Source organism: Anabrus simplex, chromosome 2 (assembly GCF_040414725.1).
Source record: "Anabrus simplex isolate iqAnaSimp1 chromosome 2, ASM4041472v1, whole genome shotgun sequence".
NCBI lineage: Eukaryota > Metazoa > Arthropoda > Insecta > Orthoptera > Tettigoniidae > Anabrus > Anabrus simplex.
This window is the reverse complement of record NC_090266.1, coordinates 843,370,534-843,514,712: the sequence shown is the minus strand read 5'-3', so window position 1 is coordinate 843,514,712 and position 144,179 is coordinate 843,370,534.

Below are 144,179 nucleotides of genomic sequence, written 5' to 3'. Positions count from 1 at the left end.
AGTTTATTTCGACGATATAAGTTTTTCATTTTGAGACTTGAAACATAAATATTATATTATTAAAATAATTTAGAACCAAACAGCTGTTTCTGATTTAAAGCGAATGAGATCATGAAACTACTGATCGTTCCTGTGGCATGACATTAAAAAAATCAAGCCCAAAGTATGTTTGGGTCAGTCCGGCCCCGCGGTGTAGGGGGCAACGCGTCCGCTTATCACCCGGCAGCCACGCGTTCGATTCCCGGCCGGGTCAGAGAATTTATTTGTAAATGATTAATTTCCCTGGCCTGGGGACTGGGTGTTTGTGTAGTCCTTAACGTTCCTTCCCTCACATTCAACACTATATACTTCCGCAATTCCACTTGCACGCAGGTTCCTCTCATATGGTGAAAGTAGTTGCAAAAGATGTACAAAGGTCACGCAACGAACAAATATCATTAAAGGAGTATTGTCTTCAAATGCAAACAAAATTTATAAAAATAATAAAACTGAATGCATTTTAATTATTCATAACTCATTTATAACCGTCCGAGTAAAACAACTTAATTCTTTGCTTTAATTACTGAAACGTGCATTTTTTTCCCGATATCACAAGAAGTGTCATTTTAATGTTCTGTCAACCAATGCGCCGCAGTGCACCACAGTAAATGAGCTGTCTCCGCCAAAATACACAAACACTGCTGCTCAGCCGTCAACGCGGTGCACAAGACACAACTACTGACCAGCTGGCAATGTCTGATGTAGATTTCTGACAATAAAGAGTGGTGCATTAATGATTATTCCATCAGTCTATGAATAAACAAGAGAAAATTATATACGTTCTCAGATAATGAAATCCGTGTGCTCTATGAACAGCCAGTAAAAGGGGAAGCACAAAAACATACCAAATATCTATTACAAAACACGCGAGATGAGCAAAATAGTGAGAGGTTGTCGTGTTCGTTCTCAGAAAGAGGTTCAAAAGTTTTCCATAGAGGTGCTTGGATGTACCCATAGACTCCATAACATTGAGAAGTACTACAGTAATCAAAGCATGAATATATCTTATTCCTATTATATTATGTACTATAGAGCTAAGGCCGTCAATCTATCACGTATCCACTTTTCAGCCTCAAAGTATTTTAGAAATTTGCAGGCCTTGAGGCTGAGCAGCGGTCGCTTGGTAGGCCAAGGCCCTCCAAGGGCTGTAGTGCCACGGGGAGGGGGTTATTTTAGATGTGATATAAATCATAAATTATATTTTACTTATGAAAAAACATTTAAAATTAGATGTAGTACGGAAATTACTAACAATGACTTCAGTTATTTCTACAATGCGTTTCATTTAAATTGACATATCTCCTTTTGTATTCAGTTTATCTTGGCTCTAATAAAACGTCCTTCATTGCAATTAATGCTATCAGCTAGGAAGTTAGTACCAGTGACATCTTGTCTATTTCGGTTAGATGGACGAGCTTCCTGAGGATGTCTTCATTTTCCAATCCACAGATTAATTAATAATTATCAATACATTAAACAATGATTTCGAAGCCTATATATATTTAGACTGAATATTATTTATGTAAGAGCATCCGTAGCTCAGACAGCAGCGCGTCAGCCTCTCACCGCTGGTTACCGTGGTTCAAATCCCGGTCACTCCATGCGAGATTTGTGCTGGACAAAGCGGAGGCGGGACAGGTTTTTCTCCGGGTACTAAAGTTTTCCCTGTCATCTTTCACTCCAGCAACAGCGTCCATTCTCATTTCATAGCATTTATCAGTCCTTACTAAATCACCTTGGGAGTGGCGACGCCATCGAACTAATCTATATACACTGACTGACAGAGCAAATGCAACACCAAGAACGAGTGATCAGAACTTTATGCCAATTGCAAGGTAGACTGACGTCACTGAGGTATGCTCATGATGTGAAATGCGCCGCTGTGCTGCGCACGTAGCGAACGATAAATGGGACACGGCGTTGGCGAATGGCCCACTTCGTACCGTGATTTCTCAGCCGACAGTCATTGTAGAACGTGTTGTCGTGTGCCACAGGACACGTGTATAGCTAAGAATGCCAGGCCGCCGTCAACGGAGGCATTTCCAGCAGACAGACGACTTTACGAGGGGTATGGTGATCGGGCTGAGAAGGGCAGGTTGGTTGCTTCGTCAAATCGCAGCCGATACCCATAGGGATGTGTCCACGGTGCAGCGCCTGTGGCGAAGATGGTTGGCGCAGGGACATGTGGCACGTGCGAGGGGCCCAGGCGCAGCCCGAGTGACGTCAGCACGCGAGGATCGGCGCATCCGCCGCCAAGCGGTGGCAGCCCCGCACGCCACGTCAACCGCCATTCTTCAGCATGTGCAAGACACCCTGGCTGTTCCAATATCGACCAGAACAATTTCCCGTCGATTTATTGAAGGAGGCCTGCACTCCCGGCGTCCGCTCAGAAGACTACCATTGACTCCACAGCATAGACGTGCACGCCTGGCATGGTGCCGGGCTAGAGCGACTTGGATGAGGGAATGGCGGAACGTCGTGTTCTCCGATGAGTCACGCTTCTGTTCTGTCAGTGATAGTCACCGCAGACGAGTGTGGCGTCGGCGTGGAGAAAGGTCAAATCCGGCAGTAACTGTGGAGCGCCCTACCGCTAGACAACGCGGCATCATGGTTTGGGGCGCTATTGCGTATGATTCCACGTCACCTCTAGTGCGTATTCAAGGCACGTTAAATGCCCACCGCTACGTGCAGCATGTGCTGCGGCCGGTGGCAACCCCGTACTTCAGGGGCTGCCCAATGCTCTGTTTCAGCAGGATAATGCCAGCCCACACACTGCTCGCATCTCCCAACAGGCTCTGCGAGGTGTACAGATGCTTCCGTGGCCAGCGTACTCTCCGGATCTCTCACCAATCGAACACGTGTGTGATCTCATTGGACGCAGTTTGCAAACTCTGCCCCAGCCTCGTACCGACGACCAACTGTGGCAAATGGTTGACAGAGAATGGAGAACCATCCCTCAGGACACCATCCGCACTCTTATTGACTCTGTACCTCGACGTGTTTCTGCGTGCATCGCCGCTCGCGGTGGTCCTACATCCTACTGAGTCGATGCCGTGCGTATTGTGTAACCTGCATATCGGTTTGAAATAAACATCAATTATTCGTCCGTGCCGTCTCTGTTTTTTCCCCAACTTTCATCCCTTTCGAACCACTCCTTCTTGGTGTTGCATTTGCTCTGTCAGTCAGTGTACATAAAAGAACATGTCCTGACTGACTGACTGACTGACTGACTGACTGACAGATTCATCATCGCCGAGCCAAAACTACTAGACATAATGAAGTGAAATTTTGGGGATACATTTATATTAATATGTAGGTGCTCGCCAAGAAAGCATTTTTAGATATTCCATCGCTAAGGGGTTTAAAAGGGGGGTGAATTTTTTAAAATGAGTGTATCTATATCTCAAACCTTTAAAAGTTTACAGATGTAAAAATTGGTATTTAGAATCTAATTTAAAAATAAAGAAACACGTATTTCTTTGTTTTCGGAAAATTCCAATAGGAGGGGTAAAAAGGGGTGAAAAAGGGGTTGAATGCCTTTAATGAGGCTACTTATATTTTAGAAAGTGGAGATTTTACAGATATGAAAATTGGTATTTGGGATCTGCTTTAAAAATAAAGAAACACGTATTCATTGTTTTTGGAAAATCAACATAATGGGGCGTTCAAAGGGGGGTGAATTTTTTAAGGGAGTGTAACTATATCTCAAAACTTTAAAAATTTAGAGATGTAAAACTTAGTTTTTAGAATCTCCTTTAAAAATAAAGAAACATCTATTTTTTGTTTTCGGAAAATCCCAATAGGACTGGTGAAAGGGGGTGAAAAATTGGTTGAATGCCTTTAATGGGGATACATATATATCATGAACTGAAGATATTACACACCTGAAAATTGGTATTTGGGATCTCTATTAAAAATAAAGAAATATGCACTTTTTTTGGAAAATCCATACAGTGGGGGTGAATAGGGGAGTGAATTTTTAATACGAGTGAAACTGTATCTCAAAAATTTAAATGTTTACAGATGTAAACATTGATATTTAGAACTTCCTATAAAAATAAAGAAACCCGTATTTTTTTTTTAGTTTTCTGAAAATCCCAATAGGAGGGGTGAAAAAGGGAGAATAAGGGGTTGAATGCCTTTAATAAGGATACTTATATCTCAGAAACTGAAGATACTGCAGGCCTGAAAATTGCTATATGGGATCTCCTTTAAAAATAACGAAACACGTATTTTTGTTTTTGGAAAATCCAAGTAATAGGGGTTAAACAGGAGTGACAAACTGGGGTTAATTTTTAGAAAGACTATATCTACAGTATATCTCAGAAACGTAAAATGTTACAGACGTAAAATTTGGTATTTGGAATCTCCTGTAAAAGTAAAGAAAGATAGTTCATTCGCTTTTGGAAACTCCACTTAAGGGGAACTAAAGAAGGGGGGAAATTCCAAATGAGAATTCCTCCAGTATATCCCAAAATCTTAACATGTTACAGAAGTGCATATGGTATTTCTTATCCCTATTAAAAATAAATAAACGTGTAATTTTACTTTTCGGAAAAAGCACACGGGGGGGGGGGGGATAAAAGTGACTGAATATGGGGTTGAATTATTTTAATTAGGATACTCATATCTCGAGAACTGAAGATTGTTACAGACGTGAAATTTGGTATTTGATATCTGCTTTAAAAGTTAAGAAACACTTATTCTCGGAAAATCCAATTAATGGGGGGGGGGGGGAATTGAAAGAATTGAAAATTAAGAGAATTAATTGTATGAGGATACTTACATCTAATAAAACCTATAGTTGTTACAGACGTGAAAACTGGTTTTGGATCTCCTTTAAAAACAAAGTGCCGGCCCCGTGGTGGTCGATTCCCGGCCAGGTCAGGGATTTTTACCTAGACCTGAGGGCTGGTTCGAGGTCCACTCAGCCTACGTGATTAGAATTGAGGAGCCATCTGACGGTGAGATGGCGGCCCCGGTCTAGAAAGCCAAGAATGACGGCCGAGAGGATTCGCCGTGTTGACCACACGACACCCCGTAATCTGCAGGCCTTCGGGCTGAGCAGCGGTCGCTTGGTAGGCCAAGGCCCTTAAAGGGCTGTAGTGCCATGGGGTTTGGTTTGGTTTAAAAACAAAGTAAAACGCGTTTTGGTGGCGGGGAATCATCTTGGTGGGCGGGAGTGAAAAGGAGTTGAATTAGTTTCACGAAGATGTTAGAGTCGTGATAATTGGTATTTAGAAGATTATTTACTTTTAAAGAAACAAGTATTTTTTGCCGGAAAATTCACTTAAGGTGGTGTGCGTGAGAAACGAAGTGAAAAAAAATAATTTTGTTTATGGGCATACTTATATCTCAAAACTGAAGGTAAAAGACGTGAACATTGGTATTTGGAATGTCCTTGAAATATAAAGAAACACGCCATCTTCTTTCTCGCGGCGGGTGGTGGTGGGGGGGGAGTGTAAATCAACTTAACGGCGGTGGGGTGAAAAAGGAGGTGAGACCAATTGATTTTACTGTTTATAATATACTTATAAGGAGCCTCCGTGGCTCAGGCGACAGGGCGCAGGCCTCTCACCGTTGGGTTCCGTGGTTCAAATCCCGGTCACTCAACGTGAGATTTGTGCTGGACAAAGCGGAGGCGGGACAGGAATTTCTCCGGGTACTCCGGTTTTCCCCGTCATCATTCATTCCAGCAACACTCTCCAATATCATTTCATTTCATTCGTCATTCATTAATCATTGCCCCAGAGGAGTGCGACAGGCTTCGGCAGCCGGCACGATTTGTATCCTTGCCGCTAGATAACCGTTGTTAAAATGTACGGACCGCGCTGGAAACGTGTCCTGGACGGGTAAGGACTACGAATGCAGTGCGACCGCGGGTTCAGTACCGCCAAGGAACCCAACAAGACACCACGCCGGATGTCCTCAAGGATTTGATCCGTATTAAAGATGCTTATAGGAAAAGATGGCAAAGATTTAGGGACAAAACTGACCGCGTGGAATACCTGGACCTATCCCGGGAAGTACGAAATCGATTGTTGGAAAGAAAGATTGAAAAATGGGAGGAACTGTGCCGTAATATCTCAAAAAACTGGTCAGATAGCGAATTTTGGCGGATTCTCTCAGAAAACGAGTAAGATCGCGAATTTCGGCGGATTATATATAAAACGTTAAGCATTCAATTATAAATTTCAGTATAATACCGTAGCGAAGCACGGGTATCTTGCTAGTCTATATATATAAAATAACTTGTCCTGACTGACTGACTGACTGACTGACTGACTGACTGACTGACTGACTGATTCATCATCGCCGAGTCAAAACTACTGGACATAATGAAATGAAATTTTGAGGATGCATTTCTAGTACAATGTAGGTGCCCACTAAGGGAGGATTTTCGGATATTCCCTCGCTAAGGGGGTGGAAACGGGGGGTGAAATTTTAAAATGAGTGTATCTATATCTCAAAACTTTAAAACTTTATAAATGTAAAAATAGGTATTTAGAATCTCCTTTAAAAATAAGGAAACATGTATTTTTTGTTTTCATAAAAACCAGTTGGGTGGAGGTGTAAAATTGACTGAAAATGGGGTTGAATTCTTTTAATCAGGATACTGATATCTCAAAAGCTGAAGATGTTACAGACGTGAAATTTGGAATTTGGAATCTCCTTTACAAATAAATAAATACGTGTTATTTGTTTTCACAAATCCACCTAAAGGGGGGGGGGGAATTGAAAAATTAGTTGAATAATTTATATGAGGATACTATTATCTCAAAAACGAAATATTTTTCAGACGTGAAAATTGGTATTTGGAATCTGCTTTAAAATTAATGAAACGCGTATTCTCCTAAAATCTATGAAGGGGTGGGGTGGAGGTGAATGAATTGTAAAATTAATTGAATTAATTGTATGAAGATAGTTATGTCTAGTAAAAATTAAAGTTGTTACAGACGTGAAAATTGGTATTTGGATCTCCTTTAAGAACAAAGAAAAAAGCGTTTTTTAATAATAATGTTATTTGCTTTACGTCCCATTAACTAATTTTACGGTCTTCAGCAGACGCCGAGGTGCCGGAATTTAGTCCCGCAGGAGTTCTTTTACGTGCCAGTAAATCAACCGACAAGTGGCTGTCGTATTTACGCACCTTGAAATACCACCGAACTGAGCTGGGATCGAACCTGCCAAGTTGGGGTTAGAAAGCCAGCGCCTTAACAGTCTGAGCCAATCAGTTCGGCAGAAAAAAAGCATTTTTAGGGGTAGGTCATCTTGGGGGGCGGGGGTGAAAAAGAGTGGAATTCCTTTTATGAGGACACATAATTATCTCAAAAACACTGAAGATGTTTGAGTCGTGATAATTGGAATTTGGAAGATCCTTTACTATTGAAGAAACAAGTTTTTTGCCAGAAAATTCACTTAAGGGTGGAGGAGTGTGAAAGAAAGTGAAGAAAAGTGAGTTCATTTTATGGGGATACTTATATCTCAGAACTGAAGGCAACAGACGTGAACATTGGTATTTGGAATCTCCTTTAAACATAAAGAAACATGCCTTTTTTGGGGGGGGGGGGAGTAAATCAACTTAAGGTGGTGGGGTGAAAATGGAGTTGAGACCAATTGATTTTTACTGTTCATAATTTACTTCTGATCATAAACTGATCATTTTTAATCTTTCCTGGGTTTGTTTTCAAGAACCATCTTTTCCTTTGGGGAACATAAAGTTAGATTGCAGTAGATTCTCCTGGCATATAAATAAAAATTTAAACACATTTGAAATAAACTATAGGAATGATATTCACCGTGCAATTGGTCACCTCTATAATATGGTCAATAATGCACGAAAGTATATCATTCGTGTCGCCAGAAATCTCGCGCAGTAGCCTACGCGCGACGCTGGTTCTGGTCACGTTGCCAGCAATGACAATGGCAGCAGATGCAATTTACCACCAAGTAGAGGTCTTGCATCTTTCTGTGGGGTCCATAACATCGATAATAATAATAATAATAATAATAATAATAATAATAATAATAATAATAATAATAATAATATCCTAAATTCAACTAATATCACCAATCCTAATAATAATAATAATAATAATAATAATAATAATAATAATAATGTTCTGGACCGTCGTCAATATGTGCGGACCGCGCTGGAAACGCGTCCTGGCCGGTAATGACTACGATTCCAGTCCGGCCGCGGTTTCAGTACCGCCCAGGCACCCAAGACGACACTTCAAGGATTTGATCCGTATTAAAAATGCTTATAGGAAAGGATGGCAAAGATTGAAAAATGGGAGGGGCTTTGCCGTAATCTCTCAGAAAACGAGTCAGATCGACAATTTCGGCTGATTATACATACAACGTTAAGCATTCAATTATAAATGGCATTATAATACCGTTGCGAAGCACGGGTATCTTGCTAGTAGTGTATATATATTTCATTCATTACATCCCTGACCCGGTCAATGACTGAAAAACAGGTTGTAGGTTTTCATTCTATTTTATGTAATACAGAAGTAAAATCTTACTTCGAGTATCGAAGAGACGTGACTTGTTTTCACTAATGTTGGGACGTCTCCTCCTCAGACCCGCACAACAATGCTTGGATTGCTAACCACTCCTGTTCGTATGAGATTGAATAGGGAGTTGACGATCACTTTTGCTCGTGCTATAGTGTCCTTACTTGTGTAAATTTGCTTTCAACTCTGATAAGATAAACACTAACGGTAAAAGATAGTACTATCATTCCATCCTCCATTCTACTTGTAGCACAGAAGGTATCCTGCAATGCCTAGCCTAGCTCGTAGCTTAATGAAGCTGGTAGCAAGAACTCTCCTCCACTTCTGAAGCTATTGTGTTGGCTGAATTCAGCTGGTGGAGCAGGGCTGTGACAGCATGTCAGGCTGTGTGCACAGCACTCGAGCTGTCGGCAAGGCACACGTCCACATGTGCAAAGACACTGGCACATTGTGGGGACATAACTGATTGACATCGCCTTTCAGCACCATCTAGAATAACCAAAGACGTTTAAACAGATAACTACTATATTTTATAACCACGCCACTGTTAGTTCTTGCAGATTATAAACAAAACTGCTCCGAAATCTTGTTTTTGGAAGGAATGGGACGCGAAAATACTCGAAGTGCCTTTCGAGCCTGATGAGCGTCGGTTAAATCTAGTCAGAAGTGCATAGGAGTTGAGAACATATAAATATCCTGTCTGTGTATTATCAGGCGTGATAGTTGACTGACTTGTTTCGTTAACCAGATTTTCTGGTGCACCTGCAGACCAATGTAGAACTTGGACATCAAAACCTTCCCTTTTAATCGAATTGTTCTGATTTTTACCATCACCTGTAGTTGTTAAAATAATTCAAGAATGAACCTATTGCAACCTTATTTATTCATAATATGTCAACAATAATTATGCGTTTTAATACGCGTAATAAACACTGCTATAGCGCAAGAGTAATTAAACACATTAATGTGGAGGCGTTCGGCGATCTTGACACGTTCATTCAAAGTAACACGTAACCGTCAGCAAATAATTTTAATCCTCATTAACGAACTTAAGAAATAGGTTTCTGCGTTTGGAAATCCAGGGACCAACGAGTTGGTAGGCTATGGGCAATAATGCTTTACATTATGCTTCCAGAAATAAGGAGTTTCAAGGGATATTAAAGGGTCACTGACGATTTCCAATGAGAAAATAAATCTGGTATAATAACATATATTATTTGTTTATCCAGACGTAATGCACGTATGGTATCGCAGTTGTTTTGACATTCGCCACCGGTGTGTACGATTGTAGATCAAATCTTGATCTTGGCATTAGATATTGCTTAAATATGAGACAGGAGAGAGTCATGCCAGTAGTCTAAATGGTAAGCTGTACTACTACTACTACTACTACTACTACTACTACTACTACTACTACTACTACTACTACTACTGCTATTATTATCCCAGGGAAGTCTGTACGGGGTTCTTATCTACAGGAATTGCACATTTGGTGCACATGTGAAGGCAGTAACTCAAAAGGCAGAGAAGTCATCGGCATTAACTAGACTTATGCCTAATATCGGGAGACCAAGAACAGTTAACCGTCAAGCACACGCCCCAGATCTTAGGACGCGGACACACGCGTGTGGGTGCTTTCCACCCCACATATCATAGTGTAAAATATGAATTACTGTATTAATTGGAGATTTTAAGATAGATTATGTATGAATGACTCTTTCTGCAGGGATCCAGCCAGAAAGGTACAAGAGCGGGAAGAGCACAGAAAAGCTGTTATTTGTACATTTCACTAGGAAATAAAATGACCTGGGGTGGTTCCCATACGCGTGTGTTTGAGGGTTAAGAGACAGATTATGTGCTCTGCAGTAGGCTATATTCCAGTTTACTTTATGCTGCACCTATCTGGCACAATGCACTCAGGAGGATGATTCACCGGAGAGCTATGGATAGAGTATAGAGGATAATGCTGCTCAGAGTTATCTGTGCATATCGAACTGTTTCGACAGCAGCTTTACAAGTTGTAGCTACCAGTATTCCCATTGACCTCCTCGTGGTAGAGAGAAAACTTTGGCACGAAACGGGTGCGGCTATATCTGCTGAAGAAAAGAAAACCAGCTCTTACTAGACTGGCAAGGCCGATGGGATGGCACAACCGATGTTGGCCAATGGACATAAAAGCTAATACCCGACATAGGAGGCTGGCTTAAATGTAGACATCGGCAGGTAGATTACTTTCTGTCGCAGATCCTGACAGGAAATGGAAGATTTGGCGTATACGCCATGAAGATGGGAAAGACGCAGGCACTGTTCTGAAAGGGATACAGCAGAACACACTATTTTCTGCTGTGTTCGATGGGAAGAAGAACGAAGGAAAGCCTGTCAAAAACTTGGCTGACGACTCACGCCAGGGAATCTGGTTCAGATCACGTTGGAGAGCCCACTTGCCTGGAACACAGTAAAGGCAATGGCGACATGCATTATGGGGACGAAGGAGAAAGAAGTGAATGGAAGAACTTAATAATATACATCACTCCATTCTGATGTCAAGCCGCCAAGCAGTTCCAGAATGGGTTGAGTGAAGAGGACAGGGGTTTTTAGTTGGTGGAAATCCAACTCCCACACAGAGTGGTGTCTTTAAAAGATTTTCCCCTGACACAACAAAATCTAGTACTACTAAAGTGTGGCACACGAAAAGGTCACTCAACTTAGTTGACTTATCTTGTTTATCTGGAAGGCGGATTTTTCATGAACCACTCTGTCACAAAAGCTACCGATGAAGATAATAATAATTATAATAACAATAATATTCAACATAATTTTTACCATCATCATAATCACCACCACCGAGCTAAACTGCTGTTAGTGACTGGATGACAATATGCCGGTAAACTTTCGAGTGACATTATGACACTCCACAGCGTCGCTTCATGCATGTATTAGTTGAAAGTACGATTAACGTATTATTATTATTATTATTATTATTATTATTATTATTATTATTATTATTATTATTAAAATTCCGAATAATGAATTGTAGGCTTACTGTCATACGAAAGGGAAAGATGATAGTTTCTTTGTGGGAGAAACCATAATGTCTAATATTATTAGACAACCATCACCTAGGAAAGAGGATGGAGGATTATGCACGATACTATTCATTGCACAGAAATTGGTGAACAATGCAGCAGGTGGTGGTGAGTTGCGATTTGCTGTATTGCCCCCAGCTGATGACGCACACATAGTCGAAACAATAACTGTTTCCTTCTATATTAATTCAAATATAGATAGAACGTTATTATACCGGATGTTGATAGCTGATGGAGCATGCCAGCTGTGACAATAGGAGTTAAAATATATCCCTCTCTATTATTTATCTACAACATTACAAACGTTTATCATTCGATATCATATTCATCCAGCTGGCAAGAGTGGCTAATTGGGAAACTGCAGTGATACGATTTATCTTCAAATGAACTGTGAAAACATACGAAATGACTTCGTACTGTTGTTATTGTACAATTATATGTATTAAAATGTGTAAAGCAATAAAAGAACTGTTGCGCACAGTAGACTATATGTAAAGTGTTTTATACTCAGGAGGGGACGACTACTATGAGAACATATATTCAGAAAGAACTGAAGTGAAATTACGCGGAATTGCCTGTCATTCAGATCAAAATTCGTATCAATCTGAAGCATTTCATATAACAAAATTATAATGCTTGAAGACAGTTTTTTTTTGGTAGTGGCTTTACGTCGCACCGACACAGATAGGGCTTATGACGACGATGGGATAGGAAATGTCTTGGAGTTGGGAGTGGCCGTAGTCTTAATCAAGGTACAGCCCTAGCATTTACCTGTTGTGAATATGGTAAACCATGGAAAACCATCTTCAGGACTGCAGACTGTGGGATTCGAACCCACTATCTTCCGGATGCAAGCTCACAGCCGCGCGCCGCTAACCGCAGGGCCAACTCGCCCGGTTGAAGACAGTTTCGGAGGCCCATTGAACAGTGCAAGTTGTAAAGATTATATGATATAGATCTGAGTGGTAATAATTTACTTATTCAATTATTTATTCACAAAGTACACGATACAGCTACACTTGTACTGTCAAGAGACGAATTATCAAATGTAAACATTCATAATAAAATATAACAAACATAAGTTAACAGATGAATAACAAGATTAATATTAATATTAATAAAAAATGTCCAACTGGCTAACCACAAGAATGTCCACGTTAACAGCCAAGTCGTCGTAAGGCAAGACGGCGGTATAACCACTTCACACTAAATTATTGTCAGGAGAAATGTTTCAAGACTGAGTGGCTCAGACGGTTGAGGCGCTTGCCTTCCGACCCCAACCTGGCAGGTTCGATCCTGGCTCAGTCCAGTCGTAATTGAAGGTGTTCATATACGTCAGTATAGTCTCGGTATATTTACTGGCACAAAAATAAACTTCTACGAGACTAAATTCCGGCATCTCGGCGTCTCGGAAAACATCCAAAATGATTATTATTATTATTATTATTATTATTAAGATATTATTTACGCTCTCCTGGAATATAGTTTTGCTCGATATTACATTAAGAGGCTCCCTGGCTGAGGCAGTAAATGCGTGCTCGGTTCACCCGGAAGGACGCGGGTTCTATTCCCCGTCAAGAAGTCGAAAAATTTAAGAAAATACCTTTTCACTTCCGGAGATGCACATGACTCTAAAATTCACTCTCAGCATACATAAAAAAAAACTACCAGGTTAATTTCTCTGGGCAAAGGTGGCCGGGCGTATAGCTAACCGCTCTACTCGATCAAGTGCCGGGGTTACAAATAGTGGAAGCAATTACGCTCCACCCCTCTAAGGGCCTTCATGGCCTGTACGTAGACGACGTTGCTTTTGCCTTTATTACCGTAACAAGCTCTTGTCTTTTGTTAATATTGTTAAAGAGAGGAGACTGGTTTAAAAGGATCATTAGAATTAGGCGTGCTGAGTATGGAGAATGTGGAGAATTCTTTGAATATGGTGGAGTGGGAAGGAACACAGAGAAAACAGCGATACAAGATATTGTGAGGGAAAATACCCATTTAAAATTCCGTGAAGAAAAACTCAGATCATCTGCCTGTCGTCTAATGTACACAGCGGTGAAACATTTCTCACCATTTACACCTGCTGAATAGGCCGACTTGTAACTGGTTAATACTGGAGGTAGAGGCTGTTGTCCTAATCGAAGAGCAGTAGGTTCAAGACAGGTTGAATGATGGTGAGGAAGAAGAGTTGAAGAGACATTTCTATGAAACGGTATAGAATGCCTTGTAATTCCATACCCTTGGCTGTATATGTTTGTATGTTTCTCTTGAATTGTAATTTGGTACCGAATATTACGCCCGCTGTCCAGTAAATAGAGTGAAGGGCTTGTCGAGTAGGTAATGTCATCTTTAAAGGAGATTACCGTAGGGTTATTGTAAAGCAGCTACATTTTCTGGACTGGGGATAAGCTTCCAAGTACGTTACCAGCTCAAGAGGACGTTGAGTGACGACTGTAGAACAGCTGCATCTGCTGGATTCCTTAGTAGCCAAAGTATCTTGCAGTCGTCAGTGAAGAATTGGGTACTTGCTGTTTCGTTGAGTTTGGACGGTGGACCGTCCGAAATCAAGGAAAACAGCAAAGAACAAGAACTCTGCCTTGTGGGAGAGCGGAAGTGAGTCGTAAGCACGAGAATGATGTGTCTTGATAATAACAATCTCTGTCAACAGTAACGTAAGAAGCCAGCAAGAAGAGTCAGAAGACTCAGTGTATAAAGAATCGTTCGGTGTGTTTACGTAGCAGTAGGATGGTCTATAGAATTGAGTGCTTTCAAAATATCTACGTAAGCAAATATCCAGCTTTGATTTAGCAGTAGTGGCGTGTGATGAAATACTATGCAGAGTGGCCAGGTTTCTTAGACAAAAGCCTTTTGGTGGGAAACCATGCCAAATGGTTGTGACATAGGGCGAGGTGAAGATCAGAAGAGACTGGTGTACAGTCTTTTCTTTTCTAATATAAAGGTTAGCATGAGGAAGAATAGAAGATATATTGCATTTGAAGCCTGAATTAAATTTTGTTATAATATCTGCCTGTTTCCTTGGCGTCGGCGAAACATCCCTAAATAACTTACAGAGAGGAATGCAAATGGTGTTGGGAGTATTTTTCAATAAAAATGCACCTATAGCGTCGGACCCGGTAGCTTCATTGGTACTTTATGCCACGATCACATAATATTAAAAAAACTGAGAATAATTCACGTATAGATATAAGTTTTAAATACTCGGCTAGTAGAGTCTGAGAAAAGAATTGTGTCTCCAGAATATTTCGATGTTGATAAACACCTTTGTGCTCAGAAGTTGGGACTTTCAAGACCGAGACTGCAGCCGTTAGAACTAGCGGAAACAAAGGCGAGGGACGCGTGCCTGTATATTAAAGTAAACCCTGCTCAAACACAAGTAGAGTTTGAAATTAGCCGTCAACAATTGAGATTAAGGAAGACAATACAGTCATATGGACTTGGACAATGGATTAGAAATATAAGAAACACACTGGGGGTGGGGTGGGGGCTAGAAGAAGCTATGAAGTTAGAATGGCCAGTCACTTGAAATTCTTTAAAGATAATTTAAAACCATAGATGCTAGATTCACACAATCCAATATGAAAAAATGCCACCAATATTAGTTGAACTGATTGTATATAAAGCAATAGTTCCATATTTCGTCAGCCCATATTCATGTCAGATTACGTGAGTCCAGCTGATTTCAGAGTTTCGTTCAGGCAGTTTCATTTCAAATTTGTTCTTAGACCAAATATTTCAGAGTTACATTCTCAGTCCTTACTGTACTTGGTGTTTAAAGCACGATAATTTACAGCTGTCGAACAAGACGCTTGCTTATATCATGATGGTAGAAAGTACGCTTAGTCATTTTGGAGCTTTGAAAGGGCAGACTTTAATCTGAAACTCCATTATATTCAACAGGTTTATTCACTGGAGGAAGAAAATATGCAACATCAAGAAGGGAATGTGCTAGATTGACGAACAGTGGTAGGTGTGTTTATACATCTAAAAGATGAGGTTGATTCAAATTCCCCACAAATCGCATTAGCGTGGCGCCAGTAGCGGCCCCATGAAGTTGCACATCAGGTTGGCTTTAAATACGGGCTGTACTGTGCGACAGCCTTACTTACCTGTGAGATTGGACGGAGTGACTGTGAGTGGGTCAGGAACGCCTTTACAACGACTGAGAGGTCAGTATCAACATCTCACTGCGGTTGAACGAGGCCGTACAATAGGGCTACGTGAAGATGGATTTTCCTTCCTCGCTATTGCATAGTGACTTGGCAGGGATGTCTCCACTGTGCATGCGTGCTGGCAACAGTGGTCACGAGAAGGTACGCTCGCAAGAAGACCGGGATCCTGACGTCGCCGTAGCGCCACCGAGAGGGAGAAACGCCATATTCGGCGTATGGCAGCTGCGCAGCGGACTGCGTCTGCAGCAGCAATTGGAGTAACAGTTGGCAACCCAGTGACGCAGCGAACTGTTTGAAATCGGTTACTGAAAGACAGCTCCGAGCAAGACGCCCTGCGGCGTGCATTCCACTTCCCCCAGACCACTGCCGCCTGCGATTTCAGTTTTGTCAAGCGAGAGCGCATTGGAGAATGGAGTGGAATTCCGTTTTGTTTACCAATGAAAGCCGGTTCTGCGTTGGTGCCAGTGATGGCCGTGTGTTGGTTAGAAGGATGCCATGTGAGCGCCTGCATTCCACCTGTCTGCAGCGTCGACCCACTGGACATACACCGGCAGTTCTGGTGTCGGGAGCAATTTCCTTCGACAGCAGGAGCACTCTAGTGGTTATCCCACGCACCCTGACTGCAGATGTGTACTGTATGTCCGTCTGGTTACTCGACCTGTTTAGCTTCCATTCACGAACAGCATTCACGGGTGTATTTTCCAACAGGATAATGCACCCCTCTGCCGCTTTTTTAACCCAACGTGCTCTACAGAGTGACGATATGTTGCCTTGGCCTACTTGATCCCCCGATCCGCCTCCGATTGAGCACGTATGGGGCATCATTCGACGACAACTCCAGCGTCATCCACACCGGCATTAACTGTCTCTGTACTGACCGACCAAGTGCAACAGGCATGGAACTCCAGCACACAAGCTGACTTCCAGCACCTGTATGACACAATGCATGCACGTATGCATGCCTGTATTCAACAGTCAGGCAATTACACTGGTTATTAATGGACCAGCATGGCACATTTGCGATTGCATTTCTCACGCGGATATTAACCTTTAGCCTTGTACCTCTTTTTTTACAATTTGCTTTACGTCGCACTGACACAGACATGTCTTACGGCGACGATGGGTTAGGGAAGGCCTAGGAGTGGTAAGGAAGCGGCTGTGGCCTTAATTATGGTACAGCCCCTGCATTTGCTTGGTGTGAAAATGGGTAAACCACTGAATAACATCTTCAGGGCAGCCGACAGTGGGGACAGTGGGGATCGAACCTATCTCCCGGATGCAAGCTCACGGCTGCGCGCCCCTAACCGCACGGACAACTCGCCCGGTCTTCCACCTCTAATCAGTTAAATACGTTACCTCGGTAAATATCTTGCCAAAATTTCCGTACCGTATTCTACATCCTTATTTCAATGTGTTCGGTGTTTTCTACGTCAGTGTATTGTAATTATTATATGAAATCTTAAGTTGGTAATTTCGTTAGTTTAACTTGACGACATCAATTCAGTTATGAGTGAACGGAACTAGGCATTGTAAGTATTAAAATATGTTCACTATCGCGCATACCGCTTCAAAAATTGCTTCAAGTTGATACTCACAAGAAAAGAGCCCGCAACCTTCGCAGTCCTAGCCCTTTCCCATCCTTTCGTCGCTGAAAACCTTCAATGTGTTAGTGCGACGTTAAATATGTAGCGAAATTTAAAAGAGCGAGATACAATATGTGCTGAAGTTTAGTAGAATCAATGATAATTGAAATCGAGCAATTTGTGTCAGTTAATGTTCATGGTTATGCCTTTGCTGGCAGGACCTAGTGTTTACAGTGCACTGTGTCTTCTGGTATAGGCTAGAGCAATTTTGTTACTTTCATAGATCTGTCTCCGTCTTATCCTTGGCTTTGACAATATGAAAGTGACTGAGGTATGAGTGATGCTAGAAATGCCAATCCTTATGCAGCCAGTCCCTGCTATGAATGGTGTGAAAATGTTGCTCATAGGGTCGGTTGGTGTATACATTTCAGTGGGCTTGGCAGACTGATATGTAATAGCAACTCTGGCTCGGTGAGGAAAGCAACGGGCAACTACCTCACTCCTCATTTCCCTAGTACGCCTCTTCAGTGATGCCTAGGCCATCTATGACAGCTGATGGCAGAGCTGTTGAGGATCCCACCAGCAGAATCGCTGACGGACTGAACATACATACATACAACATTCATGGTGCTGCCTGTTCTTCCACGGAAGAAAGCAGACTGATGTGTTCCGGACTGAATGAGTTGAGCAGCCATGGTTGTAACCAGTAAACCGAAGAGGATAAAGCAATTACTACTAAAGACTCTTTCCCTGGATATCGATGCCATGGAGGAGTAAAATAATGGGACCACGTGGTCCAAGGTCCATTCCAGATGCAGTAGGACGAGAACCGGTACTAAGTTATATTTTAAGAACGTAAAGCACGTTTAAGCAACTAGGGGAAATTTAATAACAATGATGATGCTTTAGTTACTATACGCAATCCTATAAATATGTAGATAGTGCCGCTGCTTTGAGGCTGAAAATATTTATTGTAAATATATAGGCTAAGTGGGTCTTTTCTTTCGTAATAAATTTCATGTCATTGCCATTTTTTTAAGTTAAGGTAATGTAATAAATATCGAGGCAATGAAGTTACTATTGTTATGCCAATAAGTAATGTTTAATGTGGGATTGCTTGGAACTTTTATCTAAAGACAGCAGATGTAAATGGAACGAGATGTCTCCTGCATATTTTCGCAATGATAGACCCAGTTCGTTGTTTGACTAGGGATCTGGGAATCACAGATTTTTTGTGTACAGTAAATTTGTTTCCAGTATTATTTCAAGGATGATGGTATGTTATCAGACGATGATTTTTAAGTTGGAATACTTAAGATTCCTCAGTTCAATGCCATATTTTAGAAGGTGCAACGTTGTCGATAAATGTAGATGATTAATATTGTGCCATTCCACGATTCAGGAAATAAAAGTCAATTGAGTCGCAATGAATGTGATTACTGACAACGAAATTAAATATAATGAATGACATTATAAAATGTCATGGAAGTTCAGAGTATCGCAATGTCGAAATATATAGGATCGTAATGGCAGCGAAAGAAAAAGTAAGAATTCGAATTGTTAAAAACCAACACTATAAATTACAGAAATGAAGAGGAAAGCTTAGGAAGCAGACGTATTGCGACTGAGAAGCTAAATGAATCTTTTAAAATATCAAGAAAGAAGATAATTCGAGAAAAAGAAGTTATCATTGATAGAATAACAAAAGAACACAAAACAGGGAAGAATATTAATACAAAACGCGTTATATGCATATGGTTATCAGCCATACTATAGACGGAAAGGAAAAGGCTTTGACCAGAGAAACAAGCAGTTCATATAACAAAATATCATCATTGTGCCATTCATAAAGCAATTATAAGCGATACAGTACATAAATTGAGATAATTGCAGAAATCTCGGAGTTCTGATAGAAATTAGAATTATACAAAGCAAAGCAATTTTAAACGAAAACTATATAGTTATAATATGTTAGAAGGCTTTGATCATTAATATCCTACAGCTGATTTCATCAATGTATTTTATCTTTGTAATTGAGCAATTCAAAATCCATATGCCTCTCTAAGAAGACATGAGACGGGCTACCTCGATAAAGCTTAGCCGGACCAACACCGCAGGTGAGACATACATGACCAGCCACGCAAGATGAACATCATCCACGATTGTGGAGGATGAACGTGCATCGACTTCATTCCGGAAGCAAAGGAAAAAGAGGTAAGTTGCTTAAATAAAATACTGTATATATAGATTGGTGGATATTTACATGAATTGATTAGTTATAGTCAAAGCTTGATATACTTTACTGTCATTGTCTTCGAAATAATGTAAATTGTGTTAGATTCTCGCGAATTATTTATTTATTATATCGATAAAAATGAATAGAAGGGTCTTCTTAAGAAACATAATTAATCCAAGTTAGGTAGTGCGATATAGTAATGTGATAACAGTATTTCAGTGAAAGCTAAGAATATAAACATATTATGCCATATCATATTTGAAATTCTTATGAGAAGAATATGTTAAGATTTTAATAGTATGCCAAGTGATATGTTAACGTGTATAGAGGTTATTTTCAATTTCGTGTGGCTATTCCTAGCCAGGTGCAGCCCTTGTAAGGCAGACCCTCCGATTGCGGGGTGGGCGGCATCTGCCAAGTGTAGGTAACTGCACGTTAATGTGGTGGAGGATAGTGTTATGTGTGGTGTGTGAGTTGCAGGGATGTTGGGGACAGCACAAACACCCAGCCCCCGAGCCATTGGAATTAACCAATGAAGGTTAAAATCCCCGACCCGGCCGGGAATCGAACCCGGAACCCTCTGAAACAGTACGCTGGCCATTCAGCCAACGAGTCGGACTGTATATAGGTGATATGTTATCAAAATTAGTTAAAATCGCACTAGATATGGAAATGACAGCAGACATAGGAAATGTTGATATTATTTAAGAAGATATTGTTCCAATGATATGAATATATAAGGACAAGGTTATTTGTGCGTCAGGAAAGGTAAATACGTGAATTATGTGGAATAATAAGAAGAGATACGATTTGAAAATGAGTAATGAGGAAGATGTAATGTTGTTATATGAATGAAATTAAAGATGAATTGAAGGAATAAATGTTGCTACGATGAAATAATAGTTGGAAATGGAATATTTGAAGAGAGAGATGAGATTATTGACGCAAAATAATATCACATGTTTTCATGATTTAATCACATTATACTTCGTCAAAAATCCATTTATGATAACGAAGTCCTGTTTTGATTTTCATTGAATATTTTGATAGGATAAAATCATCAAAATCATTCCTGTAAAATTGAATATTTGTTCACTTGGACATATTTTAACATAGAATTTCCACTGAAAATCGCATTCTCATAAATCAATTATGGCATACTTATGTTAATATCGATGGTTATTGCTGCTTTGCAAGTTGCTTTACGTCGCACCGACACAGATGGGTCTTATGGCGACGATGGGACAGAAAAGGGCTGGAAGTGGGAAGGAAGCAACCGTGGCCTTATTTAAGGTACAGCACCAGCATTTGCCTGGTGTGGAAATGGAAAACCCTGGAAAACCATCTTCAGGACTGCCGACAGTGGGGCTGGGTACTGGCCGCACTTAAGCGACTGCAGCTATCGAGCTCGGTTTTTTCTTTGCTGCTTTGTATAGCGGTGTAACTTGATTGATATCGCACAATGTCTTCGAAAACGATGTTCCCAATATATTGTATTTGATTCGCGCGATATCACATGTTGATATTTAAGCACATTTATGTATCTGAATACCTTGTTATAATCAATGATTAATTTATATCGTAAAGGGAAGTTAATATAAGACATGAATTTCGATTATATAGTAGCTCTAATTGATCAGAAGCAAACTTTTGCTAGTAAGTAAGAAACTTATTGCTTTTCCGAATGCTTATAGTGGGATATTCAAACGATATCTTGTGATCATCCAACCAGAGATCAATAAATCTTATTTTAATAGATTGTCCTAAGAACAGCTAAGAATGTTAACAGTAACAGAAACTGATATGTATGGATAAATATTACATTAACGTAACCATTGTATTTCCCATGCAGATTTTGCATATTTTACCAGTTTTCTTTACGATTACTGTACAAAGATGAGAAGAAGAAAATGATAATAATGAGCATTAAAAATATTTTAAGCCATCAGATCAAATGCTAATAATTTTTCAAATTTTAATTTCGAGATTTCATATTCCTTTACGAGCATTAATATTTTTGAATCAATAATAGTAGTTAAGATTTACATGAGGTGTTATTAAAAATCTTCGGCTATATAGTGGAAGCTAACTTAGAGTTAAGACGCCGAATTGTAGAATATTCTTGCAATCCGATGATACGTCGGATGGAGACGTCCATTAACTCATCTGATAGATGAAATATTATTTGGTGTATCGGTGTATCATTGATTCCACGTAAAAAAATATATTTATGAATCCTGAGAGACTGGTCGGGATTTCTTTTACGTGACTCATCCTGGACGCGGGAAGGGCGTAATGTGGTATAGGTTTTCGTTACATTTATTTTTTCATGCAATGCGATAGTGATAACTTAAGAGTGGCTAACAGACGAGATCTCAGTTTGACACCGAAATTGTAATAAATGATTTTGTGTTAAAAATATCATCATGTTTTTCCATTTGCAAATTTATTGATGGTAATTTAATGAGTGTAATATTTCCACGAGGGGGATGTTAAGGTATGTTCGAACATCCTGTAAGCCTTCGATATTAAACACAGGACCACGAAAAGTTATTAATTATACTTTGTATTCCGCTCTTAAACTGTTCTGGAAATGTCTATGTTCGTGTTTTACAAGTTTAACCTAGGATCGTGTCCATGTGTGTTTGTTGCGGTAAAATCAGATTTTTCTTGCGATCATGTCAAACGCAAGCTAGAATCGTTTCCATGAGTATAATTTTCGTTGTTGTGCTAAATCGAAGTTTCCTTGAAATCATATTGCAGAGATAATATCATTCCGGTAAGAATAATTTCGTATGTGCATTGTCGTAAATACATGGGTAGAAATATCAAATAGGGCGTGTGGATCTTCGCTCCACCATGTTAAAATATGAATCTTCATATTAATCCCAGTGAATACTGTTTACGAATTGCATGAGATGTCGAGTAGCTTTATTATCTATGCATTCCTTACTGTCAACATAAAAAAGTTCCTACTACAGTGAAGTTAAATTGTTCTGATATCTGTGTGTGACATTTGCATGTAATCACGTGTTTAATCCCAGCATTAGTACATTTTAGAGACATGCGTGTGCAGCATGAATAGTTTGAAGGTTTTGAACTTCACCTGATACTTGATAGGGTTCTGAATGAAACTGTGTCAACGCGAGGGAGTGGTTGGTTTTGTTTAGGAGTGTAGAAGTTTGAGAAGAAATACCTGTTGAAAAGTTCATTGCGTAGGCACCGTGTACTGTTGTATCGTCGTGCCTCACACTGATAGGAATCATTATCCTTGTGTTGATGAGACTCCAGCATAATAATAATAATAATAATAATAATAATAATAATAATAATAATAATAATAATAGTATATTTTACCGGAGCGTGCTGAGAGACTTAGGTGGTTAATCACTGACTTTCTGAACCTAATTTGGTGGGTTTGATCTAGCTCAGTTTGGTGGTATTTGACGGCGCTCAAATACGCCAGTCTCGTGCTCGTGGTTTCACAAGACGTAAATGAAGTCCTGTGGAACAAAATTTCCAGCAAATCTAAGTCTCCGAAAACTGTAAATGCAGTTAGTACAAAGTACAGCTAGTAATATTATTGTTTGTTTTGACGTCTCCTTATTTGTTATTGACGCTCGAGGGTCAGAATTTCAGCCTGGTAGAATAGGTTTCATTCCATGTCTAGTAGACTAGTCAGTCACATTTAGATATCCTTTAATGCCAATGAATTATTTCAGAATTTGAAATCACAACCTTAAGAAGTAAAGGTGTTACAAACTTCGCTATAAGATATATATATCCTACACGGTACTATTCACAACGTGTAAGATAACGGTAGTAGTGCCATGACGCTTCCAAATGTGGAATACGGAATGTGGTATTTAACTAAACGGTAATTCTGAGAAGTCACAAATATATATTATGAATGTTCACGCCCAGGTGATATAAAACATAAAATAACTGGTAAGCATTAGTTATACATCAATATATTAAATAAAAATGAGGATTTAAAAATCAAGTGTGGAATAATCGTGAGAATAAATGAGAGGTTGAAATATGAATAGAATGTATAGTTTACAACAGAGATCACGATGAAGTATGAAGTGATATGTGAGTATCCCGTTAGCAGTTACAGGATAAGGATGAAATGTGAGATAATTATACAAGTCAAATACTGTATATTAGTTAATGAATTAATTCAATTTTAATTTTTGTGTGTTTTATAAAAAGATTAACCACGGCGATTTTGATGAAACGTTGTTGTATTTTTTTTTGATGCAGTCCGTATTTTCTATATCAGAACAGGTATAGATTATTTCTTGTGTTGTTATTGTAACAGTTTTGGAATGTCTATTTTTAATTAATGCAGTTAAGGTTTAGAAATAAATGTCGATGTACTGTGTTTCAGGAGCGATTACTGCATTCGTGTGGAGAAGAGATGGCGAAGCACAAAAATATTAATTTTAGAAAGACAAAGAGAGGACTTTTTCACACTGTTTTCTACTCGTTAGTGTTACCCGGAGCGGCTCAGACGAATCAGCACTAGCCTTCCCATCCTAAGTTCATGGGTTCGATCACGGATCACTCCGGTGGTATTTTAAGGTACTGAGGTATACCAGCTCTTGCCGGTGGATTTAACTGGCACGTACAAGAACATCTGCAGACCAAACCTCGAGCATTTTGGCCGCCTCTAAAACAGTAAAAGACTAGTTAGTGGGGCGCTAACCATTAACATATTATTACAATTTATTATTATCATTATTTTTACTATTTTTTTCTTTCTTCGTTTCGGCCTGCTGTGGACCACGTTATTTCAACCGTTTGCATCCTTGAGCTTTAATTCTTCCCCAGTACTCACGCATTCTCGTTCTGTGAGCCTCCTTTCTTTCATCAGTCCACTTCTTGCCTGTTTTCAACTTTGGCCTTTCTTGGAACCTCTTGTATCCCTGGAGCTTTTTCTGGAGAGGAGCACGTTTCTGGATGTCTTCGAGTGTGATTCCTATTTCCTGAAGGTCTTTTTCAACTTCGATAAACCAGGGTCCCTTGGTTTTCTTATTAAGAAAGTAGGAAAATATCCTATTGGTCTGTCTCTGTGTGCTCATGCGTGCCATATGGCCATAAAAATTAATCCTCCTTTTCCGAATCGTGTCCGTTATCCTCTCCATATGCTGGTACAGATCGCTGGTGTGTCGTCTCCTGTACTCACCATTTTCTTTGATTGGTCCAAGAATCTTTCTCAGGATTTTTCTTTCTTTAGCTTCTAGCTTCTCCATCAGACCTCTTCTGTTCATTGCAAGGCATTCTGCTGCGTACAGTGCTTCCGGGCGTACAACCGAACAATAATGCCTAAGCTTGGCGTTGATGGACACTGATCTTTTGTTGTAGACATTCCTAGTCAGCTGATATGCCATCTCCATCTTGTTGATTCTGTACATGATTGCTTCTTTCTCAGAGTTGTTAGGTACTATCCACTCACCTAAGTACTTAAACTTTTCCACCTGCTTGATTTTTCCCTGTTCCACAATGAGCTCTCTGGGAGCTGGCTTGATGTTGGTTATAAACTCTGTTTTTTGGAAAGAGATTTGAAGGCCAGCTTTTGCTGCTTGGATTCTCAGTTGGTTAATTTGTTTTTCAGCAGTATCTAGGGAATCAGAAAAGATCGCTAGGTCATCTGCAAAAGCTAGGCAGTCTATGATAAGATCATCTTTCTTATATCCTATTCTAAGGCCATTCTCAACCTCTTCCTTGCACATCTCTTTGCGCCATTCCCGAATGATTTTCTCCAGAACGCAGTTGAAGAGAAGGGGTGATAGTCCATCCCCTTGCCTAACACCAGTCTTGATTTCGAAGACGTGTGAAATTTCTCCCCTGAATTTCACCCTGGACGTAGTGCTGGTTAAGGTCTGTTGAATGATAGCTCTCGTTTTGTTGTCTAAGCCCATTTCCTCGTTAGTGTTACCCGGAGCGGCTCAGACGAATCAGCACTAGCCTTCCCATCCTAAGTTCATGGGTTCGATCACGGATCACTCCGGTGGTATTTTACTATTATTATTATTATTATTATTATTATTATTATTATTATTATTATTATTATTATTATTATTATTATTACAATTGTGTTACCCGATGGTATGCGCACCTCGTTCCAGTCCCTCAAATCCGATTTAAATTCGTGAGAGTCGTATGAATCGGACTTGGGTTAACTGAGTGGGAAGCCAGTATGCTGATAGAGTTAACGATTTAATAGTCTGACGTACACAGCAGCGAGTCACAGGAGCTATGACAGTGTACGCATCATCAAGGTTCATATCTCCAGGATACCTATCTTCTTTCTAAATCCAAAAATCTAGGGAATCGCCCACTTCAAGGCTGCATTCGAATCGATTCCCTAACGTCCTAATTGATTCCTGTCTTGGATAGTAGGGTAGATATACAGTAGATTTAATGTGCATTGTAAGTGATGAAGAGTGATTCAATAGCCCAATCTTAAGATGATTTCATCGACCATTGGTCTGATAATTTCAAAGGACGCGTAATCTGTACAGCTACCGCAATAATTCAGGTTACCACCGTGTAATATTGATATCGATTTAATTTAATTGAGCGTATGCTCTGACCCATAGTGCATTAAGGTGATAAAAATGTAAACCCCGGTTGACTTTTTTTATGTCAGTGCTAATGGACATGGCGTGCAGAAATTAATGTGAACGGAAGGTATTAAGCCTCCCTGTTGATGAGCAGGCTAGTGGCGGGAGGGCGGGAGGGAGGACTAGATTGCGGATCTCAATGAGGTGGAAAGCCGGTACTGACACATGTGCGGTATTTTAAATGTGGAAGTTATCTCACAATACGGTTCGGAGGGACTCTCACAGTACGGGAAGCGAAACACTAAAATTTACGAAATTAATATGAAAAATCGGAAAAATGCGTGGGTGTAAAAAATTAACTTAAGGTAGCTTATAGACTTATCACGTTCGTTCCACAGTGTTAGAAAGATTTAACTATACGGTTCACTAGTGGACATCAAGTAACAGCTTCGTGTTTACACATTCTACATACGCTATACACTGGGGAACTGGGTTCGGAATGGGTGGGTTCGAATGTTATCATCGGTTACTTTCAAAATGATTTACTACAGCATACCATCTCATCCCCAAGAAAATGTTGTGATGGTACCTATCTCAATGTAATTTATGATCGTTTATTTTCCAAAACTTAGCCTCTCCACAATGCACACTGCAGTAATACAGTTTAACATACCGGTCTGGCACACGTTAAGTACATATCGCTGTTGATTACGATGTTCCAAGCGTCCAAAATGACACACCACAACCAACAGCTACGTATTGCCTACACATAAATGTATAATTAGAGATAACACCTTTTGTCTTGTTTCTTACTCATTGAATTAATTGGTGACAAGAATTAGAGGTTGTGTTAAACTAGATGTCGTTTTCCGAAACATATGTTTACCTTCCTACGTAATAGCATTCATGTTGTTAGATTTGTTCACACAAATGTTTGCTCTTGAAAGTCATTAAAAATAAATAATGCCCTATTCTCAGTTGTATGTTCAACGGTTCTGTCCATTATAATGATGGTAAAGTAGTACATTTTGTAGTGTAATTTCATATCACTTACCTAAAGTTTATCAAACACGTCTACAGCACTTGAAGCATATAATCTTAATCTTACTGTCTTTCAACAATGGTCGACATACATTATTTCTTCATTACCATACTAAGGAAGAGAATGACAAAACTCGCCAGGTCTAATTGCATGAGTATAGATGCCTACGAAGAGGGTTCAGTAGTTTCGTAGTGATGTATGTCTGTTGTGATATATTATTGATGCCATTTCTTTTTTATTTCATATAATTAAAACAATACGATATAAAGTGAATCAAATGCAACTGGAGTGAACTCATCAATTATTATACCAGGTGGTTCACCAGCCCCTTATTTTTTCGGAGGTAGGTAACCCAACTAACGCGTATACCATAGTCACGAAAAACATTAGTACCTGCTTCTTGTTGCCTTAGTACAACCATACCGTCTACATGATGCTCCCTAATAGGATAGAAATCATCAACGGCAGTGTTGTTTCTATTACTAAAACTATAATGAATGTGGAAAACGATCAGAGCTTCGAATGATACAAAACTTACCTTTAGAAAGGTAATGTCATTTATTTGCTAGTGGCTTTACGTCACACCGACACAGATACGTCTTATGGCGACGGTGCGATAGGAAAGGCCTAGAAGTTGGATGCAAGCGGCCGTGGCCTTAATTAAAGTACAGCCTCAGCATTTGCCTGGTGTGAATATGGGAAACCATGGAAAACCACCTACAGGGCTGCCGACATTGTGATTCGAACCCACTATCTCCCGGATGCAAGCTCACAGCCGCGCGCCTCTAACTGCATGGCCAACTCGCTCGGTAAGGAAATGTCTAAAAGCACTACAATGTGCTGGTAATGTACCGAGATTTGTGGTAGCTAAGGTGGCTAAGGCATGCGCCATTGCTGTCGGATCAGCCAAGCTGTGTGGTAGTAGGTTCGAAGCACAGGCTGGTATAATATTTTCAACGCCATTTACAGTGACTGTAATATGGCCGTATATCGTCCTATTCCAAAGAGTGAAATTTTTGTTTGGTCCTGAAAAAGACCGTTTTTATCCGATGTCACGTAACGAGGTTGGACTACGATGTGATGATCTGTAGGTAGGAAGAAGTGTGCCTGCATATTCAGAGTAACTAGTGTTCGAAATTATTACCTCTTCACAGTGTTCATTTAACTACTGTATTTTACCATTACAGAGCAACGTGGCATAAATTTTAGTTCGACCGTACTTCCTCCATAAATAGCAACAAGTCAACGAAGTCAACGTACTCTTTATAGGAATACATCGTGAGGAAATGAATAAGTGCAGAGATGTGATCTGGTAGGTATGGATTAATATTTGTGTGCGTTTGATTCTATAGGTTGTGGATTCGAATCCCATGCTGGACGTCCTGAAAACGGTTTCCTCGGTTTCCCATTTTCACCACCAGACGAATGCCGGGACGGTACCTTAATAAAAGACCAAGGGCGATTTCCTTCCCAATCCTTCTCCAACCCATCCCTAGGGGAAGGACGCAAAATCAGAGTGGACTCCTTAAAAGCATTAGCAAAAAAGTATTGATTATTATTGCATCACCGCTGAAATGGAGCACATCAGTCGTTTAAAAAGTCACCGTTTGCTGGATTCGAACCACTACGCTGCAAATACTCACACATCGTCTGCTCCAGACCTTAACCGATTCAGCCACGAAGTCAACATACATGATGCCTATTAGAGGTTTAACCACCCCACCCCATGGTACTACAGCCCTTGAAGGGCCTTGGCCTACCAAGCGACCGCTGCTCAGCCCGAAGGCCCGCAGATTACGAGGTGTCGTGTGGTCAGCACGACGAATCGTCTCGGGCGTTATTCTTGGCTTTCTAGACCGGGGCCGCTATCTCACCGTCAGATAGCTCCTCAATTCTAATCGCGTAGGCTGAGTGGACCTCGTACCAGCCCTCAGGTCCAGGTAAAAATACCTGACTTGGCCGGTAATCAAATCCGGGTAAGAGGCAGGCACGCTACCCCTACACCACGGGGCCGGCTGTTAGAGGTTTATTTTTTTTCAAAATTGCCGTTCCACCTCGAAAGATAACATACCTTTAAAGTCTTCAATAGAGGTTTACAGTGTTCATTTAAGTTCCTTACGTTACAGAGCACGTGGCATAGCCTATTAATTCGATCGTATTTAAGGTACCATATGGTGTAGTGGTTAGTGTGATTAGCTGCCAACCCCGGAGGTCCGGATTCTATTCCCGGCTCTGCGGCGAATTTTGAAAAGTGGTACGAGGGCTGGAACGGGGTCCACTAGACCTCGGGAGATCAAATGAGTAGAGGTGGGTTCGATTCCCACCTCAGCCATCCTGGAAGTGGTTTCCTGTGGTTTCCCACTTCTTCTACAGGCAAATGCCGAGATGGTACCTAACTTAAGGCCACGGCCGCTTCCTTCCCTCTTCCTTGTCTATCCCTTCCCAAACTTCCCACCCCCCCACAAGGCACCTGTTCAGCATAGCAGGTGAGGCCGCCTGGGCGAGGTACTTGTCATCCTCCCCAGTTGTATCCCCCGACCCAGAGTCTGAAGCTCCACGACACTGCCCTTGAGGCGGTAGAGGTGGGATCACTCGCTGATTCCGAGGGAAAACCGACCCTGGAGGGTAAAGATGTTACGATACGATACGATACGATACGATACGATACGATACGATACGATTACGGGTACCTCTGTTATGTCAATGTGCAATAAATCACATGTTTGCAGAATGGTCCTTAGTATTTGGCGCGGAAGTGTGCGTAGTGGTTTTTCCTTTGATAGGTCCATGGATTAATATTTACAGTGATGACACACAGGTACGGCAGAAACTTTTTGACCATAATGAGAAATTCCAAGTCATTTGGTGTTCATAAAACTAAATTATAAGGATCCTTAGGTTATACGCGTTATTTAGGTTGCCTGCCTCCGAAAAAGTAAGGGGCTGGTAAGCCACCCGATATTACACTGCAGGACTTCAGGTTTATAATTTACAAGTATAATTTTACACATTACTAATGTGTATGTACAAATCTACTGAGCGAGTTGGTTATACAAAGTACGTGTCGTGTAATTTTTTTTTTTACAGGTTGCCTTACGTCGCACGGACACAGATAGGTTTTATGGTGACGATGAGACAGGAAAGGGCTAGGAGTGGGATGGATGTGGCTGTGGCCTTAATAAAGATACAGCCCCATCATTCATCTGGTGTTAAAATGAGAAACCACGGAAAACCACCTTCAGGCCTACCGACAATGGGTTTCGAACCCACTATCTCCCGAATACTGTGTCGTGTAACTGTAGGCTTGCATTACCGAAGTGGTAATTTCGACTACCACCGTTAACAGCCCTGAAATGTTTTTCCAAGTTTGTCTAATGACAAACCTTTGAAATACCAGGATTTCCCCTTAATTAATCACATGGCCACTACCTTCTCAATCCTAGCCCGTTCCAATTCCTGATTCATCAGAAACCTATCTGTGATAGAACGACGTTAATCAGCTATAGAAACAAGAAAAGCTACACTTACGAGGGCGAATCAAATAGTAAGTAACACTTCCAAGATATGAAACCACCTACACATAGGCAACGTGTCTATGACAACATACAGTGAAAGTTTACTTTTCCACACAGTCCCCATTTCTGGGAACGGTCAACCAACCTTTCCATTCCGAATGCGCAGAAATCACCTCCACCTGGAGACGGCTGTTTTCACCTCCCTATCGTTTCGCAATCGTCGTCCGCCGAGATCCTTTTTCAGCTTACCGAACACATGATAATCGCATGACGCTATGTCAGGACTGTATCGAGGATGTTGCCATACCTCATATATTGAATCGCTGCAGCTATACGGACGTTTGGCGGGCCTAGTGAGGTGTTGCGTTATTGTGCAAAAAATAATCCCGGCGCTCAATTTTTCCCGCCGCTTTTCTTTAATTGCCTCATGCAACCGGTTCAACGTTTGACAATACGGAGCCGAGTTGATTGCCGGCCCTTTGAGCACAAATTCCACGTGCACCACACACTCCATGTCAAAGAACACTACCGCCGTTACCTTTCCTACTGAAGGCTGGACCTTAGCCTTCTTTCGTGATGGTGATGTGGTGTGCACCGATTCCATTGATGTTCTCTTTGTTTCAGGGGTGAAGTGGTGGACCCACGTTTCATCCCCTATGGTGATTCGCCGCAGAAACTCACTGCCCTCCACAGAATGCGTTTGCAAAATACCAATGACGATGGGAAACGTTGTCTCTTGTGGACATAGATGAGCAGACGTGGGACCCATCTTTGACGCAGTTTACGAAATCCAATGTGCTGGTGAACAATGGAGAACGCACTTTCATATGAAATGTTTAACATGCTGGCAATTTCCAGCAGTGTTATGCGCCGATACTCTTTAACGATCACATCCACACAGTCAATATTTGCAACGGTACTGGACGTTGCGAGTCTGCCTTCGCGTTATCCGTCCGTGAGATCCGTGCGTCCAGCGACAAACACCACTTTACAATATCTGGGCGAGAAATTGCACGTTCACCATATACAGCAGGATTTCACGATGAATGTCCGTGCATTTGAACCGTTAGGCCCATAGAAATCTTTTTGTTGCACGCACATCCAATTTGGGGTGAAAATCCAATTGAAGCGCCATAGAGTCTAGCCATTTCTACACACACAACACGAGGGTACCACACCAACCTTCCTATCGGAAGTGTCAGCAGTTACTCTAGCTTCTTCCGTATTAGCCACGGTCACGACACACAGCGTGTTCTCGCGGCGAACTACTGTAATTTATTTTTGATTCGACTTTGTATCTTTGTGTGATTATACGAAACTCTTATTGTATATTCCACATCAGTATTTGCATCATGGTCACAATGTTTGGCAATTTTATGTAACGGTTTTTTCCTGGTCAAACTACTAAACTGAAATTTATCTTAATTGCGTTCCTTGCTCTTGTCCATAGCACGAAAGCGTTGTCGGAAGTTTACGTGCCTATTATCCATATGAATGGGGTCAAATCACAAGGTCGAAACCAAAAAACTAACATGCAAGAATAGGGATTCAAATTGAAACCGCGTCACTGAGAAACTAGTGACAATGTTATTAAGCTATTCTTCTTCTTCTTTTTCTTCTTCTTCTTCTTCTTCTTCTTCTTCCTCTTCTTCTTCTTCTTAAGATTATTTATTATTATGCCACCGAGGCGAGTAGATCTGACGCTAGAAATGCCCTCTTGACCCCAAGTTGGCGGGTCAATTCTGGCGTAGTCTTCTTTTTTTGCTATTTGCTTTACGTCGCACCGCCACAGATAGGTCTTATGGCGACGATGGGATAGGGAAGGCCTAGAAATGAGAAGGAAGCGGCTGTGGCCTTAATTAAGGTACAACCCCAGCATTTGCCTGGTGTGAAAATGGGAAACCACGGAAAACCATCTTCATGGCTGCCGACAGTAGGATTCGAACCCACTATCTCCCGGATGCAAGCTCACAGCTGCGCGCTCCTAACCACACGGCCAACTCCCTAGCGTAGTCTAGTGGTATTTGAATGTGCTGAAATATGCCATTCTTGTGTTGATAGATTTACCGGTACGTAAAAACCTCCTACTATACAAAACTCCGGTAATTCGGCGTCTCCGAATACCATAGAAGTAGTACAGTAAGTGGGATGTAAAATTATTATTCTTGTTCTTATTATTCTTCTTATTATTAGTATTAATATTACTTCTGTTCTTTACACAACCTGGTAGGGCTGCGTGCCGGAACTGTGTAGCACATTTGAGCTTGTCCCTGGTTTACGACCAGATGCCTTTCCTGGAGTCAACTCCTATGTAGATGTATGTATTTATTATTGCGCGTTTATGTGCTGGTTGTAGTCTGTTGTGTTGTATGTGTATGATGAGAAGTGTAATGATGCGAAAAGAAACACCCAGCTCAAGATTAACCAATGCGGAAAAATTCCCTCCCCCACACTGGAATCAAAACCGAAGGCTGCGACGCTGACCATTGACCTAAGGATCCGAACATCACTGAGCTAAGTCTAAACTATCTAAGATATTTAGAAGGTATTCTGTGAGCTGACAAGGTAGGCCTATTTGTATCACAATCCCAATACTCCCTAAAGCAAATAAGTAACTGCCGGGCTGAGTGGCTCAGACGGTTGAGGCGCTGGCCTTCTGACCCCAACTTGGCAGGTTCGATCCTGGCTCAGTCCGGTGGTATTTGAAGGTGCTCAAATACGTCAGCCTCGTGTCGGTAGATTTACTGGCACGTAAAAAGAACTCCTGTGGGACTAAATTCCGGCACCTCGGCGTCTCCGAAGACCGTAAAAGTAGTTAGTGGGACGTACGGTAAATCAAATAACATTATTAATAAGTAACTAACCTTTTGCAAAAAAAAATATTTCAGACCCAATATTCCAATCGATTTAAATGCCTTTAACCATATCGATGCTCAAAGCAATCGACAACAGATTGTCTTCATAAGTACATGATATGTACGCCAACATTTGCTCTCTCTGACAGCATGACATATAAAGGGATCCAAACTGTTGTAGACTTGGTTAGGAACCAGTGAAAATATCACTCGACTATCACGTTCTCAAAGTGGATTTTATGATCACTGATTGTTACGTATTAATCTGCCTCTAGGGTCGTGTTTAATACAGTACACATTAAGGATCGTATGAGCGGCGGAATCCAGCATGACTCCGCGGTAACTTCAGGAAGAATGGAGTTGGAGTTTTCCTAGGTTATTCTATTGTGAGCAGACTTATACAAAACTAGGAAGATACCCGTGCTTCGCTACGGTATTATACTTAAATTTATAATTGAATGCTTATTGTTTTAGATATATAATCCGCCGAAATTCGCGGTCTGACTCGTTTTCTGCCAGAACCCACCAAAATTCCCGATCTGACTCGTTTTCTATTAGATTACGGCATGTTTCCTTCCATTTTTCAATCTTCTTTTCCAGCAATTGATTTCGTACTTCCCGGGCTAGGCTCAGGTATTCCTCCCGGTCAGTTGGGTCCCTAAATCTTTGCCATCTTTTCCTATAATCATTTTTAATATGGATAAAATCCTTCAGGAGATCCGGCGTGGTGTCATATTGGGTGCCTAGAAGGCACTGAACCCGCGGCCGGACTGCATTCTTAGTCATTACCCGTCCAGGAGCCGTTTCCAGCGCGGTACGCACATTTGACGACGGTCCGGAACATTATTATTATTATTATTATTATTATTATTATTATTATTATTATTATTATTATTATTATTATTATTATTATGTGTTGCTGGAATGGATGATGACAGGAAAACCGGAGTATCCGGAGAAAAACCTGTCCCGCCTCCGTTTTGTCCAGCACGAATGTCACATGGAGTGAACGGGATTTGAACCACGGAACCCAGCTGTGAGAGGCCGGCGCGCTGACGAGGATCCTTATAAGTACATTAAGAACAATAAAATCAATTGGTCTCACCTCCTTCTACACCCCACCGCCGTTAAGTTTATTTACCGGCACATTCCCCCCCCCCCCAAAAAAAATTAAAAGAAGGCTTGTTTCTTATGTTTAAAGAAGATTTCAAACACCGATGTTCACGTCTATTACCTTCAGTTTTGAGATATAAGTATCCCCATAAAAATAATTTACTTTTTTCACTTCATTTCACACCACTCCCCCCCCCCCCCCTAAGTGAATTTTCCCGCAAAAAATACTTGTTTCTTTAATAGTAAAGGATCTTCTAAATACCAATTATCACGACTCTAACTTCTTCAGTTTTTGATTTATGTGTCCTCATGAAAGGAATTCAACTCCTTTACACTCCCGCCCTCCAAGATGGTTTTCCCCCAAAACGCGTTTTTCTTTGTTTTTAAAGGAGATCCAAATACGAATTTTCACATCTGTAACAACTTTAGTTTTTATTAGATGTATGTATTCTCATTCAATTAATTCAATTAATTTTTCAATTCTTTCACCCCTCCCCCTTCATTGGATTTTCCGAGAATACGTGTTTCTTTATTTTTAAAGGAGATAGCAAATATCAACTTTCACGTCTGTAACATCTTCATTTTTGAGATATCAGTAGCTTAATTAAAATAATTCAACACCATTTTTTTTAGATAAACTGTAAAAATTCTCATTTTAAAATTTCACCCCTTTTGAGTTCCCCTTAAGTGGAGTTTCCAAACACAAATCACCTATGTTTCTTTAGATTTACAGGAGATTCCAAACACCCACTTTTTACGCCTGTAACATTTTACGTTTCCAAGATATTCTGTAGATATAGTCTTTCAAAAATTCACCCAATTTGTCACTCCTGTTTAACCGCCATTAATAGGATTTTCCAAAACTAAAAAATACGTGTTTCTTTATTTTTAAAGGAGATTCCATATACAAATTTTCAGTTCTGTAATATCTTTCGTTTCTGAGATATATGTATCCTCATTAAAGGCATTCAACCCATTTTTCACCCTTTTACACCCCTCCTATTGGGATTTACAGGAAACAAAAAATACATTTTCATTTATTTTTAGAGGAGATTCTAACTACCAATTTTTACATCTGTAAATTTTAAAGTTTTAAAATGTATACACACTCATATTAAAAAATTTACCCTCCCCACTTTTTACCCCCCAATATTTGGATTTTTCAAAAACGAAAAAATACGTGTGTTTATTTATTTTTAAAGGAGATTCTAGATACCAATTTTCACATATATAACCTTTAAAAATTTTGAGATAGATAACTCATTTTAAAATATTAGTCCCTTTTCACCCCCCCCCCCTAAATTGGATTTTCCAGAAACAAAAAAATACGTGTTTTTTTATTTTTAACGGAGATCCCAAACACCAATTTTCAGGTCTGTAATATCTTCAGTTTCTGATATATAAGTAGCCTCATTAAAGGCATTCGACCACTTTTTAACCCCTTTTCACTCCTCCTATTGCGATTTACGAAAACAAAAAAATACATGTTCCTTTATTTTTAATGAAGGTTCTAAATACCAATTTTTACATCTGCAAACTTTAAAAGTTTGGAGATATAGATTCACTCATTTTATAAATTAACCCCCTTTTCACCCTCCCATTAATTGGATTTTCCAAAAACAAAAAATTACGTGTTTCTTTATTTTTAAAAGAGATCAAAAGTGCCAATTTTCAGGTCTGTAATATCTTCAGTTTCTGAGATATAGGTACCGGTATCCTGATTAAAGGCATTCAACCCATTTTTCCCATTTTCACCCTTTTTCACCCCTCCTATTGGGATTTTCTGAAAACAAAAAAATACGTGTTTCCTTATTTTTAAAGAAAATTCTAAATACCAATTTTTACATCTGTAAACTTTTAAAGTTTTGAGATATAGAGCAACTCATTTTAAAATTTCACCCCCGTTTTCACCCCCTTAGCGAAGGAATATCCAAAAATCCTCTCTTAGCGAGCACCTACGTCTTAATATGAATATATCCCCTAAATTTCATCTCTTTATGTCCAGTAGTTTTGGCTCGGCGATGATGAATCAGTCAGTCAGTCAGTCAGTCAGTCAGTCAGTCAGTCAGGACAAGTTAATTTATATATATAGATAAACTCATTATAAGCGATATTCTCATTAACACACTGTTGAAAAAAGAAATTTGATCACGTCTTTAGACGTTCCTAGCTACACTGTACGAATGTATAATGGTACAAGGATTGGACAATTACGGCAATTACATGTCCTATTTACATAACAGATGGGCCCACAGTCATCCGAATGTTTGGGAGGTGTTCATGTCAAATGAAAGGCAAATGTGCCCCAATTTGTGTACGAAGATTGGTTTATGTGGAATGTAGTGTTTAGAGGTCATGGCTGATCGTGCAGACCGAGTTAGGCAACGCAGAAAGCAGTTTTGGAATGAAGTTAACTCGTGCACTTTCACTATTTCATGAAGGCAAATCACAGACGAATGTTACCAGAAGGCTAGCGGAATAGGGGCTGTTAAACACTACCAGCTATGCGAGGCGCCCTGTTACGGGCCTCCAAAGGGAATCCACCCCAGGGTAGGATGGATTTGTGCGTGTACAAGCTGTAAGAAACCACCACGTAACAGCACGAGCACTACAGGTAGACATACAGCAGACTTCTGGAGTACGAGTTAGTGACCTAACAGCCAGAAACAGGCTTCGAGGGGCCAATTTCAGATCCTGACGACTCGGTCAAGTACCTGCACTGGAAAGAGGGCATAGTGCCAGAAGACTGCAGTTTGTTAGAGATTATCTGCGCTGGCAAATAAAACACTGGTGTTCTGTGCTGTTCTCACTCACATGGATATTTGACTGCTTGAAGGTACATTGACGAAATCTTAGTGATACATGCGATTCCTCACGTGTAACAACTTGGGGAAATGGCAGTATTCATGCATTATAATGCTGGAGCGCATGATGTCAACATCGGTCGGAGATTCCTGCAAGAGCACCACGTGGAACGAATGGAGTGGCCATCGATAAGTCCCGAATGAATCTGATCGAATAAATGTGGGACGAACTGGAGCAACGGATCCGAGCGATAAGCCCACCGCTTCAAACACGGCAAGCACTTGAAGAGGATCATTTAGAAGATTGGGGACGTCTGCCTTAATTGAGCGTGCGATGCATTGTCAGAAGCATGATAAGGCATTGCATTGTGAAGCTGTTATTCAGGTATCATCAACTCAGAGAAGAATACAGTAGGTACCAGCCTGATCAGTGCTATCGAGGGGCGGAAGCACTTGAGTGAGGAATGAAGAGGAAGTTCTTGACGTCATGCGTCCAGAAGTTACAGCTGATTGAGTTACAGTGCAGTACTGAAGTCGAAGGCAAGTTCAAACGCACAAACAATTTTACTCAGTTTTATGTTTATTTTCGTAAGCAGAAGTTCGTCAAATTGCACAAACCTAATGCAAACACATTATGCATATTGGAATCCACTCATTTCCGCGAACAGCTGCTTTCATTAACGTCGATCTGCAAACCAAGGCACGGAAGTAGTTGTAACGTTCCAGACGTCACAGTGTAATTATGTTAATTTTATTATGTGTAATTAATTCAGGAATTTAACGTCATGATATTTATCTTGGTATGTAATTTTATTATAATTCATGTTTGATCTTTTGCTCACTATCATTTCATTACTTTGTAACTACGACTTGTAAACGAGGGCTGAATATCCTAATATTCACGTAGATTCTTGCGACATTCGTTTAAATTTAACTTGCAGTAGATTTCCTCTATCTTGCCACATCACCGAGGAAGAAGGAAGGACAAATTTAGACATCAAATTCTGGGAAAAGCGAGCACGTGTTCAAGCGTTGTAACGACAACTACCGTATTTCGACCAGAATAATTCAAACTGATCACCGCCTATATTTTCAAAGGAGCGTCATGTTGCCATGGATACTGAGTGAAAGGGCTAATAGAAGAACAGTTGATATCATGGTTAAGACCCATCAACTCTAATATCTGGAGTGGGGAGAGACGTGTCAACTGATTGGACCACGTGTAGCGACCTGTAATTAGAGCCAGAGAAGGTTATAAAAGGGCGTGTTGGAGCTCTTGGCTTGATTCTTATTCTCGATTCTGCATTCGTCTTCTGCATTCGTTATTATTAATCTTCTTGATTCTTCGATCTTGTATTTCGCTGTAGGTCTGAGAACTTGTCTTATGGTTGTTGTACCATAGTGGACTAGTGTGATAGTTTATCACTTCTACATTAATTACTTCATTACCACGACGTGGTACTTAGGAATTGCTGAATGAGGGGTGTATAGCCACTCTCATCAGGAAGTACGTACAGCTCGGCTACTAGACCGGTTTGTACCAGTCTAAGACAATAGGTAGTATTAAACTAGATAGAAATGAAACTTCAGGGCACATTTTCAGTAAAGTTGGAAGGATTATTAATTGTGTATCCTCTCCACATAACCCAAGGAGGTTTTTCTAACTATGACTTAGGGCTCATCTCCAATATATGGAATAGAGCATAATAGGGAGTGTTAGTGTTGAACCCATCTTCCAATTAGTGGGAGGTGCACTTAGCAAGGCAGGAATGGTAATGAGCTGCAGATGAAGATATCTCAAAGACGACCGGTGATGTTCCAGCTACAAGGATGGAAGCTTTCCAAGGACCAGCAGAACAAGACTACATGGTGAGCAAGCGAGTTAAAAATATTGCAAGTTTTCGCGAAGTAGAGTCATTCAACTTTTTGTTAAATTCATTTCCTATTTTAAATTCAGTTCTCGTTAAACCGTCGTCATTTATATTCAATATAATAAATAGTATTTTCCTAGTTCACTTTAATCAATCTGCCTTAATTAGCCTTTTGATTTCTAATTCTCCTGCTTAATGATTAGTGCACTATCACCCCACCCCTGTGATAAGAGTCCGTCCAAGCTTGATTACAAATTTTTATCTTTAAGTCATCAACTTAAAGATTGGCGCCCTTAGCTTGCATGGGTGCATTTCTCGTTCAATGATTGTTCTCCAAGAGGGGAAGTCACATAGTCTTACAGATTTAAACCTGAAATATGCTTTGTTACTTGCCAGTATTCAAGCAATACTATCGAACTTACAATCTGACAGAGCCCAAATGCCCTATAGAGGAGATTACTTATTTTAGATTGTTTGCCTTCATATGCATTGCGCTTGCGAAACCGCTATGTGGTAATATTTTGGTAAAAAGACTGACCCGCAGCACATATATCATGAAGAGCGAGAATTCCTTGACAACATTCACACAACATTGAACCTTAGATGACAAAACCTTACCGACCAACTTTCTAAGCTAAAATATTTCACATATTGGTCTTTCCAGGCGCAACGAAGGTATACAGAGAGAACTAAAAGTATTCATACACCGGAAGTTTTTGGACCGTTTACTTGTAGAGTGACATTATACATATGTAAACTTGAGTACACAATCATACAAAATATCGGTCACTTATACCTTCATGAAGTACTGACGAAAGTAAGAAAATAATGCATAACAACTTTAGAAACAATAGGTAAAAAAGTGCCTTTCTCACGCATCAAACGTATTCGGACATTGAATGTTCCAGTCAAGAAACACACACACACTCATTTATCATACAACACTTTTATTTTAGTACCTACTTTGTTGGATAAACTTTAGTTTTGATTATCACTTTCAGTCTGCTTTGCAAGAAATCCACGTAATATGCAGTTAATGTCGGAGATATTAGTTGCCATTCAGCTAGCAAAGGATGTTTGAGAGCATCATCAAAAGGCTTATTTTATGCACAGTGGGATTAATTTCAGGGGTCTGTGGTGGAGGAGTGTTATATAACATCTACAGTTTTAGAGTATGCGTGGTATGCTCTCAGTCATTATCTTGCTTAAAGATCCATTCGTCAGTACTTACTTTCAGTCATCTGATGATGAGTTTATTATGTTATGAATTCATTTAATGAATGAGTTAATATTAATTCTTTCGATTACGATAGGTATGAATCTATGGTTGGCTCCACAGATTTGAAAACATTGACCATGAGATAATCCAGGTCGGTTTATAAAAGAACTTGTTTGATTTAATCGACCTGCAGTAGCATCAACCTTTACTCCTAAGGCTGGGACTGTCCAAGAATGGAGGACATCAGCAGCGGTAACTAGTATCCGAATAGGTGAACTTATAGGAAGAACAGTTCGATTATCTACATCCAGTAAGCGAAAACCGTCTATAGGTATTTCGTTATAAGGAAGTATATATGAGTCAAATTCATAAGGAGTGGTAAAGTCTGTATATTCATAACTTCAATATCATTTATGTCCGACAGTTTTTATTGTGATACGTGGGTCTATTGATTCATCAAGAAGATAAAGAAGTTGGAGAGATGGTAGAGCGATGAAAATAACTGTAATTGCAGGGAGAATTGTTCAAATTACTTCAATCATTTGTCCTTCAAGTAAGTGACGATGTGTGCATTTATTGAATAATAAACTTCCTATGATATAGGCTACTATAATAGTAATTATCAATAAAATAAAAAGTGTATGATCATGAAAAAAATTAATTGTTATATTACTACTATTTTGTAGATTTAAATTCGAAAGGATAAGCTTTATATGTAGAGCATAAATCTACCGCACTATTCTTCCATATTAGAAGTTAATTAATATATGTAATTCAGAATATGAATGTTCTCTGCACTAGCTGGTAGTTCATATTTAAGGATGTTCAGGTTCATTGTCGGATCCATTACACGATCAGTAATGTGCAGCTTCTCCACACCGAGTGCACTCATGCCACCCCACATACATAGAGACTCACGTCCATGGTTGATAGGTGGAATGGTGTTCAGCGTTTGCTTTCCTCCTTACTTTCGGATTTCCATCTAAATAAAACACATTGAATTTACTCGCAGCAGTCAATATCATCTGTTTACAAAATTCGTCAGTTTTATCCTGATATTTCAGCCGGGCTGAGTGGCTCAGACGGTTTAGGCACTGGCCTTCTGACCCCAACTTGACAGGTTCGATCCTGGCTCAGTCCGGTGGTATTTGAAGGTGCTCAAATACGTCAGCCTCGTGTCGGTAGATTTACTGGCACGTAAAATAACTCCTGCGGGACTAAATTACGGCACCTCGGCGTCTCCGAAAAACCGTAAAATTAGTTAGTGGGACGTAAAGCAAATAACATTATCATATATTTGAAGGCAAAGTCCAGTCATTCTTTCTTGTTCGTTTCATTCACCCAGGACTTCTTCCGACCGAATCAATCATGGGCTCGTAGAAACTGTGACACCGGTGTTCTGTAGTTCAGCTGCAAATTTCGGAGCACTGAGACGGGATTTTATTTTCTCGATAGATAGGAGGATAACTGGCATATCGTATAGTGTGAGAATTTGCGGTAGTCCCGTTCTTGGTATGTTTCGGATGGATATGTCCCTCCCGAATTTATCTATTACACCGTAAACACATGATCGAAGACTACTGAAAATCCGGTTTTACCTCTTCCAGTGATTTGAATTGATTATGTAGCCTTAAAATCAATTTTATTTAATTCTGTTTCGTCTCATTACCTTTGCGGTCCATTCCATGTTTGCTTGTTTCTGCTGTTTATTTCAATGCTGTCTACCTGCTGTAAAGTGTCAAACTGCTGCTCCTGAGACTCGATACGGTTCTCATACACGTGAGTGACGGCACAACACTCATTTGTTTCTCCCTTTCAATACGTGTCCGAATACTTTGGGAGCGTAGAATCTGTGACACTGGTGTTCTGTAGTTCAGCTGCAAACTTCGGAGCAATGGGACACCTTAGTGTTCAGTGTAAGAGGCATGAAAGGGACTGGTAAACAAATCCCTCTTATTCTCAGAAGTAATCACACTAATAATACACACGACATGCCGAATTTTACTTCCTACCCCTAGGAGTGGAAGTATTATCTTTTACATGGAAAATGTTGAAGTGTCCGAATTTCACTGATTCTCACTATATATATATATGAATGCATGCACTTCTAATACGAAAAAAGAAAGAATAGAGTAAGTAAACAAATTATATAAATTGCATTTTCATTAAATAACTATGATATGTTGACCAAAATCATGGTTTATAAACTTAAAGAAAATATACTTATTTAGCAAATAATATATAGGGTTGTATTTTCCTTTGTCTATGAATAGAGTTCTTGCTCTAGCAAAAAAAGTAAAGAGATCTTTGACATTTGATTCAAACCCCAAAACAACAATTCCCTGGTTTAGAAATGCCAAAGAAGACCTGCAAATGCTACATATCTCAGTTGAAGACGCCCTTAACAGAGATCGCTTCCGCAAGAAAATATGAAATGGCGTATGGCTTTTAATGCCGGGAGTGTCCGAGAACATGTTCGACTCGCCATGTGCAGGTCTTCCTATTTGACTCCCGTAGGCGACCTGCACGTCGTGATGAGGATGAAATGATGATGAAGACAACATATACACCCAGCCCCCGTACCGGAGAAATCAACCAATAATGTTTAAAATTCCCGACCCTGCCGGGAATCGAACCCCGGACCCCTGTGACCAAAGGCCAGCACGCTAACCATTTAGCCATGGAGCCGGACGCTTCCGCAAGAAAATATTGACGAACGGGCAAAACCGAGGCGAGCAACCGAAGAGAAGGCACGGTGCCCCTTGGACAGAGGAGCGCAAGCAGGCCCCTCACAAAGAATGAGGGAAATTTGGGCTCTGAAGAAGGCCAAGTTCAGTGCCAAATGCAACAAGACTTAACATGGCCCCAGCGAATTATATATATATATATATATAATAGTATAAGTTAATTATAAAATTCATACGCAATTCGTATGACAGCATTATATTGCAAATATTGCCGTAGTATGCATGAAGCACCTCTGTTTTCCGTTCTCTCTCGGTGGCAATCCCTCAGGAGTGAAGCAAGTAATGCTTGCTCACTTGAGCAATGAGTGACGTCCTACGCTGTTATCCATGCGAGGCATGGACATTCTTGTCATACAGACGCTTAATTATCACATAGCCATTTCGACGTAAGACCAGGGACAATTTTCTTTATGTCTACAAGGACGTCGTTTATTCAGTGACAAAAGAACGCTTTTAATTTCAGATCGTATGTGTTGTATAGGTCCGCCTCTCTGGTGTAGTGGTTGGTGTGATTAGCTGCCACCCCCGGAGGTCTGGGTTAGATTCCCGGCTCTGCCACGAAATTTGAAAAATGGTACGAGGGCTGGAACGGGGTCCACTCAGCCTCGGGAGGTCAACTGAGTAGAGGTGGGTTCGATTCCCACCTCAGCCATCCTGGAAGTGGTTTTCCGTAGTTTCCCACTTCTCCTCCAGGCAAATGCCGGGATGGTACCTAACTTAATTCCACGGCTGCTTCCTTCCATCTTCCTTGTCTATCCCTTCCAATCTTCCCATCCCCCTGCAAGGCCCCTGTTCAGTATAGCAGGTGAGGCCGCCTGGGCGAGGTACTGGTCCTTCTCCCCAGTTGTATCCCCCGACCCAGAGTCTGAAGCTCCATGACACTGCCCTTGAAGTGGTAGAGGTGGGATCCCTCGCTGAGTCCTAGGGAAAAGCCAACCCTGGAGGGTAAACAGAATAAGAAAGAAAGGCTGTGTTGCATAGAAGAAATGTTTTTACGTGGCTGTTTTCTTTCTATATGTGTGCTTATCATGCAGGTTTGGACATGTAAAAATGTGATCAAATTTCCTTTTTGAGCAGTGTATATTCACTTAGAATGAGGTGACCGTATTTATTGATGGACGAAGCCAATAATGGATTTTCACCAAACACATTTCTACCTAACATTTTCTAATACAGTGCTTCACCCAGTATGTAATAGGCTGTCATTATCCACTGTTCATTTAACAACTTTAACACTAGTTGATCAGAGTGTATGTAACTGACAGGGAAATCCATGGTGGGAAACAGTACAATGGGGTATCTATATTTCAAATTCACGCAGACAATGTGAACTTGTTTAATTCAATATCACTCAAATTACCGTAAATATAGCGTAATCAAATTACCACTGTTCAAAGCACATTGACTGGAAATTTGCAAGAGAGTAGTATTTAACTCTGCAGTGCACGCACACAGCATATTAGGTGCCCACTGTTTTTGGAGGTGGAGGATAGCTGAATGTACTTTTGTCAGAAACAATGGAGTGCTCGGTCACGAAGATGAAGAATTCTTTTGGTAGGGGCTTTACGTCGCACCGACACAGATAGGTCTTATGGCGTCGATGGGATGGGAAAGGTTTAGGAGCTGGAAGGAAGTGGCCGGGCCCTTAATTAATGTATATCCCCAGCATTTGGCCTGGTGTGAAAATGGGAAACCACGTAAAACCATCTTCACGGCTGCCGACCGTGGGATTCGAACCCCTTATCTCCCGGATGCGAGCTTACAGCCACGCGCCTCTACGCGCACGTCCAACTCGCCCGGTACGATGAAGATTCATTCCGTGTTGTGCTCTTATTACTTCTGCCGGTATAGCAAGGAGTTATAGTAAATATAATGAGATACCGTATGTTGGTATGTTTCATTGAAATCAGGAAATGATGGAGTACTGTATATTATTTCACGTAGTGCCGTACATGAAACTATCTGTGGAGCACAGTAGTGCGTGAATCAATAAAGCCTCGTTCACAGTTCATTGGAAGACTGGCAATAACCTGTTCAGATTTAATGTCTGTCCTCGTGTATCTATTAGTAAACGGCATACTGTAGAAGTGAGACATGTGTTCTCTCAACTGAATGGCCAGATTAGTAGCTTACATTTATACTGTTAAAACAATATTCAGCGGTTATATTCACTGCGACAGAAAACGTTTAGCCTATACAAGTACCGTTTTCCAGAAAAGTACGTAGTTACACATTAATATAATGACCTATATTAGTGGTCAGTTTAATTATGCAGGTATCAGTTTAATCAGACTTTTAGCAGTAAACACAACACTGAGCCGTAAGTACAACGTTGCCAAATTTTTTCACCATAAAAAATGTAATCTTTCAAAAATGCAGATACCCCATTGTACTGTTTCCCACCATGGATTTCCCTGTCAGTTCCATACACTCTGATCAACTAATGTTAAAGTTGTTAAATGAACAGTGGATAATGACAGCCTATTACATACTGGATGAATCACTGTATTTCTTCAGACTATATTTTTTATTTATTGAAAAGACGTCACTTTACCTACAGTGAGTGACCGCAAAAATCCTGGATTCTAAATTTACACTTGGTCGGGATAAATAAACGTACCGTAAAACATAAGTGGGTACTCGATAACAAAATGAAAATAAATTCACAATAATTCAGTCTCAAGAAAATAGGGACGAAACACAGGCAAGAGGACTTTCAATATTGTCTTGAATGGGACACTCTTTAGGAAAATGACTGATTTAAATACCTAGGAATCCACGCAAGGAGAGATCTAAAATGGGGCACTCACATAGGAAGTGTAATAACTACATTTTGTGATGAAGGTGCTAAATGGCAGCAGTTCGCAGGCGAAGGCACTGGGCTGCTTTTCACTCATCAGTCCAGTTCTGGAATATGGAGCAGTCGGATGGAATCAGCACCAAATTGGGTTAATCAGTGAAGTAGTGGTATTACAGCGAAAGCTGCTAGGTTCTTGCTTAACAATTTCAATTCTAGAAGTAGTGTGACAAGTATGATAGAACACTTGAGCGGGAGACTCGGGAGGCTAGAAGTAAAAGAACAGAGTTGTGTGCCATGTACAATGCTTGCAATATTTCGAATTAACCAACTAAGGGAGAGTTGAACAGTCGACTACAAAAGCCATGTTACATAATCAGGACTGATCATTCGTTTAAGGTAACAGGTAGACTGCAGAAAATTAACTATGATAAATACTAGTATGTAAATCTGGGAATTGATAATTGGAATGCATTACCTGCAGCGGTCTTACAGCCATTTTCTAAAAAATGCGAGATGCTTCAAAAACAGAGTCCACTGTCCCGCAGGTTTTATATAAATTTCTCTGTAAATATTTAGCACAATCTACTCTAGATCGTAGCGCTAAGGTATTTGAAATATTCAAAATATGTGCGAATTTGTATGTGATGGTGTTATATTTACAACATTAAGCTACAAGTACGTCATTGCACTGCTCAATCTATTGTGAGTCATAGTGTTAAGGCATTGGAAAACTTCTAGTTGTGTGTGAATTTACACGTGATTTCCTTATAACTATTATTTTGATACACTACTTGGAATGGGATGTATTTTAAATTTAGGGTGAATTTCTAAGTGTACCGCGTTGTTATGTTACGCTACATGTAAATGAATATCATACTTTTTTCCGCAAATTTCGTATTACTTTCTTTGAGATTGCTTCTTATTTTATGTACGTCATATGTCGTACGTCATTGCCGGGGTGAGTAGCTCATACGGTAGAGCGATGAGTTTCTGACTCCATGTTGGCAGGCCCGAACCTGGCTCAGTCCATTGGTATTTGGAGGTGCTCAAATACGACAGCTACATGTCGGTAGATTTACTGGTATACAAAATTCCAGCATTACATGACATATCCGAAAATCATAAAATTGGTTACTGGAACGTAATACTAAAGTAATAATGTACTAGTGTTGTTGAATTTTAATACGATGTCATAAAATACATCATAGGTGTAGAAATTTACTTAACAACGCGCACTTGATTGAAAGAGACTTCCATCTTCAGTTGTTACATACAACATACATACACACTGTACCAGAAAGGCATACGCCCTGGCACATATGAGTTATAAAATCTTTATTCATGAGCGAACGGCTAAGTTACGACGTACGAACAGCTGTGTGAGAGAATGTTCTCGTCCCTACTGCACTGCGTGAGGAAGACAGCATGAGTGGGGCAAGGTCGAGTGACGTCAGCACTGCTTGTAGCTCACCCCCCGGCGGAAACGTCTCGAAATTACTTTTAAGCTTCTCAACGACTGGACCAATAAATATTAGACTAACACCAAATTGTAGCTCATATTTTAAAAGTACAACCGTGCAAATTTGAGACTAATTTCTCCAGTGGTTTCAAAGATATGACGAGTTGAAGTTTCAGAAGTATTACCCCCCCCCCCTATGTCACCCGATTCAGACTGCGGCTCCCAGCCAGATATAAGTAGGTCGACGAATCGACGGTATAGTCAGTGTATCTTAAACTCTACGATCATGACAAGACGTCAGTATGCTCCGTCGCGCTTCGCGAGAGACATAAAACTTACGCTCTAGAATTCTGAAATTGTGCGAGGACATCGCAAGTGAAGTTTCAGCCGCGTCGTGGCGTGTGAAATGTTATAAAATGTTCTCCGACTAAATCATCATCGTATAAGATTTACGAGTGTCTTAACTAAGTGAATTTACGATAGAGATGGTGCATTGAAGTATAATTGAGAATCCAAGTGTTTAGTTTACCAGTTGACGGTTTTGCGTACTTTGTCAATCTCTCGTAATTTTGAACTTTGTCATTGACAGTAACAGCATACTAGGACACTGTGTGCGATAAACTGAACTTCCAATTTATGCAAATTAATTGATTCTGAGACGCATTTCTCGTATACTAGTACGATTATGAACTGTGTTAAATACTATTGCACTAAATATTCGACAGATAACAGGACTAAATGTGACTATTTTTTCACGTATTTTCTCGAACATTCGATTATTACCCTGAAAAACTAACTGAATGTTAAGGACTTTTATGGCAATATTAAGTCATACCAACTCGTGTCATGCAAATTCAGTCATAAAACTTCTTAATCTATGAACATTAGTATTCCAGAGACTGTTGTAGAAGTGATATTAATGGCATTTTCTCAAGTGTTTCATGGACTGTGATGATTATTCTACGATTGAACCTAAGATGTAATTAGTGACTATTATGAGCTGTGACAGTGTTCAATTCTTGTTCCATAAACTGTAAGTGAAAGACTGCGTTTTCCATTTTTGAAAACGACTGTAGGTCATTACTGCATTAGCTTTACTTATGGATCATATTATAGCATAGACTGTGATATTCTGAGTCACGTATTTAACATCGTAAAACAAGAATTGAGAATACGAACTTGTGTCAGTGTAAAATACCAATATTAATGATAATTAATAGTTCTACAACCCATTATATTGTGCCAATTGAACTTTCCGTGTTTCAACATTTCCCTTTAAAAAGAACATCGGAAATCTTGGCGAAGTGTCGTGATAGTACACTGCGTAGAACGACATTTCCAGCGTGGGATTAAACGTGGTTTCTTCAATAGTGGTTTCCAGCGAGGGAATGATCGTGATTTCGACGAGGGATAATAACATGGTGTCTTCATTGAATGGACGTGTCACGCTGCTGGTGATGAGTTCGAGTCTTGGCTGCACGCTGCAGAAAGTTCCAGTCATCAAGCCGCAGGACAGTACTTCATCAATCCTTACAAGCAGATTACAGGTAATATCAGTGTTTTTCATATATTTTTGAGTGAGTAATTCCACTTAGACACTAACTGACTTTTAACAAAGCACTCTATCATTTATAGTGCTACAGAAAAGTGCTTCGTGTGAATTTTACTATTACTAATAATTCAAGAAGACTTCATGTCTTGTTTTTAACTGTAGATTTCTCTTTAAAATCTTTTATAAATTGAAGTAATTTCACTTAGACGAACTATAGGGTTTGCTATAAAGCAAGCGCAATATTTTATTTTCTTATAAAATCGATTTAGATGAACTGTAGGAGTACACAGCAAGTGATTAAAAATTTTACTTGAATTATCAGATTATGAATGGAAGTGTGTGTCAATATTATGTTTAAAAATGTTAGAAAAACTCTAGGTTTGCATCACAAGTGATGGACTTGGGTTTTACGCAATTTGGTTAAAATATGCAAAGCGTTATTTTGGAATTTAAAGCTATATAAGAGATCCTAGATGAACTGTAGGCTGTTCATTATCTCAGAAAATTGGTAATCCTTTGGACATTTTTAACATCAGTGGATGTCTCAGAATATAACAGCGCCGATATTTCATGTTTGCATTTTGAAGAGATTGACTGAAAATTTAAATTTGACAAATCAACTGCAGGGTGATTTACATGAAACTTTCTTAAAAATTGTCAGAAAGATTTTACCATCTATTATTCGCACTGCGAAAACATCCTTTTCTGTACCCACTCTAATAAGTAACCGCACACTACCTGAGATCCTTCCCATGCTCTGGCCCCATAATCATTTCCCGGTACAATACATACATACATACATACATACATACATACATATACATACATTCATTCTCATTAAAGACTGTAATGCCTTTCAGCATTCAGTGTGCAGGCTTCTGTGAATTTACTAATCCTCTATTTGCAACTAATGCTGTGGCCTCATTTACTTCTATACCTCTTATCTGTAAATCGTTAGAAACTGAGTCTAACAATCGTCGTCTTGGTCTCCCTATACTTCTCTTATCGTCCATAACAGAGTCGATTAATCTCCTAGGTAACCACCTACCCTCATCCATTCGCCTCATATTACCCTACCACCGAAGCCGGTTTATGCGTACAGCTTCATCCATCGAGTTCATTCCTAAATTAGCCTTTATCTCCTCATTCCGATTACCTTCCTGCCACTGTTCCCACATGTTTGTATCAGCAATAATTCTCGCTACTTTCATGTCTGTTAATTCTAACTTATGAATAGGATATCCTGAGTCCACCCAGCTTTCTCTCCCGCATAGGAAAGCTGGTCTGTAAACAGACCGATGTCGAAAACAGACCGATATAAAGATAGTTTTCTCTGGGAGCTGAATTCCTTCTTACAGAATACTGTTGATCGCAACTGCGAGCTCACTGCATTAGCTTTACTACACTTTGATTCAATCTCACTTACTATGTTACCATCCTGGAGAAACACACAACCTAAAGACTTCAAATTATCGACCTGTTCTAGCATTGTATCACCAATCTGACATTCAATTCTGTTGAATTTTTTACCTACTGACATCAATTTAGTACTCGAAAGGCTAATTTTCATAGCATACACATTGCACGTATTTCAAGTTGCAAGATATTAGAGTTCAGGCTTTCGGCACAATCTGCCATTAACACCAAGTGGTCAGCATAGGCCAAACTGCTTACTACATTTCCACCTAACTGAATCGCTCCCTGCTATTTTATACCTTTCAGCAGATGATCCATGTAAAATACGAATAGCTAAGGTGAAAGATTACAGCCTTGTCTAATCCCTGTAAGTATCGTGAACCAAGAACTCATTTTACCATCAATTCTCACTGAAGCCTAATTGCCAACATAAATGCCTTTGATTGATTTGAATAATCTACATTTAATTCCATAGTCCCCCAGTATGGCGAACAACTTTTCCCTCCATACCCTGTCATATGCTTTCTCTAGATCTACGAAACAGACACAACTGCCTATTCCTCTCGTCGCATTTTTCAATGACCTGGTGCATACTGAAAATCTGATCCTGACAGCCCCTCTCTGGTCTGTAACCACACTGATTTTCATCCAACTTCCTCTCAACTACTGATCGCAAAAAGTAGTTGATTTTGTGAACGGTTCAAATCACCTTAATATGTAAGAAAATACCTTCATATATTCAGAGGAAGTCAATAATTCTCAGGATGTATTCAACAAAACGTGTAATGTTTCTGTGAAGAATGTCATTTTTAACAAACATGAAATATGAACTAGTAATTCACTGCAACAAAATATTAACATTATAGGCCTACACTATCTTCTAAAAAGTGTTGGACACCCAAGGTGGTTGGTAATTTAATACGTCAGTTGACTTGTGTGGCAGACATACGTTTCAGGACGTATGCAAACCAGTTGACAAGGAGGTGGTATGAGGTAACGAGCTATCGTACTTCGATGATTGTCGGCTGCCACTTCAGTGGGCTGTGCAGCAGGTGATTGCAGTGAAGTTAAAGATTCCCAGATCAACACTAGCGTTCGTCCTGAGTAAATGGAAGGTAGACGGGCATTGTACTAATGGTGCACGTTCTCGCCGAGCTAAAATTTTGACTGACAGAAATCGTAGAACACTGAAAACCTGAAATTATAAAAACTATGAGAAAACCAATAGCAAATATCCGAAAGAAATATCATGCACCAATAGGAGTATCTGTTTCCATTGGAACACAGCGTACAAAGACCCACCATTCTGGATAATAACGAAGAACAGCGGCACGTAATTCCCATATCAAGAAGAATAATAAAGCTCGGTGAAATCAGGTGGTGTTTGGACCGTCAAAACTGGACACTGGGGCAGTGGAAGTAGGTTCCGTGGAGTGATAAGTCAAGATTCACATTATTTCGGCCCGATGGATATGTATAGGACTGGTCCCGTGGTGTAGAGGTACCGTGCCTGCCTTTTACACGGAGGCTCCATGTTCGATTCCCGACTAGGACAGGGATTTTTACCTGGATCTTAGGGCTGATTCAAGGTCCATTCAGCCTACGTGATTACAATTGACGAGGTACGGCAGCGAGTTAGCGGCGCCGGCCTAGAAAGCTAAAAATAACGACCGAGGGGATCGTCGTGTCGACCATACGAAACCTCGTAACCTGTAGGCCTTCGGACTGAGCAACGGTCGCTTCGTAGGCCGAGGCTCTTTGGCAATAGTGCACCATAGGCTTTGGTTTGGACGTGTATGGGTGTTGCATCAACTCGAGAAACAGCTTCTGTCGGAGCGTATAATATCAACTATGAAATTCGATGATGGTAGTGGTGGTGGTGGTGGTGGTGGGCTATTTCACTTACTCCTGCTTGGGAACGTTGTTTTTTGTCCGTGGCAGTGTAACGGTTCAAATCCCGCTACAAGATGATATCTGTATTTTATTATTTTATCTGTATTATTATGATTTTTATTATTATTATTATGATTATGTCCGTATTATTATTATTTTATCTGTGAGATTACTATTATTTTGTTATAATTGTTATTCAATTCCAGTACGCAAAGCTTGTCGCATGCGTATTTGTAATTGAGTGTATGCATATATACGTATATGTAGATTAACATTAAATACCTGTACAGTGAGAGTTTCGATTTATCAGATGTTGAGAGTGACATCCTTACATCGTGCAATATTGCTGGCATTTCTGCCAAGTCTTTGCCAAGTCATGGCTACGTCATCGTGAGCTTTTAGAATATTCGCTCAGAGACTCAGCCGCCCCGGGGGATTTCACCATTACATGCAACGGTTTGTGGCGTTGTGGGAGTATGTCATTGTTATTTCTGGAGGTTACGTAGCTGTGTCAACCAACGTCTATAAAAGGTGGATGCACATTGTAGCGTCAGTCATTAGTTAAACGGAAGCAGTACAGTGAAGAAGTCTACGAGATGAAGAGGCCTCAGTCGGTCAGTCAACAAGTGTGAACGAGAGATGGAGAAGACTCAGTGAGCCATTAATTATTGGTCATTGAGAGAGTGAGGCCAAAAGTTAGTTGGTCACTTAGTTGAAGACACGGACGGAAGGCTTACCATGGAGTCAGAGAGGGATACCACCTGCCATGAGGTAATACCATATTGACTTACAAAGAAGTCAGATGATATGGAGAAGAAGCAGTCACAAGGATGTATCACCAAGTTAGGCGTGACACATCTACAGTAAACACCAGATCAAAGGAATACGTCGTAATTACACTCAAAGTGTTGAAGGTACAGTCAAGTGAATCAGTGAGGGAAATATTTCGTATAAATTGGTTAAATGTCCTGTCAAGAAGAATTCAAATTCATGCCTAGTTTCTTTCAGTTGCAATGTCATAATTTCATATTCTCATCTGTTTTATCGCAACAAGACTCACTACTTTTATATATTATTTAAAGAATATATTTTGTTCTATCAAACGAATTCATAGTTTTATTTCAATGACAGTAAAATATCTTAACTTCAAAATTAATGGGGAAACCGAACGCCAATCTCCTTTTCCCAGAACTTATATGGTATGTTGTCAAAAGTAAGCTTATTACCCCACACCGTAGAGATAGTCAGGAGTCCCATTCTATTATTGCTGCACTGAGTGAAAGCTGGCGCCCTTCAAATAACGTATGTGTAAGTAAGCAGGTAACAAGTAAGTGTGAGTACAAGGTCCGACAAGTGTGTATTTTATTTAATGAATGTTAATTTTCAGATTTTTCATTTTAAATGCAGATTCATAATATTTGTAAATTTAGTCAGCGACTCAGGAGATTCTCAGCAGGGTAAACATAGAGGAATGTTGTAACATTCAAGATAATGAAATGCTCCAAGAACTGTGAGGATTTTACGGAATGGACCCTTGTTACTTCCAGGAGGACAATGCTAAATGCCATGTTTCGTGGGCTACAGTGCCGTGCTACGCCGCAACATTGTTTGTCGATTGGACTGGCCCACCCGAAGTCCCGACCTCAGTCCAAAAGGATATCTAAGGGACGAAATGGACCGCCGTATGAGGTCTCGGGAAGAGCGGACAAAATCCAGTGTCCACCTCTCGGAAAGTTTGCAAGAGGAATAGCGATGGATCCCAGTGGATGTGTTGCACACACTCGTCGGCAGCATGCCGGACATGGTGGCTACTGTTATAGCCGCAAGAGGTGGCACTACAAGTTTCTAATGGGGTGACAACCACCGAAAAATTATCGTGGACAGGTGCCAATTACATTTTGGTACATATTCTTTTCTTTTGCTGGTATCTTTTACGTCGCACTAGAACTGCAGTGTTGCATGTAACGAAGTGACCACCAAACAAGAGTTTACGACGAACTCAAGGGTAGCGCGCATAGCAAACTGACGAGAACCCTACCCGTGCTTCCCGCTGGAGACAGCCGCTGTTCTCTTCAATTAGAAGGAATTAGAAGACAGCCTATTTATCACAAAAGAAGTAGGAACGAAATGAAAAGCCGTTAATGATTTTCCTTTTCTTATTTTAAATGTCATAGCAGCTACAGAAAATTATTTCCAGTTTCGTTTATGCAAAAATGGAATCTTCGAGCAATATTCTACGACAAGCATCTTAATTCCAATTACCGAAGTTGTCAACACTTCAGATGGTTCTTCCTCTATTATAATATACCTATCACATGCTTGTAACTATGTTCTCAAGCCACTCAAACCCGGGAGTGTGTATGAATATTCAGCCTGTCAGCGTATTTTATTTTAATTTAGTATGGAACTTTCCCCTACAGAACAATTTAAGGAGAGCACTTTGGGGTCACCTTGTCTGATTTACTCCAGCTATTGAGAGTGCTATGTGACGGAGGCCATTGAGGGCAGGGCGCGGCCGTGTTGAAGAAGATCCAATGCTACAAGGTAATGGCAGAATTTACCTAAACATGTGATCGTGCCTGCGGGTAGTTTGAGGGAAATTTTCCGGCAGTTTTCTTAATATCTAACATGTAATCTTTCCTTTCCTTTTTAGTGTTGAAATGTAGGACCTTCTGCGCAGGCATCGGACTCTATTCCCTACTGGGAAGATATTTAACGTAAGGGAGCACGAGTGTTGACCCTCATTTAGCTCCCCTTCAAATTTTGAGTTGGGTGAGTAAAGTTTTCAACTTCTACATTTTGGAAATCTTATTTCGGCTTTTAAATTCCCCCCCTTTATTTAACCATTTTAGTATGGGATTACCCTCTGTGTCATTGGGCCTTAGGCCCACTTTAGTTCTCGTCTATTCCATATTGTTCGTTAAGAAGTGCTGGTGTTTCGCCCCCTTGCCTTTTGTTAATGGCCTGTTGTGTGTAACCTTTTCCTTCTATTCGTAAAGCCTTGTAGCAGGGTCAATTATGCCCCTGTTTAGTCTTTACAGTTCTTATAACTTTGTCTATGTATTTCCCCGTACTTCAACTTATTGTGGTCCTCGGTAATAGATAAGCAGACCATGGGGCACCCAGTGTATGCACACTATGGAGACGGGCCAGCCTAGGGGTTACCAAGTTTAATTGGGTTTGTAAATAGCAACTTATTGTCTATTTGAGGCTAGCTTCTTGTATCTGTGAGCTGAGACTCCTGTAAATTGTACCTGTCAGGAGCAATTATGCTCCTTCTTATGTAATTTAACGACTGGGAGTTTGTCCCAATTTATATTTTACCTGATTTAGGACTTCGAAGTCCAACGCATTGTAGGAGCCGACGAGCTCGTTGTTAATATGTTCAACTGTTCTTTGTTGTATTATTAAATTTCTCTCTCTGAATTTTAAGAAAGGAAATAAATAAAATTTCCAAATTTGTTAAAGTGAAAGTTGCTCTAAGTAATCCCCTATCCAGCCATTCAACCCAGTCGCTTCTTATTGCTCTGAAAGCCATGTAATGTCCGTAAAAAATATTATTATTATTATTATTATTATTATTATTATTATTATTATTATTATTATTATTATTATTATTATTATTATTATTATTATTATTATACATCCACAGAGGGTTGGTGTCAGAAAAGGCATCCGTCCGTAAATATTAGGTTAAATTCATTCAAAGTGCCAACCCACGTAACTGAGAAAAAGCCAGGTAGTACAAAAGGAGATAAAGGGATCACAATAGTTAACATTAGGATGGAAGCCAACGTTCTATATCTCAAATTTTCAGCCAAATTCAAATGTAACGTCGTTTAAGATGCCATCTGCTGGCCATACCGAACGAAATAAGTGCCCACGACATTTTGAATCAATTTATCTTCTGAAACACAATTTTGTGGTGTCTCGGGTTAATGAAACGTCAAGATCCGCCAAGAACCTGACGTCGAATTTTTGCATGAATACCAAACTCCCTTCTACCCCATCGTCGTTAGAAAGAAAAGAATCGAGCTGAGACTGAGCAGAACCACCACAAAGCCTTCCACTTGATAAAGTATTGTTGCAGAAATGCACAACCATGTTTTATTGCAGTGTTCGAAGTGAGCCGGTATGGAATACTACGACTGGTAATTAGTGACTGGTGTCATACCGCCATTGACGTTCATTGTGATGAAGACCGGTATTACAACCGGAAACATATAAGTTATATGGTTGGCATTTATCTACTACAAGAAACACTAGGCGCATGCAAAGCATTTTTTGATCGGATAGGTTCTGAATATTATGCATCCTGGTAGATGACTATTCCGGCAATCGATATTAGCGCCCTTTTAGCGTTGTTAGCTTTGAGTGAATTCTAATTATTCTTTTAATTCGTAAGAAAGCTAAATTATATATTTCTTGTTCAAAGGTTTTATAATTTATATTTTCATTTAAAGAAATAGTTTATTCTTCTATCGATGCTCACGAATAGTAATTACGTAATAAACCTTGTCTTGCACATTATAAAACATATAATATTAGTGATTTTATAAAGTAAGGGTCTCTTTTTTTTGGCTGGCTCCGTGTGTCAGGGGAAGATGCACGGATGGCAATAGCACGGCCGGGTGACTCATTTGCCTAGAGATATATTGCTTCATGACCGGCTAAGATGGCCTAACGCAGTACGGCAGCGATAACCATTGCTTCAAAGCAATAGTTTAGTTCAAAATCGGTGGTATTGGTGGCGTGTTCAATGTGTTCGCTTTAAAATAGCGTTTCTGTAGGAATACTAATCGCGTGTTTAACGTGTGATGTATTGAGTAGAGCAGCGTGTGTTCATTGTGTTGTATCATGCGAAGCATTCTTCTTATACAAAATGCCGCTTTCCATTCATTCGCAAATTTCCTGGCATCCTCCCTCCCCATAGGAGTACGGTACAAAAATTAGTAAAGAAGATCCGCACCACCGGGTCCATTCTTAACAAGAAATCACGCAGGAGACGAACCGTTTCAACTGAGGAAAAGCTTGACCAAATAGGAAGCTCTTTTGGAAAGATCTCCAATAAAATTCCTGTCGCGTCTCGCCGGACAAGCTTATGTGTCATTATCTTCTGTCCACAAATTAACAAAACTGTTAAAAGCTAAACCATACAAACACGCCCTTGCCGAATATTGAGAGGACCTGACAGTTTCGCTGGGGTTCTGTATTGTAACTGGTTGCCATAGTCGGTTCACGATTGGTATGTTGACCCAGAATTCTTATTTTATAGTGATGGAGCATCGCTACACTTATGTGGCTATGTAAATAGTCAAAACAGTCGTTACTGGTTTGCAGAAAATCCTCACCAGCTGCATGCCCGCCCACTTCATGATGTAAAGGTAGGAGTTTGGTGCGCAATAAGTGCTCGCAGAATTATAGGGCCTATATTTTTCCGTGAAACAATAAATGTTGATTGATATATATATACCTCATTCTCAGATCAGACCAGACCAGTTATTTCGAACATCACACGGGTTGAGATTCGCCGAGTGACTCCAAACCTATTTACGAGGTGCCAGGCGTGTTTGACATCTGATGGACAACATTTTGAACATCAAATGTTATGCCAGGTAAGTTTTAAACTAACAGTTTCACTAGAAATGGATTCCTGCAAGTGTGAATTGCCGTGAGTAGTGGGGAGGAAAAGCGCGCATTATGCCGGCTAGCGACGGAGTGTCATTGCGCCAGCCGGGCCGTGCTCTGAGTGGTGCTGTGGAGCGAGCCAAAAAAGACCCTATTTAAATGCTTTTCCTTGTGTAAGGTACAGTTGTATGAAATTGCCCGGAAACATACCACTCCTGTTCTTTTTACTTTTCGACCACTAAATTTTCCCCACTTAAATTTGGATAAAAATTGCGAGTTAGAGGTTTGGTTTCAAATCTCACTTCAATTGTTCTGAACCCCTTTTATCACTGCCATTGATTATTGGACAGTATTTCTCCCACACCAAGTATAAGCTGTTTACAGAGAACCTCTATTGATGGCTCAAATATTACAGTTCCTCGGTGGAAGTTTCATCTTGAAAAACTTTCGAATTATGGGGTCGGTGGCTAAGACAACACTGTCTTTATTAGTTTGCTAAAGGTGATGGAGAACAGATTGAAGAAGAAGATTGTGTGTTAAGTTATCTAACAGCTAGGCCATCATCAGCCCCTAGCGATTTAGCAGTTTTAAGACTGTTATGCAAGATCCTTGGAAGTCCATGCTGTTACCATTGGAACTGTGATTAGTTCTTCTTTATCTTTATTATTATTATTATTATTATTATTATTAATAATAATTAATTAATAATTAAAATAAATAATTGAAAACAACTTAATAATAATTAATTAATAATTAATAATTAATAATAATAATAATAAGAATAATAATAATAATAATAATAATAATAATAATAATATACGATAATTCTTTACATACGTTACTCGGCAAAGTTAACTAGATTTATGTGATTTCTCTCTAACTGCTTAACCTTTGGTGATGCTAGGTATGATCGAGACAGACTCCATGCTGAAGACGATAAATTGACAGCGTTACTGGTCATGAAGAATTAGTACTAATCTTAACGTTTTCTGAATATTTTGCATATAAGTTAGTGATTAAAACCATCGAACTCGCTAGCTTCAGTCACTTAAGTGCGGCCAGTATCCAGTATTCGGGAGATAGTGGGTTCGAACCCCACTGTCGGCAGCCCTGAAAATGGTTTTCCGTGGTTTCCCATTTTCACGCCAAGCAAATGCTGGGGCTGTACCTAAATTATGGCCACGGCAGCTTCCTTCCCACTCCTAGTCCTCTCCGGTCTCATCGTCGCCATAAGTTCAGATTTCTTATCTATAGAATATGTCCAAGTATTAATGGTGAAGATGCTTCCATCAGAATGAAGTTTCTGGTACCTAAAATAATAATAATAATAATAATAATAATAATAATAATAATAATAATAATAATAATAATAATAATAATAATAATAATAATAATATATACTAAGGTAGTGCCTTTGCTGGCGAGACCTAGTGTTTACAGTGCACTACGTCTTCTGGTACGGGCTACAGCAGTTAGGTTACTTTCATTGATCTGTCTCAGCCTTATCCTTGCTTTTGACAATATGAAGGTGACTGAGATATGAGCGATGCTAGTAAAACCATTCCTTATGCAGCCAGTCCCTGTTATGAATGATGGTGTGAAAATGTTCCCCATAATGTCGGTTGGTGCATTTCAATGGGCTTGGCAGACTAATACTTAATAGCAACTTCTAGCCCATATGGTTCATGTTTGTGGGTTACTGTAGTCACGTCCTAGTTCGTGAACCATGGGCAACGGCTGTGTGGCCAAGTAAGTGGTCCTGAGAGGCGGGATACCAGTTGCTATGAAATGGGACGGGGCATCTCGGACATATTCTGAGTCGTGGCCCTCCTTGTGCTCAGGCGGCTAGGACTATGCAATTCACCGGTGGTCCATAACCCGTTAGAGGAGAAATCCTCACTTGGACTATGTGCAAGTAGGGTAGCATCCTGCTTCATGAATTTACCGAGCTCAGAACCTTTTAAGCATGCCTCGGATCTATGGGAGTAACGGAGTCCCACTCCCATTTGACAGGCGAGGGACTCCTTGAAAACAACTTGGCGAACGAAATGGAATTCGTTGGGGAGCTATCAATATTAATGGGACTTATGGAAGAAAGAAAGTAGAACTGGCCGAGTCAGCAAAGAGGATGCATTTGGATGTGCTAGGAGTAAGTGATATTCGGGTAAGGGGAGATAATGAGGAAGAGATAGGAGATTATAAAGTGTACTTGACGGGTGTTAGAAAGGGAAGGGCAGAGTCTGGGGCAGGACTGTTTATCAGGAATACCATTTCAGGCAACATAGTTTCTGTTAGGCACGTAAATGAGCGAATGATGTGGGTAGATTTGTCAGTTGGAGGAATTAGGACTAGAATTGTGTCCGTGTATTCACCATGTGAGGGTTCAGATGAGGTTGAAGTTGACAAGTTTTATGAAGGATTGAGTGACATCGTGGTCAGGGTCAACAGCAAAGATAGAATAGTGCCAATGGGCGATTTCAATGTGAGAGTTGGGAATAGAACTGAAGGATACGAAAGGGTGGTTGGTAAATGTGGGAAGATATGGAAGCTAATGGGAATGGGAAGCGTTTGCAGGACTTCTGGGCTAGTATGGGTTTAGCTGTTACGAATACATTCTTCAAGCATAAGGCTATTCACCGCTACACATGGGAGGCTAGGGGTACCAGATCGATAATAGACTATATCTTAACAGACTTCGAATTCAGGAAATCTGTTAGGAATGTACGAGTTTTCCGCGGATTTTTCGACGATACAGACCACTATCTGATCTGTTGTGAACTAAGTATCTCTAGGCCTAGGGTAGAGAAAGTGAAATCTGTCTGCAAACGAATAAGGGTAGAAAATCTCCAGGATGAGGAAATTAGACAGAGGTACATGGATATGATTAGTGAGAAGTTTCAAACAGTAGACAGTAAAGCAGGTTCAGGATATACAGGGTGTTAGGTGTATACGTGCAGATATTAAGCTAGTCGGCAAAGAAAAAGACATCTCACAATATATGCTATGTACTTTTTACCTTGTCCTATTAGTTTGCCCATAACTGAACCAAATATTTCAGGACCCAATGTGTTTTGAACGGCCGTAGCTGGATACGCCGGTGATGTCATTCTGTCCACGCGTAGTCCAAGTACAGTAGCAGAGTACAGAGTTTGTTGAACCTGTTTCTTATCGCAGGCCAACACATGTTGTGCACTTCCCCTGAAGACTTGGCAAGTAGGAGAGGTTGACTCACCTGCCAGGCCACTTGCTGTACTCGAAAACCGGTCTAGGGTAGCCTGTGTGAAAAGTACACAGAATCCTTACGTTGACGTCGAAGATCCGTACCAGCACATGCATGCAAATCAAGTGTTGTGTAGTTGTGTGTGATTTATAAGACGTCAGTGGCATTAATCAGTGACCCAAGCTGACAAAATGAAAGGAAATAGTTAATAAGTAAATGAAAAATGGGCGCAACATTTCTGTGCTGTTATTGCGACAGTCTGCGATGAATTTCTGACGATAGACCATGCGGGTTGTCTATGCTTATTCATAAATATTTTATGTCAATGAAAGGACGATGGACACTGAAAGAAAAGGCTATACATATTCAGTGAAATTATTATTAAAGAGACACATTTCAAAAACCGTAGTTTCATCCATCGTGAACATTGCTCGAAGGAAAAAGAGCTACCGGTACTGTGGAATTGCCGCCGGGCATTTGTAATATAAGGCTTATTCCTTTTCCTAATATTTTTACCCTCCAGGGTTGGTTTTCGCTGGGACTCAGCAAGGGATCCCACCTCTACCGCCTCAAGAGCAGTGTCCTCGAGCGTGAGACATTGGGTCGGGGATACAACTGGGGAGAATGACCAGTACATCGCCCAAGCGGCCCCACCTGCTAGGATGAACAGGGGCCTTGCGGGGGGATGGGAAGGGATAGAAAAGGAAGAGGGAAGGAAGCGGCCGTGGCCTTAAGCTAGGTACCATCGCAGCATTTGCCTGGAGAAGTGGAAAACTACGGAAAACCACTTTCAGGATGGCTGAGGTGCGAATCGAACCACCTCTACTCATTTGACCTCCCGAGGCATAATGGGCCCCGTTCCAACTTTCGTACCCCTTTTCAAATTTCGTGTCAGAGCTCGAAATCGAATCCGGGCCTTCGGGGGGTGGCAGCTAATCACACTAACCACTATACCACAGAGGCGGACAGAAGGCTTATTACTGGACAGTAAGTGCCGATAGGTAAAGCGATGACTGTAATGGACCCGCTTAATTAGAACTTCCGTAATCATAATAATATTACTACTACTAATAATAATAATAATAATAATGTCTTTACATTCCACTAACTAATTTTCACGGTTTTCGGAGACGCTGAAATGCCAGAATTTTTTACCGCAGTGTTTTTTTATGCAAGTAAATCTACAGACACGAGACTGGCTTATTTGAGCACCTTCAAATACCACCGAACTGAGCCGCCATCGAACCTGCCAAGGTGGGATCAGAAGACCAACGCTCTATCGTCCGAGCTACTCAGTCCGGCATTAGAGGTTGGAATAAGTTGGTCGTGTGGTTACGGGCGCGCAGCTGTGAGCTTGCATTTTGGTGATAGTGGATTCGAACTCCGCTGTCGGCAGCCGGGAAGATGGTTTTCCGTAATTTCCCATTTTCTCATCAGGGAAATACTCGAACTGTACCTTTATTAAGGCCTCGAACGCTTCCTTCCCACTTGTATCCCTTTTCTCTCCTATCGTCGACCTACTTGTGTCGGTGCGACGTAAAACAATTTGTAAAAACATGTTTCGGTAATTCCGGAGACATGTCCGCAATTATAAGATTAATAATAATTCGGACTTGTTAAAAGTTCACTATTTTCTTTAGTGTTTTCTGACAGATTACCAGCTACGAAGTTTGAGTGGGGCGTTTAACTCTTATTTTCGTAATAGTTAGTAATAATGGACTAACACAGTTTTTATTATCATATTGGTAGGTGGCTTTACGACGAATGCAAGCTGACAGCCGCGCGCTCCTAATCACACGGCCAACTCGCTCAGTAATAATAATAATAAAAATAATAATAATAATAATAATAATAATAATAATAATAATAATAATAATAATGATAAATGTTTACGTGCCAATGGAGACGCGCGGTTTCGGAATTTTGCCCACGGGTATTCTTTAACGTGCCTGTAATTCTACCGATCAGAAGCGGACGTATTGGAGCACCTTCAAATACCAGCGGACTGAGCCAGGATCGAGCCTGCTAAGTTCATGAAACCAGAGCTTGAACCGTCTGAGCCGCTCAACCTGGCAACGTTTATTTTGATACGTTTAATAGGCACTGCAAAAGCAGAATGCTTTAATTTACCATTAAACAAGTTATTTTCGTTTGGAAGCACGAAAAGGAGGTACGTTTAATTTATTTATTTTTAAAACATGTCCCTTATGGATATGAAGCAAAACGTTCGATGTGCTTTGACAATTCAGTTCTGATACTACTCACTTGGAAATCCTATCCCACGCATTCTTTCGTTGACGTAAGAAACTTTATTTACGTACACGTCAACACGGGGTGTTTCTGCATATGGCGAGTTGGTCTCCCAAGAATCCATGGTATTGAAATCACACTGTGGGAGAATATTTCACGTAAGCAGTTTGACAAATTCACTAGACCTGTCACGGGCCGGTCGGTCGTCTGCTGTTTCTAGCGACGGGGGTGTGGTGGGACGGGTTCCCGCCCCTACATGAAACCACCGGACTAGAGGTATGAGCTGTCTGTCTGACCTTGACCTGAATAACAGCTGTCAGAGAGGCGAATTATTGTTTGTACTAGTACGCGAGTTACTTCGTAGTAGTAGTAGTAGTAGTAGTAGTAGTAGTAGTAGTAGTATTTGAATAATGCCAGTGTATGAATACCACGAATACCATGATATGCTGCTAGTGTATCGTGTGGCAGAACAGAACACGGGTCGCCCTCAATGAATCTATCGGAAAATCGGAAAAGGCTTTCCAACAGACGGGTGCCGAATCCAGCAACGATACTTGCTGTACTGCAGCGTATTCGCGATGCAGGTTGTGTTACATCACGCTTTCAGAAGCGATGGCCTAAACGGCCACGTGTAATTCTAGACGCGGAAGAAGACATCCTGACAATGGAAATGAAATGGCGTATGGATATTAGTGCCGGGAGATCCCAGGACGGGTTCGGCTCGCTAGATGCATGTCTTTTGGTTTGACTCCCGTAGGTGACCTGCGCATCTTGATGATAATCAAATGAGGATGAAGACAACACATACACCCAGCCCCATGCCAGGGAAAATAACCATGATGGTTCAAATACCGACGCTGCCGGTAATCGAACCCGGGACCCCTGTAACCAAAGGCCAGCACGCTAACCGTTTTGCCATGGAGCCGGGCATCCTAACAATAGTAAACGATGATCCCGGGCGCCGTACGCGTAGTATAACACGTGCCGTTGGTGTACCAACTTGGACCATACGTAGGGCACTGCATGAAGAACGAGTGCATCCTGACCATGTTCAACGGGTGCAGTGTCTTTGACAGCTGATTACCATTTTCTTACGAGTTGATGTACGTCGCCACGACACAGATAGATATTACGGCGACGACGGGACAGGAAAGGGCTAGGATCGTGAAGAAGCAACCGTGGCCTTAATTAAGGAACAGCACCAGCATTTGCTTGGTGTGAACATGGCAAACCACGGAAAACCGTCTTTAGGGCTGCCGACAGAGGAGATCGAACCCACTATATCCCACTCATGGGCTGTGGAACGTTCCCATTCTGTAGGAGAAGGCAATTTCCAGCACCGGTTATGAGTTAATACCTGGATGGGTGTAGTAGGAAGTCGGTTACGTGGACTAATCATCTTTTTATTAATGTTACCTTCTCCTGTAGATACAGTACGTTACTTGAGCTTTCAGAGGACGTGTCGCTTCCACTACGCAGAACCACGTGGATTTTACACGATGGTGCAGACATTTCCTCAACGGTGGACAGGACGATGTGGAAATATCAATTGGCCAGCCAGATCTCCAGACGTTATTCCAATGGACTTTAATGTCTGGGGGAACATGAAACACAAAGTATATCGAACTGAAGTAAGCACTTCGGACGACTTCCGTGAACGTATTGTTTAAGCAGCAGAGGATATTCTGAACAACCCTGGTGAAATGAAATGAAATGAAACGAAATGTCGTATGGCTTTTAGTGCCGGGATATTCCAGGACGAGTTCGGCTCGCCAGGTGCAGGTCTTTCCATTTGACTCTCGTAGGCGACCTGCGCGTCGTGATGAGGATGAAATGATGATGAAGACAACACACACACTCAGCCCCCGTGCCGTTGGAATTAACCAGTTAAGGATAAAATCCCCGACCCGGCCGGGAATCGAACCCGGGACCCTCTGAACGGAAGGCCAGTACGCTGACCGTTCAGCCAACGAGTCGGACACAACCCTGGTGTCTTGGCTCGAATGCGTCGCAACTGGATTCGGAGAAGTGAAGCCTGCAGGGAAGCCCAGGGTGATCACTTTGAACAATTGCTACGAGTTTTACTTTGGTATGTCAGATGTTACGCCATTTCTGCAACGTAATGGCTTGGGAGTACAGTACAGTATCGCCTTAGTATTTTGAGTCTCGATAGGTCGATATTCTCATAAATCCGAGCAGGGAAATTGATGTACCGGTAACAAAAATTATAAATCGAGAGTTTCAGTGCGCGAGTGCGGAAGACGTGCTTGTTAAAACGCTAGACATTGACCTTGAACGCATTTCGGCAGTTGCTCAATCCTACACTGCATGTTGTTTTTGTTTTTGTTTTTTTTGCTACTTGCTTTACGTCGCACCGACACAGATACGTCTTATGGCGACGATGGGACAGGAAAGGGCTAGGTGTGGGAAGGAAGCAGCCATGCCTTAATTAAGGTACAGCCCCACCATTTGCCTGGTGTGAAAATGGGAATCCACGGAAAACCATATTCAGGGCTGCCGACAGTGGGGTTCGAACCTACTATCTCCCGAATACTGGATACTGGCCGCACTTAAGTGACTGCAGCTATCGGGCTCGGTTTTTTGATTCTTTACGTGTGTTCGAGAAATTTATATTTTGTTTCTTATTCACTACGAGTTAAAACAGAAGACACTTTGCGTTTTTAAGGGCCGATGACCTTAAAACAGCAATCATCATCATTAACACGTATAAAAATTCAAAAAATGCTTGTTTTATATTCATCACTACTGAAATATGAAAACAATTCAATCAAATTAGTTATTTCATTCCCACACTCGTAGAGGGGTGGGTGGGCCGTCAGCTATACGTGTAGCTCTTGGGCCATGGAGTAAGGAAGTAGAGTTGTGAGGATGAAATAATTCAAGTTGGACGTATGTCTTGTACATACAATAAATTGAATTGAACATGTTAGTAAATACCTGAACGCGCAGAGAGATAACCGCAGCAACAACACGGACCCCAGAGGAGGCCCGCAGAACACACCACCCAGGACAGAGACCCCGTTTATTGAGTACGTTTTCATGGTACGATGTTGACATAGTACAATGTTGACATGCATACCTGGGTAAATAAATAAACAAACAAACAGATAGAAGTGGTTGGCCTTGAACTTGCTGTGCCGAGTGAGACGAGTTCTTAGTCCAGATATGTGAACAAAACAAGCACTGAGGTCATTGACCATGCTACACGTTTAAAGGCTGCAGAACAGATTAAAGGCGATGTATCACAAGGCCAAACTTAAACATGTAACAGAACGTAAAATGTAACTCTGTCACATGAGAAACGAAACACACCCGGGCTGGGGAAACAAACACAGATCTTGCACCACTGTCTTGAAGCACAGGACAGAATTACACCGGGACACGACACAAAAGGTGAATTAAAGACGGAAAAAGTATTGTGTCACATGAAGCTAAAGAGATGTTATAAATAAACGAAATAAACTAAATAATAAAATAATAATTATATAAAAATAACAATAATATTAATAACAAAACATCAAATATGAATAACAAGTATACGACTTAAAAGGAGAGTAAAAAGAGGAATAAGACGAAAGTATGAACAGGTGAATAATAATAATAATAATAATAATAATAATAATAATAATAATAATAATAATAATAATAATAATACCGGTAATGTTATTTGCTTTACGTCCCACTAACTACTCATACTGTTTCTGGAGGCGCTGTAATTTAGTCCCGCAGGAGTTATTTTTACGTGCCAGTAAATCTACCGACACGAGGCTGACGAGCACCTTCGAATGCCACCGGACGGACCCAAGATCGAGCCTGCTAAGTTGGAAACAAGAAACCAGTGCTTTAAACGTCTGAGCAACTCAGACTGGCCACTTTTATTTTGCTTTATTTTACCATTACACATATGCTTTTCGTTTGCAAGCACGAAATAATAATGTGATTTTTTACGTCCCAATAACTACTTTGGCGGGTTTTGGATACGCCGAGGTGCTGGAATGTTGTACCGCAGGACTTTTTTAAATGCAAGTAAATCTACAGACACGAAACTGGCGTATTTCAGCACCTTCAAATACCCCCGAATTGAGCCTCCATCGAACCTGCCAAGATGGGATCAGAATACCAGCGCTCTATCGTCCGAGGTACTCAACCCGGCATTAGAGCTTGGAATACGTTGGTCGTGCGGTTAGGGGCGCGAAATTGTGAACTTTCAGTGGGGAGATACTGGGTTCGAACTCCACTGTCGACAGCCCTGAAGATGGTTCTCCGTGGTTTCCCATGTTCACATAAGGAAAATGCTGGAGTTGAACCTCATTTAGGTCACGAACGCTTCCTTCTCACTTCTACACCTTTTCTGTCCCATCGTCGCCATAAGACATATCTGTGTAGGTGCGACTTAAAGCCAATTTTGAAAATCATCATAATTACTACATTATACAACTGTCGAGATCCATAGTTATAAACGATGAGAAGTATTTTCTAGGCAGACATTATTGGCGAGTAGTCAATAATAATAATAATAATAATCATAATAATAATAATAATAATAATAATAATAATAATAATAATGGTATTTGCGTTACGTTTACGGTTTTCGGAGAGGATGAGGTGCCGGAATTTAGTCCCGCAGGGGTTCTATTTACGTGCCACTAAATCTACCGGCACGAGTGTGACGTATTTGAGCACATTCAAAAACTACCGGACTGGGCCAAGTTCGAACCTGCGAGGTTGGAGTCAAAGGACCAGCACCTCAACCTTCTGAGCCACACAGCCCGGCAGGAGGCACGAAATGTAGGTACGTTTAATTTATTTATTTGTATAACATGTCCATTATTCGTTTGAAGTAAAACGTTGGCTGTGCTTGCCTAATTCAATTCAATCCCATGCTTGCTTTCGTTGGCGTAAAGACATAGGTTTTCAGGTCATTTCCATACTCACTAGACCATGGGGCTGACGACCACAGATATCCCAATCCCCTAAATGACGTAACAGCAAATGAACCAGTATTAACGCTGACAATTCGATACAGCTCCAGGGTCCGAAACCGATAACTAGGGTTGTCTGACGGAAACTAAATACTAACAACAAAACCAGTCTGGCGGGAATGTAACGTAACATGGTGAACACCGGTAGCAGCCTTCAGCTGTTATCGTAGTTCAGTTGCACGTAAACATAAAACTAGTTTGGCAAGTATATTGCGTAACATCTCGTGGCATTGCATTAGCGTTCAGCTGTTACGGTAGTATATTTGCTCTGAAACATAAACAGAAACCGGTTTGGCACGGATGGCGCGTGACTTGCCTGTTATCAACGGAAAGCTATTCATTCACAGAACAAGGCATACTACCTATTCTAAAAACATCGTATCCCTTTGCTCTCGAAAATAACTTCCGCGGATTACTAAAAGTTTGATATATAGTGGTTCGTCACATCGTTCTCTATTGCTACAAGAAATATCTGCACGTATACACCTAACACCCTGTAGAAAGTGAATGGGTGGCATACAGTGATGCTGTAGTAGAAACAGCAACGGAATGCCTAGGAACAGCTGTGTGTAAAGATGGGAAAAGGCGAACTTCTTGGTGGAATGATGAAGTGAGAGCAGCTTGCAAACGTAAAAAGAATGCTTATCAGAAATGGCTCCAAACAAGGGCCGAGGCAGACAGGGATTTGTACGTAGATGAAAGAAACAGAGCGAGACAGATAGTTGTTGAATCCAAAAAGATGTCATGGGGAGATTTTTGTAACAACCTGGAAAGCCTAGGTCAAGCAGCATGGAAACCTTTCTGGACAGTAATAAAGAATCTGAGGAAGGGAGGGAAAAAGGAAATGGACAGTGTTTTTGAGTAATTAAGGTGTACTCATAATAGATCCCAGGGAATCACTGGAGAGGTGGAGGGAATATTTTGAACATCATCTCAATGTAAAAGGAAATCATCCTGGTGGTGTTGCGAACAGCCAAGCTCATGAGGAGGAGGAAAACGATGCTGGTGAAATTATGCTTGAGGAAGTTGAAAGGATGGTAAATAACCTCCATTGTCACAAAGCAGCAGGAATAGATGAAATTAGACCTGAAACTGTGAAGTATAGTGGGAAGGCATGGATGAAATGGCTTCATAGAGTAGTAAAATTAGCATGGAGTGTTTGTAAGGTACCTTCAGATTGGACAAAAGCAGTAATTGCACCTATCTATAAGCAAAGGAACAGGAAGGATTGCAACAACTATCGAGGTATCTCATTGATTAGTATACCAGGCAAAGTATTCACTGGCATGTTGGAAGGGAGGGTGCGATCAGTCGTTGAGAGGAAGTTGGATGAAACCCAGTGTGGTTTCAGATCACAGAGAGGCTGTCAGGATCAGATTTTCAGTATGCTCCAGGTAATTGAAAAATGCTACGAGAGGAATAGGCAGTTGTGTTTAGGTTTCGCAGATCTAGAGAAAGCATATGAAAGGGTACCGAGGGAGAAGATGTTCGCCATACTGGGGGACTATGGAAATAAGTGTAGATTATTAAAATCAATCAAAGGTATTTATGTTGACAATTGGGCTTCAGTGAGAATTGACGGTAGAATGAGTTCTTGGTTCAGGGTACTTACAGGGGTTAGACAAGGCTGTAATTTTTCACCTTTGCTGTTCGTAGTTTACATGGATCATCTGCTGAAAGGTATAAAATGGCAGGGAGGGATTCAGTTAGGTGGAAATGTAATAAGCAGTCTGGCCTATGCTGACGACTTGGTCTTAATGGCAGATTGTGCCGAAAGCCTGCAGTCTAGTATCTTGGAACTTGAAAATAGGTGCAATGAGTATGGTATGAAAATTAGCCTCTCGAAGACTAAATTGATGTCAGTATTTAAGAAATTTAACAGAATTGAATGTCAGATTGGTGATACAAAGCTAGAACAGGTCGATAATTTTAAGTATTTAGGTCATGTGTTCTCCCAGGATGGTAATATTGTAAGTGAGATTGAATTAAGGTGCCGTAAAGCTAATGCAGTGAGCTCGCAGTTGCGATCAACAGTATTCTGTAAGAAGGAAGTCAGCTCACGGACGAAACTATCTTTACATCGGTCTGTTTTCAGACCAACTTTGCTTTAAGGAAGCGAAATCTGGGTGGACTCAGGATATCTTATTCATAAGTTAGAAGTAACAGACATGAAAGTAGCAAGAATGATTGCTGGTACAAACAGGTGGGAACAATGGCAGGATGGTACTCGGAATGAGGAGATAAAAGCAAATTTAGGAATGAACTCGATGGATGAAGCTGTACGCATAAACCGGCTTCGGTGGTGGGGTCATGTGAGGCGAATGGAGGAGGATAGGTTACCTAGAAGAATAATGGACTCTGCTATGGAGGGTAAGAGAAGTAGAGGTAGACCAAGACGACGATGGTTAGACTCGGTTTCTAACGATTTAAAGATAAGAGGTATAGAACTAAATGAGGCCACAACACTAGTTGCAAATCGAGGATTGTGGTGACGTTTAGTAAATTCACAGAGGCTTGCAGACTGAACGCTGAAAGCCATAAGAGTCTATAATGATAATGTATGTATGTATGTATGTATGTATGTATGTATGTATGTATGTATGTATGTATGTATGTTCTAGCCCATTGAGGAAAGCAACGGGAAACTACCTCACTCCTCATTTCCCTAGTACGCCTCTTTAGTGATGCCTAGGCCATCTCTGATAGCTGATGGTAGAACTGTTGAGGATTCAACCAGCCTTCGGGCTGAGGATTAAACATACAGTACATACATGTACTAAATTATTCTCCAAATACTGAAAATGATAATCCACAGCCTGTTTCCAGTCATTCGACCGGGTCAGGAATGGAGTGAATAAAGCCCCATCTAGCGGCGAGGATAGGAATTGTGCCAGCTGTCGAAGCCTGTCGCACTGCTCTGGGGGGGATGATTAATGAATGATAGATGAAATGAAATGATATTGGAGAGTGTTGCTGGAATGAAATATGATAGGGATAGCTGGAGTACCCGGAGAAAAAAAACTGTCTCGCCTCCCTTTTGTCCAGCACAAATCTCACATGGAGTGACCGGGATTTGAACGACGGAACCCAGCGGTGAGAGGCCGGCGCACTGCCACCTGAGCCACGGAGACTCGCTTCTCCAAATACCATCGGTTTAAAAAAAATGCTGGAGCGACAATACTTTACCTTGAAAGGAATAATTTAGTATACAATTAAGAAAATCACATTTTTACACTGTTCTGTTTGTTTAAAATAGAAGCTTGTAGTTTTATACAACTCCTGATATCATGATCGATTTTTACGTTAACCTCTATCACACGGACATTATTTTCATTTCAAAAGTTGTAGATGCAGTGGCCTGGATTCATTCTGTGATTGTCTTAGTGAGAAGCTGTTGACAGTACCACTAGGTATCAAAATTCCCTGTATGCTTTGAAATATGTTTTTCGAACTTTAACTGTCAACTGATTATGTTACTTTATGCGTCATTTTTTGTATTGATAGTAAAAGGGGCTGCCCAGACGAGGTGTTAAAGGCATGCTCGGTTCGTCCTGAAGGACGTGGGTTCGAGTCCCCGTCAGGAAGTCGTAAAATTTAAGAAACGAGATTTCCACTTACGGAGGTGCACATGGCCCTGAGGTTCACTCAGCCTACCCCAAAAAGTAGTACGACTTAATTCCTGGGGGCAATGGCAGCCGGGCGTATAGCTAACCACTCTACACCATTAAGTGTCGAGGTTACGGATAGTGGAAGCCTTTACATTCCACACATGTAAGGGCCTTCATGGCCTATACGGAGATGACTTTACCATCTATAGCAAAGCAAAGCAAAGTAAATTCATTAGGTTTTAATTTATGTGCAGTCATTCAATGAATATGATCAAGATGCTCCAAGATGCAATACTGTACTTGGAACAACCGATATTTTAATAATCGGAGTGCTGAGAAAGATTATTCTTTAGGATGGTGCCCATACAACATAGTTTCAAATGCTCTGGTAAGTTTAGTGATCCGCTTCCCTGAGAACCCTCTGCGGATCAGTGGTAAGTAGTAGGCCTCGAAATTCCAAGCTCGCGGTTAAAACCCCAGAAGTAGTCAGATATTTTTTAAGGGCGGAAACAAATATATGCGACACTCTTATCGTACGATTTTGGAATCTGTGGATCTCTTTTGACACATTTGTTGTTTTACCCGACAAAATTAGTTAGAAAATCAGCCACACATCCCGAACACAGATATGTTCCTCAGGTTCAGTAACTGGTACGTCGAAATTGTCACGCAGCAGCAAAAAAACCATAAAATAAAAATTATTATTATTATTATTATTATTATTATTATTATTATTAGTAGTAGTAGTAGTAGTAGTAGTAGTAGTAGTAGTAGTAGTAGTAGTAGTAGTAGTAGTAGTAATTGAAATTTCATCTAAATTTCCTATTGTTAAAACTGTTACACACGAAACAAACATAGGAAACAGTAAGCTATTACTTCCAGCTTCTTGGCTGTCGGCATGAGTCGCTTAAAACTTTGGAGCCTGCCTGTGGAACCTGTTTAATAGCTCCATTAAGACGGGAAGGTAAACCTAGTTAAGGCTTGTACTACATGTTTATATAAAACAGGAGTGATCAGAGGAGGCTTTAAGCTGGCCGCACCAGCAATGAATATGTAGGCCTACCAGAGGGAAGAACAGTGCATTTTTCGCGTAATGTATGACATCGGGGGAGTTGCCATTTCCATGACGGTGAAAAGTAGGTTTCATGAAGTTACGATACACAGGAATAAGCCATACGTTTACAGGTATAGCTCAGCTAGTTAACACACTGACTGAAAGTTATACAAGCAAGTGTATTTTTATTTTTCAATTTGCTTTACGTCGCACCGACACAGAGAGGTTTTAGCGTCGATGGGATAACAAAGGGCTAGGAGTGGGGAGGAAACGACCGTGGTCTTAATTAAGGAACAGCGCCAGCATTCGCCTGGTGAGAAAATGGGAAACCACGGAAAAACATTTTCAAGGCTGCCGACAGTGAGGTTCGAATCCACTCTCCCCAGAATTAAACCTGATAGCTACGTGCACAAACCGCACAACCACTTGCTCGATAAGTGTACAGTTTCATGTAACTATAAATTTCCTGATCGTAGTCACAGGACCTCCAGTTCCTAGCTGAATACGAACCAGAGGAACGTGACATTTCATTTCAAAAATCCCACATGCATTGGCCGGGATTAGAACTGTGACCGCCTTGGTGAGTAGCCACTGACAGTACTGCTCGACTACGGCGCCCCGGAATGAAAGTAGTTTTATCTTCAGGCCAAATATCGATATTCACGTTTTCAAGCCTGCAGTTTTATGTACCTGATCATCCTGTGATTATTAGTCTGCCGTGCCATCCAAACCAATTGGACAAATATTCTCATTTCAAAAATTCCTCGTAAACTGACTATGATTCAACCACGGTCACCTACGTAAGAGGCCAATTACGTCACCCAGGTACACGGCTCTTATTTACTTTCACAATTGAGTGCTGCAAGATACACTTCATGCATGAACTCTAGAATGGTTTGATTTTGATTCAGGATGATGTGCATTAGCTAAATTCAATAAACTCCTCTCTCGATAGGATTTCGTTGATGACGGGATCTCTTACATTATTCCAGTCATTTCTGGGGTACTGGAGCCACCCTCGTTCACGTTGAGTTTTGCCGGGATTTTAAGGCCCGAAGACTGTGCCTGAATTCGATCCTGCAACTTCGGATTTAGAAGATGACTTGTAACCAATTAGGTTATGGAGCCATTCTAATGAAAGTTACTAAATTTAAATCCAGAGACACATGACCCTAGAAAAAACAATGGTATACACCAGTATCTTTACACAGTATTTTTGAAGGCATATCCATAAGTACTGTACTGTATATCGGGATGATGACCCTGCTGTGTTTACTGCTACAGGCAACCAATCAATAAATAAGGAAAAGTAAGCTTCCTGTTTCACGTGACTGTTGTTACCGCGGTAATAGGCACACGATATTTAGCTTTATATTAAATGAGAACCACAGGTACATCAGTTAACATTTTATAAATCCCAAGTACATCGGCTGACATTCGATCCACGGCTACTTTGATGAAAATCCGGTAACAATGTCTCCTGGTCTATCATGTCTCCAAACAATAATTAAAAGTCACTTCTCGCTTAAGATACGTTACCGGTTTCATTCGTAGAAGGCAAGTAGGACATATGTGTGACTTTGTGGAAGGTTGTAGGTTCCACCCTCCTTAAGCTACATGGAATGGATGAAACAAATGTGTCACTTCTAATACAAATTCAATTCCTAAGGTAAACCAACCCTTTAAAAAAATATAGTTTCTTGGTATTTTGAATGGAAAAAGGGTACAGTTAAATATATCTCTTCATCTCACTTTGCAGATCTGAGTTTTATGAACTGACTTCCTAAGTTATTAAGCAAATTTCACCCTGACTAATGTGAACTGTATTTAAGTGTGTATAAATCCGACAACCCTGAGAAAGTACAATAGCGCTAAAAGTATATTGTACCTAGGTACTATCTGTTGTCAGCAGTGTTTACGTGCAGTCACACCAGGGCAGAGCCCTCAGTTGAGTCATACAGTGTATAGCAGCTTGTTGTCGTAATTGCATAAATAATAATAATAATAATAATAATAATAATAATAATAATAATAATGAAATTGATTTACGTCCCACTAATTACTTTTACGGTGTTTGGAGACACCGTGGTGCTGGAATGTAGTCCCATAGGAGTTCTTTTACGTGTCAGTAAATCTACATACACGAGGCTGACATATATAAGCACCTTCAAATACCACCGGATTGAGCCAGGATCGAACCTGCCAAGTTCGGGTCAGAAGGCCAGCACCTCACTCGTCTGAGCCACTCAGCCCGGTGATCGCATACCTAAGATAACTATATCAATAGAATCAACGGATCATAAGTGTTTTGTAAAATATTACGAATAGTACATCGTACGATAAAATGGGAATACGTTACATTTATAGGAATGTGTTTCTATTATTTCTAAAGGTGGTTGTAATTATGCCAAGACCAATGGAAATTCCGCAGATCTAAGAAGGGTTGCCTTAAATGCCTTAAAAGAAGGGAAATACAGCAATGCAGGAAAACAGATTCATTCAGAAGCAAACACTTGCTGATGCCAAGATATTTGCAAGGGATATCATAGATTGTTTACAAGAGCACAATTATATGGATCTTCATGTTTCCACCGTGAAACACTATTTAGCAGCTACTTATTTATATGGTAAATGACCTGCAAGGAAATAAGTGACGAGGAAGAGTAATGATTGGTCGAATGTCTTATGGAGTGATGAAATTCTCGTCTCGTCTCGTCTGATGACATCAGGTATATTGGTCGACCAACAAACCAGAGAAACAATAGACGATATCAAGTACCAACCATTAAACGCGGAGGTGGTAGCATCATGGGGTGGGCTTGGTATTCTGGACATGCAGTTGGTCCTCTTGTACGAATAGAAGAGATAACGGATCGTTTTACGTGTCGTGACATTCTAGAATGTCACATGATACCACACAGAACGAAGAATATACCTCCAAATAGTATATTCCAACCAAACAATGATCCCAAACATTCCCCTGGTGATGTGAAAATCTGTTTTCAAAGAAGAAAGTACAATATTTTTGGATTGGCCAACCCAAAGCTCAGATCTGAACCCCATTGATTCCACCTCGGAGACATTGGACCCATGTGTACGTTGCATGAATTACTACAATAAGGATCATTTCTGTGCTGCTTTACAAGAGGAATGGACCATCCTTTCATCCATACTTTAGCAGAAGCTTGAGGATTTTATGCCACGAAGGCGTGCTGCTGTTTTCATTCCTCACAAATATGTAACTGTGTACTAAATATGTAACTCAGCATATGTCAGTGTTTTTGTGTATTGATGTATTGTTCTACCTACAAAATACTCTTGATCCACGAAATTCTAAGTATATTCTTTATGGAAAATAGTTATGTTTAAATAAGAGCTGTGTTCATACGACAGTAAATCGATCACAAATATGCATGCGTTTATGTTGGTAAATTAGGTTTTGTAATTAAAAGTATTTTATTAAAATAAATTTGAAAGAAAATGATACCCATAACATACTTAATACGAAATAGCAAGAGACTACTGCGTAGTAGGGTTTTGACATTCGGTAGCATGAGAGGAAGCTAGCCAGCCTGCAGATTTATGTGGTTTTAAATCGTGTTATATTCAGCCGTGGGAATACAATTTTATGTATGTTAAGAGCCACAGTTTATTGTTGCGCGTTTAACGTTTCTCAGACTATTGACGGTATAAACAAACGTCTGAATCTCACGGTATTTCCCTAAAACGGACTCTTTAACATGCCATACTGCAAAGTACAATGAATGAATGAATGAATGAATGAATGAATGAATGAATGAATGAATGAATGAATGAATGAATGAATGAATGAATGAATGAATGAATGAATGAATCAATCAATCAATCAATCAATCAATCAATCAATCAATCAATCAATCAATCAACTACATAATTCAACTAAGTGCAAATGCCCATATAGAGCAGTAGAGTTCGATGTCGTAACGTTGAGAATTGGAGAAAACCACCAAACCAAATCTAACAGACGACCAGACTTAGAATTCAGGGGATTTACAAAGCAAGCAAGCTGATAGTTTCACGTGACTGTTGAACTCGTGATCATGGAACATCCAGTTTTCGAACTACAGGAACGTGATTTTTAATTTTAAAAATCCCATGTGCAATGGCCGGGATCCGAACCTTGACCACCTTTGTGGGAAAGCTAAGTGTGAGCTATTTCGCCCTTTCAGTTGTGAGATATTTAATGGCCTGTGTTGTGTTGTGTAGGTGTGTGAGAAAGAGAGAGAGAGATAGAAGGGATATCTAGGTCTAGGTTTCGGACATATGATGCGAGACTTATCTGGAATACGGGCGGAAAGTGGCACGGAACAATTCCCACTAACTTATAAATGTGAGCTCACTTATTCACGACACGTAGCTTACCGTGTATCCAACTCGCTCCGTACAGTGACTTTTCTTTCCTAATTTTAGATGTACACTTAGTCCCTTTCCGACATGCAGTGGAGAAAAGTGAGAAACCATGTCAATCCTCATGGATAAGTTTGATTACAGAACTGTCCCCATCCTGGCCTATTGATAGAGTTAAGCAATGTTAATTGGATGAAAATGGTTTGATATCCTATTCTGCGATACGATAAGGGCGTATTTCACGGTGCGCTCTCAGTCAGCAGTCAACCAGGTCAGGACGTCTGATAAGCCAATCTGATCTTAAGCCAACAAAGTCAGTAGGGACCATTACGCTCACATCAGAACTAATGATATTTTCAAAACTCTTTCCCATTTCATTCAAACACTGAGCAAAGTATAATTAACATTAGACTATCATCATATCTCATTGCGTCGATTCCTACCCAGTGCTTTCGTCTGATAAGACGGTAAGTACTTTATCCTACAACTTTCTCTTCGCTTTCTCCGGCCAAGATGCTCTCCCTCCCTTCTTCTCCATTCTTTCACTCCTTGCTCATTTTGAACATAAGAAATTTTCTTCTGACATGTCTCGCCGCTATCACAACCGGATAATGTTTTCGTACGTGTCCAGATGAATAGGACGATATAATAATAATAATAATAATAATAATAATAATAATAATAATAATAATGATAACAATAATCACAACACACGTATATACATCATTATAGACCGTTATGCCTTTCATCATTCAGTCTACAAGCTTCTGATATATTCTAAACTTCGCCACAATCCTCTGTTTGCAACTAGTGCTGTGATCTCATTTCGTTCTACACATCTTATCTTTAAATCGTTAGAAACTGAGTTTAACCATCGTCGTCTTGGCCTCCCTCTACATATCTTACCCTCCATAAGAGGGTCCATTATTCTGCTAGGTAACCTATCCTCATCAATTCGCCTCGCATGACCCCACCGACGAAGCCGGCTTATGCGTACAGATTCATCCATCGAATTCATTCCTAACTTAGCTTTTATCTCCTCATTCAGAGTACCCTCCTTCAACTGTTCCCACCTGTTTATACCAGCAATCATTCTCGCTACTTTCATGTATGTTATTTCTAACTTATGAATAAGATATCCCGAGTCCACCAAGCTTTCGCTCCCGTAAAGCAAAGTTGGCCTTAAAACAGACCGACGTAAAGATAGTTTCGTCCGGGAGCTTACTTTCTTCTTACAGAATACTGTTGACCTTACTGCGCGCTCACTGCATTAGCTTTACTGCACCTTGACTCAGTCTCACTTACTATATTACCATCCTGGGAGAACACACATCCTAAATACTTGAAATGATCTACCTGTTCCAGCTTTGCAACACCAGTCTGACATTCAATTCTCTTGGATTTCTTACCTACCGACAAAAATTCAGTCTTCGAAATTCTGATTTTCATACCATACTCATTGCACCTATTTTCAAAAATATTTCAGAAATATTTCCTTTCTCGTTGAGAAGATTTTCAAAATATTCCTTCCAGCTGTCCAGTGATTCCACGGGGTCTATTATGAGTTCACCTGCAATCTTTCGGAACTATCTGCCATTAATACCAAGTCGTCAGGATATGCCAGACTGCTTGCTACATTTCCACCTAACTGAATCCCTCCCTGCCATTTTGTGCTCTTCAGCAGATGATCCATGTAAACTACGAACAGCAAAGTTGAAAGACACAGCCATGTCTAACAACTGTAAGTACCCTGAACCAAGAATTCATTCTACCATCAACTTTCACTGCAGCCCGAATATAAACATAAATACCTATGATTGATTTTAAAAATCTATCCTGAATACCATAGTCCCCTAGTATGGCTAACTCATTTTTCCTCGGTACAATGTCATATGTTTTCTCTTAGATCTACGAAACATAGGCGTAACTGTCTATTCCTCACGTAGCACTTTTTAATTACCTGGCGCATACTGAAAATCTGATCCTGACAGCCACTCTGTGGTCTGAAACCTCACTGGATTTCGTTCAACTTCCTCTCAACCACTGATCTCACCCTATCTTCTATGATGCCAAGAATACTTTGCCTGGTGTACTAATCAATGAGATACATCGATAATTGTTGCTATCGTTCCTGTTCCCTTGCTTATAGATAGGTGCAATTACTGCTTTTTTTCAATCTAAAGGTACCTCACCAACACTCCATACTAATTTTATTAGTCTATGAAGCCATTTCATCCCTGCCTTCCCGTTATACTTCACAGTTTCAGGTCTAATTTCATCTATTCCTGCTGCTTTATGAAAATTGCGTTTACGTGCCACCTTTTCCACTTCCTCAAGTGTCATTTCACGAACATCATTTTCCTCCTCCTCATGAGCTCGGTTCTTCTCGACACCACCAAAAATATTTCCTTTTTCGTAGAGAAGATTTTCAAAATATTCCTCCCACCTGTCCAGTGATTCCCTGGGATCTATTATGAGTTCACCTGAATCACCCAAAACACTGTTCATTTCCTTTTTCCCCTCCCCTCCTTAAGATTATTTTTACTGTCCAGAAAGGTTTTCTTGCTGTCTGACCTAGCCTTTCGAGGTTATTACCAAAATATTTCCACGCCTTCTTTTTGGATTCAACAACTATTTGTTTCGCTCTGTTTCTTTCATCTACGTACAATTGCCTGCCTGCATCAGCCATTGTTTGGAGCCATTTCTGATAAGCCTTCTTTTTACGTTTACAAGCTGCTCTCACTTCATCATTCCACCAAGAAGTTCGCTTTTACCCATCGTCACACACAGCTGTTCCCAGGCATTCCCGTGCTGTTTCTACTGCAGCATCCCTGTATGTCACCCATTCTCTTTCTATGTCCAGAACCTGATTGCTGTCCACTGTTCGTAACTTCTCGCTAATTCTCTCCATGTACTTCTAATTTCCTCGTCGGAGCGATTCTATATCCTTAGTCGAATGCAGACAGATTTCACTTTCTCTGTCCTAGGCCTAGAGGTACTTGGTTCATTACAGATCAGATAGTGGTCTCTATCATCGAAAAATCCTCGGAAAACCCGTACGTTCCTAACAGATTTCCTGAATTCGAAGTCGGTTAAGACATAGTCTATTACGGATCTTCTACCCCTGCCCTCCCATGTGTAGCGGTGAATAGCCTTATGCTTGTAGAATGTATTCGTAATTGCTAAACCCACAGTAGCACAGAAGTCCAGCAAACGCTTCCCATTCCTGTTGGCTTCCATATCTTCCTCGCATTTACCAGTCACCCTTTCGTATCCTTCAGTTCTATTCCAACTCTCGCATTGAAATCGCCCTTTAATACTATCCTATCCTTGCTGTTGAAGTTACTTGTCAACTTCATCCTCATCTGCACCCTCACATGGTGAATACACTGAGACTGTTCTCGTCCTAATTCCTCCCACTGCCAAATCTACTCACATCATTCGCTTATTTACCTGCCTAACAGAAACTATGTTGCGTGCAATAGTATTCGCGATGAACAGCCCTACCCCACACTCTGCCCTTCCGTTTTTAATGTCCGTGAAGTACACTTTACAGTGTCCTATCCATTCCTCATTATCTCTCCTTACCCGAATATAATTAACTCCTAGCACATCCAGATGCATCCTCTTTGCTGACTCAGCCAGTTCTACTTTCTTCCATAAGCCACATTAATATTGATGGCTCCCCATCGAATTCCATTTCGTTCGCCAAGTTGTTTCCAAGGAGACCCTCGCTTGTCAAATGGGAGTGGGACTCCGTTACTCCCATAGGTCTGAACTTTCCTTAAAATGTTCTGAGCTCGGTAAATTCGTGAAGCAAGATGCTACCCTGCTTACACATAGTCCAAGTGTGAATCTCTCCTCTAACGGGTTATGGACCACCGGTGAATTGTATAGTCCTAGCCGCCCGAGCACAAGGAGGGCCATGACTCAGAATATGTCCGAGATGCCCACTCCCATTTCATAGCAACTGGTATTCCGAACCTCAGGACCACTTAGTAGGCCACTCGGCCGTTGCCAATGGTTCACGAACTAGGACGTGACTACTGCAACCCACACCATGAATAATAATAATAATAATAATAATAATAATAATAATAATAATAATAATAATAATAATAATGTGCTTAACGACCACCGTAGTGTTATAACTACGCCATCTTGCATTTTTAAACTTATAGGTCATCCTATTCTTACTGAAATTCAATTCTAGAACTGACAACACATAATGCAATTGTCTACCTTTCCGTGCTATGGAGAAAGCGGGACCATTGGGGAGTACGAGTTGTACCAATACGATAAATGTACATTCTACTAGTTCGGTATTTTCATGATCAAGGAGTGGATGATCTGTCTCAGAGTTAAAGCTAGTTTAACCACAGTCTGTATTGCGACCTTTAGTCTGTCGATCTGAGGTTTTAACCTATCAGATAATCTCACTCTCCATTGCATGTACTCGTTCCACACTATTCACATTAGGTACTCCATCAGTAGCGTCGTGCGACTGAAAATTTTGCCATTGCTTCGGGGGCTAATGTCGTCATGTCTGTTCTAATTCTCTTTGGTCAGCCTGTCTGATGACCGGTTGCAATGTTTGTTCTGTAACGAAGGGATCATTCAATTCTGTATTTTGCCTACGCTTAAGACTGAGAGATAGGATCTCTATAGTCGGTTGATATCTGAACCAGAAGATGCTCTGATGCCTGAGAACCATGCTAGAAGATGAAAAAAATGAAATGGCGTATGGCTTTTAGTTCCGGGAGTGTCCGAGGACAAGTTCGGCTCGCCAGATGCAGGTCTTTCGTTTTGACACCCATAGGAGACCTGCGCGTCATGATGAGGATGAAATGATGATGAAGACGACACGTACACGCAGCCCCCGTGCCAGCGAAATTAACCAATTAAGGTTAAAATTCCCAACCCTGCCGGGAATCGAACGCGGGGCCCTTGTGGCCAAAGGCCAGCACGCTAACCATTTTGCCATGGAGCCGGACTAGGAGATGAAGTCGTACGGTAAGGATTGGGAAGTAGCTCTCAATGTGATACGCATGTGATAATATTTGACGAAGTACAACAGGAGTAATTTCTGCAGCCTAGAGGAAGCCAGAGGGACTATTTCCGAATATACGGTAGAATGCCATTATTAAGTAATTTTCTGTTTGTATTACCGTGTTACTTATACCGTTAGTATTAGATGTTTTTGGTTTCGATAGAAACAAAACTTCAAATAATGTTAGATTTACTCCTTCAGCGGATGCGAATGTTTGTTCCTTCTACTATACCGATGCCGCCAACAGAAAATGTTGTTACGTGACTGTGGTTAGGAGAATGGTGGTAAATATGATAAGGAAGAAAAGAAATAACTATTACATTACGTTAGACGAGAAAATGTATAGAGATGTATAATTTGATAGTGGCTTTTGTCACAGATATTTAACGATTATTCTGCGTAGATAAAGTAACCACATGCCTCCATCGTGTCTAGTTAACGATCAGGAGTCAGGTCGTGCAGCACTAACCGCTAACACAGTTTATGCTTACTCAGCTGGTCAGTTATAATCGTATAAGCACTTCAGTGGCCCCTGCCAACTTTCGAACTGTCCGTCGACGATTTTCGGTCAAGATAGGTCAAGAGTTAGCGAATGTTCTCGATGCTTCCGTCGGTGCACGACGTCGCAAACCCACCTGGGCCTTGCACGTATTTCATGCTATCCCGACCGTCACGACAGCGATTGAACAATTCGTACACACACTTTTTCGATAAGCAATGTTTCCATATACCAGGCGCAGCATGTGGTGACCTTTCCTCTTGCCTGGATGCATGCACTGATTCTGTTGCGAAGGGTATCATAAAGACGTTGTGCCCTCTCCTGAGGCAAGCTGCCCCACGTCTGTTGTAACTGGTTCTTGATATCCTGGGTACTGGCCCTGGGAATGAGTTTACCGAGCTGGTCCCACACTATGGGACATATCTGGGGATCTTGCTGGCCATTCACATCAAGCAGACAGTTCAGACAGACATTGTCCTGTTGAAAAACTGCACCACGATACTGTCGCATGAGATATAACACATGAGGACGCAGAATATCCCTGACGTACCGTTGTGCCGTCAGAGTTCCCTGAATGACTACCAGCCATGACCAATGGCTCCCATAACATGACGCCAGGAGTAACACGTCTATGCTTCTTCAAGAGATTCGAAGAACTGGCCCTCTCCCAAAGTCGCTACCATACTCTCATATGATGGTCATCTGTGGGTATTGCAGAACCGCGATTCATCGCTAAACACAATAGTACGCCAGTCATCAGACGCTGGTGCTTCTCGGACACGGCACCACTCCAAACGTAGCCGTTTGTGTTGTGGTGTTAACGGCAGCCAACGCATAGGACGGTAATTCCCTAGTCCGGCTGCTGCTTATCTCCAACCAATGGTGCAGGATGACACAAAACTTTGCAGGGTGTCCATTACTTGTTCTCGGGTGGCAGGCGAGGATGTGAAGGCGTTACGATGTGCTTGGTGCACAGGGTGGCGGTTCTTCCTTTTGGTAGTCAAACGTGGTCGACCAGAAAATTGACGACGAGTATGCCTGCCCTCACGTTTCCATGCTGTACAACATCGTGCCACTGTCACTTCCGAATGCCCCACAAATCTGGATATTGCACGATTCGACCAGCAGGTCAAATGGAGAACCACAATGAGGATCCTTTCAAGTCTGTCAGGTGCTGATAACGCTGTTTCACACGAGAGCGCGGCATCTCAGTGTCCTTCACAGTGATCACTCAACATCTGACGCTGTTCACCATCTTATATACCCTTCCAACACGAATGCACTCTCATGGCCGTTCTACCTGTCACAAAGAATTGCAACTCTAATCATTTACATACCCACCCGCCGATAGTGTGTACGTGTACGAAGTTGCGTTGACATCCAGTATTTTCTTCTGGGTGCTTCATTATTTAATTTACTTATTTCTTATTTATTTATGAGACACATGGTACAGCTGAAATAGGCACTTCTCACTTGCACTGTCAACAGAAGAATTAACAAACGTAAACACGCACAATAAAATATTTAATCAAAAAGCATAAATGAGTAACAAGATCAGGTATGTATAAATAACAACTGCCAAAATCTACAGTCACATGTTCATGTCCATAGCCAAGTCATCGTAGATCAAGAAGAAGGTAAATCACTAAATATTAATTATAGTTTAGAGATCGTCTACCCCACTCTGGAAAACAGGGTGTAACAATTTTATGGTAGGCCAAACTTCCAGGACACATTCCTCGCACATACAAGAAGAAAATATCTTACATGGACATGGGACTAGGAACGCTCTATTTCCACGTTAGAACTCATTTTCTACAATTCTACAGCATGGGAAACACACAGGAACAGAATGTACCAGCATAACACATAGAGCACTTTGTCACATAAAATGTTCAATATGCCCTTCCTTTAGCATTGATACACGCATCAATCCGCCGTCGCATTCAATCCCGCTGATTTATCAGTAGAGTAATTTTTATGGTCTCTTGGTTACGCCTGGCTAAGTTGTAATTCTTTGGTTAACCCCCAGTGTTTTGTGTTCCACTTGAACGAAGGTAATAATGATACGGCGCACGACTTTTAGTGCTGGGTGTGTCCGAGGACATGTTCGGCTCGCCAGGTGCAGGTCTTTTGATGATGAGGATGACACATACACCCAGCCCCAGTGCCAGCGAAATTAACCAATGTCGTTAAAATTCCCTACCCGGCCGGGTATCGAACCCGGGACCCCTGTGACAAAAGTCCAACACACTAACCATTTAGCCATGGTACCGGATACCGGAGGTAACGTTGCTTGCGACTCACGTCATTGCTTGTGTTGGTATGTGACTCACTTCGTTGCTTTACTGCAGGTAGCATCAACTGTTCTGTGTTCATTACGAACGTTTATATTAGATATCTGAAGTCACCTCTTTTCAGTTTCGACTCAGTTAATTTATAACTGTTAGGTTCTTCAACCTACCGAAACTAATTTTGAATAAATACACTATAAAGAAAGATAGTTTAACGTATTTAAAATGTGCATTACGGACTTGTCAAGCACGCAACCGCTTACTAATGTTCCTTACGGACTGGTTTTCCGTACATTGCAATGGTAGTGTACAAAAATGCGGATTTGGCTGATGCTCATTTGATGTTTGGATTAACGTACAGTAATGGGCATGCCACTGAACATTTGTACCGGGTGAGATTGCCAGAAAGAAGGTGCCCCAACAGGTCAATTGATCGTCATCTTAGTGGAGCGTGGGACGTTGAAACCTGCTATTCGCGGCTGGAGGAGACCTAGAAGGACACCGCAGCTGTAGGAGGCGATTCTTCATGTAGTTGACGACGGCACTAGTACCAGCTTAAATCAACCAGCTGAAACAAGTACTGTCGACCACATGTCTGTCTGGCGAGTATTACATGAGAACCTGCTGTATCCATGCCATGCACAGCGTGTGCAGGCACTATTAGCAGCAGATTTTCCTACACGGGGACACTTCTGCGAATGGTTTATTCAACAATGTGTCAACCCTGATTTTAGTGCAACTCTGTTGCTCACGCTCGAGGCGTCATTTCAACGTGATTAGCACGAATGGGCTGATGTGAATCGTCAAGCAACTGTTTAAGCACGCCATCAAGAAATATTTTCTGTCAATTACTATTATGCCGGCATTGTTGCTGACTTCTTGTTAGGGCCTCATGTACTTCCACCCAGGTTCAACGGACAGACTTACTACGCTTTCTTAGAAAATATTCTACCTGTTCTGCTGGAAGATGTGCCTTTACAAGTGCGACGAAACGTATACATCATACACGATGGAGCTCCTTCTCATTTCAGTGTTAATGTTCTTCGGCATCGAAATAACAGATTCCGTGGCAGGTGGACAAGTAGAGGTGGACTAATTCCCTAGCCTCAATGCTCCCTTGATCTAAACCCACTAGACTTATTTGTGGGGGGCATTTCAAAGTATCGAAGTATCGAAACCCGGTACAAGATGCAGAAAGTCATCGTACCCGTATTATGGATGGTCTCGAAACCATACGCAATACTACAGGGATTCATCAGTACATCCGGGATTCAATACGACAGCGGGTTGATGCATGTATCAATGGTAACTGAGGGCATTTTGAACATTTCAGGTAAGAAAGAGTTGGTACCTTCTGTTCCTGTGTGTTTCCCATGCTTAATGTACTACGCAGAGTTGTAGGAAATGAGTTCTAACGTGGTAATAAAGCGCTTCCGGACCCATGTCCATATAACATATTATTTTTTCTACGTGTGTGGAATGTGCTCTGAAAGTTTAGGCTACCTTGTTGTTACACATTGCACACCATTACTTGATGATATGTCAAGCTCATTTTGCTTGTAAATATTGTTAAGGAGAATTGAGAGATGGATATGAAAGGGTCGTTTTATTATTTTTATTATTATTATTTCCCAAATTTGGCCATCTGTAGATCGCATAGAACTTAGGGCTTCTTCGCCTTTTTTCTCTTCTCTTCTCAAAACCTCTTCATTCTTTTGCTTCTCATCTTTCTCTCCTCTTCGGAAATGATCTATTCGGGCCTCCGTTTTAGTGGTCTCTCTTCAAGTGATTTTAGACTGTCGACTCTTCTTCTGGACTCTCTTCTATCGTGGATCATCTGCAATGTAATTCCAACTTCTTCCGCATCCTTCTTGACCCTTTCCACCCAGTCTAGCTGTCCGTAGAATTTCAGCCTTCGTTTCCTCATCCGTGAACCTTTCAGTGTTCTTGTAGATCTCTTAATTTCGCCTTTTCTTCCAAATCCCATCAATAGTCTTCTGTGGTCCCATCATTTTCCTCAGAATATTCCTCTCCTCCTTTTCGAGTTCTTGCAGCTCCCCTTCTTTCTTTCTTTCTTTCTTTCTTTCTTTAATTTATTATTATTATTATTATTATTATTATTATTATTATTATTCCCATCCATTCTGATTGTTTTACGTCGCACCGATACAGACATATTATGGTGATGATGGGATAAAATAGGGCTAGCACTAGAAGGGAATTGTCCGTAACCTTCAATATTTTTTGCAAGCTGCTTTACGTCGCACCGACTCAGATAGGTCTTAAGGTGACGATGAGACAGGAAAGGGCTAGGAGTGGGAAGGAAGCTATCGTGGCCTTAATTAAGGTACAGCCCAAACATATGCCTGGTGTGAACATGGGAAACCACAAAAAGAACATTTTCAAGGCTGCCGACAGTGAGGTTCGAACACCTTATCCCCCAGATGCAAGCTCACAGCTGCGCGCACCTAACCGTAACCTTAAGGTATAGCCTCAGCATTTGCCTGCTGTAAAAGTGGAGAAACCGCAGAAAACCATCTTCTGGGCTGCTCACAGTGGGGTTCAAAGTCACCATCTCCCAAATCCAAACTTACAGCTAAGCGACTCACATCGTGTAGCCAATTCATACGGTATTATTATTATTATTATTATTATTATTATTATTATTATTATTATTACTAGCTGACGTACCCGTGCTTCGCTACGGGATTCTTAGAAAGACTGACTTGGTGGTTTTCCTAACTGAATTCAACATAGGTCATTACAAAAACGTCAGTAGGAATGTAGCGATTGAAAGTAATGTTATCATATAAAATACTCGATCAAATGAAAAACCGCACACTTTCTCACTTTCAACGAACAGTACTACGGTGCCGATCTAAGAGTCCAAAGTTCCAGAGCTGGAATAACCAGGTCGCAGACTGCCGTGAACACTCCTCTGTCATTATTCCGTTAAATATGCACACTACTCATTCCAATCAGTGGCTCAGATTAGGGATTGTATAGCTCGAATACTATGATGAACCAGTGTGTTACGTACCAGATACATCAGAAAATCTATGAACCAGAGGAATGGCATGCTAAAGAAGAAAGTTATCTTACACCCCAGCTACTTCTCACCAATATACAGGCAGGCCGTTACAGTCGGTACGACCAGGCGAGTTGGCCGTGTGGTTAGTGGCGCGCAGCTGTGAGATTGCATCCGGAAAATAGTGGATTCGAACTCCACTGCCGGTAACCCTGAAGATGGTATTCGGGAGATTGTGGGTTCGAGCCCCACTGTCGGCAGCCCTGACGATGGTTTTCCGTGGTTTCCCATTTTCACACCAGGCAAATGCCGGGACTGTACCTTAATTAAAGCCACGGCCGCTTCCTTCCACGTCCTAGACCTTTCCTATCCCATCGTCGCCATAAGACATATCTGTCTCGGCGTGACGTTAAGCAAAAAAAAGATGATATTCCGTAGTTTCCCATTTTCACACCAGTCACACCAGGCTGTACCTTAAAGCCAAGCATTCACACCACTATTCATTTCCTATCCCATCGTCGCCATAAGACCTACCCGTGTCGGTGCGACGTCAAGCAAATTAAAAGAAAACCTCGGTACGCTGCAGTAATCCTATCTATCGGGGATGAGAGGAAACATAAGACGAAAAGCACATCACAACAAACAGTGGTCAATGTAATGTTACTGTTGATAAAGTTTATGAGCTTACTATATTGCAGGCCTTTACATTAGTTTTCTTTCGACTCTGTGATATTAGATTGTCTTACAAAAAATTTTATATCGTAGACTGTAGTTCCTTATTCTCAGACTTTACATACCGATTTTCACTAAATTCTGTTTACCCATTTTCTCGTGACTCGGCGCTGATATGAACTTAGTAACAAAAATCCAAATTCATGAATATCTCTGATTATATACGGTACGGTAACAATGTATAAGACATAAGTGATCGGAAATTTAATAACTTCTTACATAACTACTACTAACTTACGACATAACTAAAGTTATGTTAGTTATGTAGAATTTATCGATACGACCACTAATAACATAAATAACTTAGTTGAGAATTACATTTCAGACCTTCCCCTAAACTACCATTTCACTCAGCGTGAATAAAATAATTTGTAGCCTAGATTGCAGTGGTTCATCACCCGACTTTACATTCCGATTTTCATTAAATTCTCTTCAGCCGTTTTCTCGTGATGCGTGTACATACATACATACAGACAGACAGACAGACAGAAATTACGGAAAAGTAAAAAATGCATTTCGTTGTTACTGTGGACATGACCGATACATAAATACCATTCTTTTCAAATTCTGATCAATGTACAAACAAAACTCTTATTTTATATATGAAAATGAAAACCTACAACCTGTTTTCCAGTCATTGACCGGGTCAGGGATGTAATGAATGAAGCAGATATAGGCTGTTAGTACGATGGGGTCGCCACTCCCAAAGTGATTTATTAATGAATGATAGATGCTATGAAATGACAATGGAGAGTGTTGCTGGAATGAAAGATGACAGGGAAAACCGGAGTACCCGGAGAAAAACCTGTCCCGCCTCCGCTTTGTCCAGCACAAATCGCACATGGAGTGACCGGGATTTGAACCACGGTATCCAGCGGTGAGAGGCCGACGCGCTGCCGTCTGAGCCACGGAGGCTCTACTTTATATATACAGATTATTATTATTATTATTATTATTATTATTATTATTATTATTAATATTTTGTTTTACCCCAATGGGTATCAATAGGTTAGCTTATGCTTCTACGAATATCGTATACACGGGTGGGGTTCTGTAGTTGTGAAATATATGAAATATATGAAACAATGGCTTCCAATTCCAAAGTCTGAATAGGAGAGAACAACTGATTTCCTCTGAGAATGAGCATACCACAGGAGATGAAACGTTTCATGAATATGAAGTGGTGTGGCCGACCCTCATTCCGCGCTGTTTTGACTTGCTCTTCAAGATGTAAAGGAGAACAAAATTCCCGGAGGATGTTACATAGGAATATTTACAAATATAATAATGTTACGATCAGCGTTATGTTAGTCAAAGTTATCATCCAGGAACCGGAAGCAAGGAAAGTCGTATAGAAGTGGCGGGGATAGGCTGAAATACTTGTTAATGACTCAAGCGGTAGTTGTACGAATTTCCTTCCGTGATCATGCAATTATAGGTGGCCACTTCTTAAATATTTTATCCGTGATCGAAAGATGTGAGGTGTTAAAAAGTAAATTCTAGTCGTACATTTTCAAAGTAAAACAATAGACTTTCGTATCATGAACTTCGTTTATCGACATGTGAATGTGCGTTTTAGTGTGCCTAATGATTCATATTCTTGTAGGATTTTAGTGTTAAGCTTCATGACTGATTGGTCAGTACCTTAATCTTTGCACCGTGAGTCCCCTGGTCCGTGTCCCGGGTGGATTTTTGGATTTTAATCGCAAACGAGTATTTCCTTTGCTTGAGGATTAGGTGTTTGTGCTGTCGCCAGTATTTCCGAAAATTAACTTACGATGAAGAACACTACCCTCCACCACAATAACACAGATTTCCGTACAGAGTAGACGCAGCCCACCCTCATCAGAGGGTCTGTCTTACGAAATTCATGATTAATCAGGGCTTTGGTAATGCGTATCCTCGAAATTATGTCACCTATGACTGTATAGGAACATCTTAACTTGGCATAATGTACTAGTACCCTATTAGAAAACCCTACACAGATTTACGGCAGCAGCTGTCAATTGTGATAATTTGCTTTACGTCGCATTGGCAGAGATAGGTCTTATGGCGACGATAGGATAGGGCTGGAAGGAAACGGCCGTGGCCTTAATTAAGGTACAACCCCAGCATTTGCTTGTGTGAAAATGAAAAATCTTCAGAGCTGCCGACAGTGGAGTTCGAACCCACTAACTCCCGAATGCAAGCTCACAGATGCGCGCCCCTAACCGCACAGGTAACTCGCTCGGTATCAATTACGAAATTCTCACCTCACATTGATTTAGATTCCCTGTCCCGTCGTACAACGTACTTCACCGCATGACCATATTTTGTGTGTGTGTGGAACACGTTGCTATTTGATTAACTTTTGATGAAAATGTCTTCTATGCCATGTAAGGGTTAGCATGTTAGATTCTGTCAAGCATGTGGCCCTTAGAAATACGGACAACATGCAATGCTAATTTTGTAAATTGAAATCTCAACATAACTATCAAGGTTTGGCAAGCCTTTTGAACAATAGTGCCCTCAAGCAGCTTACAGCTTTCAGCTTTGCAGGGATAGGAAAGGACTGGAAATGGGAAGAAAGCGGCCGGGGCGTGAGTTAAGACAACGATTCCGATATTTTCCTGGATTGAAACTGGAAACCCCTGAATATCACAGAACCACTACCTGTATCGCGTAGACAACTCGCTCGGTCCGTGAATTCAAGTCCGATAACTTACACAAACGTAACGTAAGCTAAGGGCCATATCTACACACCATACATGCAATGACGGAGAGACAAAGCAAATAACACAGCAGAATGAAGAACGAATGTGACAGACAGTAAGTGGAAATTTAAACAAATGTGGAAGTTCACGCACGAACCTAATACGAACTTGATGGTTTTAATAGAGCTGTAAGGCCTCGTTGGTGATCACTAAAGTTCATTTTTGTGGGTGTAAAACAGCTTGATGAGCTTCATTGATCTACGGTATAGGGTCTTAGGTGGTATGCATGAAGGCCATTGCAGAAGTGGAAGGTAAAGGCTTGCAATATTCGTTACCTCAGCAATATGCGAGGTTGGGTAGTAACTCCATGCCCAGACAGCTTTTTACCCTGGAGCTAACCTGGCAGCGGTACTCATTCCAGGCGTAGCCTGAGAGAACCCAATGGACATGTTGATCTCTAGCAGCGGAGTTCATGTTTCTAATTTTTCGACTTCTTGGTGGACAATCGAATCCACGTCCTTGTCGGTACACAGAGGACATGTTAACTATCTCGGCTAGGTTGGGTAGTAAACCATCCTGTCGTGAATACATCTATGACTGATATGCTCTGATTTGCAAAAGGAATTGTCAGCATGAAGGAATTACGCGAGTGTGTCCCATTTGTGTTGAAATGTTGATTGCTTGCGCGGAAGTGCCACTAAGGGACGTACATGTCTCTCCCTCATTCATAGTTACAAGACACAGAATAAAGTTTGAGTAGCAGTGTGAACCATAGGGCTAAAGTGACTGAACACGCAGCATGCACTGTCGTGACGGCACATTCGACAAGCCTTTGCCCCTGCTAGACGGGGTTGAGAGAGGCCACATTGTCGGACTAACAGAGGCAGTTTGGAAGTCTCGGTGTATTGTTCGCCACTTGAATCGTTCTTACTACACTGTGCGTTGGTGATGAACGCAGTGGGAATGTGACGCTACACACACCCTTAAAGAAGGATCGGGTAGACCCTGGCCGACCACAAGCAGGGAGATTCGTTTCATCGTACTACAGACTGTAAGGACTCAACAGGCGTCGCTGTGCATAATCCACAGACATGTGACAGCAGTTGAAGATACGTCTGTGTCCACCAGTACCATATCTGGCAGGGCAGGACCTGTCGTCGTGGCGTACAGTGGGCCCAAAACAAGGCGGAGAAAAAAGTAGAATTTCAAGAAAGTGACGATTTGTTCGTCTCTCTTTACGTTTACTAGCTTTAAATGAGAAGGGGATTCCGAATGCGATAATTGTTTTGCGATAAATCATAGTCTGTAGTGAGTAAACTGAACACAATAAGGAAAAAAGATTAATTTCGTGGAGTTTATTATGGATAAATGAAAATTACATTGTTTACATTATTCAGAAAATTGAAGAACCCAAAATTGAGTGTTGTGAATACATTCAAGCATGCGACAAACAGTTGGTTCGTAAAACATTGTCTACAAGATACAATTTGATGATTTTCGTAGAATTACACACATGTCTAGCCTTACAAAATAGCTCCACTGATTTCTCGTGTAATGAAATCATTATCGTCAAACTACTATAATGAACAATTTTCTCAGCAATTTTCTTCACATTATGCTACAAAATGTAGCCACAGCATCCTTTTAAACTAGCTTCTCTACAAGCCGAAACAAGAGCATCTTCTTCTAAGTAATGAAGCCGTGGCAAAATTGGTTTTGTTTTTATTTTCAGAAATCTGTCCTATTATTTCCTCCTGTAAATTATTTAAGTACTGCCTGGCTGAGGCGGTAAAGACGTGCTTGGATCACCCAACAGGACATGAGATCGATTCCCCATCAGGAAGTAGAAAAATTTAAGAAACAAGATTTCCACTTTCGAAGGTGTACATGGCCCTGAGGTTTACTCAGTCTACACCAAAAATGAGTACCAGGTTTATCCCTGAGGGCAAAGACGGCAGGGTGTAGTGCTGACCATTCTATCCCAATAAGTACTGCGGTTACGAATGACGGAAGCCTTTACCTTCTAACCCTCCCCAGGGTCTCTATGGCCTGTACAGAGATGACTTTGCTCTTCCGCTTTGTAAATTATTTAAGGAACCATGCCATAAAGAGTAGAAGAATATAATTGATACCTTTGTTAATAGAACGAACATACTTTCTTCTGCTTGAAAAATGCATTTTTTCATTTCGCTTTTAAGTACCAGGAGAATGTACTTTAGTTTCGAGAACATTTTAGTAGAATGAACATTCTTTTTCCCTGAATAAAAAATAGAATAGAAGGAGGATTTATTTCACTGTAAATTCTTTATAGAATGAACAATATTTCTCATCCTCTTCAATTCCCTTTTTATCATATGAATTGTGTATATAGCTATTGAGTTCATAATAAAAAAAACATTATGTTGCCATTAATTTCTGTTATTATTATTGTACCGGGAGGTACACCTCCACTCCGCTAATTTAAAATGTGCGCCAGTTGAAACTCCTCTGCTGGAGGAAGTCTGAACTTTATCTACGCTATTAATTCTTTACCTTCTCAGAAGATGTCACCACGTGGAAAATTTTGAGTTTTTGAACTGTGTCATTTTTGATGTGTTTTTGTTTCGCTTGAAGTAAGAAGTGTGAACTTTCTCTTCTAGAGGACACTACTGAAGATCAACAATAGTGCAACCTAGTGCGAAGTCAAAGAACTATTTTGTTGGAGAAATTTTTATTTCAAATGTTTGTTCTTTGCTAAATTTCTTTCAGTTATTGTTTAAGTTGGCTGTTTACCCCTCTTTTTCCCCTTGTTTTAGATTTATCCAATCCCGAATTTCTTTGAGTTATTTCCGACCAATCCGATGTATCTTCCCACAACTTGGATATGTTTCTGTACCCTAGCCAATAAAAAGTTTGTGGGAGGGTGTTTTCATTCCCCTAACGCCTAGAACGTTCCGCGAGAGGATATAGAGGATATAAACTGCTGATTATAGGGTCTCCGGGCCACTTCTGTTCCATCTTTCAGTGTATAAAGTACATAGCAGGAGGCGGGAAGCTCCTCTTTCCTCGGCAGCGGTCATCAATAAGGTAATGGCCGATTAATAAATTCTTTCTTTGCTAGCTCAGCAGTTTAACTCTCGGGGCGGGTGCGAAGCGTTCCACCATGTAACCTTTTCCTAAAATGTAACAATCTTTCTTCTATTCTCTTTTAAGCTACCTTCTGGGATAGAGAGTGCTAACCCTCTCGAGCTCCCACTCTTATTGTTTTGAGGTGAACTTATTTTCTCAACCTATTCTTCGTTAATGTAAAACAAATTGCTCTTTTCTAAAGTCACCTCGGTAGTATGGGATTAGCCCTTGCATTAGTGGCCTAGAGCCAGATTAGGTTTTGTTAAAAACAAGTGTATTAGGAGTGCAGATTGCCTCCTCTCAAATTGTTATTTTAGAGGTCATGTAATTGCCCCTTTTCATTTAATAGACCTCAGTAGGTTGGGTATTGTACCCCTGTGTCTATGTCCAGTGAGGACAACTTGAAGGTGGAGTTTGGTGTGGCCTGGGAGAGGCTTAAATTTTGAGAGCGAGTGGCTCTTTTGAAAATTAAGTGTTGTATGCCTCGTGGAGGCTTTTCTGTGTAATTTGGAGCAAGGGCTCCTAGGTATGAATGGGGTTTTCTGCCCCTCTGTTAAAACTCGTGTTTGGGGTAAAACTGAGCTGATTGCCCAAGCAGTGTAAAATCAGGGCGCGAAGCCCAATTCCTGTAAATATTGTAACTACCCTTTTTGATTTGCTACTTTGTACCTGCCATGCTTGTTATTTCTTGTTTTTGAAAAGAAAATATAACCTTGTTAAATTTTAAATTAATTTTGCTTTCGTAGCTGGAGACCTATTCACACCCGCACCTTCTTTCACCTCTACCTACCACGGAAAAACTCCGTAACAAGTGGTAGCAGAGCGTGGTTGAATGGGTCTCAATTTAGCCCCTTTTGACGGCTAAACATTGTTTGTTCCGAACTCTAACTATTTTCCGAGTTGCTGGAATTTTTTCAAAATTGTTCTGTCACCATGCCCGGCCCTCGCGATGTTCTCCATCTTCACTATTTGCGCAAGGAGGAGTTGATCTATGAATTGACTATTAGAAATGTACAATCTGGAGGCACGGTTGCAGTAGACACAAACAAACTTAGAGAGTCCCTAGATTTGCCCATTTCCATCCCCAATTTGGGAGAGAAAGAAATTGACGACTCTCTTTCCACGATCACGGAGAATATTACTGGGCTAGTTTCTGTAGTTAGTTTTTTTGATGAAAATGATCCTTCTCCTAATCAAATTAAGCGTGTGCAAGCTAGGCTATATCATTTTTCGAATAGGGTTAACGATCTGTTGTCTCTAAAGTTGAATGACGTTCAGAAGAAGGAAGCTAGTACGCTGCTTGAAAATATGTCTGAATTATCTAGCAAGGTCACTCAATTGTTAACAGGGGAGGTTCCTCCCAAAAGCGATCTACCCACCACAGTGAATGCAGGTAGTGAGGAAGCGCCTCCCAAGGGAGAAGTTAATAGGATAACCGTTGCTGCTCAAACTATCCCTGCCCCATTGGACAACGAATCTGAACGTCGTGCATCATTGAGTAACATCCGTTCTGAATTAACTTCCTTGCCATTGAAACCTTTACCTACTCTGTCACCCGGGTTTAGCAGCTTGCCTCATCCATTGGCAATGTTGCTCAGAGGTATCTCTAAGTTTTCCGTTAATACCACCAGTGATGTAATTTCCTTTTTTAAGATTTCTGGTTGAATTTCAGGATCATGCACTTGTGTTTTCTCTTTCTCCATGTCAAATTTTGCAAATTATCTATCCGTATGCTATTGGTATTCTCTCAGATAAAATCGTAAGAGCCATTGCCGAGCAATCATCTATTGAGGATTTCCATGCCCATTTGCTAGCTAACATCATCCCGGCTAGGGCCAGGTCCTCCCTTATTCAGAAGTACTATTACCGTGTACAACGCTTGGATGAAAACTTGGCTGATTTCATACAGGACATTAAGTTTTATACTAGGGTGTTTGCTCTTCATTTCCCTGAGGATCAGATTGTACAAGCTATTGTGGAAGGGATTTCACCACCCTACAGGTCATATTTGTGTTTCGCGGCGTACCCGCAAACTTTCTCTGAACTTGAAGCATTGGCCGTCTCAGCGGAAGGAGTTAGATACGCCGATTCTTTGCGTGTCGCGAAAGAACCCCCGCCTTCCTTTAGTAATACTCGGCCTCCACCTCGCCGACCAGTCAATCCCCGTAAATGTTATGCTTGCGGGTCGCCTGACCACCTGCGCAACAGGTGTCCACTGATCAAGTCAAGTGGGACAAGGAATGGAGCTGGGTCATCACAAGGCTGTTTTAAATGTGGGGCTTTCTCACATATCGCCAAGAATTGTCCCAATTCGAATAGCACCCCCTCCTGCTCAACTTCTGGTGCAAATTCCACCTATGCCAATAATAAAAAGTGACTAGTGGCTTCGGCTGAGTCGACTAATCCATCTTCTCGAGACTCAGCCCCTGGTAAACAGGTTGTAAATTCAGGGAACGAGCAATTTTCAAATTCATCTTTTGAAGGTCCCAAAGAGTGTCTTAGGATTGCGGCGGATACCCCCGCACCGGTCCCCTTTCTCAAAATTGAGTTAAATAACGAGCCTATAACAGCTCTCTTAGATTCAGGTAGTGTTTGTTCTATTATTTCGGCTGATTGGTATTCAAAATTGAAATCTGTTTGTAAGCTTCCTAACTATTGTTTGTCGGCGATCCAATACGTTTCGGCTAATTCCTCTCCATTAGAAATTCTCGGTTCCTTATATGTCAAAATTCGTATTTTTAAATTCACATGGAAAGTTAAATTGTTTGTGGCCAAGCACTTGTCTTGCCCCATTATATTGGGAGCGGACTTTATTTCTCACACTGGTCTTGTGCTCGATCTTCAGAGTAGGTCTTGCACTTTCAAATTTGCCTCTAATTGTAATATCCCTCTATTAAAGTGTAATTCTGCATCATGTTCTTCTATTTCGCCTACCCAAGATGAGATGTTGTTAGACCTTAGGCATCTACCTGAGGAGCAGGCTGATAGTATTCGCAAATTGTGTCAGTCGTTTCCCGAGGTGTTCTCTGATACTCTTGGTGTTACTGACCTTATTGAATACAAAATTGAGGTCACGGATTCGATTCCTGTCCGTTTTCCACCTTATAGGCTATCTCCACCTAAAATGCTCTAAAGGAAATCATCGATCAGATGTTGAAGGACGGTATTATTAGGCCCTCTAAGTCAGCGTATTCTTCGCCTATTTTTTTAGTCCCGAAATCCCAAGGGGGCTTCAGGCCTGTCATTGATTACAGGGCTCTCAATCGGAAGGTGGTATTACAATCTGTGCCCCTTCCCGACCTTCATTCTTGTTTTTCATGGTTTCGTAAGGCCAAGTTCTTTACTATCTTGGACTTGAATCAGGCCTATAATCAAATTCCCCTTGCCGAAGAGTCTAAACATCTTACAGCGTTTGCCACGGACTGGAATTTATACGAATACAACCGCGTGCCTTTCGGGCTCCCCACGGGAGCAGCTGTACTCACTAGGCTACTAGATAGGGTCTTCTCCGACATCAAATTTGAGTACTTATATCACTACTTGGACGATGTCGTCGTATTTTCAGAGACTTTTGAAGAACATCTAGATCATCTGCGAGAAGTTCTCGATCGCCTTCGTAAGGCTGGGTTAACTGTTAAGTTGTCCAAGGTCGCCTTTGCTAAGCCCTCTATGTCTTTCCTAGGGCATATTTTGTCACCGGATGGTGTAGCATTCGATCATTATAGAACACAGGCCATCCGTGATTTTAAACCTCCCAAAGACATTAAAGGTATCGCCAGGTTCATTGGTATGGTGAATTTCTTCAGGAAGTTTATTCCTAACTTCGCTAATAGAGCGGCGCCCTTAAACCTTCTTCGTAGGAAAGGCATCAAATTCGAGTGGGGACCTTCTCAACAAGCCGCTTTTGAAGACCTTAAATTAGCTCTTTGTAATGCCCCTGTACTTGCTATGCCTGATTTCTCGAAGAAATTCATTGTCCAAACCGACGCATCGTCGTCAGCGGTAGCTGCAGTCCTTCTTCAAGAGACTGAACTAGGGAGGCGCCCCATCGCCTATGCGTCTAGGACATTGTCGGCTCAAGAAGCCAAGTACTCCATCTATGAGCTCGAAGGTTTGGCAGTCTTATTCGCCTTAGAGAAGTTCCGTCTCTATCTGGAACATGTCAAATTCGACCTGGAGACAGATAATCAAGCCTTAAGCTGGGTCTTAGGTAGGCCGCGTCGTACTGGTCGTATAGCCCGCTGGGCCATCCGTATTTCTGCCTTCCAGTTTGATGTTAGACATATCAGAGGTACCGAAAATGTTGTTGCTGATGGACTCAGCCGTATGTTTTCTAACGACGTCGAGACCCACGAACCGGTCGACAATTCATCACCTTCCGAGTCCATACTATCTAAGGTTAATGCCATCCTAACAGATGCTCCCATGCTCTTTAGGGATATCGAGAAATACCAACGTGAAGATCCGACGCTGGCTCCGATAATGGAAACCCTTTCTTCTGGGGAACATGTTGTCCCTTATGTTCTGAGGAATGGTGTTCTATGTTGCCCTTCGAGGCATGATAAGATGATGAAAGTTGTCGTTCCAGCTGTTCTTGTACCTATGATCTTCAAGTATTATCATGAGACCCCATTAGGAGAGCATCTTGGAATCTTTAAAACTCGTGAAAAGATTCGTGAAATGTTCATCTGGAAAGGTATGGACGGTGAAATCCGTGAACTAGTAAAGGCTTGTAAATCCTGTTTGCTTAGTAAACCGACCATGTCCACCAAGGTAGGCCTCTTGTCTTCTCAGCAAGCGTCGCGCCCCATGGAACGCCTGTATATTGATTATGTAGGACCATTCCCCCAGTCAAAGGGTAATGCCAACAAGTTCATCCTTGTGTGTGTAGATGGTTTTACCAGATTTTCTTGGTTATTTCCGACTAAGCTGGCTACCGCTCAGTCTACCATTACTTGCTTAAATTCTATTTTTGCTTCTTTTGGTCCGTGCCAATATATTGTATCTGATAATGCGAAGGCTTTTACATCTAACTTATTTCGTAAATTCTGTTTTGACTTATCCATCTCTCATGTAACTACTACTGCTTATTACCCTCAACCATCTCTGGCTGAACGGGTTAATCGTAATCTCAGGTCCGCACTTATTGCCTATCATCATGAAGATCATTCCAGGTGGGACACGTCCCTGCATTGGTTAGCTTTTGCTTTGAATTCGGCGGTTCATGAATCTCATAAGTTCACTCCAGCTTCCTTGATGTTCAAGTTTGTTCCCAACACGCCGCTCTCTAACCTTTGGTCTCTGAGTGACATTCTACCCGAGACAATAGATCCGGATAATATTAAAGATCTTTGGAAGAAGGCTAAAGCCAATCTTAAGGTATCTCATGAAAAGGTTAGAGAAAAGTATGATCGTGGACGGAGACCCATCACTTTGAAGGTAGGTAACCAGGTGATGGTCAAGAATTTTGTTCCCGCGGGCATGCTTGCCCCCAGATTTCATGGGCCATGCATCATTCTCGATTTTCTTACGCCGGTTACATTGTTAGTAAGCAATCCAGCCACCGAGAGGATATTTAGGGTTCACCTGTCCCAGGTGAAACCGGTGTAAATTTTGTGTCAACTTGCTTCATATAATTTGATAGGAATATGAAGGTTATATATATATTTTTTTTTGAGTTCCACTCTTAAGGCATTCTGCTCCTTCTATTTTATTTTATATGTAAGCATTTCTGTAAAACCTCCCCCGATTTGTTAAACTGCCATCCTGTCCTTGCCACGGCCATTACCACGCTCCCGTCTCCTGCTCCACTACACACAGTGGCTGGCTTAGATGAAATGCCATGGATATCTGCACGCCGCTGGCCCCTCAATCTCTCTACATGCCTGTGCCCTCAAAAGAAACATGATGGTCCAACACAATTCTGCCGCCTAGCTTTAATGTTTCAGTGCCCCCGCAGCCGCGCGGCGCTGTGCCGCGGCTGGGTTCGAGGACGGGCCCCCTCGGCCCCAGCGAGGACGACATGTGCACGGCGAGCCGGAGCTCTCCTCCCGGCCTAGGCTGATGTGCGGCGCACGTCCTGCTACTTGCCCGCAGCCTGTATTCCTTCACCGCGGGCGCGGCGTGTTTCAACACCACTGCTCCCCTCATAGTGCGGGCGAGCGGTATCTCAGGGTACTTGAGGGGTCCGAGCGGCCTCCTTTGGACGCAAGCTGCAACGGCCGGTCTGGCCATCCAACTTCATCAACCTCAACTACATGGACAGTTACGATAAGCAATGACTACACTCGGGAATTCAACAGCAATATTTGGTGGACATTGCAAAATTTTTCATCACTTTTAAGTATTTAAAGTCTATCTTCGGAATTCTACTTCTACAAACTTAAAAACTTTACTTCATCTGCAACAACAAAATTTTGAAACTAAATCAAACCAAATTAAGAAAATCTTATAAATTTTTGTTTTGGCAATTAATCTCCATATCTACATCAAAACTTGGACCTTGTTTTCAAACAATTTCATGTGTCACCCCGGGAGGAACTTTTGGGTGGGGAGGTCTGTACCGGGAGGTACACCTCCACTCCGCTAATTTAAAATGTGCGCCAGTTGAAACTCCTCTGCTGGAGGAAGTCTGAACTTTATCTACGCTATTAATTCTTTACCTTCTCAGAAGATGTCACCACGTGGAAAATTTTGAGTTTTTGAACTGTGTCATTTTTGATGTGTTTTTGTTTCGCTTGAAGTAAGAAGTGTGAACTTTCTCTTCTAGAGGACACTACTGAAGATCAACAATAGTGCAACCTAGTGCGAAGTCAAAGAACTATTTTGTTGGAGAAATTTTTATTTCAAATGTTTGTTCTTTGCTAAATTTCTTTCAGTTATTGTTTAAGTTGGCTGTTTACCCCTCTTTTTCCCCTTGTTTTAGATTTATCCAATCCCGAATTTCTTTGAGTTATTTCCGACCAATCCGATGTATCTTCCCACAACTTGGATATGTTTCTGTACCCTAGCCAATAAAAAGTTTGTGGGAGGGTGTTTTCATTCCCCTAACGCCTAGAACGTTCCGCGAGAGGATATAGAGGATATAAACTGCTGATTATAGGGTCTCCGGGCCACTTCTGTTCCATCTTTCAGTGTATAAAGTACATAGCAGGAGGCGGGAAGCTCCTCTTTCCTCGGCAGCGGTCATCAATAAGGTAATGGCCGATTAATAAATTCTTTCTTTGCTAGCTCAGCAGTTTAACTCTCGGGGCGGGTGCGAAGCGTTCCACCATGTAACCTTTTCCTAAAATGTAACAATCTTTCTTCTATTCTCTTTTAAGCTACCTTCTGGGATAGAGAGTGCTAACCCTCTCGAGCTCCCACTCTTATTGTTTTGAGGTGAACTTATTTTCTCAACCTATTCTTCGTTAATGTAAAACAAATTGCTCTTTTCTAAAGTCACCTCGGTAGTATGGGATTAGCCCTTGCATTAGTGGCCTAGAGCCAGATTAGGTTTTGTTAAAAACAAGTGTATTAGGAGTGCAGATTGCCTCCTCTCAAATTGTTATTTTAGAGGTCATGTAATTGCCCCTTTTCATTTAATAGACCTCAGTAGGTTGGGTATTGTACCCCTGTGTCTATGTCCAGTGAGGACAACTTGAAGGTGGAGTTTGGTGTGGCCTGGGAGAGGCTTAAATTTTGAGAGCGAGTGGCTCTTTTGAAAATTAAGTGTTGTATGCCTCGTGGAGGCTTTTCTGTGTAATTTGGAGCAAGGGCTCCTAGGTATGAATGGGGTTTTCTGCCCCTCTGTTAAAACTCGTGTTTGGGGTAAAACTGAGCTGATTGCCCAAGCAGTGTAAAATCAGGGCGCGAAGCCCAATTCCTGTAAATATTGTAACTACCCTTTTTGATTTGCTACTTTGTACCTGCCATGCTTGTTATTTCTTGTTTTTGAAAAGAAAATATAACCTTGTTAAATTTTAAATTAATTTTGCTTTCGTAGCTGGAGACCTATTCACACCCGCACCTTCTTTCACCTCTACCTACCACGGAAAAACTCCGTAACAATTATTATTGTTATTATTATTATTATTATTATTATTATTATTATTATTATTATTATTATTATTATTATTATTATTATTATTATTATTATTATTATTATTATTATTATTACGGAGATATCTGTGGAAAGAGGTGAAAGAAGGTGTGGGCTTGAATGGGTCTGACTACGACTTAATAATTGAATTAAAACTTTAAAAGGTTATATTTCTTTTCCAAAAACAAAACTAACAATCGTTTTCACTGAGTGAACATAACGACATGACAGGTACAAATAGCAATCTTGAAAGAAGACTAGGAAAATCGAAGATTAGTGGATTTTAAAGATTCTGGGCTTCAAGTCCCTAGTTTACAAATTTACAATTTCAAAGTGGTATAATTTTGGCAAGGTCAGAAATCCCCTAATTCAAGAGCCCTTTGCTCCAGCAAATTTACAGCCTTCCAGAGGCACTCCTCAAAATTACAGAAAAGAGCTTACAGGCTCTCCAACATTCGTCCAATTTTAACCGCCCGCTTAAGGCAACATTACACAGAACTCTTACACTCTCTGGACTCTCTAGGCACAATTTACGATAGAAATTACTCTTACAGGGGTATTTATTACCTAACCTACTGGGCCTTCATGGAAAAAGGACAGGTTATATTACTGGCCCAAATACAAAACGAATGGAGGCGTACACATGCACTCCCAGATAATGAAGAATAATCCTAACGGGGCTCTTGGCCCAGAGATACAGGGGCTAATCCCAAGCCACTGAGGTGACACGAATAAAGGTTAATTTAATGCATTGCGGAAAGGAAGAAAAACAGTTACAAAGTCGTAGTCACCTCAAACCAAGTTGAAGTTGAACTCGAGGGGGTAACGTATTCTCTATCCCCAATTTACAGTTTTAAGAACTTATGAAATTTTATATGAAAAGGAGGAAGTTTACATCGAACGGTTACATAGTTAGAAATTCGGACCTTCCCCTCGTGTAAGTCGGCGGAGGTGGCTACAGAGAAATAAAACTGGTGGCCATAACCTGGGCTGATGAACTGCCGGGCGAAGAATGAGGTGCTCCGCCTCCTCTCTTAACACAAACTCTTAGAAATTCGGCGATCAAATGACAAGGTAGCCAGAGCAGCCGCAGTTTATATACACGAATGGAAGGTTCGACAGGATTATGGACTAATCCAAACACATCCTCTCAATTTTATAGGTTAATTTAAAAGTTACACCCAAAAAACCAAGAAGAAGCCTGTGATAGGCTGAAAATAAGTACATAAAATTAGTGATTGGTCACATTCAAAAAGTGCGGAATGAGAGAGAAGTGTTGCAAACCTTGAAATATATAAAAAATGAATGAAAGTTGATTTACTTGCGAAAACCTATAAAAACAAAATTTATTTCCATAAAAACTTCTGTTACCTTGCACTAGAGTGCATTACCATAGTTTTTGGTAGTGACATCTATGGAGAAATGTCCTAACTTCTTGAAGTAAACGAACACAAAGCAAATAAATCCAGTCGGTTTAGGCAAGTTCAAAATAACGCAATTACTTAATACTGCCGTAGTGGCATCTTCTGATTAAAGTTCCAACTTCATGTAGTAGCAGTTTCACATTTTGTTGGATAGATAGAGTTCATTAAGGTGCTTCTTTTGAATGCGCGCTGTTGAGCTGTACCTCCCGGTAAATTTATTATTATTATTATTATTATTATTATTATTATTATTATTATTATTATTATTATTATTATTATTATTATTATTATTATTATTATTATTTCCTACTTATTTCATTAAGCAGAGTCGGAATCACTAAAGTTCTAATTTTTGAGACATTGCCGACTTGAATCATCCGTTTGATGCTTCACAGGTCCACATAGTAAACTGTATTACTTTCGTTATATTTTTACTTTGTTAATTGTAGCATCGAAAAAATGCATCATTCGATTCATCATCAGAAAACACAAGGGAACGCACTATCGTCTGCTGCTTCTAATATAACGCTACTGTCGAGAATATTTTCCGCATAATGGCTTTTTGGCCCCACTGTGGAGCGTCACTTACGACTTCTACCATTACTACCAGAGCATCCCCAAAAACGTTTGAATTTCTGCCAAGAAAGGACAGCAAGCCAAATTACGGCTGGGAACGAGTGGTGTTCAGCGACGAATCACGGTTCTCTCTGGATGCAGATAACAGACGCATTCGAGTTTATAGACGTCCTGGACTGCATAGTGATCAATGCTTCATTTTAGGGTGGCACACTAACCCAATGAGAGATGTCAAGGTGTGGGGTGTCATTTCCTGAGCCCGACAACCATATTACCCAGCCGGATAACACAATGCCTCACACAGACGGAGATCTCTGGTCTGTCTTCGTGATGTCAACATGTTACCTTGGCCAGCAAGGTCTCCAGCCCTGTCGTCCTTCGAGAACGTATGGGACCTGATCGGATGGGAACTTCGATCAGGGGTAACTACGGCAGATTTGGACGGTCAGTAGCGCCAGCTGTTGCAGGATTTTCCTCAGAGGGCCATCTGGCGTCTGTTTTGCCACCATACTTCACCATATCGCTATCTGTGGACACGGGTGGTCCAACACCGTACTAGGTGCATCCTGCAAGTGTTTGTTATCTGCAATGAATTATGATACAATATCCTGACGTTTTTTATACTGTCATGTCTTATGTCTATACCCACATGCACGCCCCATTGATAGCTCATTCATGGTGCACAATTCTTTATGAAATGAATGTATATCCGTAATTAATGTGAAGTGCTATCATATACTGTTTTGGAGTGGATGTGCGATAAGTTCCTGTGATTAAAAACTCTCAGGTAGCCACAAACAGCTACGGGATTTGAATCAGTTATCTACGAGCACTGCTCAACTTTGAAACACCTCATCGAGTAGACTTAGTTATTATACCTTATTTTACTGTCAGTGGTCTAACGTCACACTTAGACAGGTTTTCGGCACGGAGGAGTTAGGAAAGGACTAGAGCTGGGAAGGTAGCGGGCGTGGCCGTGACCCATAAATTTTTGTGTTGTATAAAATTGTAAAAGCTTGGGAAATCATCTTTGAGAATGGCGATAGTGGTATTAGAACCTGCTACGTCCCGAATGCAAGCTTACATATGTGCACCCCGTACCACGCAGCCAACTCGCTTGGTATACACTCTAATTTTAACTGATCATGAACTCTCAGAACTACAGTATAAGAAAATAAATTAATAATCCATTCAGGAATGACTGACTTAAAGCAGACGTCATTACGTACGTCGTTCCTCTAGGGAGCAGGCGGAACTTGCTCTGCTGGCTGACGCGTGAAAAGAGAGCAGCGGACAGGCGGGTTGCTGCAGTAATCGCACGGAGATAATGTTATCATTTGAATAATATTAATAATAATAATAATAATAATAATAATAATAATAATAGTTTGGTGCATGGATCATGCGGAACGAACAAATCATAGAGTATAACAGAGCAAGAAAATTATTCGTCGACAAAGAAAAAATATAGAAGTGTGCAATCTGTACTCAATAAATAAACTTTCAGGATTAAATAACTTAAGTTTTTGGACACGCGGATTTATAGAAAGAAAGTGCAATTTATGGGCTTTATTCACATTCTTTGCATTTACTTTGACATACATTTCAATATATGTATGGCATTTATGACTATGACAAGAAACTAAACACACAGACTGAAACATCATTTGTATACTGTTCCTCTATGGCCCTTTGGGCTAGTTTAGATAGTATTGTGTCAATGATTAGTAGGCTACTATCATTTGCGTACTGGCAAGTCGCAAAGCACATTTCAAAATTTCATCGGTGACCCTACTTCTGTGTTTCGATGTACAAGTCTTCAATAATTAAAACAGCTTTTCGCATAAGTAAGTTGATCCAAATATTCTTAAATACGTGCATTATGTTTGTGCAATCTAGGAAATCTCTCCCGTGAAAAACGAACGTAAAATTCAGTCAAACTGTTTGTGTTTGCAAACTTACCTTTCATTTCAGTATCGCACTGTAAGTCAATCAGCTCCAGTTGCAGAGCTGGTCTGATAGTTTGCACATCCACTGTGAAGGGTGTAGCGGAAATCTGCAAAACCTTTTCTAATGCCTGAATATCGTGAAACCAATTCACGAATTCGTCATACAGTGTCATTAAAACATTTTTATATTCTTCTACTGTTGAACCGGAATCATTTGGAGCTGCATTCTGCAGTCGAAATGGGAAAATATCACGAGTCTTTATTCATGAACTGACTTTTAGCAGTACTGTTCGCTTAAAATACTTTATGCGGTCAAAGAGATTAATGATTGTAAAACCTCTCCTTCGCAAGGAGGAATTGCAGTAAGATCAATAAGGAGGCTGGTAAGATCCAGTACAAATGCTAAATCCCGTATCCATTGTCCACTGTTCTGTTATTTTATTGGTTCATTGTGCATTTCTATGAAGAGAACTATTTCTTCCCTCAGAGCATAGAAGCTATATAAAACTTTTCCTCTGCTTAACCACGGCAAATTTATTTAATACGAAATATCTCCATCCTCACTTTCATTATCACGAAAATAAATTTAAAATTCTCTGTGGGTCAGTCTTCTTGATCTGATCAAGTTAGTCGTTTTAATAACCACATCCATGGCAATTCCAAATTGGATCTGCTTTGCACATGGAATTTCTTGGTGTTTAATTCAGTGAACAGGCAGAAAATCATGCTGAATATTTTAATTCGTTTCGGAGACGTTCTACCATTCCCACATTGCAGATGCCCCATCTCTTGCTATGCAAACTAGGTTTCCCACGAAAGGCCAAAACTCTCCACTGTCTCTTCGAGCCTTGCAAATATATTAAAACCGGTTGTAGCATGTTTCAGTTCCTTCCTTGGCTTAATGTCACTCTTTACGTCTCTGATAAAAATAGCAAGTTGGGAGGTGTCACTAATATCCGTGCTGCCGTCTGGTACCAGTGAATATGCTATAAAATCGTTTGTGATATTACACAATTGACTATGAACGTCATTAACTAGGTACTTTATTCTTTTTATAAGTGTATAATATGATAAGGTAATAGATGGAAAACCATCCACTTGTTATAAACACACTGCCTCAGCTGCCAGAAGTATACACACTTTCACGAAGTACACCCCATCCGCAAAGCAATCTTGTAGCTGGCCCGAATAGCAGATTCACTTGAATGCATATCCTCCTGCTAAAAGTTATGAAATACATACCGGTACATAAAAAAATCATCTGTGAGGAATTATCAACATTTATATTGTAAAAACAGAGTTGAGTAGAATAATATGAAATTTATATACCTCTTCAAATGTGTTGATTTCAAGTTCTTCTAGTAAAGCTATCCTTTCCAGCATTCATATTTAATATACTTGTTGGCGTGGTTCAAGGAGTAATGGCACTACGTATTATCTTTTAATGTCATTCAATATTTCATTACATATTAAACATTTTGATGTGTCATTTTCTTGAACTATTAAATAATTTTCTTCCCGTGAAGGTTTGAAATTTGTTGGCATCGATGGCCTACCCGGTGCTAACCCTCTTCCACGGTGAACGCAATATCTACCGACTACGCTTAAACAGCGTGTGGTGTGAGAATTATGCGCATCCCCACAGGCCTTCAGTGCGTATTACGTCACACATTTCTCCTTCATGCTCTGTCAGCTGCTCTCGTTCCCCAACAGCGGGGAGCAAACTGGCTCCGAAATTTTGTTTCGCTCTTAGTTGACGCTAGCTGACTTAAATTAACATGATACGGTCAATGGACTCATTGTTTCCGCTAGTAGTGTTCACCCACTACTTGAAAAACTCAAGAGCAACATTCTCGTGATTAACTGCTGTCTGTGGGAAAATATGCCTGACAGCTGTCGATATTATTATTACTCATATTATTACTAGTAGTGGTGGTAGTAGTAGTAGTATTAATACACATTATGTGGCGCATCTTCATGCTCAAAGTCATTGGAGAGGTACGCAGTACCTTGAAAGGTACTTGTAACTCTGTGGCGTGTAGGAAATCGACGTGGCATCGACTCCACGAGTGCACAGGAGACCTCTCGAGCGATAATGAGCTATGCCGTCTTAAAGGTCTACCAGAGCTCCCGGGAATTTACGGAAGCAAGATATAAGGTTAGAATAGATCATGTTCCGTAAGTGCTTGTTTGGGTTCACATCGGAAAAACGTGGTGGACACACAAAAACCCCGGATGCTCTTCCAACCAATTCGGATTGTCTTCGATCTAATGATACGGTACCTTACCTTTCACGAATATGTCATCCTTCTAATTGTACATGAGATATATGGATGTCTAACAATCGAATTGTCATCAAACATTGAAATGTATCGGTCAATGGCCAATGATGTATTGTGAAAAACAACCGATTCAACCAATTCAAAGTGAACAGATTTCAATAGATTCTACATCACGTTGGAACCATCAGTACCCACAAGATGACTTCTTATGAATTAGTGTCTTTATTTGCACGAAATATGAATCAGTACCGAAACCAAGCATTGACAAAGTAAATCATCCCACCACATAACATGCTTCTGTTCCTCTCACAGACCATTCAGTGATTTCACAAGACGAGGTATTCGGTGTCATCATGTTGACAGAGGCACTGTGATGATCCTGCTGTTCTCATGTCCAATGGAAGCTAAGGAAAACCTGCACCGACTTGATTTCCAGGCGCCTGACTATTCCTGAAAAAATCTGGGTGTGAATCCAACCAGCATCACTGAACACTATAGATAATTCTGGTCTGTGTTGCAGTTGTGGTCATCCGAATACAGTTTCCCACCGTAGAAAATACTGTCTCCCAGGAGTGACAATGCACTCGTGATACCCTAAACTGAAAAATGCTGAAAGTCTGCACAACATTAGAAATTTAACAACCTGTCCACTTCGTACTCACTACCGTGCCCCGCACAAAATTGAATAATTAATGTTGTCTTTGAATAGTCTGATATATTTCCAGATTCATTCTCGAGATAACAGCATCCAACTGATAAATATATGAGTAATCCAAGCAGTTGTGTGACGTCGGTGTCTCTTAACAGGTTACTTGCTGCTATTACTTTCCTTTCAACAGGACAGGCTAAATTTGTTTGTTTAAATATTAACAAACTAAAACCCATGTTATTACGCTTACGAACCTTCAGTAAAAACTGTCGTACGAACTCTTAAAATTGTAAATATTTACTTGACTTCATTGGTCCCAAATCACTTCTCATTTTGATTCAGTTTCAGCGTTTAATGACTGAGTCTCGTATTAGCATCAGCCTATCAGTACTCTATATTCATTGCTTGTTCTCTTGTCGTCGAAGAATTCCATTAGTTATACATTAGGCAAGTGTTTGTGCTCAGAAGAAAAGAATCCTTCAAACACAATTTTGCAACAGAATTTCTAGAATTCAATGAAGACATGGCCAGCTTCCAATATATCCCTTACCTTCCTAAGTGCAGTGCTAAGTATCTCTGTTATTATACACGAATGTGTAATAAGTACTTGTTTCTAAAAAAATTGTATGTTCCTATTGGTTTTATGACCAACACAGGCCTTACTCATTACCTTATGAAAATTATCCGAGTTCTTCTTGGAACCTGGTAGTAAAATAGTCTTTCTACGACTCACTATAACATCTGACCATGCATTATGCAGTAATGATCTTCTCTCTCACATTCCATTGATCCTGGCCCTACAATGTAGCATCTACCCACAACAACGGTTATTTACGTACTAGTAACTTCAAGATGACTAACACGACTATCCATAGCCCGCACTGTGTCTTATTTCAAAACGTAACCGAGAGAGGAACCTCGTGGTATTCTTCCTCTACTGCTCAATTCATTTCTCCTCTCACTCGAACCCTATCAATATCTTCCGTATCAAATCATATCCTACACCTTTAATCGTCTAATTTTCATTATTTATCTATAGTATCCGCGGTAGTGGGATACTGATGGGTCTCACTCGAATGCCACTTAGATTACATGGTAGTTTTTGAGAAATCCGAGTTAGTCTAACAGAGATGCAACTTCACTTCTAACACAGTATGTGAGTACGTGTAGTGGATTTCAGAGACAAATTAAATTCCGCAGTTCATTTCATTCAAACAGACGTGCTGACAATTGAGGAGAACACAAACTCACGTTTACGAGTGCGTGGAAATATAGTAAAAACACTGCGTGGCACTCTGTAATTTTCTAAGACAAATTCATAAAACAGTAGAATTTACGTCAGAGTTGAAATGCCAATCTGCTCATCATGAAATATTCATACGAAGATTCTAAAAGAAAAGGAAGAGAGGAAAAAAAAGAAGCAGAAGAGACAAACTGTGATCTAGGAGTTTGGGCTACCAGCTTCCATCGTGGTGATTCGCAAATACTTTCTTCAGTTTTGCTTGTTTCGAGGACTGGGAAGAAGTACTAGGGATAACCCTCTTTGCAGTGAAGATGATTACATGGTTAACTCATACGTGACGTTGCTTCTGATTCAGAGACCAAGGATTGGAAGGCCGAATTTTCCGCTGTCCTAATCTCGGCGTTTAGTTGGGATAAGTGGTTAGATATGTTCCCGGCCACTTTCCCTCTAGGAATTAAAATTTTTCATACATTTTGGTGCAGGCTAAGTGAACCTAAGGGCAGTGTGCCCCCTCAGAAGTGGAAATCTCGTGTCTAAGATTTCTTAACGGATTAGCCTATGTAATTCATGTCCTTCCGGATATATAATGCACGCCTTTACCGCCTCAACTAGACAGCCCCTTATCATCATAATTTTCATACAAGGCCCCTGGTTAAGAATTATGTGGAAAAGTCGAGTGTAATAAACTTAGCAATATTTCTCTTTAGGCCCTACATATTGTTACTACAATACTATTGAAGAATTATCCCCATTAATTTATGAGGTTAGATACGCATTAAGTGTTGATTAGAGAAATTAATTACAACGGTTATTATGTATAATTGGAGATGCATTCCTGAGTGTTGATTTTTTACGAGGGCCGAAGACCTTAAGTGTTAGGCCCTTTTAAACAACAAGCATCATCATCGAGAATTTTTTGCGTCATTCCCCCCCAGGAAAATTCTGCACTATTAACTTTCTTCAAGTTCAAGGCCATTTATCAAAATATTAAATAGAGAAGAAAATATATCACTTAGCACTACACTCATCCTTACTCTTGTACCGAACCGAACCATGTTATTTCAAATCCTACCCCTTTGAGTAGGCGGGCCGTCAGCAAAACCAGTACTTTTTGGGCCATTGTAAGGAGAGCATTGAGGGCTTATGAATTTTCAATTGTGTGGTGTATGTTTGTACATACGTAGCGACTTATTAATGATATGTATTTTTCTCCGCTGCAGCAGAGATCACCACTACAAACGGAGGGACACCCCAGGGAAAACCGTATAACACCGCACCCACAATAGTGGACCCCGCTAGCCCCCTGTTTATTGAGCAAAATTTGTTTACATTTTGAACATATTTACAGGTAGTACAAATTTATATTTACTATTTTGATTTCTTTCTGAAAGTGTATTTTGCCTCTTCATCGACTATTTCTCACTTATAAATATTTACATATACAGGGTAATTTTTTAGCTGGCTCCGAGTGTCGGGGGAACATGCACAGAGAACGATAGCGCGGCCGGGTGACTCATTTGCCGAGCGATATATTGCTTCATGACCGGCTAAGATGATCTAATGCAGTACGGTAGCGATTACCATTGCTTCACAGCAACAGTTCGGTTTAAAATCTGGTATTTGTAGCGTGTTCAATGTGTTCGCTTTAAAATAACGTAGTTTCTTTAGGAATACAAAAGTATCGTATGATTAACGAGTGATTTATACAGTACAACAGCGTGTATTCATTGTGTTGTGCTATGCGAAGCATTCTTTTTATACAGACTGCCACTTTCAAATCATTCGTAAATTTTTTTGGCGTCCTCCATCCCCATAGGAGTACGGTACGTAAATTAGTAAAGACGTTCCTCACCACCGGGTCCATTCTTAACAAGAAATCACACAGGAGACGAACCGTTTTAACAGATGAAACGCCTTAAGAAACAGGAGCTCTCTTGGAAAGAGCTCCAACAAAATTCCTGTTGCGTCTCGCCATACAAGCTAATGTGCCATTATATTCAGGCCACAAAGCAACAAAACTGTGAAAAGCCAAACCGTAGAAACTCACTCCTGCCCAACATTTAAGTAATAATAATGTTATTTGTTTTACGTCCCACTAACTGCTTTTACGGTCTTCGGAGACGCCGAGGTGCCGGAATTTAGTCCCGCAGGAGTTATTTTACGTACCAGTAAATCTACCGACACGAGGCTGTCGTATTTGAGCACCTTCAAATACCACCGGACTGAGCCAGGATTGAACCTGCCAAGTTGGGGTTAGAAGGTCAGCGCCTTAACCGTCTGAGCCACTCAGCCCGGCCCAACATTTAAGAAGACTTGACAGAATGCGCTAGAGTCTTCAGTCAGTTCACGATGGGTACGTTGACCCAGAACTTTTATTTCATAGTGATGAGTCATGGCTACACTCAAGTGGCTATGTAAATAGTCAAAGCAATCGCTACTGGTGTGCAGAAAATCCTCGCCAGTTGCATGTCCGTCCACTTTATGATGTAAGGATAGGAGTGTGGTGCGCAATAAGTGCTCGCAGAATTATAGGGCCAATATTTTTCCGCGAAACGATAAATATTGATCGATATATAGAAAGAAAGGTTTAAAGGTTATTTCATGCAAGATGGCACAAGACGGCACACACTGCTAATTGGTCTATAGAGATAATACGGGAAGTTTTCGAAGATCGTGTGGTTAATTATCCCGCTAGATCTTCTGACTTATATCCCTGTGATTATTACCTGTGGGGGATTTTGAAGGGAAAATAGTATGTGAACATCCCTCACACGAGAGAAATACAAGAGAATATTACACATGTTTCTTCGAACATCACACGGGCTGAGATACGCCGAGTGTCTGCAAACCTGTTTACGAGGTATCAGGCGTGTTTGCCAGCTGAGGGACAACATTGTGAACATCACACGGGCTGAGATACGCCGAGTGTCTGCAAACCTGTTTACGAGGTATCAGGCGTGTTTGCCAGCTGAGGGACAACATTGTGAACATCAAATGTAATGCCAGGTAGGTTTTAGACTAATAGTTTTCCTAGAAATGGCTTTCTATAAGTGTGAATTGCCGCGATGTAGTGGGGAAGAATAGCGCGCATTATACCGACTAGCGAGGGAGTGTCATGGCGCCAGCCCTGCCGTGCTCTGAGTGGTGCTGCGGAGCGAGCCAGAAAAAGAGCCCTGTATATACACACTTGTTACTGATTACTTGTTATAGAATTATATACATTGTATTATTCGAATAGATAATCCGAAGATGAGTTTCAAGTGCTTCTTCTTTGGCATTGTTATTAGTACAACTCATGAATGGGCAAACATTTGATTTATATTACAATTACATATATTTTTATACATTATATACATTAAAATATTATTGAAACAGAAATTCAAACAGAGGAATTGAAGGAGAACAAGAAGAATAAGAAAAGGATAGAAAGAAGGAAGTAAAGAAAGAAAGGGAGAAATTTCAGCCTTGTTGAAGGAAAGAGAGTTCGTCAATAAATTTGTTTACGTGGGTTTGCCTAAAGGAAATTGAGATTTTAAAATTGTTGTATATTAAGCGATTCTTTTAATTAAATGGTTGTGTAAAATTAGACACTGGGACTGTTATGTAGAAATTATTATTTAATTCAGCACTGAATTTACTGCTTACTATTGAGGTATTGCTGGTAGCAAGACCTTAATACAAAAACAACATGGCCGACGCATCGGTTCCATGTAAACACGCCTGTGATACACAAAGATAACCTTTTGATTATCGTATTGAATTGCTAAGCTGTCAATAATAACGAACAGAAACTCTACTTCTCTGGTAGCATATTTATTTTTGTTTAAAGCACTATAACATCCACATCGTTGGTAATGTAAATACGTACTGTAAGGGACAGTATATCAATTGATACCTTGTCCTCTAATTTAACAAGGAGAATATAATCTTCATTCACAGATAAATAAATAACCTCACTTTTAAAATCCTCAAAACGTTTAGTAATTGAGAAATGTACTAGGATTGGCACCAACACAGAGTTTTGGTCTTATCCGGAAAAAAACAGCTCATCAAGTACACGGAACTCATCCTCTCTATTGACAAATTTATCTCCGAATGCACCGTAATAAATTACTTGTAACCACGAAATCGTCACGATGCATTAAGTACACTTGATCTGAATGCGAGTGTATCTCCTGTAATATGAATTACATCCAGGCATACAATACGATCGACACGTCCTAATATATGAAAATAGTTTTAAAACCATATTTCAAAAAAACATGACTACACTAACGTTTCCTAATTAATCCAAACCAACAGAAAGAAATAAACAGATGCTTCGCACATGCTCATGTTTACATTTGAACAAACCGATCGGGCCGCCATTTTAGCTAATATCGATAGCTGCATTAAGGTCTGATATATTGTAGTTGGTCTTGCTGGTAGTATCACTTCAGTTCACTTCACTTCACTTGCGAGATACACTGGCGGAAAAAAATTCCAATCACCAAGAAGGGGTTGTGCTAGGTTAACGAACGTTGGTAGGCGTGTTTATACATCTGAAAGATGAAGTTGATTCAAATTTCCCGCAAATCGCATTAACGTGGCGCTAGAAGTGGCCTCGTGACTTTACACATTAGGTTTACTTTAAATACGGGTTGTACTGTGCAAGAGCGTTAGTTACATGTGAAATTGGACGGAATGACTGTGAGTTGGTGAAGAATGCCTTTACGACGACGAAGAGGCCAGTATCAACAGTTCACTGCGATTGAGCGAGGCCGTATTATAGCGCTAACCGAAGGTGGATATTCCTTCCGCGCTATTGCAGAACGACTTGGCAGAAATGTCTCCACTGTGCATGCGTGCTGGCAGCAGTGGTCACGAGAAGGTACGCTCGCAAGAAGGCTGGGCTCTGGACGCCCCCGTGGCACAACTGAAAGAGAGGACCACCATATTCGGCGTATGGCTGTAGCGCAGCGGACTGCGTCTGCAGAAGCAATTCGAGCGGCAGTTGGCACTACACTGATGTAACGAACTGTTCGAAATCGGTTTACTGAAGAACAGCTCCGAGCCAGACGCTCTGCGGCGTGTATTCCACTTATTCCAAACCACCGCCATCTGCAACTTCAGTGGTGTTAAGCGAGGTGCTCATTGGAGGATGGAGTGAGGTTTGTTGTGTTTTCCGTTGAAGGCCAGTTTTGCCTTGTTGCCAGTGATGGCCGGGTGTTAGTTAGAAGGAGGCCATGTGAGTGCCTGCATTCCACCTGTCCGTGGCGTCGACACTGACCTACACCGGGAGTTCTGGTCTGGGGAGCAATTTCCTATGACAGCAGGAGCACTATCGTGATTATCTCACGCATCCTGAATGCAGATGTCTGGCGATTCGACCTGTTGTGCGCCATTCGTGAAAACCAATCATGGGGGTGTTTTCAAACAGGATAATACACGCCCCCATGCCTCTGTTGTAACCCAACATATTCTACAGAGTGTCGACATGTTGCCTTGGCCTGCTCGATCCCCCGAATTGTCCCCAATTGAGCACGTATGGGACATCATTAGACGACAACTCCAGCGTAATCCATAACTGGCATTAACTGTCCCTGTATAGAGCCACCAAGTGTAACAGGCTTGGAACTCCATCCCACAAGCTGACATCCGGCACCTGCACAACACACTGCATACACGTTTGGATGACTGCATTCAAGTCAGGTGATTACACCAGGTATTAGTGGACCAGGGAGCTTCCGTGGCTCAGACGGCAGCGCGCCGGCCTCTCACCGTTGTATTCCGCGGTTCAAATCCCAGTCACTCCATGTGAGATTTGTGCTGAACAAAGCTGAGGCGGGACAGGTTTTCCTCTTGGTACTCCGGTTTTCCCTGTCATAATTCATTCCAGCTACACTCTCCAATATAATTTCATTTAATCTGTCATTCATTAATCATTGCCCCAGAGAAGTGCGACAGGCTTCGGCAGCCGGCACAATTCCTGTCCTCACCGCTTGATGGGGCTTCATTAATTCCATTCCTGACCCGGTTGAATGACTGGAAACAGGCTGTGGATTTTCATTAGTGAACCAAAATGGCAGATTTGCAATGGCTTTTCTCGCGCGGATATTAGCCTGTAGTCTTCTACCTTTAATCAATTAAACATGCTACCTCGACAAATATATTGCCAAAATTTCCGTATTATACACTCCTTATTTCATGGTGTTTGGATATTTTTTCAGCCAGTGTACTGTATATATATATATATATATATATATATATATATATATATATATATATTGAACCCATGACCTTTGTGCCCTAAGAACATTATGCATAAATTAACAATCATTTAAAAGTGGATTCTTGATAGCATGGATTTGACACGTGACGAGTGGGTGATTACCTTCGGTCCCACGCTCTGGGGTACATGACGTCAGCCACACGTGTCGACGGCGGAAAAATCTCAAGTCATTTTTGTGAACTATTTCAAAGCGCGTGTACATGGCGTGATCCAAGCCAAGTCAAAAAAGTATAGTGCCTATCAAAGGGGGTCAATCATCTCACAAATCGAACCCGTAAAAATTTTAAATGTCCATGAACACTACCGCCAGAAATGTAGCAAGCATGTAGTCACTTTCAAAACTCTTGAAATTACAGCTTAGGTAGTCAGAAAATTTATAGAAATTTTCTTGGCGGCAAAGGGAGATATCCGAAGAGAGGGGGTAATTGCTATAAATATGAAGGGACGCCATGACGAAGTCTCCTTCTCCGGCATTTGTGATACAAAGTGGACGAAAAATTGTTGAGCTGCTCTGCGAAATCAAACAACAAAAGTAGACTGAGTTCAACTCCAGATTTTAGCCATTGTGCCTAGGTCTTGACTCCATGAGGAGATAGTTTTCTTGAGTGAAATAATTGTACCAGATAGGACGGTCAAAGTACTGAATAAATTCTAATGTGATTAAGTAATTCGTGTGCGAAAATAATTATAGTCCATCGTGTGCGCTCAGCAAACGAGTGAAGGGTATTTTAATTTTTTTAAATGATTTATTCCAGGAAACCTGAAGAAACATAATGATATGTACAGCCATGAATGTGAAAATGGCTAAATAAAATGCCAGGGTCGCAGGTGAGCCCTATGACGAACAATGGTGGACTACATGAGGTAGGTGACTTACCATCTTACTACCTCTTATATCTTGTCTCATGATCTCTAAAAGTGTATTTGAATGGGGATATACGACGCAGTGGTCACCCCTACTAAGTTTTGTAAATGTGAGAGTACGACTAAAAGAGTCATTTGTTTTATTTTCCACTTGGATAAATTTTTGAAGTCTTGCGAGTGCCGTATAATGTTGTAAAAAGTTATTAAATAGGGTTCCGAAGTGATATCACGTCCAATGTAGATCGTCATCCGTGTGAGTGTACTGCCTATATTTTGTGATGTCAAATTAAGATGTTCATTCGACGTAAAATTTTTCTGTCTGTAATTTGACGTTAATAATAATAATCCATGGTTACTCATTTTCAATCGAGTGGAAGCGCGCTGTCGGGTGAGAACCTAGGGTGATGAATTTGGTCACGGAGAGAAACGTTTTTCTAGGCCCATTTTAAACTGTGTCTGACTGACAATAAAAAGATCTAGTAGAATGTTTCAGTCATTTTCTCGTAAAAATCAAGTTATTAAATACGATATCCTTTATGCGAAGTTATTCATGATTAATGCATTGTGCGATATTAGACGTCGAGATTTCTAGTAAGGATTTTATTCCAGTTCTTTGTCGATGATAATTGTGGAGCTGGCAAACAGAGGTTAGTTTTGTTGATATGAGATTTGTGAGTCAGGTTGGACCTGTCATTGAAGCCGGGACATGGAAGCCCGAGGAATGTTTTATATGATATGAGATGAGATGTGCGAATCAGGTTAGAGTCCTGTCATTGAAGGCGGGACACGATAGCCCGAGGTATATTTTATAATGTTGGGAATGGAAAGAAATCCATAGAAATCCATAGCGGTATTAATTGGCGACGCGTATAATTAGTGTGGGCATCTTGAAGCTTAATCTGTGCATTTTGTTGGTCAGAATATCGTATTTGTTTAATTTTGTCGGCAGAGTTTAAAGAGAGCATTTTGAGAAGCCAGTCGACTGGAATAAACCAGGTGTTTCATGTTACTGCCAAGCGAACTTGGGGACGAGAGGCCTCAGCTGTGATAACGGGACAGGCGTGGAATTGAGATTGTACTGTATTCTCGGCCGGGGAAAACGTTAAAATGCTGGATTTAGTTGAAATTCATAGCCAGTAATGATCTGAGTATTGTGAAATACTGTAAAAATTTGTTTAATTGGGGACGTAATGAACATTTGAAATCACGAACTTTGAGTATAAGGAACAGAGTAACCAAATTCAGGCTTGTCCAAGATACAGAGCGATGGTCGTGATGATTGTTTGTCTGTGAGGGGTGTGCAAAATTCATAAATGGTATGACGAGATATGACATCGTAATTATATGGCGAGTTGTTTGGTTTGTACGTAGATTCTTAGGATATCCAAGTGTTAATAACGGTTAGGACTAGATTAGATTTTAAAGTGTGAAATCATGAGACAAGATATATAACTGGACATGAATTATGTAAATTCTTTTCCAGCCAGATAAATATCACTAGACTGAATTCACATCACAGCTGCGTAGGAATTTGTGAAGAAACCAGAGTCCGCGGAGATAAAATTTGTTGTTCGTTAACATTTCGTCAAATCATTTAAATTTATTTAATTATTAAATTCAGTGAAACCGCATTTTGAAATAACTTTAATCAAGCGAATAACTTGGAGGTGCATTCTGGAAATTTTAGTTTGTTTTCTGGGGAATATTAAAAAATAATGTAACGATTAAGGTAACATATCCGAAGGAAATGTATTTTACTGCCACAAAGTTTGTGAGCATTTCTATTGATGTAATTATTGAACTTTGATTAATTGAGCAGTGAATGTGCTGGGATAGTAAAGTGGAAACTTTGGTCATCAACCGATGTAACTTAATTGTGTTTAGCCTTCAGCCTAGAAACTTGGATGGTCAGGGGGTCATCAACCTCAGTGACTAAGATTAGGGCCGTATGCCATTGTAGCATCATTTCCTTGCGGTCATCATCCACAATGACTTTAAAGTAACTTAGAAGATTAGATGTCGGTCCATGACATAGACGCAGGTCACATCGATTCAATTAAGGGTCCATGCCGTAGAACCACTGTGTGGCACATACCAATTGGACTGCCTTAATTATACCCAGAGTCCAGAGTTCGTGTTACGAGGGCTGGACCATAACGAATCACTATGATGGTACATGTGGTCTCACATGGAAGCCGAATTTAAGGATTTCCAGACTTTCCTTTCTTAAATGATTAATAATTGAGACAATGGTTTCTAGTAAGAATGCCCATCAGGCAGTTACGTTAAAGTCTCACACTAGTGTTCTGACCTTTATGTAAAATGATTGTGGTGTCCAGTGGACACAATTGACTTCTATGACACCGTTGACATATCATATTGCTTCAGAATTTTCCTGAATAAATAGGAATCTTTTAAATAGACCTTTCATTCCAGTAGATAGATTAGAATTACTGAACCCTACCTTTACCTCAGCAAGTGACGAAGAACCCGATACGACCCAAGAGACAGATCTCATGAACTTTGCTGATAGGTAAGAAAGGTAGGTATCCCTCAATATGGACCAAAGGGTTCAATATATTGTATATTTTTTCTGTATTTGCTTTACGTCGCACCGACACAGATAGGTCTTATGGTGATGATGGGACAGGGAAGGCCTAGGAATTGGAAGGAAGTGGCCGTGGCCTTAATTAAGGTACAGCCCGAGCATTTGCCTGGTGTGAAAATGGGAAACCACAGAAAACCATCTTCAGGGTTGCCGACAGTGGGGTTCGAACCCACTACCTCCCGGATGCGAGCTGACCGCTGCGCGCCCCTAAACGCACGGCCAACTCGCCCGGTAGTGTATATATTTATGACAGCACTTGTGGTGCCTACGTTGGCGGGTACAGTAAACTGGTGACTTGTCACCGTGACCAGGTGCATCTTAAGCGTTTGCATTGTTGAAATTTTAAATAGTTTAATGGTTTGGGGCGGTGACAATGGAGTATGGGTGGAAGTTATGTGATTGGAGGAGGAAAGAGATGAGAATATTCAGGTGTACGGTTATCGTTTAGGATTGCGGTGACTAGAGGCGATAATGTGAGAGCTTCTCTTATTACGTATACGGTTATTATAGAGGGTGCCTGTTGTGTAGTAAGGAATGAAATGTGCGGAAGGTGTGTCATAAGGTAGACGATGTGCAATACGTATGGCGTGAAGGTCGAGTCTATTGGGTCTTACGTATTCAGTTTGGTGAACAGTAATCCATGTTGAGTAGGCGCAGGTGATCAAGGATGATGAAAGTTTTATAAACGTTAATTACTTTGGTAGGTTTTAATCCCCAGGCTAAACCCCTCAGGGATCGAAAGGCCCGGAAACGGTTAATAACTTTTCTATGTAAGTCTGCTAGTTGGTGGTTCCATCGCAGGTTATTTTGAAGTTTCTTTTTTACACATCTGCTTTACGTTGCACCGACACAGATAGATCTTATGGTGACGATAGGAGAGGAAAGGGATAGGAGTGGGAAGGAAGCGGCTGTGGCTTTAATTAAGGCACAACTCCAGCATTTGCCTGGAGTGAAAATGGTAAACCACCGAAAACCATATTCTGGGCTGCCGAGAGTGAGGTTCGAGCCCACTGTCTCTCGGACGCAAGCTTACACTTTTCGAAGTTTAATTCCTTGGTATGTTAGTAGGTTATTTTCAATAAAAGATATACTATACATTGTTTTGTGGACTTTGTGACGTAGAGAGCAGAGACGGGATCTATTTCGGAAAGCTATGAATTGGCTTTTGATAGGATTGATAATAATAATAATAATAATAATAATAATAATAATAATAATAATAATAATAATAATAATAATAATAATAATAATAATAATAATAATAATGGCGTGTGGCCTCCAGACAGGCCTGGTTCAGGTCTTTTGATTTGACCCCCGTAGGCGACCTGTGCGTCGTGATGAGGATGAAATTACGATGAAGACGGCACATACACCCCGTCCCCGTGCCACGGTAATTAACCAATTATGCTTAAAATTCCCGACCCTGCTGGGAATCGAATCCGGGACCCCTCTGACCAAAGGCCAACAGGCTATCCATTTAGCCATGGAGCCGGACGGTAAGATTGATGGAAATGTGCCACTGGTTGTGCAAAATTTCGTGGGTGTTCAGGTAATTTTGTAGTCTATTGTTAAAGGAGGTATATGGAGGGCTAAAGACTACCATGGCAAGGTCATCAGCATATTGATATAGGTGTAGTGGTGGTGAAGAATGTGCGACATCGTATATGTATAGGGTATAAAGGAAATGAGAGTGTGGAGAGCCCTGCGCGAGACCGGAGGTTATGTGGAAGATGTATGAATGGGTTCCATTAGTATCAGTTACAGCTTTCCTACATTTAAGATAATTAAATATCAATCGTATAATGGTGGTAGGAAAGGGGTGACTAATTTTGAATAAAATTCCTTCGTGGCAGAGAGAATCGAAGAATTTCTTAACATCTAGGCATATTAGGGCGGCTGGTTTACGGGATTTGAAGTAGGTGTTTACGGAGGACGTGATATGGAATTAGTGGTCGTGGGTGGAATATTTGGGTCGGAAGCCGGTTTGGGAGGATGGGAGGAGATTGAGAGAGTGTAGTTATTGCGATGTTCTTCCTTTCTGAACGTCGGATGGGAGCTTGTTTGGTTTTTGGGAGTAATAAGATGATTGATCTGCCCCAGTGTTCTGGAAAAATACCGCTATATAGCATGGTATTATAAATATAACAAAGATATAGATTAGGATTAGGGGAGGTACCTTAATATGACGTTGTGTGATGTTATCTGGGAGGGAGTGGTATTACGTTTGTGACGTATAAAGTTTAACATTTCATGATGAATAATTGGAGCATTAAGTGGGTGGGAGTAATCTATTTCACGGATATGACTGAAGGAGGGTTGTAAAAGGGGAAGATCTGGGTTATTATATTGGAGTATTGTAGGTTCTAATATCCAGTCAATTCTCTTTGTAATCCAAATAACTGAATTTACATTTTTTTTTGCTAGTTGCTTTGCGTCGCACCGACACAGATAGGTCTTATGGCGACGATGGGACAGGAAAGGGATGGGAGTGGGAAGGAAGCGGCCGTGGCCTTAATTAAGGTACAGCCCCAGCATTTGGCTGGTGTGAAAAAGGGAAACCACGGAAAACCATTTTCAGGGCTGCCGAGAGTGGGGTCCGAACCTACTATCTCTCGAATACTGGATACTGGCCGCACTTAAGCGACTGCAGCTATCGAGCTCGGTACTGAATTTACAAACACTACTGGAGGTGTTACAACAGTATAGTTAAACACCTCACACATACGTTCACTGGTTTTGACCACGGTGAATGGACGCTAAATGAAGCGATAAAAATAGAAATTAACTTTGTTTCCAATTACCTTTGATTCAGGAAGCTTCACCCACTATTCTCATAGTTTACGCTGTTTCATTACATTGACGTCATAAAGTTTATCACAATAACAGAACGAGATTAATAACAAACGATGGGCTGAATTAATGTTAAAAGGTAAACTGTTTCTACATTATACTCAATAAAAAGCTTTCTTAATACTAATAGGAGGAGATTAAATAAACGAAAAATGGTATTACCGTTAGTTATAAGAATACCAAGTTGAATACAGAATTGCTTTTCACCGAGCAAGTGGCTACGCGGTTTGGTTCACGTAGCTATCAGTTTACATTCGGGAGATAGTGGATTCGAAACCCACTGTCGGCAGCCCTGAAGATTGTTTCCGATTATTTCCCTTTTTTCTGCTATTTGCTTTACGTCGCACTGACACAGATAGATCTCATGGCGACGAAGGGACAGGAAAGGACTAGGAATAGGAAGGAAGCAGCCGTGGCCTTAATTAAGGTACAGCCCCAGCATTTGCTTGGTGTGAAAATCTGAAATCACGGAAAACCATCTTCAGGGCTACCGACAAACCCACTATCTCCCGGATGCGAGCTCACAGCTAAGCGCTCCTGACCGCACGGCCAACTCGCCCGGTATTTCCCATTTTCACACCAGGCAAATGCTGAGACTGTACCTTAATGAAGGCCACTGACACTTCCATTCCACTCCTAGCCTTTTCCTGTACCATCGTCACGATATGAGGCCTAACTATCGGTGAGATGTAAAGTAAAAATTAAAAAATCCCGTTATTCTCTTCATTCACCTGTCTGTACGACCAGAATTGACGTCTAAATTGATAATAATATTATAGATCTTACGTCCCACTAACTACTTTTACGGTTTTCGGAGAGGCCGAGGTGCCGGAATTGTGTCCCGCTCAAGTTATTTTCAGTTCCGGTAAATCTACCGAAACGGAGCTGACGTCTTTGAGCACCTACAAATACCATCGGACTGGGCCTGGATCGAACCTGCCAACTTGAGCCATGAAAGGCAGCGTCTTAACCGTCTGAGCCACTTAGACCGGCAACGTCTAAATTGGTGCACGGACTGTCGTTTACGGAATACCTACAGAGTTCATAGCCGAAGTATGTACGAGTCGCTAAAGAGTGAAAAGAAATGCAAGTGAATCGTCATCAAATAATTAAAATAAACAGCGTTATAACCCAAAATACCGAAGGGGATGCATTTTATAAATAAGATTCTCCGAACGCTATTTATCGATTTAGTCCAATATGTTTGCAACCGGAAATGAGTACGATATATGTAATATTATTATGTTGAAAAATCTGAGGTGATTTACGCATACCTGTTTCATATACACAGCAATAAGGAAATGACGTTTCCGATTGCCGAATATCTGTATTTTTGTTGTGATCTTAAATAAATCTGCCCCACTGTCACAGTGGAATATCATTTGCCGAAAGTATAGTGACGGTTCAAAATTCTCGAACAGTGTTGGAAGTTCATTCGTAGACTTAATAGCAAATGATAAAAGTGGAGTGTTTAAACTTCCCACTATGGCTTCCATGTACAGTAGGTCACTTTAATATTCGGACAACACCAATGACGGAATGTTTCCTAATATAATGCGTTCGCAAACAAATGTATATACAACAAACACACGTCCAACAATTCATGAGTATATACCCCACGTATCACAACAAAATTAAATGTCAGGCGAATTGGTAATAATAATTTCGTGTGGCTATTTCTAGCCGAGTGCAGCCCTTGTAAGGCAGACCCTCCGATGAGGGTGGGCGGCATCTGCCATGTGTAGGTAACTGCGTGTTATTGTGGTGGAGGATAGTGTTACGTGTGATGTGTGAGTTGCAGAGATGTTGGGGACAGCACAAACACCCAGCCCCCGGGCCGTTGGAATTAACCAATGTAGGTTAAAATCCCCGACCCGGCCGGGAATCGAACCCGGGGCCCTCTGAAACAGAAGGCCAGTACGCTGACCATTCAGCCAACGAGTCGGACAGGCGAATTGGTGAAGTGTTCTGATAGTGATAGAAAAGGAAATCATGAGATACTACACATCACTTTATTATTCGGACACATTGCCGTTACTCAATTTGCACATGACTACCTTACCCAATTGCGGCAAGGGACAAAAGTAAGGCGTAGGATACGTATCCCTCAACTTCACTGCAGTGAGCAGCGCTGTACAGAACGACAGGGATTAGTCTGTACGTACAATGGGGCGCAAAGGCAGAAACACAACGTTTGAACAGCGCCAACTGGTTATTATCCACAATGCAAAGGGGCTTAATTGCAGAGATATTGCGCAAATGTTGTGTATGAGTAAGAGTACTGCCAATGACATTGTACGGCGATTTAAAGAAGAGGACAGGATTGCGTCTGAACCGCAAAACGGGTCAACTGATAAAGCTAACTGATCGTGGAGAGAGACTTCTCTTAAGATAAATAGGGAACGATCCTAAACTGAATGTGCCACAATCTGCACGGGAATTAGAAGAAGAAGCTGTTAAATCAGTGCACCCTTAAACTGTGCGCAGGACTCTTCGAAAGGCCAGATTTAACGGGAGGGTGTCGAGGAAAAAGCCATATATCAGTGAAGTGAACCGAAGAAAAAACTGAAATTTGCCTTTTAATATGTACGCAAGGACGCATGTGGAAACATGTGTTATTTTGTGATGAGAGCAAATTTAATATTTATGGATCGGATGGGAAGAGAATGGCTTGGTGCAAACCAAATGAAGAATTAAAACCGAAACATTTGCAACCAACTGTCAAACATGGAGGCGGGAATGCAATGGTATACGCGTGCTTTTCTTCCGATGGTGTGGGTGAAATGTCGTTTATTGAACATACAATGGACCATAAACCGTATCTAGCCATCTTGAAGCAGAATTTACACCAAAGTGCAACAAAGCTTGGGATAAGGGACATTTTCCATTTCTATCAAGATAATGAAAGCGTGGAATGTCCGAATGTGGCTGTTGTTGAACTGCCTAAAGGTGCTTGAAACTCCACCCCAGATCCCGGATCGCAATCCCATTGAGAATTTATGGAGTGAACTTGACAAGAGGGTGAAGAAATCTAGGATAACGTCAAGGAAGGAACTGCAACGAAACCTGATGCCAGAATGGGCTAATATTAGCCCTAAGGACACAGAAAAGTTTGTTCTATGCCACAACGACTGAAAGCCGTGGCAATGCCGCCAAGTACTAGATTGATTTGAGTTCCATGTTACGCTACAGTTTCGGTCATTATGATCCTTGTGTCCGAATATTAAATTGGTTTTGTTATGTGATAAAGTGACGACTTATTTTTTATCTACATGTCATTTATGTTCTGTGACACTTGTATTATTATGTAATCATAGTGGAAACATTGGGGTTTTGTATTGTCAAACTTTCTTTTCTGTATGTATAAAAAACATACAAATATAATGTTCAGATTGTCACATGTCATATGGTGTCCGAATATTAAGGTGACTCACTGTATACTGCTGAACTAACAGCAATTCTAACAGCATTGCGTTGCGCAATGTCACTGCAACAGTCTTCAATCATAATACTTCCAGTCTCACAGGTGACATTCCAAAAAAATCAGCTTTTCTCCTGCTCTTAAAAAATCCTCTCTTGCAGTCTACGAAATAATCGAAAGGCTATTGCTCGACGCCTTCAGCTTATAGAGGAGTGCGTGACACTGGTTTGAATAAAGTCAGTTATTGGTCTACTTGGAAATGAGTGGGATGATGGGCTAGCCAAGTCTCCTTCCAACAACGGGAGACAGTACTGTAACACGGTCCCATCATGTGATTACTTACCTCTTTTCAAGAAGACTTTTGACCTGTTGGAATGAAGAATGGGAGGTTACATCATAAATGCGAGGATGGCATTACATCCCAGTGAATCCTACAATTCCCTCTGAAAACTGGTACCAGCAGCATCAATGTTCAAGGAAGTTCATTACAAGTGCACGGTTTAAAATTAATCATGGACGGCACCCACAGCAATTCCACCGAGTACGGGTTGTTTAATCACCAACTTTCTCGTACTTCAATAACGCTGAATGGAGTATGAAACGCATTATCTCCAAATGTAGTCACCATTTTTTGCAGATTACGGCTCTGATGCAGAAGCTTTTATCCCTGGATCATGCGTTGCCGACTACTCTACGTACTCTGCTAAATTGACTTAGCTATGCTTCTTATGACCTCCTGTACACATTTTTGGTTAGTGTACAAATTGCAGTTTGTGTGATTTATCATAGTGCACAATAAGCGAGAGTAACATTGCGAGTGGCCTATTATAATTTGCATCTCAATCGTTGCAGTTCTTTTCTTGTTGCCTTTCCTTTAAGGTATGGACATAAACAAGTAACTAATTATAATTTGGACTAATTATAATTTGCTCTTCTGTTGTTGTTGCAGTTAGCTTACTTTGCTGTTTCTTTTTTCAGGCATGGACATAAGCAAATAATGACCTGTGTGTGCGATTATTAGGTCAAGTTACATAAATCAGACAATGAACAGCAGTGTTCTTGGCTGAATGGGCAAGACTCCGGTACGGTAGTCATAATAAAACAAATTAAAAATCTGCCCTAAAATACTGTACTCTGAACAAATTTAAAAGTACCTTGAAATACTGCAAGTTCTTCTTATGATGAAAATATTCAATCTAAATCTGGTAGCTTTTAACGGGGATAGTTCTGTAACTTTCCAACGGACCATTGTCATAACTGACACAATTCAAGTTTGAAAAATATATTTTCGAAGTTTATACGGATTTTGTGAAATAATTTTAGCATCCAAGAAGTATGCTTTGGGAGAACTTCGTTTTGGAGAAATACATGATTGTAAAAATGTTATGATACTTTTGAAAAAGGCACTGACAAAGTCTGTGTGTGCGACATCAATCGTCATGACAGCGAGTGCGTGACCTCTAGTGGGAGTGGAGGAGACTGCAGTAAGGGACGCGTACACTGACGGAGAAAATACAGGCACATGCGACAAATTTTGGCTCCGCTGTGTCTATCGTCAGCTTTGATATCGTCGTCGCATCATACTATCTACTGTACATGGTATCGTCTCAAAAACCCACCAGTGTACGGAGAAGTAATGAAAAACAATGATAATCACTTATGCATGCAGGCTGATAACACATCATTGACAAAAATAAGAGGAACACTTGTTTCCCAATAATTGTGCTACACATGCGTAAAGATTTCGAAATTAATCTAATTTTTATCGGACAAATATGCAAATCCAGACACCATACAAGCAGCAATGTTAGAAGTCGGTAAGCATAATTTATATACACATCAAAATGAACAGCCATAGTTAACACTTTTAGGGGGAAATTAAACGTGTTTCCATTCCGTTTCTATCACAATGTACACATTTTGCTTCACAAGAAGACTACCGCAAGGCAAAGGGCAAAGCGTATGCCTGACAACAGTGTACGGTTACACTGGTTTGTTTACAGCAGTTCGTTAAGTTTCACTCATTCTTCACAAACAGTCGGCATGCAGAGAACCACTCACATCACTCAACACCTCTACGATTTATAAGCCTCAGATAGAGTTATAGACTGTGGTATTATTTGTACTGTACACATGTAATACAGTATTTACTACTACTACTAAAACGTTTTCATTCCTCCCCTGAAGGGGGAGAAGGGCCCCTTATTAACGCCCTCTCTCAGGCCGGGAGATGTGTTACGGTGAAAGAGATGCACGGAGACGGTGAGGGGGTTGGCGGCCATGGCCTATGCTAGGAACCACTGTCCCAGCATTCGCCTTAGTGCAGGAGAATGGAAAACCACGGAAATCCATTCTCAGGACAGCCGACGTTTGGGGCCAGCCATGAGGCCCAGCCATGTCCCGTCTCCCGAATGCCGTAGAGCCTAGGTAGACCCGTGACCACCCCTCTTCTGCTCGGTTGGCCGATCAGAGTGCAGAGCTGTTGGACCATGGATCAGGCGTGGCCACTTGAGAGCCGAGACCCACTCTGCGTCCACGACCAATACGGTATTTTGTGTTAATATTCATTCCCAGAACACATTTCTGCACTTTTGAAACATGCAGTTAGTCTAGGAGAAATCTCCTTGCCCTGGTACTAATATATCCTTCTCTATGTCCTTCAGGAATGCCCGTTTTGGCATTCGTTACAAGTATTTCAAATGCATGAGAAACCGAACTGTGAAATATGGTATTTCCTTCACGGGCGTGTAGGAAAATAATAAAAACTTGTTAATATTTCTTGCAGCCCAGGTGACATCGTTTCTTAGTTAAAGTCAACATAATTGTTAATATATATTCAACACCGGTGGTCAAAGGGATGTAAATTGCACAAAATATCTTACCAACTAAATTCACGAGGTACTGCCAGCCTCGTGATGTCTGTTTCTTTCGCCAGTGCAAACTATTTGTGTGACGAATGGAGGAGTGTATACGTCACGACAAAGCGAATTTCATCAACCTACATGACGGGATCTTCACTTTCAAGTGCCTTTCTTTTGGGTATAGTCACAGTCTATGCTTCGCCTTGCGTGGAAGACATCTGGATTCGTGTTACAAGACTCACCTCTTCCGTTCCGTAATATGCTGGACATCAAATTTTCTCTTCTTGGCACATTCAGCTCTCCTGACTTTGATTCCACTGCCATCAGTATTCGGTCGTGGTGGGAGATTTCTTCACAACTTGTTTTACGTCGCACCGACATAAATAGGTGTTATGGCGACAATGGGATGGGAAAGGGCTAGGAGTGGTAAGGAATCTTTGCTATTTGCTTTAAGTCGCACCGACACAGGTATGTCTTATGGCGACTATGGGATAGGAAAGGCCTGGGAATTGGAAGGAAGCGGCCGTGGCCTTAATTATGATACAGCCCCGGCATTTGCCTGATGTGAAAATGGGAACCACGGAAAACCATCTTCAGGGCTGCCGACAGGGGGGCTCGAACCACTATCTCCCGATTACTGGATACTGGCTGCACTTAAGCGACTGTAGCTATCGATCTCGGTGGAAAGGGATCGGGCGTAGCCTTAATTAAGGTACAACTCCATAATTCGCCTGGTGTGAAAATGGGAAACCACGGAAAATCATTAGTCCCATTGAAGTACCTCCGGAACAATATACAGGGACCATGTGCCCCCTAAGAGCACGACTATTTAAGGACATGTTAAACGTACAGGTTGATGACTTATCCAAGTGTCATTAACATACATTATTCTAGTACCAGAGGGGTGCCACACTAACATATAGACCCGACACACTATTTATAATTGACGTTTGATACGGGAATACTGTTCTTTAATTCAACAACCCTGTAGTATTTTTGTTCATAGTACATTGGCAAAGATCAGATAATGAAATAACTGTACATAGTTAAACAATAATATGGTCACTCAGTTTATATAATCAGTTACAAAGATGCTGGAAGGATGCAATCATTAGTATATTTTCCAAATTCACTGAAATGTGCAGTACACAGAAAATAGAAAAAAGGTGTAGGACCAAGTAATTTAAGTATTCTACAGTATATTTTTATCAATGAGCCTAATATCATAATTTAACACTTATATAAAACGTGTGGGAGCCTCCGTGGCTCAGACGGCAGCGCGTCGGCCTCTCACCACTGGATACCGTGGTTCAAATCCCGGTCATTCCACGTGAGATTTGTGCTGGACACAGCAGAGACGGTACAGGTTTTTTTCCGGGTACTCCGGTTTTCCCTGTCATCTTTCATTCCAGCAACACTCTCCATTCTCATTTCATAGCATCTATCAGTCATTAATAAATCACTTTGGGAGTGGCGACCCCATCGTACTAATAGCCTATATCTGCTTCATTCATTCCATCCCTGACCCGGTCAATGACTGGAAAATAGGTTGTAGGTTTTCATTTTCATTTTTCATGATTTTTCATGAAACGTGTCGAAACACATTCATAATTACGTTCATTCTCCTGATTTTAGATAGCATTATATCCGATCACTGAGTGAGTTGGCTAAACGTTTTGAGTCACATAGCTGTGAGTTTGCATTCGGGAGACAATGGGTACGAGCCTCATTGTTGGCAAGCCTGGAGATGATTTTCCGTGGTTTCCCACTTTCACATGAAGCAAATGCTTAGGCTATACCTTGATTAATTACATTGTCGAATCCTTCCCTGTGCTATCCCATCGTCTATGTCGGTGCGACGTAAAACCAATAACAAGGAAAAAGGTGTCAAATTAGTAGAGTGTAATTTTAAAGTATGGAGACATTTAATAAGAAGTCACAGTATTATCAATATATATCAGTAGTATAAATCTCGGTAATACAGCCATTGTGTGTAAAAAGTTAATATCAATGTGCCACAACTTTATACTTACTCTTTAACGTTCATATTACACATTTTGTAGAATTCTTCTGTTAGTCAGCTAAATCCTTCCTTAATTTACACATGTCCGTGACGAAATTCAAAAATATTTAGTTCAGAACCGGACGGAAAAGATTGTTTTATACACTGTTCTGTAATAGTAATTCATCGGAGATTAATGAATGCAGTATCAGTTCCGGGAAAAGTTTCGCTTACGCAAACTTTCTCCAAAGCGTTCAGCTTCCCCACTTTTTTCATTAAGGCCGAGAAGGCACCTGCTTTACTCAAGTGTTAATGAGTATTCCATGAAATCAATTTATGGCTTAATTTCGTACCCATCTTCGTTCAATTCAAAATTTTACGTAACTTGTTCGCAACCTGCTACTAACATGAACACTGCTACGAACGATGTCTAAAATCACGCTAAATGTTTACCATATCATTGGCGAAATATCTTAGTCACACCTTGTTATTTGACGTAATAATCTAGGCCTATATACACCTACGTCATTTATATTGAACATGCTGAGCGATTTCTCATTAAATGTTGCCGTACTTCAAAATTACACTGGACTAAATTAGACAATGTTTTTCGTCCATGCTAAGAATTATATGGAAGAATTCGTAACACAATACGTACGGTATGTGATTTTCTGGAAGAGAAACCCATAGAGGGTACTAAAGTCTTTTCACAAAATCTGTGAAGTACACTCAGGCCTGCTGCCTTTACTCCCCCCACCTAGTCTAAAGAAGAAAGCAGACTAGTTCACATCGTTTTCATGGCCCACATACCACTTTACGCGAAAGAAACAGATTGAATTAATACATAATATTCTAAACCTCTGCTGTAACGCACCCGACTTCTCTTAGGCTGCCATTAGACAATTTTACAATTTACAGATATAGGTCATATGGTGACTATGGGATAAGAAAATACTCGGCCGTGGCCTTAAAAAAGGTACAGCCCTAGCATTTTCCTGGAGTGAAAATGGAAAACCACGGAAAAGTATGTTCACGGCTGCCGACAGTAGGGTTCGAACCCACTATCTGCCGGTCGCAAACGAACAGGTGCGTCCTTGCCGCACGACCAACTCGTCTCTCGCCCGGTACTCTACCATTAGACATGCTTCACTTTCACGAGGGCTTAGTATAATAACAACAATAAAACATGACACTTCTCTAGGGTGTAATAATTACTAATGATGTTACCTTCACGTAACACACATAAAACACAATTTCGACATAATTTGTTAGAGAAACTGACCAATGAAATTCGTAAGAGATCAAAGTAATGAAGGTAAGTGTTGCAGGGGGTCAAATTTAGGAAAAAATGAATCGATTGAATTTTAAGGAATTTCGCAGCCATAAACTGCCGCGCCATAAATATTTGTCATTACTGTTTCATTTATTTAGTTACAAATTGTTCTATGGCAGCTCCAGAACTGAATATTTCTAATTTCTCAAATGTGTGTGATCGTTGAGGTTGGTTTCGGTGGGTTTTTTCGACGTAAATTGCTAGGGCTTCATTAATGCTTAAAGATTTGCTTTTATTTTCGATGTGTAAAATGTTTATGTCTATTTTGAATATGTGAAATGGTGTGAATTATCGTATATATGTTCTCCGAAGGCTGAATGCCGATTGTATTTATCCGCATTTTTGTATTCTTTGTATCTGGTGCAGAAATTACGTTTTTTTTTTGGTCTATACACGTGTGACGTTGTAGTTCTTGATATTTGAGTTCATAAACTCTTGATTCGGAAAAAAACGTCTTTTTAATTTACGTTGCATTTGCTGATGAGTCTTGCAGTGTGTTGTTTGAAAAATTTGCTCCCACTTCCTCTTCGCGCTACTTAATTTATTTTAGGAACAACATTTCACACTCTTTGTATTAGCATTTAAAGAACACCACGAGAGGCTACTCTTACGCTAAACGTCTTAAATGCAGATTTGGATATTCATAACTACTAAATTCTCTGAATTTAGGCACCGTTCTCGCCACTCGAGATTTTTTAGAAGGTTATAATTTATCATTAAAAATAAAGTCGCACATCGTACTCTAAAATTCATTACTGCAATATTTATTTCACCCTAAATTATTTTCATGGATTCACACTGTAGCACATATCATATATATAGTATAACTATGTAGCAATTCGTATCCCCTCTACACTGAGCAATGTTAACGCCTTCCGCCTTTCTCCTCACCCCGTGAATAACAAACCAAGGCCATGACATATTTTCACACTATTTTTATTTAGCACTTAATGAATTCCACAGGAGGCCACTCTGACGCTAAACGTCTGGAATTTGGTTAGGTTATTTTTATCATTGCTCAATTCCTTGAATTTAGGCAGCCATCTGCTACTCGAGGCGTTTTGGGAGGTTATTAATTTATCACTAAGAATAATGTCTTAAGAATACACTTAATTAAAATCCACACGTTTATTGCGTCCACATTATTCTTATGCAGTTACTCTCTAATATACAACAAGACAAGTGTAAGGTAACCAAGCAACACTTCCCCTCCCCTCTCCGCTCAACAAAGTTATCACCCACACCATTTACCATCAATTCCCTACACAGCAAGCACGACCGGAGCAATGGAACTGACTTCAGTCCAAATGTAATCGCTAGAGGTTATCAGCTTAAGTACAGAAAGTTACCGAGGTTACAATGCACGTAACATAACCCATTCACAATCACTGACAAGTTTACGAAACTTAAACAATATTGTACATATATACGCATGATTGAAAGTGACTTGATAAAATATGAGGATGTTCTTATAGACGAAACCTGTCATAATTTATTAGTCTGTGTTTCTTTAGAGGTATGTTATATAGTTATATGTGTTAAAATTAATGTCTTTGACAGACGGAGAAGCTTTAAAGTTACATTAGTATAAATGCATCATTTACTCAAATACATAGAATTACGAACAATCTAAAATGGCATAACCACGTGGATGAAATGAAGTGCGAGGCATACAAAGCGCTAAGTTTTATCCGTAGTTGTCTCTCGGGAGGAAGAAGTAAAGCCCTACGAACGGCTTATATTTCCCTGGTGCGGTCCAATGCCTAATGCTGATCTGTTCGTGGGTGCAGGATCCATATCACGGAGCCTGCGTTCCAGGACATCCCAGATATGCTCGATAGGGTTCATATCGGGGCTCCTGGGTGGCCATGGCAGTCATTGGACCTCCGCTGCATGTTCCTGGAACGATTCCCGGGCGACGTGGGAGCGATGTGGTGGCGCGTTATCATCTTGAAACACCGCAGAACCGTCTGGGCGCTGGAAGGCCAAAAATGGGTGGAGATGGTCTCCGAGCAGCTTAACGTACCGCGTACCATTCACAGTCTTTTCCAGAACAACTGGGGGGCCCATTCCATACCAGGAAAATGCACCCCAGACCATACCAGAGACACCAGCGCCCTGGACCACACCTTCGAGGCAGGCGGGTCCATCGCTTCATGTGGTCTGCGCCATACACGGTGCGTCCCATCGGCATGGTATTGTTGAAATCGTGATTCATCTGTTACGCCATTGTTCCAGTGTCCATTCCTGGTGACTGGCGACAAATGCGCGTCGTTGTGCCCGATGACGTTGGGTTAACAGTGGCACCCGTGTGCGGCGCCGGCTCCCATACCCCATAGAAACCTATATTCCTACGGATTGTCCACTGGGAGACGTGTCTAGCACGGCCTGTGTTGAATTGAGCCGTGATTTGTTGCACTGTTGCCCGTCTGTCACTATTGACAATCCGCCTCAGATGTCGCCGGTCACAGTCATCGAGGGTGGCTGGACGGCCGGTCGTTCGTCTGTTGTGGACGGTGACATCCGCATTCAACCATTCACGATACACACTGGACACGGCTGATCGTGTGAAGCCGAATTCCCCCACCACTTCCAAAATCGCACTTCCCATCCGTCGGGCACCGACCACCATACCCCGTTCGAACGGTGTCAGCTCACGACGACGTTCCATGTTACACCTGTCACATGCACAACCACTGCTCACAAGGTCTCCTATACAACTGCCGCTGGCACAGGGGCGTGTGGTGCGCAGACAACACACCTGCGCATCAGTGCTCCGCTATCCCATGGCATTTGCTCAGTCAGTGTAGTAAGCAGTTTAGCCAACGCCGCTCACTTGGTCTTAATGGCAGACTGTGCTGAAAGCCTATAGTCTAATATATTGGAGGTCGAAATAAGGCGCAGCGGCTATGATATAAAAAGTAGTATTTCCTAGACTTAAAGAGATGTCAGTAGGGAACGAACCTAAGAGGATTGGGTACCTGGCAGGGAATACGAAATCGAAACAAGATGAATTGTTTGAAGTACTAAGTATTAATTTTTATTTTATTGTATATTTTACATTTTGCTTTACGTCGCACCGACAAAGATAAGTCTTATGGCGACGGACGGGATAGGAGTAGGAAGGAAGCGTTCGAAGGTACAGCCCTTGCCTTGTGTGAAAATGGAAAAGCACTGAAAAAGATATTCAGGGCTGCCAACAGTGGAGTTCGAACCCACTATCTCCAGAATGCAAGCTGAAATATACTCGACGCATACCGCACAGCCACTCGCTCGGTTACTAAGAATGTGTACTCTCTCAGGATGGTAGTATACCTAGCGGAACCGAATCAAGGTACAACAAAGGTAGGCCCTAATGCAGTGAGCTAGCTTGGGATCAACGGTATTCTGCAAGAAGGGGGTGGGTTCTCGGTCTAAACTACCTTTACACCGATCTGTTTTCAGAACGACTTTACTGTACGGGAATGAAACCTGAGTGGACTCAGGATATCTCATAACATAAAAGTAACGTACATGAAAGTAGAAAAATGATTCCTAGTTTAAGTGGGTAGTAACAATGGCAGAAGGGTACTGGTAATGAGGAGATAATGCCTAACTTATGAATTAACTAGATGGATGAAATTGTACGCATGAACTGCCTTCGGTGATGCGTACAGATGACGACAGGTTACATAAAATAATGGACTCGGCCATGGGAGGTAATAGAAGAAGAGAAAGACCAAGACGGCGATGGTGATGATGATGATTACTATTATTATAAACTAGCTGATGTACCCGTGCTTCGCTACGGAATTCTAAATTGTATACAGAATTCTAGGTTAGGTAGTGTAAACATTGTGAGCAAGATTGTATTAAGTTGCATAGCTCTTAAAGTTGCCCTAGAAGCACGACGGGCAAGTCACCAACGTCTTTTCTCATATGAAGACTGGGTTAGGGAATTTTCATTGCAATGGTAGGCCAGCTTGCCTACCGTCAGTCACAATCAGGTTGGGGAGTTTTCATTATAATGGCAAACACTCACTCTCCGCCTGCCTTTATAGATTCTCAGAAAGACTCTCTTACTGGTTTTCCCAACTGAAATGAACATGGGTCATTACAATGACGTCAGTAGGAATGGCGTGATTAAAAGCAATGCCTTCATATGAAATACTCGATCAAATGAAAAACCACACATTTTCTCACTTTTAACGAACAGTACTATGCTGCCGAACTAACAGTCCAAAGCTACGGAGCTGGAATGACCAAGACGCAGACATCAGTGATCCGTGAACAATCTTCGTCCTTTTTTCGGCGGGGGGAGGGGAGTTTCAAATAGTGGATAATCCCAGGGCAAAAACTATGCCCGTTTGCTTATTTGTTTCCTGGGAGTACCCGATAAGTCGGAAAATCTCAATTCACTGCACTGGCGGGGGAAATAACTATCTGACGTGGAGAAATTTTTCCTCCAAGCCAGAGAAGAAACCACATCTTCGCTGCTAATTTGGAATAAAATTAATTTAGATTTAATGAAAGTGAAGAAGAAGAAGCTTTTCCTAAGAAGCGGCTCTTTTCAGGGTTGAATTTTGAGTTATTTAGTAAATTGTGGTACTATAATTTGGAATAGGGCTAAATTATAATTCCAGACCAGTTCATACTACTACTACTACTACTAACTGAGCCTCTGACGTAAGAGCGCACACTGCTCATTCAAAACAGCGCGTCAGAGTGGGTATCGAATAGCTGGAATACTATGATGAACCAGTGTGTTACGTACCTGCAGTATCAGAAAATATATGAACCAGAGGATTGGTATGCTTAAGAGGAAGTTTATCAAACTCCTCAGCTATTTCCCGCCAATATTCAGTTAGGCTGTTATACTCGGTACGCAGCAGTAATCCCATGTATCGGAGTTGAATGTCAGCATAAGATACAGAGAACATTACAACAAACAACGGTCAGTGTAATGTTATTGTTGATCTATGTTACGCGCTATCGATATTGTAGGCCTTCACATTATTAATTGTCTTCCGGTTCTGAAATACCACTCTTATCATATTCGGTACGGTAAAACTGAATAAAACATAAATGATCGGATATTATATTCTCTATAACTTTTGTTATGTAGTACTTTTCCATAGGACCAAGAACATAGGTATTTAAAAATTAAATTTTAGATGCCTTCCCTTAAACTACCATTTCATCCAGGGTGAATAACATTGTTTATAGCTTAAACTGTAGTTTCTTATTCCCCGATTCTACATACCGATTTTCATTAAATTCTGTTTACCTATTTTGTCGGGGTTCGGCGTTGATATGGACTTAGCAACAAAAATCCAAATTCATGAATATCTGTGTTATAGCCGGTACGGTAAAAATGCATAAGACGTAAATGATCAGAAATTTAGTTATATATGACTCTAGTTATGTGATACTTATCGATATGATCACAATAATATAAATATTTGAGAATTGAATTTTAGACCTTCCCCTAAACTACCATTTTACTCAGCGTGAATCAAATAATTTATAGCCTAGATTGTAGCGGCTCATGATCGACTCTGCATACCGATTTTTATTAAATTTTCTTCAGCTGTTTTCTCGTGATGCCTGTACAGACAGACAGACAGACAGACAGACAGACAGACAGACAGACAGAAATTACGGAAAAGTAAAAACTGCATTTTCTTGTTACTGTGGACATGATCGATACAGAAATACCATTATTTTCAAATTCTGAGCAATGTACAGACAAAACTCTTATTTTATATACCAGGTGGCTCACGGACGCCGTACGTTCTACTTATAAATGTCCCGCATAGGACATGTAATTTTAACAGGGGAACTACTGCCAGCGGGCAGGTTACGTCAGAATATGAAGAGATAAGAAATAGAGTCACACTCGCAGCATGTTACTCAGCGCTGCCGGTTGAATGCACCCCTTGCATTAGTAAACAACGTTTTCGACCGCATAGTTCTAGGCTGGTGTATGCTACAGCCGCACTATATTTGCTGTCTGCATATCGGCAGTAGCTAGTGTGATCAGCAGCGGTGAATACACAGACATTATTTTAATCTGGACAATCTGGTCGGAATGCAACAGAAGCTCCAAACAGACGTATGCCTTCTACATACGTACTTCACCGAACAGTATTAGTTTTTGTTTCATACATGCAACTCTTCCATCGAGTGGAATGTCTACACGTGTATAATTAAATAAGTTATTAGATTTCCTTTTCTACACCTTTGGCGTGTCTACAAACAGTAGCGGCGATTAGGGGGTGCGGCGAGAAGGGACAGTCCCCCCCCTCCACTTTGTGGAGTACACATTACATTTTCATTCCACTTTAGCCAGCTGGAACTAGGAATTATTTTAAAAAGCTGTTTGTACAAACCTTGTTATCTTATCTGCTAATTCCTTCGTTTAATTTCTTTAATTATTAACATAATTATTGAAGGAAATACGCACAAAATGCTGTTCGTCGACGCTAACCAATTTGTATAGCACTACGGCAAGTAATGGAGACTTTGCTTGTGCTGTGAGGAAGGGTAGTAGGGGTATATATTGTTTGCCGAGGTCGTGGCCACTGAGTTATAATTCACCCACTTGTCGCGCGCATTCTTCAGTCTGGCAGTCTCTTTAGTGTCTGTTAGTTTCTTAGTGAGTATTCAAATACAAAATTATTTTAATTGCATAATCATGCCGTACTTCTATGTAATTATACCGGGCGATGTTGCGGTGGGGTTACGGGCGTGCTGCTCTGAGTTTGCATTCGGGAGATAGTGGTTTCGAATCCTACTGTCAGCAGCCCTGAAGATGGTAGTCCGTGGTTTCCCATTTTCACACCAGGCAAGTGCTGGGGCTATACCTTATTTAAGGCCACGGTCGCTTCCTTTCCACGCGTAGCCCTTTTCTGTCTCATCATCGCCATAAATCCTATCTATGTCGGTGCGACGTAAAGCCAATTGTAAAAAAAAAAAAGTTGTAATCGCATATCAACAGGAGCTAATACCAACGTTCCTAAGTTATTTCTTTGCGTTATGTTATTTATTAAGTAAATGCCCCGTAGTATGTTTGTGAGACCTGGTGAAAATTTTATTATACAGCATTGAATCAAAATCTCAAACAAACTATTATTACGAATAGGCCTAATCCACGGGGTTGATTAATTACATTTACTTATAAAAAAGCATAATACAAACGAAATAATTTAGTCCGGTGAATGTAAAGTTGGTATTCTCTCGCGTTGAAATGAAAATTACAATTAAATATATCTGCTTTTACAATTGACTTTATGTTGCACCGACACAGATAGAACTTGTGGTAAGGAAGCAACCGTGGCCTTAATTAAGGTACAGCCTCAGCGTTTGCCTGGTATGAAAATGGGATACCACGGAAAACCATCTTCAGTGGTGTAGACCATGGGATTCGAAACCACTCTCTCCAGAGTGCAAGCTCTCAACTGCGCGCCCGTAACCCCACGGCCAGATCGCCCTGTACAATTACATAGATTAACGGCATGATTATGCAATTAATAATCATTTAGTATTGGAATACACACTAAGAAACTAACAGACAATAAAGAGACTGCCAGACTGACCAATGCGCGCGGCAAGCGGGAGAATTATAACTCCGTGGCCACGACCTCGGCAAAAATTTGTACCCCTACTACCCTTCCTCACAGCACATGCAACGTCTCCACTACTTGCCGTAGTGCTATACAATAAAGGAAAGATTTAGCATATAAGACAACAAGGCTTGTACAAATAGCTTTTTTTAAATAATTCCTAGTTCCAGCTGGCTAAAATGGAATAAATGCCATATTTACTCTACAAAGTGCAAGTGGGAGCGACTGTCCCTCCTCACCCCACCCCCTAATCGCCGCTACTGTTTGTAGACTCGCCAAAGATGCAGTAAATGAAATCTAATTACTTATTAATTTAGACACGTGTAGACATTCAACTCGATAAAAGAGATGATTGCATGGAACAAAAACGAATACTGTTCGGCGAAATATGTGTGTAGAAGGCGTACGTCTGTTTGGAGCTTCTGTTGCATTCCGACCAGTTTGTCCAGCTTAAAATAATGTATATGTATTCACCGCTGCTGATCACACTAGCCATTGCCGATATGCAGACAGCAAATATAGTGCGGCTGTACCATACACCAGCCTAGAACTATGCGGTCGAAAACGATGTTTACGAATGCAAGGGATGCATTCGACCGGCAGCGCTGAGTAACATGCTGCGAGTGTGACTCTGTTTCTTATCTCTTCATATTCTGACGTAACCTGCCTGCTGGCAGTAGTTCCCCTGTTAAAATCAGTTGGTAGACACCCCACACATCACTTATGCATGCGGGACAATTATAAGTAGAAATTACGGCGTCCGTGAGCCACCTGGTATATAGATAGTATTATTATACTTAGTTGTTAACGATTTAATTATAGCCTAAGCGGTGTGGAACTAAACGATGGAAAAGAGCTATTAGCAAATCGAAGATTGTCGATGCGCTTAGTTAGCTTACAGTGGCTTGTAGACTGAGTGTTCAACATAATAGTATATAATGAAGATGTAGGTATGCACGCCTATGTAATAAGTAGGTATGTATAGTAATGTTATTGGCTTAATATTCCACTAACTAGTTTTGCTTGGCCGTGCGTGTAGAGGCGCGCGGCTGTGAGCTTGCATCCGGGAGATAGTAGGTTCGAATCCCACTATCGGCAGCCCTGAAAATGGTTTTCCGTGGTTTCCCATTTTCACACCAGGCAAATGCTGGGGCTGTACCTTAATTAAGGCCACGGCCGCTTCCCTCCAACTCCTAGGCCTTTCCTATCCCATCGTCGCCATAAGACCTATCTGTGTCGGTGCGACGTAAAGCCCCTAGCAAAAAAAACTAGTTTTGCGGTTTTCAGAGATGTCACTTTTTCGGTATTTGTCCTGTACGAGTTTTTCTACATGCCAGTAAATCTACTGACATGAGGCTGGCGAGTTTGAGTACTTTCAAACACCATCAGAGTTATTCCTGATTGAACTGTCCTGCTTGGGATCAGAAGGCCAGATAAGCGCGATTTGAACTATTCAGCCCGACTTTCTCTATATTCCTCTTGTGAACCAATTTATGCACCACCATGAATATAAACACAGTATGTAAACATGTGAAGGTAATCATGGCATAAAGGGAGATTTGAAGCAATATAATAAATAGGAATGGAGGTAGTACTCTTTTGTGGATCATAAGTATTCTTAACCACCATTTGTTTTACTATGGGGTCGGAAAGAGCTAGGACTGGAAAGAAAGCGTCCGTGGCTTTAATGAAAAGACAGCAAATGCCTGATGTGAAAATCGGAAATTGGGAAAACCGTCTGCAGGGCTGTCAACATTGGAGATGGAACCTACCAACAATCGAATGCAAGCTGACAGCTACACGACCAAAACAACGTAGCCAATCCATTCGTCCCATCGAAATGACTTCAAGCTTTTGAGGTTTAATAAGTAGACAACGTGAAAGGTAAACTCTAGTTCATAATACCTTACCCTATATTTCCTTTGAATTCTTCTGAATTGTGGTAGCCTGTTGGTATGGTCAGTTGAGCACTGAACTGTTTTCACCCTGGTTATGTGTCTCATTAAAATACGGACCCAAACGTGTTGAGAATTTTTCACGTTCTCACCGACTATAAAGCAACGCTGAAAACCATGGCTTCTGAAAGTACGATATGTTAGTGTAAGGATACAGATTATGGTCTGGATTTACAGATCCACAGCAAAACAAAAGTCAAGTCCATAACACGCAGTAAATATAAATATAGCTTCACGATTTCCGGCCAGATCCTTGAATTGAACCTTCATTGGTTAATTTCTTTTGCTCGACAAGTGAATGTGTGTGCAGTCTTCATCATAACATAGGGTGCTCCAAAATAACGTGAACCAGGTATATGAGCCTTAGAGCAGGGCCTCTCAGTGTGCATGCGCGTGGTGCATGCACTGTGCACGGTGCAAAAGACGACTTGGCTTGGTTGACCAGAGTGCAGACCCCCACTCCTCGATTTGGAGCAATAGCGCTGTCTCTTTCTTTCCCCACGCCTGTCTCGCTCGTTCCGCCTGTCTCCCTCTCCCCCACTTGCGCCGTAGCGCTCCAAATCCGGGCTGAATTGAGCCGAGTATAGCCGAGTAGAGCCGAGCATAGCCGAGTAGCCCAGAGACGAAGCGTTGATCCGAGCTATACCGAGCGGCACCGAGCGGCACCGATGCACAGTGCACGGAGCTCTTGCGCCTCGCTCTGCACGCGTGAGATTTTGGGCGTTTGAGAGGCCCTGCCTTAGAGGGTTGGTCGTGCTGATAAATAATTTGAAAAATATAATTCGACGTATCGCACCGTTGTCATTTTATCATCTGCTGAATTTAGCCAATCGCATCGCTTCGTGGGCTAATTGAAATGGGCTTTGCGCGGCACTGCTTCTAAATCTGCACGTGACTTAAAAATGGCTTTAGAGCCATGCCGAGAAATTAGCATCAAATATAAACACACCGTTGGTTTCAGCCGGTGTCACCGTAGCGTACTTGTTTATGGCGAGGTTGTCAGGTCTGTATTCAAACTCCTCCCCTGGAGAAGTTCTATTCTTCGACTGGTGCTCTCTTGCCGATATTAAGTCACGTACAGATTTAGCAACACCGCCTCGAAAAGCCCATTTGAATTCGCAGGCCAAGTGATCTGATTGG